The 144,179-nt window shown below is 42.7% G+C and overlaps 1 protein-coding gene across 1 annotated transcript in view; it reads right to left on the bottom strand.

The window, feature by feature from the left end:
• Positions 1–7,892, bottom strand: part of AUTS2 (AUTS2, activator of transcription and developmental regulator) — a 577,537-nt gene extending 569,645 nt beyond the window's left edge. The window contains exons 1-2 of the mRNA XM_026861870.1: positions 7,860–7,892; positions 6,066–6,275 (exon numbers count right to left, since the gene is read on the bottom strand). Of these exons, the coding sequence (XP_026717671.1) occupies positions 6,066–6,275; positions 7,860–7,892 (243 nt within the window). The remainder of the gene's footprint in view (positions 1–6,065; positions 6,276–7,859) is intronic.
• Positions 7,893–144,179: the final 136,287 nt, after the last annotated feature.

The following is a 144,179-nucleotide window of genomic DNA, read 5'->3' as shown; positions in this document are numbered from 1 at the left end:
TTGATCAATGAATGCAGGTGTTTGCTTCGGCATGCTGTGGAGCACAGCTCCTTGCCTCACTCAGAAAACGATAGCTGAATCCTGCCATCGCGCTTGGTTTTGTGAATGGCTCTGGATTTCACATTACGTGCCTGGTTTTGTGTGTGTTTTCAAGAAATCCAAAGGACCTATTCAGGAACTTTATTAAACCGGGGGAGGCGGGGGGGGAAGCATGTGCAGCACAGAACAACAGGCACATGAAGCAACACATCATTTTTCAGTCCCTTCTATAGAGAACAACAATCTTTTCTGTGCCCGTTGAGCTCAATTATATATTATCAGGGCCCAGAAGTTGTTTGGATGCTTTCGAGCAGCTGGATGCCTTCACAGATGACGCACTGGATATGGTGACTGCGGGTTAAGTGCAGCTGGAGATTTCTGTGGCCCCTGATCAGAAGCAAACAGCAGTTGAGAATCACAAAACGCCTGTAATTCAAGCACTGTTTGTCACCAGCAGCAGTTTCTGAGAGGGAAATGAGAGGGGCAACTGAATAGCAGCCCAGCTTTTAGACACACATTTTCTCACACATACCAAAATCGACATACTGCCTATGTGTGCACAACAAAGCATGGTTCCCTTTCAAGGATGAAATTACCGACCGGCCAGCACAAAGCACTCAACGTTCAGCACGATGGTAGACTAGATAACAGTGAGCTGGACATTAGCAGACATGGGTGATGTTAATGCACACAACAGGCCCTCTCTTTGGGCATATCCCTTCATACGCACACCTCTGTGTAATATTTACCCCTTTGAAAAACCAGACTGCACAGCCTGTGCAAAGCCCCACCACTTCATCCCTTTCCCTTTCTCACAGATGTGCTCCTTTTCCATCCTACAAAGGCTTCTTAAAGCTCAGATCTACCTATCTCCCTTAATCACACAAGCATCTTCTTCCACTATATTACTACATTCACTAATGCTGTGATGTAACCGCAAAGCACAGATACCTGTATATGGCCCTTTCTATACTTCCAGCGCTGTAATCTGACTTTTTCATCATTTCGCAGTTATTTTTCAAATTAAATGGCATTAATAAAGTGGATTGACAAATAAATCCAAATAAACAATGCCCTTGCATGACATGATACCAGCACAGAGTAGACAAATTTTCATTAAACCAGTGCCCCTGAAAACTACTGTTGCTTGTGACATTTACTTCAGGTGACTTCAACCTTTTGGCCACACTTGCACATAATCAAAACACACTGTGTAAGTTGTAACACAAACAGCAAACCTAGTAATTTCAAAGGGGTAGTGCTAGCATTTTAAAATGTAAAAAAAACCCCAAAACCCCCCAAAACTCTCTTTACAAACAGAATGGAAAGAAACATTTTCTTTATTTCCATTAATGCATGGTAGTATTAGTGCTGACCTGATGACCAGCTGGTACTGCTCCTAAGGTATGCAACACTGTCCCATGCTCTACGAGTACCTAGAAACGCTTCCTTTAACTTCAGTCCTACAGAGCCCAACCTCCAGCAGCGTAAGAGTAGCCCAAACACACCCAGCATCACTTGCAAACCTCTGTATTGTCCCACACAAGCTATCTTCATGGCCCAGGCTCCTTCTTGATTTTCAGCAGTTTTATAGTTACTGAAGTCCACTGGCTGCCAGTAAAGTAATCCAAAATCACAGTAGCTATGTAAAAGGAGATTCAAGCCTTTATCACTCATTACGGGTGTATGAATGCTGTATGCAGTATTTCCAAGGTGTCTGACCTCACTCTGTACAATACATACACATTTTGCCCTTGCTGCTGCACAGAGATACAAGTTGGGAGTCAAAGAAATTAAACAGTTCTCCGTGGTTGCGTATAATCCTTGTAGCTGTTACTCCACTCCCAAAGCCCACCCACAATTTCATTTTCAATTAACAGCTCTTAGAAAAGCAGTAATGAAAGCAGTTGCTAAAGAGCACTCGGATGTCATTGAGAGACTGCAAACCCAAACTGTAAATAGCACATTGTAAATCGCTTGTCACCACAGTCAGCTCTCACTGGAATCTCACTGCCGGTGACAATCAAACCCATCTGCTCAGCTCCCCGACCAATGTCACCACAAACCATACAGCTAACACCCACCTCCCGCTCCCCTCTCATTACCTGTCATGTACAGGCTTGTCTAAAAGCGTGCAAATGCCATTTGTGACTGTAAGCGTGATTAAATGCAGATCACACGGTAGTTATGTCACCCCCTGCACCAGAGGTTTGCTGCACTGAAGCACACGAGCACCTCTGCAGCAGGAGACAAGCGTGCTAGAACTAAATCTGCAACACAGTTAACGACGTGATGTTTGCAAGTGATGATGACAGGGGACAACAGCAGCCGTCCAGATCAGCCATCCACAGCCTTGGCAGTCTCAAATTTAGGATGCAGGCCTTCAGGGTGAGACTGCCAAGGGGATCGTGGACTTCATTCTGAGAAGGAGAAGTTCAATACATCCCTTCCTCCCCTTTAATTGATTCATGAAATGGGCTACAAGGTTATAGCTAATAATTTATAATGCTTTTAGTTGATGACTGCCGGAGTCAGCAGTGTATCTTTTTTTGCTATTCTTCCCATTTTTCCTTTATCTTATTAAAATTTGCCCCCTAATTCATCTCTCCATCATGCATTTTCTTACCACTATTCATCATCTGCCCCTTATTTATTACCAGTTTGTCTCCTTCCTTGCACTCACACAATATCTGGGATTGGGATTTAATATTCTGCAAGTGTCTTTGGAATCAGGCGGTGAAGGTAGCGCCTAGCAGCAGTTGGCTCTTGTATACATGTAAGCCAGCTAAGATACCACTTGCCCAGCACACAGATTGCTGTTTTAGCAGCATATGCCAAAGACGATCCTTTGCTGCAAGAAGGCATATGAATCTCCCAGTACATGAAGAAAACGGTAGAGAGAATAGAAGTCAGTGTCTTTTGCTCCTTCCAAAACACACATCCACTGAATAAAGAGAAATGGTCCTTCCCTCTCACTATTCAAAATACTCTCAACACTCCTTCTGCAATGAAAACTCATTGTTTCCTGATACGCCCCCCTCTGCTTGAACTCTGAGGAATAAAAACTCATTAAAAACTATTTAAAAATTTTTGCCAGCCTTTTGATAGCTTAAAAATGTTCACTTTAAGATTTCCAATTGATTTTTACAGAAAACACACAAAAACACACCATCACCAATTAACGTAAAGGAAATTAAATTTAAAACGCTGGAGAAATATTCTGACGAGTCTTATGTTTGTTTAACGCCAAGTAAAATTTCCTTGAGGCATTTAATAAGTACATTTATAAAAGCTCACAAAGCAGAGTTCAAAAGTCTTCTCACTAGTAAAATATGAGCTTTAATTAACCTACAGTTTCACATTTTCTGGATTTCAATAAACCTGTAGGCATTTCAGCATAGCTGGATAAATACCTGCATGAATACTGCAAGGATTTTCTCTGAAAACTAATTAGCAATCCTTCCAATAGCTGACTTCAACTAAATCCTGCATGTGAGAGGTATTTCCAGCAGATAACAGATTTCACAGAAAGACATATCAGACCGGACTGTTAACTATTGGTAAAGCAACGAACAAGATCTTTGAGTATAAAACACTTCCCAACAGGGACAGACTGCAGCCAAGATCTTATGCCAGCACAGGAATACGAGTGACAGCACTGAGAATGCATCCTACCATCCAATTCTAATATTCACATGTGACAGTTCAGGATTCCTCCAACAGGGGCAAGATATATTGTTTACATATAAAATATATAGCCCTAATATAGCAAGGACATCACATATACCCAGAAGCATACTGAACTTTAATTGGCTTTGGGCCCTCCTACTTCGTCAAGCACAAAACACAGTGGCCCCAGTTCTTGCCTTGCTGTCATCTGAGAAGGCTGACAACCAACTTTACTTCCTATTGACAGCCCAGAAATTCAGTGGGATGGAGCTGGGTGGGGAAGCAAACCCAAGGTGTGCAGCCAAGAGTCACTCTAGGATGAAAAGCGTTACATGATCAGAGAAAACCATCCTCAGAAGTTATCATTCTCCTCCTTTTTTTGAAGTCTTCACCATTTGTCTTGAAAGATGACAGAAAATGCTTACCAGAAACACTATATATAAAGGTTGTGGGCATGACTCTCAAATAAGCTTTATAGTCTTTTCCATGACATCTTTTTTCCACGTCTAAGTGCCAAAGCCACTTGGATTTGTCAGCACCTAAACTGTTCATGAGACTAAAATGTTCTTATCTAAGGAGCTACACCCCTACCAAATGTATTAAATTTATACTGAGCAAGATATTTGATTTCCTCTCAGCCTTATCCCTCAGGAATTAGGCTGAGTACTCAGATTTATCAGCTAAAAGGAAAAAAACATTTTCCATAACATTTGTCAACTCAATATCTTTCAAGCCAGTGTATATTTATTCCTAAAAACATAACCTCACAAATAACCTCGATCAGCAGTGAGGCTGATTCTTTCATAGTTTAAGTATCTGGAAGAAAGGTTTCACCTGACAGCAGGCAATGCCAGGGGAATCAAATAGTGCAAAAAGTCAGCTTTTACGAAGGCCAGTTCCTATTGTACAAAGCAGATACAGTTACCATTTGATATACTAAAAAGGAATAGAGTGAAGATCATGTAAGTGAACAGAGAAAACAGACAGGAAAACACAGCAACTTTCAGAATCTCCTTGTAATGTAACCATGGTATCATCTATCCTGAAGAGTTTTCCCACCTCCCTTTGAAACACAAAATAAAAAGAAATACCTTTAATGGGTGTGGTAGTGTAGAATAAGCATTTTACAATTTGTTTGCTTGGCTGCAGCACTGTATAATCTCTTATTTTATTTCTATACACCATGTAGGCGTAAAAATAATCATGAAAACATATTTTTTTACCAACTTCTGTAACTATCAAAACGAATACAAGTCAATGTCATTGTCATCCTCAATGTTCCTTCTATTTCCCTGAGCTCACAAAACAAGAAGCAGCAAAGTCTCACTATTTTCTAAAAGTTTCTCTGCAAAGCAATGTTTGGTTTGCACTAAACAAGGATGAAGACTTATTCAATGAATATCAGCCACATCCATTAGACATATAAATTTTGGTTAGTGTGTCATTAACTTCACTCAAATTTAAGCCAAAACTGGCCACCTTCCTGTTGCTTTAGACTTCAGTTCCGCAGACAGTGAGCCAAATGACCACACACGCACATGCTACTCTTAAAATCCCCAGCCCTAATTAGTCTTTTATATATAACAAACACACAGGGGATATTTATTCATTAAAAAAAGCAAAATATGGCTCTTTTTTTCCCCCACAGCCTTCTCTTGAGAGAAATCATATTTGTCACGCTTTCTTCTTTTTTAAAAAAACGTAACACAGCACTGCACAGTCCTGAAGAAGAGACCAAGATTTCCCACCTCAGTCTTTGCAACCTTGGATGCTACATGCTCACTTCTGTCACACATGTGCCACAGCTCCCGCAGTATGAGCACCAGTGTTGGGGAGTCAGGAAGTTCGTGCTTACGGGTAAGGGATTAGTAACCCAAACCAGCATACCTTGGTACCACTGATGTCCTACAAAGGAGCTCCTCACACCATAACTAGTCTTAAGAGGTTTGTCTTGATTAACAGCTGCCCCTCTTGACATTACCTCAGCTTGCCCTTGATGTTCAGAAGGGTCTTATGCTTCTGTTTACAAAGAGGGCATATTTATAGTACAAAGTTGGCCTAACAATGTAGTAGAGAGACCACATTTGTTTGCCCCCTACAGTCTCACAGCCAGTCTGTGGGAAGCTCCTCCAGCCCTTGCACATTTATTAATCAGCTCGGCTCTAACATCAATACACTGCTTGCTTTCCCACTCACTTAAATCTCTTCTAGTACCAGGACACAATACCAAATGGCACCCAAGAGACCAAGAATAAAACACCTACAAAGGGGTTAAAATAAGTGAGAAATCCGCTTCCACATACCACGTGCTAAAAGCCAAAGCCCTCCCTCCCCACAACAGATAACTTCTCTCCCACCTGTCTGAGGCCCTTCGGTATTTTCTTCCTTTTCCCAAGGTGCTGACAAAGATTACGATCATTTTCTCGGTCAGAGCTGTACTGGTGGTGGTGAAGTCTGTTCTTTTTCGGAAGATACGACAGCCCATTGGTAAGTGCTTCCCGTTTTTTCTTGGCTAGAGGATTCTGACGCTTCTCCACGCGTTCCTGAGGTTTCAGAGCTACGTCCTTCTGCAGAGGGAGAGAGCAGGGAAAGGAAGAGAAGAAAAAAACAGCGGTTAAGATATGGCTCTGATTTGGGCGATCTCTTTAATCAGCATTTAAGCAGCTGTGCTGTGACCAGCACAGCATTCTCAGGGCAATGCCACAGTCACCAGAATAGGAAAAAACAGTCTTCACGAATGCCCATCAAATGATAGGCAAACACAAAATAAAATTTCTAAGATGAAGCAAGTGCATGGAAGTGAACACATACTCCTTTAGATTTTATACTGTCAACTTCATCATTCTCAAAAACATCCCATGTATCAAGTGTGCATGCATTTAGAAGACAGCGTACGTTTATAATGTTTAAATTAGCAATCATTTTTGATTTAAACAAGGCTTGGTTTTTCACATTTATTTTTATTGTTTCTTGTATTTGACAAGCCAAGGCAAGAGCTGACTTAAATCCAGTTATAGCAAATGAATCTCAATTGACTTCAGCGGATGTTTCCCTCAAGCCTGACCTAAGCAAAAGAATCCCAAATGCAGGGGGTACGTAAAAAAATCACTTCTATTTGAAAACTGTTACTGACTCTTCTTTAAACCTCAGAATCAATACCCGCCTATAAAAACCACTCAAGTCTTATAACATAACCTGCAACCCATAGAATTCCTACTTTTGCTTCAAATAAATGTTACTTGAAAAAAAAAATTTCCAATAACACAGAATTAAGGGCAGAGGAAGAAGAGGCTGAAGGGTCATTAGGAGAGAGGAATTAGAAGCTATTGGAGAGGTGTAAAATTGTTTTGCCAATGATCAGGCCTAGCATAAAGGACACAGCCAGCATAAAGATGAGCCAATAACCAAATTGTATTTGATACAAAAGGGTCAGTACCTGGGTGAGCGCTGGGGGTACAAACAAGTCAGATTATACATAATCGACATCAATCCCACTGACCCCAACAACACCACACGACCAACAATGGGTGGAATAAATGGTGACATGCAGTCTCCCATAGAAGGGATGAGAGACAACCGAGTCAACAAGCCAAACACATCAGACCAAAGAAGCCACACACTGAATCTCTATACAGCCCACATTTACAAAGCCAGAGCTGACTGGAGCCCAGTCCCAGGGAGGCAGGAGGTCCTACCCCAACAAGGAACTCTGCACAGGGCATCCACCTCACAGACAGACACTGCCCCTGCCTGCAAGTGGTCCCAGCTGTTACCCCTCAGTGGGACACCTGACCCTTGGTTACTCAGTGTGGGACCCCTGGGGCTCATTTACCCAATGGCTCTGTCTGCCAGGCCGGCACCACCCTGGAGGGAAGCCTGAAGGCAAACTCACCCCCCTTTGGGAAGGGCTGTGGGAATCACCCACATGTCAACCTTAATTTGGGGCTTGGGGTTGAAACCCCAGCATTTCAAAAATACAATTAATATTCTGCATCTAATGAATACAATCTGCTAAGTCACATCTACTCCAAGAACTACATACATCCTGTAGTATTTCCATACAAGGGGCATATTACTTAAATAGTATAATACTTTAAGCATACTCTACTAACATGCCTGGCTGCTTTGACCAGAAGCTCTCTATGCCCTACCCTGAAGTACTGTGTGATCTCGTAAGTCTTCATGCTGCTGTTTATTGTCACTCAATATTATAACGACAGTAGGAAAGATATTGGGGTATTGGTCCCTGTGCCACATAAAGATTCAGGTTCAGGAGAATATAATTCAAATTATGCCACATTCTAATGAAAAAAAAACATGCCTAAAGGCAAAAGTCAGTTTGGCTTTAATTAAAGAATGCTCCCTAAATGCCTATCTAAAACACAAGAGCTTCACAAAATTCATAGCTAGAACCAATGAGAAGATTAATTAAATCAAAGACAGTCAAGGTTCAAATTTGATATTTGGTAAAAAGAATAATTTTACAAGCATTAAAGAAGTGAATACAGAACAAAAGCTATAAGACATTTTTTCTACCTCTTCTTCACCTAAGACACCATGGGAAATATCCTAAGCTTTTCTTCACACAATGTTATTCATACCAGAAAAGTTAGAATCCTTATCCAATCTGCTGAAAAAAAATCTTTAGCATCCTCAGCTATAAAGTAGGATCAGTATTTTAAGAATGTCATGTCTCTTTTTGGTTCTTCCAGCTACTGAAAAATAAGTCAGTAGTAGCACTGATCTTCATAATATGTTTTAAGATCTACTTGTGAAAAGCACTGTACACAAGCTGAGCGATCCTACGGAGCAAGCCCAAAGAAATGCAAATAGGGAAGATACACTCTTCTGAGCACACCTTTGGTCTCCTTTACCAGGAAGGTTTTAGATTTTGATACATGACATAAATGCAAGAAGGCAAATTCTCGGTGTCATATATTGCAGTAACAATTTCACCAATGCTCATCATCAATAGCTTCATAAAAAGAGCAACTACAGCAACTAAATCCATGTTGACCTCCTGAGACCTCAGACAACCGTTCCTGCACTTGGCCCTAATTCTGCTACACTCTCTGAAATAAACTGGAAAAACCAATACTGCAATTCACCCAGGGCAACTTCAACACAGGGAAAAAGCACCAGAATTCCAATGTGTTCAATGCAATCTATTGAAACAATGAGATATTTTATCACAGGACAGATTCATGCTTTAAGATAACTATCACCATACTGCTAATGCTAAACATAAATCTTTATTTTTTTCAGATCAGTATAAAAAAATTGAATACTTTATGAAAAGTACATTATACCAGCACAGGATGCCTGTTAAAACAGAGAGTTAGTATTTATAGATAGAAATGGAGGTTTCACTCTAAATACAAAAGGTTGAAGCAGTGAAGAAAGGGACTAACTTTCTGGGAAAAAAAAAAATAATCTCCTAATGACTAAATAGCTTTTGTGGGATTTATTTTTTCCCCCCCAGCTATGAGTGATCTAAACGAAACAGTGGCAAGCTTCCAGAAGCTTATAAAATGTCTAATGGGGCTAGCACTGCCATCAAGAAATTACTAGTTCCCATTAGCTTTAAAGAGGGTGTAAAATGAGTCACATTTTGCAGATCACTACGGGCATATCTGGCATAATCTCCTCCATAAGAAGCCCATGTTCTAGCCAACTGCATAAAGTTTCATGAACTGTCAAATACACCTAAAGAAAGAAAGTTTAGCTCATGTCAGAATTGGGATGAAAGAATCTGCATGCATACCTACGGCAAAGATGAGTGACACCAAATTCACAAAACCTTCTGCAAACTCTATGAAAATGTACCTTCTAAGACAGAAGGAACAATTTGCAGACATCTCCAAAAATAAGGTGCCTCTTCTGCTCACAACCAAAGAGAGGAAAGGGAGCTCCGTATGTACATAGCTTGCCATTCTGCAAATTGTAAAACCAGGCCTTAAATCCAGTTTGGTGGGTGGGCTTACTATGAAATTTAGACATAAAGATTGGTGTTTAGACAACCACATTCCTCCAGAACAGCCGTCTGCTTTTCACCAGCTGACATCACTGCAGAGAAAATTACAGAGTGCTGTGGGTCAAAACCCTGTATTATTGAACTGTATGGGGGAACCTCTCATTGCTTCCAACAGATAAGCTATTTGGCCTTAAAATGTATATGTATACAGAAATATGTATTAAATTCCTCATCTGCAGACTGGACTGCAACAGGACACGTTAAAAGAATAAAAGCTGAGACACAGGTGGAGACGATGCATTGAAACTAGCTTCAATAGATACGACACAGGGTGTCAGTCCTCACGTTTGAGGGTGCAAACTGCCCGGGATTGCTTCGGACACACAGCGGGTGCAGCAGCACACGTGAGGCCGCGGACGACGCGCACGGATTCCGCCCTCTCAGGAGCCATCGGGTTTGGTGGAGGCAGAACTTGGCTGGGAACTTGGCCCCACATAAATCACTTCCCCACTTCCCGCCCTTTCTCCCTCATCCAATTTTTATCTCTCTGTTGTTTAGATAGGACAATAGCTGTACCATGCCGCGTGCTAGTACATTAGCCAGCACAATCTTAATTACAGACTTCAGGCATCATCATGATTAGAGTAATAAGCTGTAATTACTCTAAGGTGACAGGACTGCACAGACCTTATCTACATAGATAAGGAGATGTAGTAATATTTCATGTCGAGACGTATTTTTTCAGCAGCTACCCATGGAGTCGATTCAAAGTAAGGAGCAGACCCTGCAAACAACACATACAGACTTTAATGGAGGTTTTTCTCCTCTCCTGCCAGCATACAAGCCCACACATTATTAAATAAATCCTACAAACATATTAGGCATGGTTTAAAACCATCTTATTCAGAGATATCTTTCATCAGTAAAGTGCCTTAAGTGTATCAGGAAGGTGACTTAAATGTATAAATATGTAATTACATGCAATTCAATACAAAAGTGCATTAATATTTATGAGTGTACTGTATAATCTAAAAAAAATTTCCATTTGTTTTATTTCTATTGGGCACATTAATCAACCTGATACCACTATACGTGCCATAGCAGAGAAGAGCCGCCCATGCTGAACAGGCTCCTGCCGCGACGTCAGCGAGCAGGAGGGCTGCTGAAGCTTGATGGGGTGGCACTGCAATCATCTCAGCTCCAATTAATATTAACAATTTCAATCAAAATCCTGCATTTGGTGAGGGGAGGAGAAGCAGCCTCCATGGGTACATCAGATAATTTCTCGAGGTAGGAGGCTTGAAGGACACAGTGCATTCTCATCAAGTGTTAGGCTTTCAGAGAGCTATGCCTGATTTATTTCAGGAGAGTCCATCTTCTTGCTATGTAAATGACAGCTTATTAATTATAAATCAGATCCTCAGCGGCAGCTGAGCAGTGCTTCACACTGCTTTGCGGGGTACACACTTCACCCCCATGAATCTCACCCCAGAGCCAGTCCATTGCTGCTGCCCCTTCCTCCTGCCCACGCCCTCCAGCCACCCTCCCTCTGACAACAACTTCAAAGCCGCAGGTAAGCAACAGGAATTCTGTTCCACCCCTTACTACAGGATTGTTCTATGGGAACACTTGATGAAAAGCAAGGCTGCAAAGGCACCGTGTGGCAAATGCACTGCAGGCACTTATCTAGATGAAAATTTCAGGCACTGCTCAGGGATTTCAAGCCTTGATCTTTCCAAATCATCCTTGCAGATCATCACTGTGATTCCAGCCTTGTAAGAATTTACTTTCTGGATTCCCACTGCACATGACCCCAGCAAAGCGCAACTTTCAAAAACTGATTATTAAAACCAAAAGTTGGTTACAGCGCAAGGCTAGTAAAACCAAATAACAACTGCATCAGTCTACAACTACAGTCAAATTATTTGCTTGTCGGGTTCTTTCTAAAGCCCACAACAGCTTTATATCAGAGCCCAACTGTTTATCCTTCACTCCAACAATAAAATTAATTATAAAGTAATAAGGCACTATTAAAACCACATAATTATTAAACAGTCATGAAATGACAATGTAGTGCTCCACTTAAAACACAAATATTTAGAAAAGCAAGTTTGAATCTACCACTTTGCCCCTGTCCACTGTTCAGACATTGAAGCATCCTTGTCAAATAGAATTGTAAGAAAGGTACTTCTGGAGCCTTTTGTCTATTTTCAAGGTACAAGCAATTTACATTTGATCAGGATCACTACTGCAGAAGGAAGAAGCCAATTAAGGGAAGAAAAAAAGAAAAATACATTTTCACTAGCTACAAAAGTTGATTTGAAATTCTTCCCAAGTTACGGACACAACATTAAGACAGACTCAACACCTCAGCCCTGGCTGTCAGCTGCAGAAGAGCTTTGTTTGCCAGGGATGTTACGTGAGGAGAAGCAAGATGCAGCCAAAAGGTATCCTACAAAAAAATGCACAAACAGAAACACTGACAAAACCACCAACTCCATATTCGCTGGGAAAATTTGTTGCAAAAGTTTAGAGAGAAATACTGCAGTTTTGTTGGCATCTCACAGTGGGTATCGTTAGCTGGGAATCCAGCACAGCAACACGCAAACAGCTGCACAGACTGAAACAAAACCCCCTCAGAATCAGGGAACAGTGCCAGTCTGAGGGTACCAAATTTGCCATCGCATCTTGACAGCCTTCCTTGACTCATACTGTATCTTCTGTTACATTTGGGAAGAATTTTTATAGCTAATGAATGAAAATGCCCAAAGACTTCAATATATCTCTCGCACGTTTCATAATTCATTATTTTAGTTCTGGCAGTACCAACAAGATGCAAAGGTTTGAAAATGGTGCACTGACTAGTCCCTGCAATCTTTCAAAATCAGAAAATAAAATGAGATGTTTGTAATAGTCATCCATTTCCCTCCAGATAAGGTAGTTAAACACACTATGTATTCTTCTGAATGCACAATTAGTTCCTCCAAGGCATTTATCTAAGGGAAAAAATTGCAAACACTATTAAAACACCACCAGGGAGAAAGACAGGCAGGTGTAAAGTGCAATGTAAAAGAGAAAAGGGTTCTCAAAGTGTAGAAATTATAGTATTTTAGGACACAAGGGACTGGTAAGGAAAGCCATGATGTCAACTGTAGCGGGTACGGTAGCCCATCCACTAATCCCAGCAATTTCTTCAAGTTGTGAGACCTCTGCAGAAAGGTTTAATCTTGTTTGGTTTGGTTTTGTAAAATTACAATGCATTGCCTCCTGCATCTTTCTGGAACCTGAAAACAAAGTGGTTCAGTGTTGTGCAAAAAAGGTTGTGCAACAGACTGAAGATGAAATGCTGTACCAGGCTGCAGGACGCTATGTGGTGATTACAGATGAAGGCAAAACAATAGGAAAGCAAGTTGCTGTCTGCTTGAGATATGTTTTATAAAAGTGCTTCTGCAGCGAAGAGATTGCTTTGATTTTTCATCCCAAAATCATTTGTTAACAATATCATTGATAAACAGAAGGTTTCTTTTCAGGTGCTGCTAATATAAATTACACACAGAAAAACCCTACATTAAAGCAACATTATTGAGGTTACAAAGTCAAGGGCTTGGAAGTTATGAAAGGCCAGGATTAAGGCTGCCACCACCACCTTAATTCAGCCCTCTTGTGCATATGCATCATGATACAATCTTTAATTACATGTTCGCATGCTCATATTTCCCTCTGCAGAATGGAGGGTATTCAGCTAATGAGCAGCCACTCAAGATTTTGTTTTCTCCTCTTTGTCCAACATGTGGACCTAAAACTTACTTACTTACATTCCATTCACACCCTCCTCCAAATATGCAATCATTAATTTCCTCAGGAGCTTTTCTATATAGCTTCTCACTATAGTATCAGATGCTCAGCAAGTATCAGTGACCTATTTTACAGCTGTTTAGCCCAATGAAGGAATTTCACTGTTCCCATTTTATAGGTGGCAACAACAGTCCTGACATCTTCAGGTCAAACACGTCTGCTAATTTTAAGAACCTATTAGGACGCACATAAGATTTGATTTTTCAGAAAACTCAGCTCTACCAAGCACTTTATCTAACGAAGCACAGCCTTCACTGATTTCAGCAGCTACTGGGAATGCTAAGCACTCTCGCAAATCAGGCTTCAGTAAGCATCATGTATTAAAAAGACAACTCTTTCAAAAATATGTAGTGTGATGGCCTCCCTCAATGCCACATACTAAATATGGGATGGAGGCAGAGGAAAACTGGATTCTAATGACATTCAACTCATACCAGCAAGAGGAAACCCTCCTGCAATCCTCTCCCTCACTGTGCACCTTCCAGCTTCAGTACCAGGTGGGAAAGGGGCTCAACAAGAGAAGAGCCTACAGAGTAAGGCAAACCTGTTTGAGTAAATTACTTGAGGATCTTCAAAAAATAAAGCAGGCCATTACCTTACTAACAGTGGCATCACAATTCATAAAAACACAAGAGCCAAATAAACAAACAAACAAACAACAAAAAAGAAACAACAACCAAACATCACCACCACCTTGGGAAACTTAAACACATATTTGCCTGCTACGTAGGCACACCAGGCAAAAGGAAACATGGAATCCTGTACACATAGCACTCCTCAATGGTTATATACTTTAAATTGTGTTCCACCTGGCATTATTTAAAGAATATATGGCTGTCAACTAAAATTTTACACTGTTTACTGCCATACTGGGATAGCAGTCACTCTTTAGCACAAGTAACCTGCGACGTCTACTAACATGCTAGACCTAAGGAAGTAATCTAAAAGAAGTATTTTACTCAGCAAAATAAATGTCCTACCCTGTTCATAAGTTCAACCAACAGACCACGCCTTGCTTCAGCATACTGTGTGTTTGGATGCAGACACTCTATTTCTCAGCAGTTCATGACACCTTATACTTCAAACGAGATCTGCATTGCTCCTTTGTGATTAGTCACACAGACTACATAATACTGTTTCTGTGCCTTATCTGAATAACTTTTTCCCATTTAATTACACATGCATGTGTATCTAAGTCTCACTGCATTCAACGGGATTTTAGCAAAACCCTGTAACTTGTATTTACCTGAGACTGCTGAATATGAGCATACACACAAATTTTTACCCTGACATGGTAAAAACCATGTGTAAAAGAAATCTTATTCAAGCATTTGAGTACAAAAGATTAAAACTTTAATAAAGCTTGCAAGTCCTATACACCAACTTTGACAGAGCCAGAATGTAATTACTTAAGATTTCAAAGGCAAGCAGTTCTACAAAACAGCTGTAGCAACTTAGCTGAAAAGGAAAATGGACAGTCATACATTTTTGATAGTATTCACTAAGCCTACAGATGCTACTAAACAGAATAAATGTTCAGCTGAAATCTAAGATTACAATGCCAGCTGTTGAGCCAAAGAGGCCCTATGAAATCAAAGCTGGCAAAAACTGATGTCATACCTGAAGATGAGTATCAGAGCAACTGATTGCCATTCGTTTCATCTTTTTCAAACATGACACAGTATTCTCAGCCTTATCCTCCCTCTCCTTTCTCAATTTTGTCAGTCAAAATACTGCACCATACCACGCTACAGTTGTGGAGAACAGTCATCCAAATTCCTGGAATCCATGCAACCAGAGTTGGGAAAAAAAACTTACTCTTGGATCTAGTCTTGAGAAACTGCTGAGCAATGCCAGCTTAGATTGCAGAGCCACTGAACTGTTTTTCTTGAAACTACTCGGTTTTGTAGAAGGCAAAGTACACACAGCTGATTTTGCTCAGACTGATTTAGTCAGAAACCTGCATACTCCTGCCAAAAGAGAAAGATCCCGAATCTCCCACTCCACCCAGCTTCTGCCGGCCTAGAAATCCTGTCATGTTTTTTCTAGAGATTTTTCTAGGTCTTACACAAGATGCTAGTGAAGTCCAAGGTTATCTCTTTCTTGCAGATTTGACTGAATCTCTTCATTACACCTGTGACTGCCTTTTTTGAATACATGCTGTCTGAAATACCAGCAAGAACTGGCCTCTCCCAGCAGGGAATCTGCATCCTCTGCTGGCATCATCATCGCAGCCATGTTCTCTCCAACTCCTCCACGTACAATCTTTGAAACTTTTCAAATCATCTTCTTGTCTTACTTGTCTTTCATACACCTACAACCTTTTTTTTTACTTGGTAAAGCGCCCGGGGCAGATCTCACAGCAAACAGGGCTGGCTGCCCTTTTGGCCCACCACCACTCTGTGAGCATGAGCTCTGGCGGAATTCAGGACACGACTCTGAGTGCTTCTAATGCAACAGGCGTGTTACCAGTAACAAAACACTCCATCCCAGACATGCTTGACATAACTTACATCGCCGAGCCTGCTCACACAGCATGCAGCCCTTGCAACCAAGGGAACTCTATTCCCACTGGCCCTGGGTTTATTTCACAGTGCTGGGCCTTAAATAAATTTGCTTGATATACCCCGTGAACTGCACAGCCACATTCTCACAAAGTGTTTATTTTCTTTGTTTGAGGAATTAAAAAAAAAAAAAAAAAAAAAGAAAATGGGTGTGGAGAGAAAAAGAGTCCCTAGGGATGCACGCTTTAAATCATCATGCCAACAAAGAGAACTTCACTGCTCTTGCAATGCTCAGTTATAGTTATAGATTAGGCAGAGAGAGAAAAGCATTAAGCCAGCTCCCAAAACAAAGGTGAATTTGTTTCGTTCCGTGTGCTACAACATACTAGTTGCACATTTCCAGCAGTCATCCCAAATTTGTACACAGCACTGTTATTCTATGTAGACAAGCCACGCACAGCAATGCCTTGATCTGATGCAGAAACGCATCCAACCGCAGGCGTGGGCGAGGACTGTCTACAGTCTACACAGATGCCTGCACCTGAGTTCAAGGGTCAGCTTCGTGTCACAGCAGGGCCAAAATTTTTCATCTTGGTAAATGGGATTTTCGTGGTGGAGAGAATCCAGCTGAACAGTACTGGATACTCAGTACCCCACTGAGTACTATGAAACACAAGTAATTTCAGTTTGTCTAAATAATTGAGCAGCTCTTTAGTTCTCCACTGGAACTTCTGGACTTTTTTTTCCTTCACATAGGGTTTTTTTTTTTCTATTTGCACTTTCTGTTCTGATTTGGAATGGAAATAATATTTAAAATGCCAAACTTTCTCCAAAAATAAAAAATCTGTATGTTTGTATCCATAGTTATACAAGATCTGCATATACTGACCAAAATACACGTGCCATCTTAGGACCAAATTACATTATTTCTTAGCTTTAAGTAAAGAATACATCCCCTTTCAATCTCGTTTATTTTGTATCCAAGAGCATCAGCCCTTTATTTTTGTCCAGCACCTGCCAACTTTACCAGGAGACTTTTGCAATAAAATGACACTTCCCTCCAGTGGAACCTTTAGCATGAAGCTGTTTGGGGGCACCTCCACTCCCCAGAGTGGTGTTCACTGAAGAATTCAAATGGCACTTTCGTTGGCATGCCACGGACTGAGGCCAAGGAGTTAGCGGGCCAATAAATCGTACATTTAAAGGGTATCCCCCCTTACTGGTAGGGTTAGAATAAATGGATGTGGGCTTAGAGAGCTCCTATCCCTGCTATTCCTGCACTGGGTGGGCCTAAACAGCCTCCAGGCTCTCGCACTGGCACCATTCATTAGCACAGCTCTCAGCATTCATAAAACAAGTATTATGGTTTGTAAATCAAATCAGAAGCACCTCTGTAATCCTTGTCTTGCGGAAAGATGGTACAGCACCAGGGACATCCAATGTATTCTGAAGGTCTCACAATGCTCCCGAAAAGATCGTGGCCACAGAAAGGAACTGAGTCGGGAGACCATAGAAGAGGTTAGCTCTGCTGTTGTATGAGCCTCGAGATTAAACCAGAAAAACTGCTCTCCAGGAGCCAAGACAAAGAAACCACCTTGAGACAGTATAGGTAAAAACAACTAGGAAACTGCACTACATAGGGAGAGAACTGGGAGAGATGGAAACAGCCACGTCATTTATTTCCGTATCACAAATGAAGTCTTACAAGCACTCAGGAAAACTGAAGGCATCCCTCTGCACATGAAAGAGAGCTGGACAAACCTAGCTCTTTGGACAGACAGTACAGAAACAAGCAAGGAAAAGGAGAGAATTAGAAGAGCTACTCATGGATCATGCCAGACGGTAAACGCTCCAACCTGCAGACTTTTCAACCAAACCAAAATCCTCCACATAATAATGGGTTATAATTATTGAGCTTTTCAAAATACAAATCTATTTTGAAACAACTCTTTTCCATCTCGTGGGTCAAAAAGTCAAACTACCTAACACACTTGCTTTTCTGTCTTCTACTGTCTCATATTCCTCTTGATTTTCTTTCTACTTCTCTGGCAACCACTTAACTCTACCACTGTTCTTGGCATGTGGCACACAACCTTACACAAAAGACTGATGAAGGCAGATTTTTAAATGAAAGAACAGTGATTAGAAAATAAGGGGAGAGAGAGAAAGAGAGCTCAGATAGGACCAGAGGGCTGCATCACTGAAGGTGAGCTGGGTAATACTCTTCATTAGGAAAAGGATCAGAACCTTTGTACAATTAGTGGAAAAAAAAAAAAAAGAAATGTCAGTTCAACTTCCCATCTGTGAAAGAAACCTCGTTCTAACATTCAGGCTGAAAAAAAACAGTAAAGAACAAAAGTTTAAGAAATAGAGCAATATCTAACCTTTCCATTTGCTGGCTTATTCTTCCCCTAGGAAACAGATACAGTGAAGATAAATTTGATGATCAAAAAACCAGAGGGATTACATTCTTGTACAGTACTGATCACTGGCAAATCCCCCTCTCTGCAGTTCAGAAGCAGAGCTTAGCATAACAGACAAGATTTATCATTGCCTTGTCCTTTGCACCACTTACAAAGTAGATACAACTTGCTCCTATCTCAAGAGTCCTCATTCACATACACAGATGAAATAAATACCAGAACTATTTTGTTGTTATTCTACAAGGGTGTAAGCCACCGTACCAAATGCAGAGAATCAGACCCACTGGATAGCTGCCACACGTGTTTTCCGCCATCCTTTCTCCGCTTCTGCTAACGCACTGTATCCTTACAACAAAGCATTTGTTTCAGCTTGAGGCCAGTGGGTGCTCCAAAGTCTGTGTGCCATTACCCAAACAGCCATCAGGTATATTTAGCAGTTCCTAAGAGGGGAAATGCACTTCTTCCCTTCCATCCTGCCTTTAGAATGCAGAGTCTCCAGTTAAACGGGCACAGAAGACAGCATGGATAAATAAAAAGGGAAAAACAGAGATGACTTCTTTCTTCAGTTTTTTTACAGGGCACACTGTAAAGCTACCTCATACACCAGAGAAAAAGAAAACTGCCTTAACAGTTGTGCCGTTGGCTGAAAATACAATGTTTTCTGCAAATATTCAACTTTTTTAAGCTACTCTGTAGACAGATCTTTCAAAACTGAAGAGTCATCTAATATTCAAGGCTATTCAGTGGCTAGAAAAGCGATTTCTGTAATATTTCTTGTTTATAACCACGTAGAAGCTACAAATTTAACTCGGTACGGATGCACAGTCAGGGGATCCGGTTCCAAAACAGAACATCTCAAGTCAAGAGCTTTGCTAATGCCTCCAGCAAACTTGTGAGGAGTTACAAAAACTGTGAATCATAGCGCTTGAGCAATACTTACATTCAAACCACACTTTATCGTATACCCGGCTGTCTCGACTGAACTTGTAACCACTTCTCCTGTAGACAGCATCCGAACTGCTGTCTCTCTGTAAAAACTTGCCTCAAGCAGAAAGCAGATAAAGCTCTGCAATGCATCTCTCGAGAGCCACGGAATATGTTGAAGAGAATTAGAACCGTATGCAGGAATCAGTCTGCACTTGAAGGGAAACCTTTCCTATTAAAGATTTGTTTTCTAAGCCGCTTGTTGGTGCCAATATCCAAATCTCTCCTGTCTGATCTTATCACAAGTTGTACCCTGCCAGGCACGGGATTAGAGCTGGCTGGACTGAGATGGTAAGTTATTAATGTGGGTACTTGAAGACAAATGTTGAAATTCCTGATCTTCCGCTGACTCTCAATGTGACCTGCAGCACTAAGCTAAACCCCAGTCCACAAAGCGGGTCTTCAGGGGCCTAAACCTATTTCATTCCCATTGACTGGTTTTCCAAAGGAAATAAATGGCTCTGGGAATTTGGGCCTTTAGCCCTTCCGTGCAGCAGTGCTCATCTGTAAAATGGAAGTAAAACCACTTCCTATTCCATCTGTGCTTCGTAATGCTAAATACTGAGAGAGGTAAATGGATCAGGCACCTCAGGAACAAAGGGGGCTGCACACACACTTAGAAAAAGCAAACAAGACACTGCAAAGGTGACGTGGGTTCATGGAGCGGTTGGCACATTTCTCTCCAGTCAGACCCAGACCAAGGCAGCCATCTTCTGGGTAAGAAATACAACTGTGTCCAAGTGCTACACACCAGAAAACATCTCAGGGCTTGCGCTAGTCATGAATTTATTTTGGAAACAGTAGCAAAGTCAGTCTCTCATCTCCCAAACCTCTTCAGCCTTTCAGCTTCACCAGGCCACACCACCACAGCCAGTGTGCTCCCGGGGTACGTCCTGTGGGACTGCTGCCGCCCTCTTCCCTCTTGCCCCTCCTCGCCTTCACACCCAGGGACTTCCTCGAGGACCCCTGCCAAGCAGGTACTTCTTGCATCTCCCTGTTCTCCTCCAACTGACGTGTGGGATAGGAAAGTCCTGTCTTTCATCTCTCCTCCATCATCCTTCCTGGAAGAGGAGAGCATCTACACCTCCCTTTCTCTGCCCTTCGCTCAGGACAGTCTCACTGCTTTGGCTCAGCTGCATGTATATGTATTTGTTCTTCCCTCTCACACAGGTTCCCTGCATGCACTCTTCCCCTTGCTAACACAGAGGCGTCACAGCATTTCCCCTTCCCTGTTCTTCATCCTAATCCCAGGCAACTCTCGATGTATGTCCCCCAGAAGGATCAGTCTCCTGCCATTTCCCTCACCACTCTGCATCCTCCTCCTCTGTCCTGAACTAGTGCCTCTGCTTAACCAGCAGCATTCTCCTGCTGTCCTTCCCTCCACCAACGACTCTCTCCATACAAGCTGCAGCCTTTGAAAGCCATAAAGGCTGTGCATTCTCCTGCAGGCTGAGAACTTCTGACACCTGCATAGGAATGAAGAGTGGGGGAAAGAGAAGAAAAGACTGCAGTTTTCTTTCTAAGCTCCCCACAGCCCTTGAACATCCCCTACCAGTTGTTTCGGAAGAGCAGCACTGCTTTGACAAACCACCAAACAGCAAAATCGCACAAGAGACGGTATCCCGTCAGCCTGGGCTGGGCTCTTCTTTCTTCGTACTCTCCCAGAGTCAGACCCACTGCGTTTGGAGGGACCATTCGCCTGCCCAACGTCATGGAGATGCACAGATGCTCCCAAGGCCCCAGTGCACTCTCAGTCACAAGGAATTCAGGTGCTTCATTTCAGTGCAGTTCAGCGGGTACTGAGTCCCTCTTCAGGCAATGCTCCTACATACCCTGATGGATCCAGTCCGAATTGCCAAATGCACTGTGGCATTTGGGAGTACGAGACACAGCCCCTGTGAGGAATGGTGGGAACAGGCCTTAGAAGAAGGAATTTAAGAAGGTCATCCCTTTTTTTCATTTCTATAACCTGTCCCCCATTCCCTCACCTATTTAACACCTCGTGTAACTAGGGCACTTCTTAGAAAAGGAGTTCAGGACAGAAAATATAAGCCAACACTTTGAAGAGACACCCAAACTCTGTAGTTTTATTATGAGGCAAAAATGACCTCAAAAACCCGGACTAAACAAATGCCTAGAGTGAAAAAGATGGAATAAATTAAAGGATATAATTATGGCTGGGAAAAGAGGAAAGGAGGACGCTCAATAGGATGAAAGACGGATTTGAGAAACAAGAAATGAAAGGAGGTGTCAGCTTGAATCAGCCAGGCTGAAAACTGCTGCTGATTTTGACTGACATACTGAGACTTTCTGATTGCAAACTCTTTCTCTAATAGGCTGCAAATTCACCTCTTCACTTTTACTTTGATCTTAATGCAAATGTTTTATAATGGACAGATTTAATGATGTTCAGGTGCTTATTGGTTCTATCGGACTTGATACTGGAATCAATCTCTCCCTTTAGAAAGCTTGGGTTAATGGCAAAGTTTATTAAACTGCATGCAGTCATTCAGAAAAGATCAATAGAGACATGATTACAGAGCAACCAGAGGATTAAACATGAGATTTATCACAAAATTAAACTGAATTAAATGTTCTCTGATAGCACTTGAAATGCTGTCAATACTCTTAACTGATAATCTATGCTTTCTGTGTTTACTTAACAGGCAGCAGGGATGTCTGACTCAAGAAAATGACTATAATGTAAAAACATAAGCTGCAAAGATTTGCCGACAGCATTAAACCTCACCTAGAAAGCCATTATTTCTTCCTGTGAGAAGAGCAAAAGCATTTTGCTTCTTTGCCCATTTCCTGTTTAAGGGTGAGGAGGATGCCATCCTCTCACATACCACGCTTCTGCAGCCTCCTCCTTAGGAACATTATAGGATGCATAGGACAATAAAAGATAATGTACAGGGTTCCAACAAAATATTTTATGGTTTCCTCCTATGGCAATCTCTACCTCATTCAGGATTATTTTATTCCTCCTTTCTAGCGTTCTTGATAACCTTACTAAAACTTATTCCACACCCTGAGAAATCTGTCAGCCTTCCCACTTCTCCTTTCCCTCTAGGTTAGCCCAGCTGCCTCCCCAAATTCATACACTCAGATCTCACCTTAATCAGACTGGCATAGCACTGTGCAAACTTCTCTGATGCTCTCTTCCAAAAAATTCAGTTCCAAGCATGAAAAAAGCCAGGAGCACCAACAACACAGTACCACTGGCCTAAGAAACTGAAAAGGAAGTCTAGAAGAAAAATATCAGACTAATTTTACAGAGAGAAACAAAACCTAAAGTCAGACACTATTCTTCTGGGATGAGATCCATCCCTGCAACAGAGCTCGAATTTCCCAAACCCTGCTGCATCCTGAGATCTGTTATCAGAATCACACACAGAGATTATTGCCATCTGCACTATAATAATGTGGTTGGCCTGGTTTTGAGGACCAAAACCTCGACTCACAGCAGGAGAGAAGGGGGAGGGAGGGAGGGGAAGAGCAGGAGCTTGTGAGTTCACAAAAGACCAAATGCAAAGTAATAACCAATGACATCCTCAACTTTGATAAATTTTGAACCTATTTGCGTTTCTGGGGCTTTCCAAAATGGTCATAATGTATAAACTCAGCTGAAAAGCTTCTTTAAGAATTAATGTTGGTGTTCAACAAGCAAGCAGACCAGGGGATGCCAGCTCCCAGGATGCTTTCTTCCAGCCTATTTTTTGAAGAAGGGCTGTATCCTGCCATCCCCTCCATCAAGAGCTTAATAAACCTTGATAAAACATCTCAAAGGAAACATGACCATCCAACAAGACATAAACCACCCAAAATAAAAAGCACCAAAAAAATCCCTCATCGACTATCATGAATTGAATTTTTACTGACTTAGAGGGGCTTAGCTACTTTCTAAACAGGCTCAGCTATCCCTGGTGTACTTTGCAAAATTCAATCCAGTAATCCAATCCCAGATGCATTACGTGAAATCTTATTTCTCTGAGCTCTAGAAAAGAACAAGCAAAAGGAAGTCTTTAGGAACACTAATTTGCCAATAAATACTGATGGAGCCAATTTTGCTTTTGCTGCTTTTTGGCGGGGGGGAATAAAACGGGAGGGGGGACAAAAAAAAAAGAGCACTGCTGTCTGAGTACTATATCTACTCATTAAAACTTGTGGATAGAAAAGATACCACGGAACATGTACTCTGAAATTAGCCCAGCATGTGCTGCCCCAATAAACAAATCCTCAGAAACTAGATTAGAGTCATTCCCAATAGGTTTCTGCTGCTGAAATCACTACCAGTTCTGTCCAGAAAAGGAAAATCTCTGTAATATCTAATAAATGGACCAAAACAGCTAAATGAATAGCAGGGCAATAGCACAGCATGTTCTAGCAGCAACCAATGAAGCTATAGTCAATACACACAGTGGTTGTTAAATTTTACATCAATACTATCACACAATTAAGTCACTGAACGCCTGAGCAGAGTAGTAAAGCACTTGGCATTATGTGAGCTCTGAGACCGTGTGTGAGCAAGGGAAGCAAAGATTCACCATGGTACTTCAGCATTAGGAGAAGGCCCATGTTTATCGCTTTCTCTATATGCTTTATGGGATGCTCTGCAGATGACACAGATGGCATTAGTAATACATGAGCACTGACAATCGCTCGGCTCCACAACCCTGATGCTAACCCAAAATGGCAGCTGTTTTGTCAGGAGGGCAAGGACCAGGTTAGCAGCTGCACGTGACATTAAACATCCTGCTCTGACAACATCCTTCTGCCTTGACACTCTCCTGCAGGACCCCAGTTCATCTCCATTCGAGCAGGCTGCGGGCCTGGCTCTCCCTGCTGCTGCCTGCCTGCAGACCCGCGAGCCAGACTGCCCGGGGCAGGGAGACACACTGCCCGGAAAACCGAGGGCTTCTGACTTCTTGATGCTTACCCACGGAAAAAGGGAAGCAAAGCCCACATGAACGCCATTGCGTATCTCAATGTACTACCTAAAAGGCAGGCTGAAGCCAAGCAGGTTATTACCTGAATAACATTCAAGTATTACACAAACATCGCATCAAATTTAAAATGTGATTTACCAGGCAGTTGTTTCCCTGCAACTGCTGATCTCTGAAACAAAGGCCATTACGACAGTGCTGCTTATGTGAACCAGCAGCACACTGGTGCTGATACCAAAGCATAGCAGTGACCCAGAGGCAGCCTGAGTTTGTGTGATGGGCCGAAGCAGCTCGTATTTCTGCCCTGGGCAGAAGCAGCCTGCTACAGACAGCACTAAACTACAGCTGGGCAAGGTGCATGAAAGCAAGTTCATTTCCAATGGGAGGCTCATCCCTGCCAAATGTGCTCCTCCTGTCCTGTCCCACAGTTAAGAGATGCTGGATTTGCTTTTTCCCACCTCCTCTGGTCATTAGGCACAGAGATCCAGGGCAACAGGCAGATGACAACTTAGGACATGGAGCTGGAGGGGTTTCTGTGGCACCAAAAAAATCACTTTCCTCAAAAAGCTGTTGCTGTGTTCTCTGTGGTTTATTAATTTAATGGTCAGGATAATAAATTCATGAGTAATGACAAAGAAATTCCCTAGAAACTGGAGTGTTCAAGTGTCACTGAAGCTACATCTATTTAGCAAATAGATGAATGCCTTTCACTGAAGACTGTTGTGTGATTAAGCATCTGTCACTGTCTCACATAACGGCTGCTCCTACTTCAGTAGCACAGGTAGCTTGAATGGCTCTTTTTTATACGGATGTAAAGATGATCTTGATGTGAAAGGAGATCAGCAACTGAAAATCCAATTAATGGACTGACATATAAGTAGTGGGTCACTCCTACAAGTCTTATACTCCTGTTGACTTGTCCAAGCTTAAGTTTTTATAATCAATTCATTTAAGTTTTACAAACAAAAGAGAATAGATTTTGCTTTCTGACTTACTGAAGTTTAGTTTGCATCATACATTCACCATAGGGTACAAGCTTTATTTAGGGGTATTTTTCTTTGATTTTTGGAGTTTGTTTAACTTTTTACAAAGACTGAGATGCTGAATCTCTGTTGTTAGTAACTTAATTTCTTAAAACTTTGGGGTGATAAGCCAGCCAACTGTTCCTTTTCTGTTACTGTTAGCCTTCTAACTGAGGAGTACTTTTCACATGTGTACCCTGCTCAGCAGTCACAGAAACTGGAGGAAGTTTTCCAGGCAATTTCTGTGGGCTCTGATTCCTAATGCACACTCCAAGAAGTTAAGAACACAGAATACACTGGTTAGTACACAACTCTCTGCTCTCCTATTCTCATAGCTAGAAATTCATAGAAAGTCCCAGAGAAAATGGGGCTGAATGACAGACGTTAGCGAGCTGGATGTCCTAGGGTAGGAGATATCGAAGATAAAACTTGGTCAGTTGGAGGGGGGGGGGTGTGGAAATGGCCATGAATGGTCTTTCAAAACAAGAAATTGGAACAAGAAGGAATCAGAAGACTCTGCTTGTACAGAATCTGGCTGCACAGATGGTTTCAAAGCCTTTCCCCACAATGCAAGATAAAGAAAGAAAAAGAAAGTAAATGGTCAGTGGGACAGAAATTCAACCTGGAGACACACAAATGCAGTTATTCTAATTTACACTAGCTGAGAATTTGCTCTAATTAAAGGAAATATTTCTGCACAGAAGAAAATGAAGGATGAGATGCTCAAACTAAGGCCAAGCAAGTGTCAACAGAATATTAGCTGCTGAGGCTAAAAATTACAGGGACTACTAAATATCAGGTGGCAGGGCACAAATGGATCACCTAAAGGACAGCAAGCAATAACTTCCTTCTAACTAAATGATTGCAGTAAGTCCATACACTGCTTACAGCTTATTAGAAAAAGCTTAGAGCCCTACGAGACAAGATTATCAGAAATTCTTCCACTGTGCACCCTAAATGTCTAGACTAATATGTTTGAAAGTCTAGTCTGCTGAAAACCATCATAAAATCAGAAAAGTTTCCCAGCAAGGTAGAATAGTGGTAGAGTAAAACACGGGGGAGGGGAGGCCCTTCTCAGCACATTCCCAGCTGATCACAAGCACACACAGTACCATTTGGGAGGCAACTTTATGTGCTCTTAGTAGTAGATTAATGAATGTAATTACCTAACATTGTGGCTGTGAATGCCGCAAAACTGTAATTTATAGCATGCTGTAAAGTTCTAATGTGTTTTTATGTCCATAAGCTGCTTAACCATAATCTAATGCATTTGTACACGAACACTCTCCTAAGTGGTTCTCAGATAAACAGCAAGCACGAGTCCCCCTTCCCTGTATGCTTCTGCTTTATGTCTTGATAAACCAACCTTTCATGTTGGGCATCTGAGGAGAAGCAGCTGCTAATGATATGAATAATTTTAAGTCCGGTGGCAAGAGCTTCTTTCTTTACTTGATGAAATAGGTTCCTGGATGAACAAAGGTGCAGGACCAATTAAAAAAAAAATAAAAAAAGCACCAGTCTCTTTCAGGGTGGCAACAGAGCTCAGTAGATGTCCCTGGTGAATGAAGGGATGAAACACAGACCCTTGCCAGGTGGAGAGCCAGGACTCACCCCCACCACTCGCTCCCACATCTTGGGCTCTCAGGCCCCTTGGCCAAGGTGATATGTGATGCGTTATCTCCACTACAGCCAGGACACCAAGCATTATTATAATCATGCCATTTCCAGAAAGTATTCACAGTGAACTACCTCAAACAAAACATTTCACCTTCTCTCAGTTTTCAGCTGCTATGCTCTTCTGTTTGCTGCTGGCAAGACACTGTGGTCACTTGATAACTTCTCTGTTGGAGAGGAGAGATGTGGCTGGGACTCCTGAAGTACATGCTTATTGTTGCCACTAACTCATTTAGGCAGACCATTTAACTTCTTTATGCCCTTGCTTAACCATCTGTAAAATGGGACTAATAATAAACCTCAGAGGGATTTAGTGAGGCTTAATTAAATGGTTTGTAAAGTGCTTTGAGATCCTCAGGAGAAATGTGCTGTGCAAGTGCAAATTATTATTATTGTTACAGTGCTTTCTACTTCCAACACAGTTAAATATTAATGATCCAGTCCTCCTAATGCCCAGTGATACAACTTTCCTGAATAGTAATTTTCTCAGCTAAAAAGACACAGGAACTAGTGGCAGGACGTTCAGAAATGTTTTCTTTCTTGCTCATTCATAAGTAGTCTGAAACAGCAGGTAAGAGCAAATATTTTAGTATGTATTAAACTAAGGATGCAGATCTCAAATACATGTGTTCTACGTGCAGTCAGTTCAGAGCTGAAACACAATGGCAGTTACAATCACCAAATCACACAATGTTCATATTACACAGTACCAGAAACCCATTCAGGAAAAGTCAGTATCATAGCTAATATATAATCAATGCTTTTCCTGGTTAAAAATGTACCACTTTGCAGAGATCATGGCATGAGTAACGTGGTAAACATGCAAGTAAAAGCCTCATCCTGTCAGAAGGAACATCAACGTCCCGTTAGTAACACTGCTGTGGCTTTGGGAGGCCAGTGGGAAGTGCATTTTGGACTTTATATATCTACTGTGATCCAGCAAAAAGAATCTGTAAATTGTCTGCAGGCAAAAAGCAACAGCCACAATTCCTTCTCTTTTGTCAGCCTCTTCCAGGCCAACCTAAAAAGAAGAAAAATGGAAAAACTGACTTCAGGTCATAGGTGTTGAGTGAATATGACCTAGTTTGCAATGGACTGCTGCTTGCTTACCCTTTCAACCCATTGAGCTGCATGTCATAAACTGCAGCCACAGGTGCAGCAAGTTCTTTCCCAACAATGAACTCTTGAACACATTAGAATCTGGTAAAACAGAAACCAAATTCACCACTGATTAGTATTTTCTTAAAATTTCTCAGAACTTAGTTAAAAGATATAATCATATATTAGAAGCCACATCAAATGTTAGGGGAAAAAAAAAAAAGCAGCAATGCTAAACTTGAAGGTATTAAAGTTACCCATGCAACCTTAGTTAGTCTCTGCTTTGAAACTGCAGTATGGTGCAATTTTTAATTACATGGTGAACAATGATTTTTCTATTTGATCAGCAATAATAATAAATAGTATATAACTGAGACATGCAAATTACTGAAAATGAAGTGCAACTATCTTTTTCTCATCCTTATGCACTACAAAGTGAGTCTATCTAAAGAATAAACTAACTGATTAAAAAGCGCTTCTAATTTACTTATGTTACAGATCCCAAACATGATTAAAAAAGCAAAGGAAAATAAGCCAAAAGAAAAAAAAAAACAACACACACACAAACAAAAAATTGGAAAAAACCCCATCATCGTCCCGAAATGAAAAATCCCCTTTGCACTGAAGCACTGGTTATCAAAGCAGTAAGAGTACGCCAGGTAGAAATGTAGCAAATAGAAAAGGGTGAAGTTTGCATGCTCAGAATGATGAAGTATCTATTTCATCTAACTGGTCCATGCAGTAGAAGATGACACATCTAAGACACAGAAAGCACTAATAATAATGATGCAGTTTTTTCATTGTATAGACCATGATTCACCCCACTGAAGTGAGATGGATGCTCCGGTCCTGCTCCTTCTGTAGTCAGTGGAGAGACGGAACCGATTCTGGAGGGATATTTCTAGGCGAGGGAAGGTCCCTGGGGCTGTGCAGTGTGCCCCTCCTCTCTATCAGTCGTAGAGGGAACATACAGCCATCAGGTTCCCAAAACGTGGGCACCTTGCTTTGGTTGGATATGAATCACAAAGCCCAAGGGTTTTCCAATAAGTTAATTCTCATATAGCCTGTAGAGTTGGCAACAACTATCCCTCTAGCTCTGTGCTAAACAAACTACAGAGATGAAGTAAATTACCCAGGTCTTGTATAAATGTAGGGAGAGCACCAGGTCTGAAACCATGCAAGCTTTCTCTTCCTCCTTCATCACGGAGCAAAAATCATTCTCACTTGCCCTTGTTCTCTACATCTCACTCACATCAGGCTGTTTATTACCTATTCATATAGCGATGCTGCGCATGGTTCATCCAGTCTATTTGGAATATCAGACCTCATATACACAAAAATACATTGTTTGGAGCCTAAATATCCTTCAACACAGGATCAGCCCACTGTCAATACTTACCCAATGCTAAGCTTCCAGAAGAACATTCCTGAGGAACTATTTTCCTGGTTTCATGCAAACAATCTCAAGGTGACCTGATAAATCTTTGATGCTTTCAAACCCAGCCAGAAGAGCTGTTACTGCAACACGAGAGCCATTAGATGTCCACTGGCTCTGAAAGAGATTGGCTGAGCCACTACCAAACAAGAACCTGCCCTCATGGATAACCCTCTAACAGCTAGGGCACATTCCATAGAGGCAGCCCTGTACGCCACAGATTAGAAAAAGTAGATTTGTGACGATTTTATGTTAGTAATAACTTTTAACCCATCAACTTCAACATAAAAATTTTTATATATTTCAAAATTTAATTTATTTAGCCTTCTAGTGTTCTTAAATTATGGAGATATTTTATTGTTCTGGTTGACATTTTTATGACAACTGAAACTTGGCTTAATTTTTTAAGTGGAATTTCTCCACCTGAAAAGCTGATTTGTGTTTGTGCCCACACTAGGAATGCAGGTGCAAAAATACAGACAAGAGCTACACACACATGGGTTGCCTAGGTCCAAAGATTAATATCCTTTTGAGAACTTTGTCGCTAAAATAAATAGCTAAGATCCTAACCTTTTCCTACTATTCCACAATTAAATTCTGAATCTGTGACCAAACACTACAGTCACCAAATCTGCATTTTATCCTAAACAAGGATTAAAGAATCACTTTACAACCTAGCGTAGCTGCCAGTTATTATAGTAATATACTCTATCTTTCCTTATGCTGGTTTTAAACTCTAGAGGAGAAAAAAGTGCTTTGGCAGCCTTGAGATCCTTCTCTTTTGCCTTCACCAGCTGATTATTTTCAGAATAGAAATGTTGGCCTCAGTCTGTACCTGCAAACAGCCTGACTGCACGTAATGATGATATACCTGCATGCCTGTACCAGGCCACCTGTTCGCAGCCTCTGAGGAAGCTTTACAGATAGATAAAAAGCTTCCAATATTTTCTCCACATAAACTGCAAGCCATCCATCAAGTTGTTTACATCACACTGAGATATATGCACCTTTATCATTAGAAGAGCTGTCTACAGAAATGGGATGAACACACAGACATCATAAATCTCTCCTTTAAAAAGGCTTCCTAGATTGCATTATATTTGTTAACAGGAAACCCACCCACCAGCATCCCAAGAGCAGCCATTAAGGGACACAGTGCAACAGAAGAAGGGTAGAAAAGTAGGTTTTTAAAACGCAACCAAAACACTCAACAGAGGATGTGATAAGGTCTACAGCGGTGGTATTTTGCTTGGCTTAAAAGTCATCATTCCGCAAGCAGTCTGGAGGCCAGGTAGCTTCTGCCAAGATTTTGAACTACCTACAAACCTCCCTGCCTGGCCCTCAAATTTTTTTCTATAAACACAGCCAGAGCATTTCAATCTCACAGCATTTAACAGTCTTCTGCTGTTTGAGTAAACACAATATGTCAAACGTGAAAATGTGCTCAGGTTCTGAAGACGAGTATCATGCAGAATACCCGAGCAGCACTTGTCCTCACCCACTGGAGACTTCACACATTCAGCCAACTACAGTCACTTGTCACCACTGTCACCACTGCAGAGATACCTGACTGACTGCCCTTTCAGCACAGAACAGCACACTGCCAGGACCAAGTCCTAAGATCCATCCACTGAGAGGGGAAAATATTCATCTCTAATAAGAAGGAATGAATTGCCACAGTTCCCACACCACAGCAATACCTCTTTTAAACCATAAACCTAGCTGCATCAGATGATGTGCCATAGTTAAAATTGATTATCCCTTTGAGTTAGAGACTAATGGCTACATTGATTTGGCAGCTCTTCTTTTAAGCATTCCCCAAAAGAAATGAAGTAGAAAGTAGCAGAGGGGAACCTGGGAGAAGCTAATCAGCAGAGCTTCAAAAAGCCGTCCAAAAAGCAGGGGGAAGGTGCAGAGAAAGTCAGAGAAAGCTCATGTCTGCATCAAGCCTGAACTGATACCCCAAACCCAAAAAGAATCTGTGCTGTGATTATGCTCAAGGTGGGGAAAAAGAGACATCTCACATCAGTGAGCTAGGGGACTTTGACAAGCACCCAAAATGGACTTACTGTGTATTTGCTTTGAAAACTGCTTTCCTGTTTATCTACTAAAATAAATATGGACAACCAGAATTTGCTATTGTAAACTTCTTTCCTTTTCTTGAGTCATAAATTCTCTTGCAGGCTAATAATTTCTTTTTAATCACAGTATTTAGACAAAATAAACCACTTGAGAAAAACAGGACATGCAAAAATAACGGCAGGTTTTAAATAAAGTCTGGACCCTAACATTAGTTACAGAGAGAATTAAACAGAAGCGGATTAGAATTGGCATGGGAAGTGGCAAAATGTGATACTGGAGAGTCACATGAAATTACAAAGACGACTAGAACACAACCTGCTGTCTCCCTATGCTGTCCCTTTGCTGCAACCCATCCCAAGCTGTAACCATGGGATCTGGAATTAGTCTCATTGTCACAGCCAGGATTCTGTAGCAAACAGCTGCAGATCCCAAACCTCAATCTCCATCATAGCAGAACTGAGCTGGTTTTGGCACTAGATGGGAATAGGTGCAGTCGCTGGTCTTAGATGTCTGAAATACAATAAATGACTGTTCAGCTCACTAAAAAAAACAGGCACAAGATCATTTTCTCTCTCCTTTTTTTTTTTTTTGTCTTTTTAAAATGCAACTACATATAAAACTACAGCCTGCATTTGCTATTTCAGGAGAAATGTTAGCTGTGACAAGCTGAAGAGACAAGAAAGAAAGGATTTCAGGGAGAAGTAATAGCTTTTACAAGACCCATTGATATCAGAGGAAGGAGAGAGCAGCTTCTGGGCACACATGCCCTCTGTGAGGATTGGGTGGCTGAAAGCCTGCCTGGTTTTCCCACATGCCACATAACGAGGGCTAAGGATCAGTACAATGTGATGGGAAGATGCTCCTGAATCCTGGAAGAACAGAGAAAGACATTCCTCCCACTTCCATTTTCTTTTCTTGTCAAAAGCAAGCCGACTCCTGAGTAGCAGAAAGAATAAATCTCCCTAACACTCAAAGCATCTTTGGTACTTCCCCATCATTTACTGGAGCACAGATAAGCAGAATGATAAAGACCAAACAACACAAATGTCAATGAAAGGCAGCTCAACAAGGAGAATAAGTCTTTACGTTCTAAACATGTTTCCTTTTCTTCTCTGTTGGGTTCACTGCGTGGTTGCCATTTGTTCCTGTATGCCTCTCTATGTGTGCAACACAGAACACAGGACATGGAGATAAAATAACAATTTCTATCAGTGGCAAATTAGATCATCAATTGCCACTCTCTACAGCCTGTACGGAAGCCAGTTGAAAGAGCTACTGAAGGAATGGATGTTCCAGCTTTGGGGAAACAAGTTTTAATCAGATGGAAAAAAGCACTCGCCTCTGATAACTGCATGTGTGGAAATACAAGCCTGAGCTTAGTTCTGCATTTTCAGGAAAATATGAAAAATTCAGTTTCACTATACACTGTTCAGGCCAGTTTATCAAACTCTGATAACAGCCATGTTTTTTATAAAGTCTCTATGTTTAACAGACCTGTGCTGTCATCTGAAGTTATAAATTGCCTCTCTTTAATCTACAGAGCTATGATATTTTCATGGCATTGACATTTTCCTTTCAAGCATATCAGTTTTTCCTGCATTTCAAATGATAGTTGCTCATTTTATCTGCCCTTTAAGTGTTTAAAAAGATTCAAACTGGATTTAAAAACAAAAAAAAAAAAGAAAACAAAACCCCACAGTCTCTTTTGGATTTATGTGATTTTCTGATCTGTTTTCCATGCTGTAACCAATAAGATAAGCTCCTTGGTTCGCTCCAGTGAGGGATTACTGAAGTTTTATTTATGTTTCTCCTTGTTTTGCCTCCCAACCACCAATACACTTGTACCAATGTCTCAGCTTCAACTCCCATTAAGGAAAGAAAAAGCCCGTAAATGTGATCAGCCTTGGAGATTTTCCAGGATGAGAGCGCTTCTGAGCCTTCTACTCTGCTCTAAAAACATTTGGTCTGACTTTCTCCCAGCTCTGCTCCCCCATATGGGTTCAATTCAGCCTGAAGATCACTCACTGCATTTCACACTCACTTGCTGACATCTGATAGATAGGAGGAAAATAAGGAAAAACAGCACTGAGCAATGAAGACCAAATAAGAGTTAAGACCGATAAAGACTGTAACCTCCATCTTTCAAGACAGCCCCAGGTTTTGTACAGCATCCCTCCTGATCTACACCTACTAAGCTTTTCTTTCCCCTCCTAGGCCAGGGAAACACACACACACTTTTAGACTAATGGGCAGCTTCAAATGAACACATCGTGGGTTCTGTACCTGGAAGGATTCCAACTCTTACATTTAAAGTCAATCCTAATATACTTCTCTATTTTAATTGGTGCAGAATTGTTCTCAAAAACATCCCCACAAGTTCACTGTGAAAAGTTTGAAGATATTTGCAGTGTTAACAGAATGATGATCTCCCTTTCAGGTAAAGGCCAGTCCCCTTGCCACAAATTTAGTTTTGCAAGAGGGTGGAGAGTTAATCACTGAAGCAGCTCCTATCACCAAACAAACCTTGCTTATAACCAGGAAAAGCCTGAACTGCCATCATACAATCTGCACTGATCCCCAACAAGAACATGCTGAGATTTTCCCTACCTGAAGGGCACATTCCATCAATATAAAGTCTGATTAATTAAACTGGTAATGCTGATTTTTATCTGCTGAGGTTTTATGCCTGGTACAAGTTAGATCACCAGTGGCTGAGTTGGGGTTTTTCCCCAGGTTAGACAAGAAAACAGGCAGAGCAGCGCAGAGGGAGAAGAACTTTTCATGAGTTGGAAACTATTAGCTTTACCTGCACGGAAGAAACAGAAAATGCCTAAATCCTGTAACTTCCTGGAATGAAAGGTCATCTCAGATCTCACTGCTCTGCACTCCAGGTGGAAAGCACGTGAATTCAAGCCTAAATATAGAACAAATACGCCCTATGAAGGCAAGATACCCGCTGTACACACACATCTACGGTAAAAGCTGTGTCTTACCACTTACTCTTTGCTGCCACAAAATCCGTGCAGCTCCATAGAGTTGAGACCATGTTATTAATAACAGCTTGCTTTCACCCTGTACAGGCCTATTCTCTCCCTGCTCCCTCCAGTCTTTGATACCCTTTATAGAGCTGCATTCTACGTATGGTAATATCGTGTCACATTCATCATCACAGAATCAGTGAGGTCAGCTCACCAGTGACAGGTTCCTGAAAGAAAGTAAAGAAACAATTTTACCAGATTTTTACCTGTCACCTGTGCAGTTATATAAAGAATGAGATAACACTGCAGAGCTTCATCCTTGGGATTCATCACTACAAGACAACAGAGACTCCTGACACAGCTGCTAGCTGTTATGACCTGGAACCTCTATTAGACAAATATAACATTTTGGGGAACCTAACGCCTTCTAAATTCATTCCAGACACCTTACAAGATACACAGAAAACATCCCCTAATGCTAACAGCCGCTGCTGTGACAAGCCACTTGATTTCTCTAAATTCAGTATGCTTCTAAGTGGCTATTAACATCTGTGAAAAACAAAGATTAAGAAGCTACTACACTGTCAGCAAAAAATCCATCTCCTCTCCCATATATGGGATCACACTATACATTTCAAAGAATTAGTTTACCATATAAAACAGCAAATCAACTACAGAGAAATTGTTTATATAACCCAGGCTGGACTGAGAAGAGAGCCCTCAGTTCCAAATCTTTCAGTCATACGCACACAAGATCAAAACAAGGCTTCCTGTGGCCTAGGGGCAGACAAAAACATGCTGCTCTCTATCCTTGCTCTTACACAAACTGCACATTTATAGTGAAAAACAAACAAACAAACAAGAAACCCCTTTGATTTTTGTACACCTCCTGAATCCAGTCACTGTAGGTGATGCCCACCCCAGCTGTACAGTCACGCCGGTTCTCTGGGCACACAGGTTTCATATGGGCACACAGAATTTCAGCCCTGTGTCAAGAAAGCAGTACACATACAGTGTATGGGACCAGGCAACAACGACCATCCCGTCCAATTCTACATTGTGTCTGCTTCTACTTCTGGTATTTGTTTTCATCCTACAGAGATATTAGGGCAATTTTGTTCCAAAGCACAACTGTGTGTTTAAGACCAGGGCAGAGGAAAAATAAACCCCATTCCTCTTAACACTGAAGATCTCAGTCCGTAGTAAAAACTAATGGCAATACCTGAATGTCTTCCTCAGCCATCATCATCATATTGGGATAGATTAACTCTGGCCTGCAGTTTTGGATCATCCAGAAAAAGCAAGAAGGGAGGAAGGCAAACAAACTATTATTACCAAAACCATGCGGAACAGCTCTGAGTTGTTCAGCTGTACGAGAACCGCCTTTTTGTGAAAAGCCAAGACTACAAGTCCCAACTAACAGATCCAAATACTTTGGATCACTGAGCTAGAATCTACTGAAAATCATTCAGATATTGCTAGTAGTTATTATTATTATAGGAAGGGCTGAGACAGAAATATTTAGTGCTTACAACAGCCAATGAGTAGAGACACCATGAAGAGGGGAGGAGGGAATGACTGAACGTACTCGTACATGAGCTTAGTTTGTATTCAACCGTCTCAGCCCTCTGTGCATGACAGAGGGAAGTCAGCTTTTAGGAGCAATATGAATGACGAAAGGTGTCGGGTTGGTCTCTAGTGCCCACAAGGGCCCAGAAATTCAAAGGTGTGAACATGACCTTGTCATCAACAGCTATTAAGCAGACAAATGCAGCTGAAGGTTTACCATAAGAGAGACAGTAGCCTACACAGTCCCCTGGCAACAGCAGCTGAACTCTTTTTAAATAACCTTTTATTAAAGATTTAGGAAAATCTGTTGGTACATTTTGCAGTGCTTTAAGTAGGGCTTTTGTTTCAAGTGATGCTTCTTGCCTTTCCCTTTAGTTGTGAATAGCCTTTACAAGGGAGCACAACCGTGTTGAAATGTTTTAACTGAGATCAGTGACAGACATTTTTTAGGGGACACGGGAAGAAGCCAGGTGAGACCAGCTGGAACTGCTGCAGTTACACCACTTGCTATGGTCTGAGCCTACGCTCTTAAAGACAAGACAAGATCAAAGCATGATCTAAGCCTAAGAAAAGAAAGCAAAGAGAGAAAATGTGGCTTCCACCCTTACACTACTGGCTGCTGCACAGCACATGCTCTAATCAGCCACATGCAGACCCTGGGGCACAGGAACATGCCCTACCTACATCAGGTTGTTTAAAGCACCAATTTTTCACTGCTTCTCCAGTTACAGCCTCACAGGGCCACTGCAAGAGCCAGAGGTGAGACTCTCGTTAAACAGAAAGCAAAGTGGCAATGTTAGAAAAGAAAACGTAAACCAGCACTGGAGATAGATGGTGAGCAGAGACCCAGCCTCACCATGGGCTCCCTCCTGTCACATTCAAGATACACTTCAGGGCCAAGACAACAGTGACAGGCTATTGCAGCTTCTAGGAGACGCTGAGGAGAGTTGGTCTGCAGAAAACTTCACATTTACTCTTTCTCAAATTTCCATTTAACTCCTCTCAACAGTCTTTAATGACCTCCACATGGGATGACAGGCAAAACAATCTTATTCCTCTTGTCCATGAATTATGTCCATTTTCCAAGACATCACTTTCTGACTGTTCATTTTCTAATCTCTCTTTTCATTGAGATAAAAGTAGTATCACGATTGCTGGAGTATACCAGTAGATTTTAATATGAAATCAGGCTGGCTTTCCTTCTGTAATCTCCATGCAGCAGTTTGAACCGGACCCCTGTTAGCTGGGACAAGTCAACGTACAGACTTCTGTTCAGCCACGGTCAAAAGGGAATCCAGCATTAGTAACTGAAAGGAGTTTCATGTCAATTCAAAAGAAAGCTTAATCCTGGTATAGTTCTCTGCTTTCCTTCATACCTCAACACAACACAGTGATTTGGTAATGCACACGAATTCAGTGCATATCTGTTATAAAGCAGATGAACCACACAGTCCCTCTCTTCCCTCTCCCTTCTGCTTCCATGCAGAAAATTAAAGATCGAGGGTTTCACAGTCTATACTAAAACCACTGGCTCAGATGATGAGTGAAACACTTCTTTTGGAGGATTAACATGGAATAGATGGCAAAGGAATGCAATTACATTTTGGTTTCAATGACATTAAGCATGAAGAGTATCCTTACTTTAGGGAACTTGGCAGTATCAAAACTCAGTTGATGGTAAAGATGATTAAGAAAAAAAGAAGTTAACACGAAATGAGTTTTCACAGAAATATGCAGCTCTGCAAAGAGAGGACTAAAAGCCACTGTGATCACCTCAGGAGGCAGAGATGAGTGCCATCTCAATCCAGACGTGCTGCTACAGGCAGCCAGAGCAAGATAGCAAGGGTGGTTTCCCTGAACCAGAAAACACAGTGGGATACAAGAAGGTTTCTGTCATGCGCTCAGAGAAGAGTTGTGGAACTGAAGAAAAAGGAGTATGAGCTGGGTGTCATGTCTGAACATTAAAGTTCTCTCTGAGGGAATAAGGAAAGTAAAAACAAGGACAGCTAGAAGATTCATACGGAATGGAAGATGAGCAGAAAAGAAAATGACTGGAGAAACAAAAACTATGAAGAAAAAAATCTGATGGACAAAGAGGAAGTATAAGGAGGCTGAAAATGGCCAGGAGAGGTTAAAGAAATGGACTGCACAGCTCTAGGAAGCCTTAAGTTCTTGAACACAAGAGCTTTAGAAGCTTTAAACACCCTGTAGCAAATAGCCAGATAATCCTAAAGAAGCCCTGGGGCAGCACAGGGTCTGGGGAGCCAGGGAGATAGAAAAGAGCCTGTAGAAGATAGCAGGGAGGGAGGGAATGGGGAAACGGCACAAATAAGCCCAGACACTGAATTGATTGACAGGTAAGAACCGAACTAGAAACAGTGGCCCTTGGGAACAAAGTGCAAATAGCCAAAGGGCACGTGGAAGGCTGGCACAGTGTAGAGAAAGACAAGGAAAGAAGGGATGCTAAATGGCCTCCCAAAAGCACCAAGTAGAGGGACTGCTGAGCAAAGACAAGTCCGTGTCACCCACTGTTCTCCCTCCAACGGTGATCACTGCCAGCTGCTCTTCAAAGGAGGAATTAAAGTTTAAGCAGTTTTACTAAGTAATCCATAGCAGTTCATGGAAAGAGAAATGTTTTATTGACTCTCAACTGCTGTTCACCTTCACATATCCACGAACACTGCAGCAAGGAGACATTTGCAAATTTTTAACAGAGTCAGTATTCATGGAATCAAACTGAAGCAAAGCATCACTGTCAGAATGGCAAGTGATGCATCTTTGAGTCTGAGCATGGACTGGAGCCCACTCATCATCAGTGGCTCATGTTTTATTTCTCCCCATCCATTTTAAACAAGAAAAAAGGTCTAAAAGAGGAACCCTTGTCTAAAGCTAAGGACTGCTGTTTGTAAAGGCACGGTATACTCTTTGCAAACACAAGGCACAACTAAGACATGACTAAGATTCAGCTGTGAATTTCTTTCTGACTGAACTCCCCAGTAGAATATACACAAGGTAATTGAGTGTGAGCAAAGATACAGCAACACAAAGCACTCACAGAGTTGTCTCCTTACTTGACAAAATTTTAATTCACAGTTTCTCTCTGTGCTTCACCAGTAACCTGGAAGAGAAAAACCACCCACTTCTAATGCAAGAATTCTGGCTCTGTTGTGCCCTTGTACTACATCTGTCACTATGGGGTCCCAGTCCAGAACTGCTGTTCTTAGGCTATCACACCCTCCTGAAATTTTCACTAGTATTTACTAGTGAAATAAAACAGCATTTAAACTACCTGCAAACGCCAGCAGTCAAGCAAACGTCACAGATCCCAGTAAAAGGTCAAAAAACTAGAATGAGATTTATTAATTAGTTACGCGACTTCTCATTGAGTACATCTGTAGGCTTTAATAGACATTGACATACTCTAGCAAACTCATTAAAAAAAAAAAAAAAAAAATCATCAAGCCCAAGGGGTTAGGGCTTAGAGGGGTTTCTGCTTCCTTTTGTTCATTTGCAAGGACAGTCTCCGCAGGGGCAAAGCCAACTGCGTAAGTGAAACAGCCAAAAATCCAGCATAAACACCAGCATCCAGAAAAAGTTAACTCGTTTTTGTTAGCACCTTTCTACAAGAAATACGAGCAGCTACCTGTTACTAGAGAAATGACACAAATTTCAGGTGGAGGTGAGGTTCCAAGTTGCTTGCCCATTTGACAAGCAGGAAGAACACCCTCTTCCACAGCCACCAGCTCAAGTGCTCCCGGCCAGGCAGCGCTGATGGAAGAGCCTCACAGCCCTCTGTGAAAGGAGCAAACACCCTGGAATACCACTAACAGGTTTTTTTCTTCCTTTTTCCAGAAGTGGGTCCTTAATTGCTTTCCTCCCTCATGAATCCCAAATGCAAGCACACATACTTGCTCAGTGGAAGTCCCTGCTTTTAGATTTTACCAGCCATGAAATTGCTGTGACTAACATGCTCCCTTACTACAGGTTGATGTGTCAGCCCAGGGGAAAAGGATTCACTTTTCACAGTGGTACAAAACTTTATCATCCCTTTTGCCACACACACTTAATAAAAGGGAAGTACCCAGTTAACATACTTCTTACTATGCTTTCAGCCCACTCTAAAGGAAAAAAAAATAAATGGATTTTTAAGTTCTACCGCCTGCCAATTCTCCCTTGGCAAACTATTTTGCAGGTATGACAAAATCTATCACTGCCTTGCTGTCCCATCATGACTGCTCTTAAAGGCTCGCTTTCTAACCCAATATATCAGAAGGTGCCCAGCTTCCAAATTCCATTTGCTATTCCTCACTGACACATTTTACAAGGTTTTCTTTTTATCCCTGCATTTAACTCCATGAAATGTGCAGTACTTCAAAACACCATCACTATTATTAAATTCTAAGTATATGGTAACTAGAGATGTATTAAATTTTAAATATATGGTAACTAGAGATGTATAAAAGATAGCTTTAAAGAATCCCTCCAAGACAAAGCACTGCCTTTTGGTATGCCATCTGATTAAGTATTGCAACAATCAAGCATTTAAACCTTGGCTGTAATTTTAGAAGAGCTACATATAAAACTTTATTTACAGCTGTGTCTTTCCCCTCTTCCTCTTTGCCCACTGACTTATCCTGGTTTATTTAGTCCTTAGAGGGGCTGTGCATGAAAGGCAGCATTGAAAATGCACTATTTAAAAAAAAAAAATGTATACATGTGTATATCATATTTAACACTAAGCCATCAATCTGTAAGTCATTCATACCATGACATGTACCAGTGAAAAACAGATAAAGGCATTGAAATGAACTTTTTATACAAATCACTGGGTAAGATACCAGAGAGTCACATCATTAACTAGTGCACGTTCAGAAAAGCAAAGGGGCCTCATCAAGAGTGATTACTTTGCAGTATAGAACCATGTGTAAACTACTAACAACCTTTTCTTTTTAACACTTTTTAATTTACTGTGTACGATAGAAATTGTATTCAACTTGCTGCATCTGGTGCATCATTACAAGCCACACATCCCGTTTAATACATCATGTCTGATTTCAGAGACCAGACTACTTCAACCGATTTAAATACTAGGGATCTATAGACATGCTTCATGGCCTTCTGAAGTTTAGATGACCCTCATTTCAACCATCAACAGATAACCTCAGCAGCAGACTCAGAAACTTGCATCTTCAACTCAAAAAAATCAACTTTTCAGGCAAGAAACCCCAATCTACCACCTCTCCTGTTGGCCAAAATGAATAGAGATCTCTGGAGATCAGCCTGTGCAATGCCAGCACGCCAGGCTCGCTGGCCAAACAGTCTGGGAAGCGAGGGCTGAGGATTTACTAAGAACACGATCTGCATTTAGATCTTTCTCCTACAAAACGGTTCAGAGAATAACGACACTGGGGGACTCTCACCCTGTGAGGCTTTGTGAATGCTGCGCTGGTTGTGATCAGACTCTCTGCTCATCACGCACAGTACCATGGTGTAAAAGCGGTCTGTTGGTTTGAAAGAGGCACCTCCTGTAAATGTCAGTGGTTTCTTAAAGGTTAAGTAAGCATCTTGAGAAAGGCCTCCATGCTCGTGTGGTTCACCTTAGTGCAAGCTGATAAAGGATTATTGAAAAAAAAAAGCCTGCAAACAGATAAAAAGCTCACAGGTTAATGTTGAACAATTGAAATTTTCAGTTCCCAGCGTACAGTAGTAGATTACCCAATGGCAGATTTACCATTGTTAATTATCAGAGCAAAGTACTAAAGACTGTTTTCTTTCGCCTAATTAATTACCTCATCTACAGCAGAATGTTAATTCATATACACGATCGTTTCTTAAAGCTACGGAAGCTTTTCTTTAAGTGCCCCTCTGAAACATCTGTCCTTAAGATAAAAATTAGTGATAACTGTGAGGTCCCAGTAGCTTGGCGAATCCAGCCTGGAATCAAGCCCTAAAACCTTATGGGAGCTCTGTGCTCTACCACAAGCTTTACTATTTATGTTATCTGAAGGGAAACAGGCTAGAAAAGCAAGCACCAAGAAGAAGTCCTGCCCAGGGAAGACAGCCCCAGCTGGACACCTCTTCTGGGTTCACTGCAGAAACACCAACACCTACTTCCCTCACAAACAGGACTCTTGATCTGGTATCGAAAGAGCATCCAGGGGGAGAAAGCTGGCTGCAGAGGGTGGGGACACACACCTCAACACACCGTTTACCTACTTTCTTCTCCCTTTCTCCAGTAGCTCCCCACTCACTTCAATATTAAAGGGCCATAAAATTAGATCAAACTAAATGGATGCTAACTATTGCACTATGCAAAGAGGAAGAGATTTGTTCTCTTCAACAGGGACAGAAAAGAAGGAAAACAGTCAGAGAGTAAAACAGAGAGTAAACAGAGGGTAAAAAGAACTGATACCAGTTGCTCCCACTTTCTTTATATGTCTAGAGAGTAGCAGAGGGGACTGAGAAGTGAGGGCAGAGGAGGAAACAAGGGATGGAACCTGGATGTGAGGAGCATCCTGAGAAATAAAATGCAGAATGAGGAATAAAATGCAGAAAGATGATGAGAAAACAAAATAAGCTGCAGAGAAAAAAATCTACTGAGGGAATAGAGAAAAACAAAAGAGCAAGAACAGAACAGAATCAAAAAAAAAAAAAAAAAAAAAAAAAAAAAAAAAAAAAAAGCGCCCCAAACCATAAATAGAAGGAAAAAGAAAGTAAAACTAGAACAATATTAAAGGCAAAGGAGACGTTTAACTTTAAAGATTACCCTACAGAAAGCTTGCAAATGCTACAATAAGAACGTAAGGCAGGTTTACCACCAAAATGTCAACCTCTACTCAAAGACGAGTCACAGCGTGCCCAAGTTCAACCAAACCAATCAGCCCTTCCAGGAGCACAGCACCTGTAGTGGAAAATATTACTTACTTTGGTCCCAGGCTGATTTGATCAGAATACAAAACTACTACACATTGAATATCATCAGAAAAAAAACCCTTTTCATTGAGAGGCCTTTGATTTTAGTAGCAGATGGTACTGGAGATGCTCCTAGCGTGGAAAATGGCAAAGCTTCATAGCAGTGCCTGCTTTGTCTGGCTCTAAAGGGGATGAAGTTACATTACAACAGGGTTAAAACAGAGCATTGGCATAACCATTTAACCCATCTGTTCTGGCTTTCGTCACTTAGCTCTGCAGAAAACACCACCAGATTCTGTCACAGAGATGTTGGGAGGGAAAATTGCAACTCCTCAAATGAGAAAACTGCTGATGTACGCTGCACCGCGCCCTCCTGGCGACAGCCGCACAGAGAAGCACCTCTGGCACGTACCCGCCAACCACACACACTGCAAAAAGGTGCCAGCTCCCACCAATGCTGGAAGCTAAGCGTCAGAAAGAGACAGCTTCACCCCTACACCCCTGTCAGTCCCGCATGAACCCAACAGAGGAAGGCATGCAGGAGCAATCCTACAAGAGCCCACTCCTCATTTTTTCTAACATCTCCGCACCCCCTTCACTGTCAGAAGCAAAATCACACACAGAGACACAAATTACGCAGAGAGCAGTTCACATGGAGATGATGGGATTTTTTAAAACAGAAGTGTTAACAGAATAGCTTTGAGTATACAAGCTATACAGTGTGGGAGATGCGGGGAAAGGCAGTTTACATAACCTGAACTACAAGCAAACAATTTCAAAATCAGTGCCAGGTATCCGTGAAGATGTAAAAACCTGAATGTTTTGTGAATTAAAGCATGCTTGTCACCAAAGGCTTGCCAAGTGACTTGGAATGACTTCCCTTCGTGCTTTCTCTCCCTATTGCACCCATCTCAAAGGAAACTGTTCTCATTCATGCTGGTAATGGAACTCATGTGTGGTCAGAGTGGACCAGCATGGCTTATTCAGCAGCCCCTACCTCTGTCCAACTTCTCAGATGTAAGGTATTTTCAGTCACCTAAAGCAACACAGTATATGAAAAATTCTTAATTTTCAACATAAGATATGAAAAATTCTTCATTTCCATTGCAATTATTTCTGAATTATTTCGTGGCAATTTTCACTTGTCCTTAAAACAGCGTCAGAGTAGACGCTGCGGTAGGTTCAGTGTGAATCTAAACAAAAGACAGTACTACTACTGGATAAATTTGGTCTCTGCAATTTCTGCTGGCTGCTATTTGTGAGACAACAATAACAAGACATGATTTTTGAATAAAAATGCACTGGTATCATTTGAATGAGTAGAATCAAACTATTCAGTCAGATTTTTCAGAGGGGGGTCACATTCTTTGCATTAGTATAATATTTCGCAAATCCTCTAAAGTGCAGCAGCACACAAGGATGTGGTTTGTTTCTCTTTCAAACAGTCATCTGCAAGCAATTTCATTCAGTTAAATATCAGAATTAAATTTTAGCCATAGTAGTGCTTCTGTGCAAAGGAAATGATGTTTTAAATAGGCATGCAGATGTGATCCTGCAGATTGGGGCTTAAAAAAAAGTAAATAACTAAAGGGGAGAGAGGCTGTCTACACAGGCACTTATTCCTGAATTGCTATTCCCAACTAGTTCCCTGAGGAGACTATTTTACTCCAAAATGAAAGTTCTTTATACTGAGCTAACTAAAACCACTTCAGAAAAAGAACCAAACTATTATGGAATAAGCTTTTCTTACTCCCAGAAAAAGAACAAAATTAACAATAAATACTCTGCTTCAAATTCAAAGGTGGGGTGGTTGGTCTTTTTTTTTCCTACTAATTTTTCTGTTTAGATAAGCCCAAATAAAGTTGTGATAATAAAGTATTCTCAGCTACCATGTCTTTGAGACAGAAATAATAGATACCACCATTTCACAGGCACAGCAGCAAGGCTTCCTAAATTTGGGTTAGTGCAGATCTAATGCAGCTATGCAGGATTTCCAATAAAAAACTGTTCATTATCAAGACCTACTGCTCGTAGGTGCCCCTCTGGATGGAGCAAGTTCAAGTCAAGCTCACTGGAATGCACAGGACTGGCTTCAACTACCAGGGACAGGATGAAAACAAACCGTGCCAGTTTCTAGCAAAATTTTGCATGAAGACATATATCCACCTCAGACTGTCTGTCTCAGAGAAAAATATTTTACTTCTTAATTTTAATCTCTTCCAGGTGAGCACAAGATGCATCCCTGTTCCCCATGAAGGATCAGTGGGCAACGAGGCTTGAAGTAACCACTTCCCATGTGGAAATTACGAGAGAATTTAAGTACAGAAATGTCCAGAGAAAGACAAATACTTAAATGCCTCCTATAACCATCCCTCAACCCAACAAACACAAAACCTGACTGTCATCCAGGACTTAGGAGAATGAGGTTCAAGTCAGGCAGAAAGCTTAACTGACCCCGTATTTTCCAGCTCTCATTCAAATAGCCGGTGTCCAGAGTTACAACATGTTTTGGAGTGGAAGGCTTCTATACTCTTTTTGTGCTGCTGCGATATCTATTTTGGGATGCGGAATGACTTCAAAAAATTTATTTCAATGTTTTGTTGCGAATATTCTTTCTTTTGTCCTAAGGCAGAATGGTAACATTTTGATATGTCAGAGAAAACGTTTCCAGAAGCACAAAATCATTTCCTCTTCATTTCAGTTCTGTATCTGGCTCAAGGAAGAGGAGCTCTGCCTGTCACAGGGGAACACCTCTGAAGGAAAACGTCTTCCAGGACAATATCTGTGTGCCTCATACCAGGGCTACGCTAACAGCCATGATCTAGCTTGATTTCACCTGGAAAATTAAAAGCTCTGTGTAGCTCTTAAATATTTTATTATTGAAAAGGGATCATATCCAACTGAGAGCTTTGTTTACAACTTGGCAGAATAAATGGAAAATATCACATGTTGATATTTGCATTTATCACCTCTGTGCATTGGGAAATGGGTAACCACATGCACAGAGACTAAACACTGGCAGGAGCCGTCAGCTAACCACCACCCTCACAGTCAAGGCGGTATCTTTTCAAAACAATGCAATTCCCATAATTTAAATGCAATGATACCTTTAAATCAGAAACAAACTCTCTAGTGTTCTGGGAATGAAACAGTGCTAAACTATGCAGTAATGCCAAGTAAAGTAATACCTCTCTCTCTATAATAAGCCCACAGGAGACCATAGCCCCTTACATAACTATTTGCTACTGTGGGATTATTGCTAAATTATTGCTCAAAAAGAGTCTAATAAAATTTGAGTAAAACCAGAACCATTCCCACTCTTGTTATCAAAAGACTTGTCTGCATCTGCGTAATAAACTCTGTTGCAGGGAACGAAAATGGGAGTACCAAAATCCACTCTGATGAATGTCTTCTTAACAAAAGTAAAATATTTATCACTTAGCAATTCTTACTTATTGACACTGAGTAAAATATTTTAGGGTCAGATGCCCAATGGCTATAGAATTAAAATATGTCTTTTAAACAGAACATTGTAAAATTAAGAGTACTTTACTTGATTTAAGGATGAATCTAAAACAAGCCTTGTGACAATGAACAGCATTTCTGCGGTCCACTAATTCAAAACACTGCTTGACAGATCAAATCAGTCTATACTAAGGGCTAACTATGTATGCCATGTTTATATGCGCTTTTTAATTATTATTTGTATTAAAGCAACATGTGAATTAGCACTATTCTGTATTACTAAAACAGGACTGGGAGTGCCCTAACTGCAGGTGACTTAAAAATCCTTGGACAAAACTGCTGTTTAACTCTGTGGTAGAATGACAACTTTATAACCTAGATCTTTCAGTTTGCAACCGGAAAGGTGGAGGAAAAAAAAAACCAAAACCAAAAAACACTATGCAAAAAAATACACAAGCCTATTTCACAGAAGACAAACGAAGGCATATAGAGAACAAGTGGCATGTGCAACATCATATGGTTATTGGGAAAAGAGCCAGGAACGGAATTTAAGTGTTGATCCACTCTTAACTCACAGGTTTTCTGGTCCATAACCATTTCTCATCTTCCTTTAAGTTCCTGCCACCCCTCAAACGCATTACTCACAGCAGTCCCGAATTCCACTGTATTGATTAAAGTGATGGGCAGAGAGTCAGTATTACTCTGGGCTCCTCCACCAACTCAGGGTCTGACCTCTGACGTGGGTGTTAATCTCAGCACTCTGAAGTCCTCTGTTAAAGGTGCTCTGAACGATAACGGTTCAATTTTCATAGTCTGTTGAGCACCCACACTTCCCATCAACATCAAAAGAAGCTATGGGTGCTCCGCTTCTCTACAAGTCAGGCCACGAGTTCAAAGTATAATGATCACTGCAGAATGGTACCACGCTAAGTGGAGTAGGAGCTGCTAAATGAGAGCTGTTACAGTTGACGAGGTCAATGTAATTTTAGTGCTGTGCTGTTACACTAAGAACATTTGCACTCAGATGCTTGCAGTATTTCCTGGGAGTTAAAAATGAATTTTACAGTCTTCCTTTTCTTTGTCGTTTTGGATCACAATTGGTGAACGCGCCTTCTCTCTGGGGGAGGAGGGGCAGCGGCAAGGCAAGGGGTAGACAGAAATTCCATGGTCTCATTACTAGTGTTTCATTAAAAATAAATAACCTACTTAAGGGGGAAAAAACAGTATTACCAAAGGTAAACATACCATGAGTTTCAACTAATGTTGACACAGCACAAAACACATGTCAAATATTTCTCAATGAACTTTTTAATGCTATTTACAGGAACTTTTGTTTGTTTGTGGGGGTTTTTTTAGTATTTTGACGCTTTGTCATTTTTTATTCCAAGACAGGCTTTGCTTTTAGCTGACAACCATTTTTTTTTTATTCAAACCACATTATTCATGTACTAAATTTTCAAAAAATATTTCTGAAAGCATGTTATCCTCAGCATTTAACCACCAGCTTGTCATACAGCTGAGCCCTCTAACCTCAGCACTTCAGTAGTAGACTTCACAGCAACCACTTGCTTAAAAAAGAGTGAAAAGGGCAGATTTTTGGATGACAGAAAAATGGCATTTTTACATTGACAGAAAGATTTATGATATTTAAATTGTTCAGCCAAAGTACTACAGTGTAATTACAGAAGTTCAGATGGCTATCCCTGTATTTAAACGCACAGATACACTCCACCGCAGCCACTTGTAGATAGCTGTGATGGGCTAATTTGTAATTTAAAAAGTAAGATTACAAGGAAGAACCTTGTGGAGTTAAGTTGGCTGGCATGATGTTTAAAGCACAACTTTGATTTCAATGCTCTGCCAGCTATACCGATGGTATTAGCTGATCCTCAATATGGGGCCAGTTCTACACCTCCAGCTAAGCTACTCAGCTCATGTGATGCTCCATGAAATTTCTCCTAACTTTTCTTCATGACATTAGGGTTTATTGTCCTGCTAATAAACACCAACTAAAAGGACCTGATTTTTCAAGGACAAGAAACCCAAGGAATACCCTCATCACCTATTTTTTAAATCATATGAATGGTTACAGGGACAGCCATTGTCAAAATCTGCTTTTAGGTTTCCTGAAAGCTGGTGGGAATTTTGAAATTAAGTTAAAATGCCAAACTCATGTCGCTCTTAACAGGGTTGGGAATCTTGCCAGAAAATGTCCCACACTAGATTGAACAGTTTCTTAATCCCAGCTCAGTGTTTAAATGAAAAAAACCTCCACCACCAGAAGCGATCCTTCCTGTGTTTGAACACTTGGCGGAAACCGATCTCAAAGCTACACAAAACTTAAGAGTATTAACCACCTTCTCTGGAAACTCAGCAAGTAATGTTTGCTTCTAGCTGAAGTTTTGTACCAGGATTCAGCTATTTCCACAGAACTGTCCTGTCCTTGCTCAAAGCCAAGGAACAGAAACCACCACCATCCAGCACAGCTGATTTCTATCAGTCAGATCTGAAATTACGCAGGACAAGTTTTTCACTGAGTCTCAACGCAGCAAATAGTGACACCTTAAATATCTAAATTAAATGCTCCAGCCATAGCAGAGATGTCTATATGAGAACAAGTTCAGCAGAGTTCCCAGGGGGAAGGAAAAAAAAACCCACCAAGAGAATAGAGTTGTCTGTAACAGCTGACAGAAGTTCAGATACAGCTAGTCAAGTGCAGCCAGTTATGATTCAGTTGTATAATAGCATTTGCACTGACAGACAAGACAATCTTTCTTACAACTGTCTGTAGCTTTTTGGCTTGAAGAATCTTGATGCTCTTATAAATTGCAATTTCCCATCACATTCAAAATGTCTATATATTTTTACAGGACACAAGGCATTTGTATGGCATCTGTTACAAAATATATATTCCTACAGCCTAGAAAATGCATTTCAAGTCTTCATACATTAAGTCTGATTTATTCAAGCTCATGGAAAAACTATTTCAAGCAATCTGTCTTGAACACTGGATGAATGAAGAACTGGGGTGCCAGAGACTGGCTTCTGATTCTCTGCCCTTTGGCAACAGGATTAGAGAAAAGTTACCTTGACCTGAAATTAATGTAAATTGAAAGTGCCGCAACTTCAACCACTACAAGAATGTAATTCTAACCCCATTTACCTGACATCATTACTCTGTAAAGGACTGATCATCAGTCAGTTATCTCAGAGTTCACTGGAGTTGTCAGAGAACATCCCTGTTTACAGAGACATTACTCTTTCAAGCACAGAGATTGAGTTTTTCCTTAAATCACTCAGAGATACTATTTGCACATCATCTCCAGCTGACAAAGGCAGACCCCAGCGCTGCAGTTCCCAGAGCTGGAAGAGTGCATTAACACACCCAGGAACATGTTGGTTATTCAAGCAGTTCCCACGGCTGTTCTTGACCACCCTGCGTTGCTGCCAGGCACCATGCATCGAGGAACGGGTGCCCCAGATTCGGACACTGTGACAGAACTATCAAAACCCAAAGGTGCACTCACCTTCAAGAACTTTTGCAGTTGGATATTCCTCATATCTCATGGTTGCCAGTGACAACCCAGTGTTGTCAGAGCTGGCACTTCCCCACCGGGGCTCAAAGCCCAGTCGAGAGTATCAGTGGATGGAGCCAGATCAGCACAAGTCAGCAGTGGTGGGTAACAGCCACGCCGAGAAATCCAAGCATGACAAGGGCACCACAAAGACAAGACACAAAAACACAGCACTGCAATGGATGTCTTCCCTAAACGCCCTCTCCCCAGAGGTGACTACAGAGCGGTCTGGAGATGGCATAAAGCAGACGTGCTGTGCCCATGCAGCGTGCTTCTACCTCCCCTTTGTATCCCTTGCCCTGATACTTCACAGATCCCTTACAAACACCAGAAGCCACAGATGAGAACTTTTACCTCTCTCTTGAGAGATTTCATGCTTACTTGTAGATTTTATTATTGTCATTACTATTATTAATACAGACCCTTATATAGCTTCCTGCTTTGGTTTTGGTTCATTTATTCTCTTTACACTCTACTTGTGACCCCTCCTTCCAGAGCACTGAGGAAAAAATCTAAGTCTGCAAAAAACCAAACTCAAATCGTGGGACAAAGCAAGCAGGGGATGCCCTGCCATAGGACCAGGGACTGCTCCTGCACATGCCTTCATTCAAACAAGCTTACACTGCTGGCTGTTCGATCCAGCACACAGAAAATCATTTAGGCACACATGCAGTGTCCCTGCTACACTCAATACAACAGCGGGAAAAGGCAAACAACAGCCTCCACACTTTAAACGAGAGAAAAAGCTTCACCGTGACACCAGTTTGGAAAAGATTCACAAGACTGTCTCAGTAGCAGCTCTTTACAGGAGGGGGACAAGAGCTGGCTGAGGCTGCCTTTTGTTCTCAGCTCAAGTGGGCAGGCACTCAAGGGTAAGTACAGAATAATGCAAAAAGAGAAACTGCCTGTTAAGGTAGCAAAATGAAGCAAATTACAACCTTAGTTCAACCACTGCCTTTATGACAGCACATGCAGGCAGGAGTTGTACTGCAGATCCACAGCTTCTTCATAGCAGGAACCAAAACCAAAGAGGGCCAAGGGAACTCCTTCCAGCACAGAGAACGCTTCTGAAGTCAGTGCTGGAGCGGGCGCAGCCAGGCACGCAGCACACGGCACTTCGTGTGTTACTGTCCCAATGAACTGATTTAATCTAGAAACCATAGTTCAGGCTTTTCTCCTTAGAAACCACAGCCCACACTCATTTGGGTTTTAAATAGAAAACACCAGTCCATGGAAGTATGAAATACAGTCATTTTAATTCATCCTTATAAATTTGTGGCAGAGCTTGTAAAGTGTGTCTGGAGAACATTAGCAAGTCAGCCAAACCACGGGGAGAGTCACCCACTCCCCGGGGTACCTTGCTGAGACGATGTGTTTTACAGAAGGAAATGGAATGTGCTTCACGTTATCAATAACGTTTAACTGAGAATGCATATTGGACAAAAATCTTCCGTAACATCTCTCTACGTTTTGGACTTAAGATACACTGCAACCTGCCTCCAATGACTTCAGTATAACAATATTCTTTTTACAATATAGTGGAATAAAAGCTGGAAATCCTATCAGGTCACCAGAATGTGCAAACTGCAAGTCTCATTACAAGAGCAAGCCCTCAGTCTGATTTCAGTAAAGCAGTTTTAAATTTAATGATGCAGAGCCAAGCTGATCAGTGAAAACAAAACAAGCCTCTGCTATGAGATTTGTTCTATACCACTGACGTGTGCAGGATTTCAGCCATCGACTTCAGCAGGGAAACTGAGATGGCCTCTGTCAGAGAGAGCTACACCAGAAATCTCTGCCCCTTTCAAATTCAATTGCTATTTATTAATAAATCATTTTTCCATGGTGGAATTTTGCTTTCAAAAGGTATCAACAACAAGAACATACGCATTCTTAAAATTCACGGTCTTCAATATGACATGAACATGTGCTTAACAGTGTTAACTGGTTTGGGCTTGACTTTGATTTCTGAGCAACAAGAATAAATTTATTCTTAAAATAGACATTTAAAAAATAATTAAAAAAAAAAAAAAAAAAGAAAGAAAGACCACCACCACAGCATTTCACAGATTTCAGTGGTCACTCGATCAAACATTCTGGGCATTCATCTGTCAGGCAATGTCACCTTCCACAAAACCTTTGTTTGGGATTGGACAAAAGCCAGTCATACTAATACAACAAGGTTTATTTCTCCAAATCAGATCTCAAATGTATTACAAAGTGCAACCTTGCACGAAAATCACCGTCAGAAACCAAAGAGGTTCTTCTAAGAGAAACCACAAGACATAAACAAAAGTATTAATAATTAGCCTCCAAGGAACAGTATCTACGTCAACAAGTGCAATTATTTACCCTTGAAAATATTAATAAAGATAAGGTTGCACAGGTCTGTGATGTTATCCCTGGATTGCACACACTTCCCAGTGCCCTGACTGTGAGAGCAAAGTTAGTGTTCACCTGCCACAATAGGTCCAGTACAGATCCTTCCTGGAGCTTCTAAACTGAGAAGGGACATACCAACTGCTCCAGTTAAACTAAAACTGTGCACTGGACCATCTTCTCCAGCTGTGTGTGGACACTGGGAACACTTGCTTGAACTCCAAGCCCAAAGCAAACTCTAGTTGAGATTGTCCTGTTTTGTCAGAGGATAATTTTCATTAAATGCAAACACCTCCAGGAAGATGTAGCTGCTTCCTGCTCAGCACTATGTCATGATGTGGGTGCTGCTGAAAGCCAGGAGAGAAATTTGGAAAACATAGAGAACGCAAGTTCTATGTTGCATCTTAATTACAATATTTGGCAAACGTGATGCCATTTTGCATCTGGATACATGAATTATTACACAGCTGCAGAGAGAGACAGAAGAAATGAACACCATGTTACAGTATGGAAACATTTTATGATGTAAAGAGCAGAGCCAAACCTTCCTTCAAAAATAAAGAAATTGCAAATTTTTAATAGAATTCTAGGAGATATTTTGACTAATTCAGATATGTTTCAAGCCCCACACCACGTTTATGTGTTCGTTTAGTGGTAAGTACAGCAATGAAAGATGAGATTGATTTTTCATACTGAAATTGGGGACATTCCACACAATTCCTTCATGAGAGGGTGGAGCAAAAGGATGTAGCACAGAGTGGCTGTGACTGTACGATAGCCTTTTGGTGGACAAGTGCTTATGAAAAGCCTCAAATCCATGACAAGAGGCTTCTCTAGGATCTAATGTTTTCTACAACTCAGCAGTTACTAGCAGAGATGTTGCTAAAACAATCACACATTATCTCAACCTGACGGGGCCATAAGCACTTGGTTTTAATCACAACCTATAGAGGAACCTGAAGCGAGTAATTCATTCTGACTGACACATCCGTAATATCAGACGTATAATCAGCCCTGAGCCCATTCCTAAAGCCTGACTAAACCTCAGGCCAGGCAAGTGTATCAGGCTGGCACAGTGCGTGGCTGGTCCACAAACACAAAACCAGGCTATTAAAACTGCCCACTAAGGAAATAACTTCGTCAGTTCAACTCTTCAAGGTCTGTGCTGTAGGTCCCAGAATCAAACACTGTTGACAAGCCACAAGAGAAACTGTTAGTCAAGCACAATCAAATGCAGCACCCGTTGCTTGGGAGGATACACACAGCGATGCTGGAATAGGGAGCTGACACGTTGTAAGGACTGGAATCTCCTTGCGGATGCTTTCCCTGCCACCCCAACCACGTGTAAAAAGAGCAAAGAGGACACCTAGCAAAGAACAGAGGCTTGTGCACTATTCTGATGCTCTAAAAAAAGCAAGAGGGAGAGGGAGCAAGAGAACAAACATTTAATTCCCTTGTAAAACAGATGACTGCATTGTAATTTACTAGCAGCTGCTGGCAACAAACACCACACTCTCATATTCCTATTAACCAAGCTGCAGCTGATTTATTAAAGGCTCAGATACATCAAAACAAATGACTGTAACATCATTTATATTACTATTTACAGCTCTTTAATAGGGTTACACGAAGGGGCAATGCAGCACAAACTGGAATGTGGTTACAAGCCTGTCAAGCAGCAGCAGAGTATCTCTCCATTGCAGCAGGCTCTAGCACTGAGCTCCTCTGTATCATTTCCAGCAACTACCCACCCACCTGCGAGGCAAGGTGTGCTGGAAATCACTGACTGGTGGCACGGCGAGCAGGTCTTCCCAAATTGCACAAATACTCAGTGGCCTGCTGCTAGACAATATAATGCTGATTTTTTTTTAATATTTTTTTTTTAAAAAAAAGCTAAAACACAACAAAAAAAACAAACCAACCCTCTGCCCAGCAGCGGGACTGGATCAAATATTGTTGCACCAGTAACAAATCAATGTTATCGCTCCTCCGCAGAGCACGCTGCTCCTACAGCTGCTGCTGAAGCCAAAGGCATGGTGCTTGCAACCAGGCTGTGTCCAAAGCAGCCAGGGATCATCAGCATCATCCCCGGGACTGAAGTCAGCCAGTTGGTCGGCGGTCTCTCTCCTGGGCTGCCTGATGTGCCCCTTAAGCCAGGGATTCCTGAACTCTGTTTGCTCAGGTGTCCCCAGGACACACAGGGAATGATGTGCCTGTTACAAAAAGGCACCCGCAGGACCAGCACCAGTACCAGGCTCTGTGCAGTGCTGTGCTGGGCACAGCGATGCCATCCAGCCCAGCCCTCTCAGAAGAACGTATGTGCAGGCATACACAGTTCTCTGCTGGGCAGAGATGATAAATATGATTTTTTTTCCCCTGCTTATTAGGAAAATGTAGCCTACTGGGCCTTTTATTTCCTTTTCTCATGCTATTTTGAGTTAGCATACCTAAGGTTAGTGGCTTGGCTGCCACAGTCTGGGAATCTCAGCCCCAAATTACTGATGTTAATCCCAAAACCACCAGGACTGGAAAGCAAGGGCATTAGAAATCAGCCCGAGTGGAAGGCAGGAACCATTCACACCACTTTTTATCCTGACTTACATGATCTACAGAATCCTTTCCATGCAGATGGGTTTCACTCTCAAAATCACACAGACTTTCTCATACACCCAAGTGGGATCTCTATTAGGTGCTTTGATGAGACCACAACTCCAGCTGGAACAAGAAGCAGTGCTGGTGATCCCCACTGCCTCATGCCAAGTGCTTTGAGGGTGGGCTCCCCCAAAACCCCAGCCTCTGCCAACACCACACCCAGCATCACTTAATCTCACCCATCCCCTTGAAGAAGTAACACAGCATCGTCACAAGCCGTGGATCACTCCATCTACCAAGATAATATTCTAAGCAGTGACAGACTATCTCATCTAAAGACTCTTTTCTAGCTGACATGACATACTTAAAAGGATTTTTAAATTAAAAGGGAGCTCTGTATTAAGAACATAAACCCTTTATCAGAGCTGTCGATGAAGGCAAATGGAGGATTCCTTTGCTGTATAAATTTCACAAGGAATTCCCAGCCCACCCCATGAATTTTGAACCAATGTGTTCAAGCCTCTGGTTTTCTCTAACCCATAAAAGCTCCAGATAGTCAAATATTATGCTTCTGCTTTTTAAATATTTCCATTTAAATGTAGATTTTGACCTTCTTGCCAATGAAATATTAATAAGAGAATAAAATATATATTACTCTTCTTCTGAGGGAGAGGTCTCTCTAACTCTCTGTCATGTTCCCCATCGGTTTTTTGACGAAGATTTCTTCAAACCATGGTGAATTTATTCCTCATTCCAACATTTTTTAGGCTGTGGCAGCTGAAAGCAGAAACGTGATCCTTTATTTTTAACATCCCAGGGGAAAAAGGGGGGAGAAATTCTGTTTCTCTAGAGCATTGAAAAGTAAACATGGACACCAAAGAAATTGTATCATTTCCAGCAAGATGCAAAAGGCTAATTTAATTTGAAGTAACTGTGTTCCTAAACAAGGAGACAGTATAAAGATTAACTGAGACTTCCATTTCTTTATATAACTGCAGCCCATTAAGTGGGATAGAGAATAAAACTCACAAATTGCCCTGCTTATCCATCTTTATCTTCATCATTGTTCAAAGACACATATCCCCTCCTCACAACATTATTTATCTTCCTCACTCCTCCTTTTTCGTTAATGGAAGGAAAAACAACAAAATACATCATGGTGCTGCAGCACAAATGCAGTACTGCTTAAAGGGGTTCAGCTCTGCTCCTGCTGATTTAAATGAAGCCAGGCTGGACCCCAGGGATGCTTTACACTCCTAATTACAGCTGCATCAGGAGAAATGCTTCATTGATGCATCGTAACACCCTTTTTTAAAGACCATGATAGGATGCACTCTAAAAACACAGGTGGTAAATACTGTTGGTACCCAACACAATATCCTCTAGTCCCTATTGTTGTTCTGGGTATTTTCACTTCCAGTCCTGTCTTAGATAACACTGCAAAGCCACCGCAAGAGTGGTGCGGAGGACAGAAATCATCTAGTAAACTATGGAAAGATACATGACAGCTGAAAAATCTAAACCAGGATGGACTGAGACCTTGGGAACCTGCAGCCGCCAGATAAGAAATATGTCATGTGATGAAGGAGACCCTGGAAGGGTTCTCAATCACTGCTGAGTGCTGCCCTGTACTGAACGCTTTCTGGAGAGAGCCATAAAACAGAGATTAGCAATTCCTCAGATTTTACTTAGCAGCTTTTGCTGTTAATTCTCATGCTAGTGCCTCTCTAATCCAACTCATGGAAAGTATCAATCCTGACTTTTAAGTATATTGCTCTTATCGTTTGGCTAAATTACAGCCCTATGCCATCAGCCCAGGTACTTTCACCACCTCCAGAGCAGAGCAGGGTGTAATTTACAGAGGGTGGGATTCTGAAAGGCAGCTATGAGAGTGAATGCCCAACTCCAGCTAAATTTCAATAAGCACTGGGTACCTAATTCCCTTAGGCTCTTTTCAAATTCTAGCGCCTTTTTTTTTTTCTTTTTCCTAAGATGCTAGCAAGGAAAGGTCAACCTAATTTGTCATAGCAGCAAGTGAAGGCAAAAGATCGGCACACGCTGACAGGCTGTCTGAGAGGTTTCATTATAGAGCTGTTTACAGCATTTATTTCTCCTGTTGTTGCTGCCGTTTTCAGGGTCAAGGAACTGAGATCCCATTTCAGTAGCAGAGATCACTGGCCAGGGAACAAAATACTTGAATTTTACTTCTCCCTCACAGGCTAGTTGACTCATATGCTACTAACTGCTGAGATTTTTCTGAATGACTACATGGTTGTTGAAGTTTATACTAACACATGTAGCAACGCTAAGCCTAAATAATAGTACTCACATCACCAGTTAGCATTGATACAACTGGAAATTTTAAATGGAATGTAACAACAGTCTTAATTTACAACAGCGTATCAGCCAATCAAGTCAAGCCAATTCATTTGAAGTTTGTTTCTTTTGGAACATAAAATTCTTTCTGTGAAGGGGAAGCGAATTAATGTATGATAATTTATGAAGCAGTCTTTCTTCACAGCTCTTTATATTCTACAGTTCATAGAGAAATGGTCTAAAGGTCCACACAGTCACTAATACAAACACTTAAATACTATATTCGACACATTACCAGCTAAGTAAGGAAACAGCAATGAATGTATTCATCTGCCTTGAAGATTCTCACCAGCAGCTACCTTCACGTGAAGGCCAGACACAAGGTCTGGCAAGCTCATGAAAGAGAGAGGACACTTAGGGCTGTCCTCAAGTCAGGAGATGTAGGCGCCCTCTGACCTGAGCACCCACAAACGGGCACAACAAGCCCCAAGAAAGAACTGCCCTGGCAAATGTTCTTTGGCCATTTTAATCTTGACCACAGGACCAAAAAAAATAGAGAATCGTCTCTGGCGAGATTACTGCTAAATTTCTCACAATTCAGAGAGGACAACTGAGCGTCAAAGCAAGCAAACTGAGTGCAATTGCATGGCCAAGAGCCAAGCCTCAGAGATAAAAGACAGTAATGGAAGACCTTCGGCCACAGCCAAAAGTTCAGCTGACAATAGGATTTCTCTTCCAGTAGCAGGAAAAGAGGAACCTTTAGGTCAAGTAAACCACATCTACTGACTGCCTCAAAAGACTACTAAAAAGGTCAAGAGATTTTCTGTCTTCCAGCTATGTGATGAAAGACTGCGCCACATACCCATTTATTTCATATTGCTTTTGTCAGGTAATGACAATGCTCATCTGTGATGAATAGATCTGCAGGCAGTGGGATCTCACATTCGCATCTCACATGTCCACATCATCTTGCCTATGCACTGAAGTCAAATGTATCAATATCTTTACTTCACTGTTTAGCTGATGAAGAGCAAGAAAGAGATAGATAAGTTTCTCAACTCTGAAGGAAATTAAGGGTGAAAAATACTCCAGAGGAGCACTGTGGAAGTTACATGACCATTTATGAAGCATCTATATATTGTTTGCCTTGGGCAACACCAATGGGATTGGTCTAAAGACTTTTTGCTGACCCTCTGCATGGCCAAAATCTCTTGCTGCCTCACTTCTGCAGCCAGTATTTATATGTGTTATCAAAAGTAAAAAAGAGGGAACAAATTCAACACAAATAACTTCAATGTGTGGGGTTTTTTAATCTCCTGTTTTTAAAGACTTTCAGGGTAAGTAGAGAATCATAACTTCCACGAAAGCATACACAAAAAAAAGAACAAAAAAAAAAAAAACCAAAAAAAAACACCAAAAAAAAAACACAGAGAAGGCAGAAACAAACACTTTTTCATGAGTAATTACTTAAGCCCATCCACAAGCACACAATGCTTAATACATGAACATCCTGCCTTAGAGGCACTCTGCACCAGTACAAACATACAAGAGATTCAGTAACAAAGAATGAGCCTTTTCCTCCCACTCTGTCTCAGCAGTTGTGATCCCAGAGAATCCATTTTCAGGTAAGAGTCCGGGGAGGCTCTACTGGCTTTCCATTCTGGATTTCTTCCTCCATTCAAATGACCAGCAAGAGAAGAAAACTCCCAACTCAATTTATCTAAGTGTCTTCAGCAATATCCTGTGCAGAATTTCAAAGAGTTGCTGGCAGTTGTTAAGCTGGTGCTGTTTAACTTGGACATCTGTCCACTCAGGCTGAGATGACCAACTCACTTTACATCACCGGCTAGCAATCAAATAATAATTACTTTGGGTTACTACAGACTGGAGTTGGATTTGAGTGAATGATTTCAGAGCACTGGAATCCATTACCAATAACCCAAACCATCTGGGTTCTCGTCTCTGTTACAAAGAAAGCAGCAACAATTCCAAACATTAATTCAGACGCTAAGTACTAGCTGGATCCCCAGTCCATGGGAGCGGTGGCATGTATTTTGATATAATTACCTCAAGATGGAAGCTACATGGACATCCTATGGAGAGCGGTTCAGAGTTTACATTCTGTGCCGCACTGAACTCTCCGGAGCTATATGGAAAAGGTTTGCATTAAATAAAAAGCTCCATTTAACATTATTTCCTTTGCAAAGGCAAGCTGGATAACGCTGGTGGAAAGTGAGGATTTTGCAAATGTAGCATGCAGCCTCCCAGCAAAAGGGAAGCCAGCTGATGAGCAGTAACTGTGATTTCTGTAACAAGTAAGTTAGACTGTGCAACAAATTTGTACATCCAAACAAACAAATCCCTGAATCCCCTCCATTTGCCTTTATGAAACAAATGAGTCAGTGCTGACTAATCGTATTATAATACTGGGAAGCTTGTAATAGGCTTACAAACTGTGTGTTTACAGGCTCATTATTGTTCAGGGCTTGCTGAGATAATAAGGAAGCTATGGGAGAAACACTTTGGTGTCAAAACCTTAACAGATATGTTTTGGAACCGAAATAAGTTTACAATGCAGACCGAGACGGAGTATGAGGGAATGGGGCTGAAGTGACTGAAAAGGAACGGTATTTCCCCATTTGGGACCAGAGATCTCCTCTTCAAAGCTACATCTAATCAAGCAGGCCCGAAGACAAGAAAAAACCACAGATTCTCCCAATTTCTACTGGAGAAACAAGGGCTAAGCACTCTCCAGAGAAAACCACCCCTCTGAGAAACCACCTCCTCTTAAGGGCCAATTTCACTGAAAAAAAGGAAACTGAAAAGAAAATAAGGCATTTCTTCATTACACTCTGAAAAGGACTGAGGTACATGACAACTTGCTTTTCCATTTGCTATTTACAAGGGTAGCTTCTTTCAAGAACCTGGCAGAATCACACAAATAAATTCTTAAAATTGTAGGACATGTGAACCAACCTATGGAGTGGAGCAGGCAGTCGCACCTCACTTTTATAAAAGAATTTGTAAAAACAAGATAATGATTCTCATTTTCTCTGGATTTTTACTGTAAAAATCAGCAGGACTCTACGAGTTTTATGTCTTCTAAAAGCTACAAGCCTGTTTTATTAGGGTTGTGTGTCCATTTCATTCTTAAAATTACTTCACCAGCAAAAAAGATGCCTCTCTTTTCTGACAGCTCATAATAAATTAGAGATGCTTTTCCCCTAAACACATTCACATGCAAACCCTGAGAGCCATCATTCTTGCTGTGACAAAAGAGAGCTGATATGCAAGAGTGTTACAAATACTTTAGGAGGTATTCTCTCCTGACTTCAGTAGCCTCTGTATGAATTCAGTAGTCCAAAGCATTCACAGAGAGTGTGGTTTCTCCAAATACGTAGGAAAATGTGCCATGCTCTTAGCTTCAAGAAACCAGGTTCCTCCACATGCAGCAAGTCATGAACCTTGCTTACCTTGAGATTATTAAATTAAAGGGCTCACAAAAACCTTCAAAGTTGCAGTAAGAGAACTATTTGGCAGCCACCCTCCTTCAGCTGCAGGGAAAGAGGCAGTTGGTACATATCACAAGTTAACACAAACAGGCTATAGGGAAATCCAGGAATCCTAAATCAGTTTTTGTGTTAAAATTTTCTAAGGGACAGTGCAGAGTGGGCAGCAAATGCAGTAAAAAATTATCTTAAAAGCCCGGTTTCATGTCCTTGATGATCAATTATTGCCTTTGTATTTAAATGCATTTAATACATCAACCCCTTAGTGGGGCAGGATCTTCACGGTTGTGGCCAGTTCAGCCCCGCTGGTCTGTTAATGGGATGGGTCAGCACGATGTCAACGTCGTGAAGGACAAAGAAAGAGGCAGGATAAATCCCTTCCGACCCTGCTGTCACTTGGGTCACACTAAAGGCTAGTATTATGTTTATCCAGCACCATTAACCTCAACTTGTCCTGCACACAACAAAATCCAGCTGAAGCAAGGCAGCTCGGCCAGAACCACTGTCAGAAACAGACTCAAGGCACCTCCTAGCAGGTGAGGGGATTTGTCTCTCCCCAGTAATACGTTGAATGGCAACAACCAAGCTCAGCACACACACTCAGGAAGTCCTGGTTTGTGGTGTCAGCAGTGTGGCACTACACAAGCATGATGTGAGTAACATGTCTGGAGTAGCCTTAAAGCGGTGAGAACAGGGACACCTGCGTTCTCCTTTCAGATCCGCCAGGGCAGAGGCCCTCGGCCCGGACGCCGGGGAAGCTCCACCTTTGGAGGATTTTGGGTCCTGGCGAGACAAGGCTACGAGCAGCCGCTGAGCTAGCCCTGCTCACGCGACCAGATGACCTGCAGAGGTCTGCTCCAACTGAAAACAGCAGGATTCCATGAACTTACTGTCCCTTGTTTCCAAGAGTAAGGCAGCTCCTGCGTCAGGTTTCCATGCACACCAGCTGCCTCTCCCCCATACAAAGACTTCCCAACAAGCCAGTTTAAAGGGTGACTGGTGAACAGTCTTTGCCTTCCCAGCAGCTTTCCAGGGGGTTGCACCTTTGTTCCCTGGAGGCTGCCAAGCCTCACAGTGCCACCGCTGCAGCACCATTATACATTTTGTTCTATTTGCAGTTGCTACTTCAACCCTCTGCGGCAGCCCCAACCCTGGCAGGAGCATCCTTGGCTGTCCAAACAAATCTGCAGGACTGCACGAAGCTGGTAAGCTTCCCATTTCTGCAGCACAACCGAGGCAAGACTTTGCCTAAGCAGCAGGCACAGTGTCTTGAAACCCTCTGATTACACAGCTGGGGAAGCCCTCTCCCTCTGAAATTATCAAATAATAAAAAAAGAGAGCAAGAGAGAGAGAGCGTAAGAGAAAGAAGAGGGGCGGGGTGGAGCAGAGAGGGAATATCTATGGCCTTCTGCACCCAATTCTGTCACTCTGACATTTCTTTCAAATACAATTATTTAAAGCCTCCTGATGGCAAAGCTGAGGAAATGGACTAATAGTAGCTTGTATGGTACCTCTCCATCAGGCAGTTCAATAAATCCTGGCAGTGCTGTGATTTGTGTTAGGAGAATGAGCTTTTCAAGAGCAGGACTATCACTTTACACCGTCAATAATCTCACTGTCAAAAACCCCCCAAGTAACCTGACCGACACTTCAGAAACTTAATTTATAGATGCACTATTTGCCTTCAAGGTATTTTATGCAGCTAAATAATGGAAGTGGATATTATCCCAAACTACTCTGCAGCTTTCACAAGTAGATTCCAAGAGCATGCAGGAGGACAAATTTTCTATTAGCTTAGGGCTAAATCCTTTCCTCGGTGACACCTGTTTGATACCATCTACCACTGGTGGACTTGTTTCCAAATTATACTCCGGGAAATAAAAGCAGAATCAAGGTTCTGCACTTCCAGAGGAGGATTAGCATTGAAAGAGCAAAGCAGCACACTGAGAAATGCCACCGGGTCACAAATGCTCATCCAGGACGCCTACAAGCTGCAGTGGGATTGCAGCAGACTGAAGTATCTGCCCAAAATTTCAGGACTGGGATGACTACACAGAAGTTGCAAGAATCAGCACTGATAAATAAATGGATCGTCTAGAAAGATCTGGGCTCTACTACTGATTTTCAGGTTTAGGGACATATCCATAGAAACGCTCTGCCAAATTGGAGAAGGAGGCTTTTTTTTTCTTCCTCCCCTGATGGAACAGGGGATGGGCTTTTTTCTCTCTACCATAAACCACAATGCTATTTAATGGAAGAGACTGGATTTCTTTTATTCCTGGCTCTTATTGCTGATCAGGCAAGAATTAATTCCTTTAATGGGAAAGTATTTGTGCAACTATAACAAAGAATACCAGGGAGAGATTCTGGGCAGGCACCAAACATGACAGTGCCATTGTATCCCACGCATCTAAGAACTCCAAGCTGTTTCAACAACGAACAATAAAAATTAGTTTGCTCTGGAGCAGGGCAAGTCCTTTACATAATAAACCAGCAAAAGTGTGGAAGTCACAAGCATTTGCACACGTTTTTTTGTTGAAATGACTCAGAGAGAAAACTCAAGGTAATAACAACCCCAACCTTAGGAAAAACTCACACTCAAATTCTGTAGCTTGGATTTAAGCGTATTTCTTTAGTGACACATGCACATTCCAGACTGCAGAACAGCCCCAGCACTTTTCTTGGTCAATACCTAATTAAACTGATCCCTTTTTTCAGTTCACAACTGAGCCACTGTAACAGGTTTTGCCTTTAAAGCTCAGCTTGTGCCCTTGCTCTGACAAAGGAGGAGAACTGAATTGCCCTTCATTTGCGTTATTCATCAGTTTGGTTTAAACAACAGCATTTCCTTGACTATTAAGTCACACACCAACAAATCAAGATAATTACCGAAGGTCAATACATCAGCAATGTCCCTTTTTGCATATTCCTGTGACTCAGAAGCTGGCTATCTGCACAGCCAGCCTCGACACCATTCTGACAAGGATGGCAAAGTCAGCTAAAAGCTAGCAGATGTCTGCAGCTCACTGTCTTTGTATGAATGAAGAAACCCTTCCACTGCCTATATACACACAGAGAGTAGAATTGTGTTCCCACTTAACAAACAAACTGGAATGAGACTCCAAATACCAAATGAAGTGAGAAGGGTTTTAGAAAACTCCAAATCTCTTTGACTTGTCAGACCAAAGTGAGCTTGGCATCTGATACTCTCCCCCATAATTCCCTACAACCAATTCAGTTTACCAGAGCCTGCCAAAGCCATAGAATAAATTAATCTCAGCTTACTAACCGTGCAAGCACATGTAACTTCTCCTGGATAGAACTGGAGCAGCTTAACTACGTAACATAGATCCTATGCCCGCTGCTAGCAGCTAATAAAACACAACTCAATTGGTAGGATTCCCTCCCCCCACCCTTTCTTTTAGTAACATAAAACTCAGGATCATTTCTACACAGTTCCAAAAGCAGCCTAGCAACAACAGCAAAAAGCACAGCTGCCTTGTCCTTACTACAGTGTATCATGGCGATCAAGATTTAAATTCCTTATCCCCACCAAGTTCAAACCCATCAAACAGTAAAATTCACCTACCCAGTAACTCCAATTTAGCAGCTTTGCACTGCTGGCTCCCCTAACGAAAGCCATTTGATGACTCTGAACTTGGCAGTGTAGATGCTGATTTCTGACACTAGGAATAAGTAAGTACACAGCTCGCTTGACTGGCCAGAGAACAGTCGGGGTTTTTTCCTCCCTCTTTGATCATGCTAGTGGTAAAAATTAAGATTAGTCTTGGCCCAGATCCATCCTGCCTAAGACAGAATGATCACCTGGTATGTACCTCAAAATCTCCTCCTTTTAACACACAAACTGCCGTAGATCAGAGCCACGCGGCATGGAAAGCTCTTCTCTAGCCTCAGCCACACAAAGGTCTCCATGGGAATATTGACAAGATTGACTTCTTTTGCATGTTTAAACCAAGTGTCAAAAAAATATTTATGCAAGTTTTTTTCTGCCCTTTCTGTCCTCACTCTTTAATCCTGGTAGAGTTGGAAAAGCAACTCATGACAAGTCTACGAGCAACGTGGTCCAGGGGAAATATTTACACTCTGCTCAGATTCACGTATCCCCAGGGCTGGGAAAGGGCTCCTGGAACAGGCACCTTCAGTCTCCTCAGTGCTTCCTCACTGCCGCAGCTCCAGCCTCAGTGGGAGTGTGGCAGGGAAACACTTGGCTCCCCCCTACTTCATTCCAGCTTGGTCTCTTTGATCTCTGCCATCCATCCCACAGCAAAGTAAGTCCCAGTGACTGCCCATTGCCGTATGTTTTATTAAATGTTAAATATGAAGTTCAGGGGTTTTCCACCCCTTATACTGGGAGTAGGTGCCTAAAGGCAGGGGTTGATCATTGGTCATTAATTCAAGGACCAGATTCTGCCCACAGTCACCACTGAACCGGAGAGCCTAAAGTACAAACCAATGTCCATGTTTGCAGGTATGTGGAGTCCCTCTGGCACATAAACTACTGAACTGATGGAAAACCTGTGAATATGTCAGAAGGTTTGATGCATCAATCCTAAAAATTCTCTGGAATAATGAATTAGAGGGGGCATATTGTTGGGTTAACATGCAAAAACAGCTGGGCAAGGCAGCTCCAAAATGAAGTTTCCCTTTTGTCCTTAGGACAGTTCAGATGAAGTGGTCAGGAGGGATCCCAAGAGCTGAGAGGACAAACCTCAGCAGGATGCATTCCTCACCTGAGTCAGGAGGCACCACTCAAGCCGCAGCCCCTTCCAGACACACAGAAATCTCTTCTTATTGCTTTTTGTCTCTTATTGTCTTATTCTCTTATCACTTCACTTTCTATTATTGTTCCTCATCTCTTTTCCCACTGCAGTGCACATTGCTTTGTCTTGCAACAAACAGCAGCAGTGTTCAGTACTCTCATATCCAGAAAACCATCACACACACACACACACAAATATACACACATAACCGGGTACACATGCCATTTGCATACTGCAGCAATATGTTTTGTGGAATTTGATAGATGCTAATAAATCCTGCCATAATATTTACCCTTTCTGCTGTTTCTCCTGCCCATCTTTCCTTTCAACTTTCACTTCTTTAAGGCACGTGTACATTGTCCCCCAAAATGGGACACTGTTCTCATGGGGGTCCTTCAACCAGTAGAAGCAATCTATGAGATAATCCCACAGAATTACTTTTTGGTAGCCAGAGACCTTAAATCAGCACCCCGACTTTCTGGATTTTTGACAATAAGGAAACAAGAGCATCTGATTACACAGAGATGTCTGAGGGAGCATGTTACTAGAGCAACAGTGTGGTAAGTGGCTTTCTGTGCTCGTGCTCTCTAACCACTGTCACCTCGGTAACCCCAGGAGACAGCAGCTAGGTGAGGGGGGTAAAGCCGAGCATCCACGATTCATCAGGTGAGTGACGAGACAGTCACATGTCTACACAACGGCGAACACTTCACTGCTGAAATCCCAGACTCCCCAGAGGAATGAAAACAGAGGTTTTGACACAAATCTGTACCTGAGCAGTAAATGGTAAACTGCCTTCCCCAGACAACGCGCGATGAAGCAAATGAAAGTGAACAAAGCCGATGAATGACACATGAGAGAAAGAAACCCTGTGTTCTGCCCCTGTGATAAAGGAGTAGAGCAAACTTGAAAAGTGTAGCTTCTCATAGTGAATGGACTTGAGTAAAATAAGATTTATTGCACCACCACCCCAAAAAAGGAGTCTATGAAAACAAAGTACCTCAATCTTCTGAAGTAATCTTGCAAAAATCTTAGCAAATGAGTAAAAGAATACCATTAGAACACATCTAAATTATTTTTTATATTTAAAATACATCTTTAATTCTAAATAATCTTTAATCCAATATATCTACTTGAATCCCAGAATATAAAATTGAAAGTTGATCCTGTCCTCATTAATTAGCTCTTAGAGGAAAATGTGTGTCTGAATAGATACAAGTTAAATTCAGCTCATCATCATATGAAATTATTTACATTTTATTCATTTGACTGAAAGGCATGTTTTGGCCCATGTTCATGTGCTCTGCTACATAGGTCTGTAATTTAGTTCAGATTCAATGAAGCCTTAAATCTGGAGAGACAACATCAAGGTTTTCACGACTAACATTTTACTGAAATGAAATTCAGACTAGATCTTGAAGCGGTTATGTTTAATATTTGATCTTAAAAGAATAAGGTTGATGTCATCCTAGAACTGACATTAGGTTTAATGCTGCTTGGTAACCAGAAAATATAAAGAAACAGGGTGCACCTAATGTTATACAAGACAAGTTAAGCAGTGCAGTCTCAAGTTGAGGTTTTTTTCTTTAAGGAAGTAGCTAAGCACATGCATTGCTGCTGCTACACCACAAATTAAGTATCTTCAAAATTATTATTTTATGAATAATACCCTTCATGGCCAACTTACTGTATGAGTTAAGACTCTGCAAATGAATTCAGTCACCAAGCATCACCAAGATGTGTCTTCATTTACAAAGCGCCACAGGCCAAACCAAGGGCCTTTGGATCACAACGAAAAATGAGATGTGGTTTCTTTTCTTCTTGGAGCTTTTACCTGTGAATACATCAGCTGTGGTTACTGAACACTTTTAAACCATGTTTTTGCAACACACAGAGTGGAGCGGGGCGGGAGTGCCTGTAACAGGCTCACACATTACTCCGCCGTCACCCCGCCGTGCTGTGCCGCGGTGCTGTGTTTAGTTTGGAGGGGTCCTTTGGCTGGAGAAACCAAAGCTTCCTGACTGGCAGTAACGGACTAGTCATTTAATACACTGTTCAGAGCAATGACTGTTGTTGTTTGATTCTGGTATTTTCAGGAAGAGGTAATTCTGCAGATTTGCATCTCATATCCCAGAATGCCCTAGGGCTTTTCTAGCAGTTGGAATCTTACAGGATAAATATCTTCCCCTGATTGTAATTGCATTATTAAATATGATTGCTTTCTTCTGCCTTGAAAATTTTTTAAAAGCAGCAACAAAGAACCCTGCAAGAAAGCATCCTGTTGACAGCATGGAGGAGAATTGCACAATAGAGTCAGAGAGAAGTATTTCACCTTTAACCTCCAGATGCAAAAAAGACTCTTCTCAGCCAGGGAGTCCCACACCACCGTACAAAATGTTGATCTTCTAAATAACTGCAATCATAAGAATCCTTCAGCTATCAAAATTGAGGCCACCACAAATAAATGTCTCCATTACAAGACATATTGCAATAGCTCCAAGAAATCCTATCAAAGATCAGGGTTCTGTTACTGTAACTCCTATAGACACAAATAGCCATAATCACACAAACGTCACACAGGGTAACTGCAATAAGTGAAAGGGGACGTTATGGAGAAGACTGACAGGATCCTGGCCGACATTGAATGCACTGTTCAGTTTTAAAGTCACACTAAACAGCTTCTTACACCTAACACAGCAATTCACGGGGATCCTGCACACTTCAGCAATTTGGCTGGTTAAATTCCTTTTCCTCTAGAAAGTTCCTCTTCTCTATGACATCTCACTGTACCTTTTACTGCCAAGGTGCCCAGTTTGTTGAAAACCACAGGAACAGAACCATGAATGCTGAGTATCTACTGTCAGCAACAACTGCTACTACTCCAGCCTTGCTGCATTAAAAAAAATAAATAAATTTAATTAAGTGTGCATGGACATTGCCTCACTGTAACTCCTCAAATTGAAAAAATATTAATGCATATAAAGTGCGCTAGCAGTTACACAACCATAACAAAGTATACAAAACCAAAGTATGAATGCGTTACTGCCTTACTTGCATAATTTTGGGAACCAAAACAGACTTTCTGATGAGAAAATATGTGATGGAGCGCACATTTTCAGCACTTTCAAAGAAGGAAAACAGCTCCTCCTGTAGTTCACAGGACTTCTTCAGGTACAGAGAAGAGCTCGGTTCAAGGATACCTTTAGTCTTGACTTAGAGAGCCCTACTCCGATATAGTCTATTTTGCACCACGTTGTTGATACTGTCCACTCCATATTTATATTGCTATTCCATGAATATTTACACTTACATATACATACACAAAGCATACACATTCAGACCCAAAATCTTTTGCTGAGGCGTGCGTCTGTCTTTCTATATAGCGTCAAGATAATTCCCCACAGAAACCCAGCTGGGTAGGTGGAGAAGAACGTGCCATAGCAAACTGCGCACTCTAAGTAGCAGTTAAACTGCTTGAGACCACTTTTCTGCTTTCAAGAGCCTCAGCTCAAGTGTTTTCACTAGGCTTTCCATGTCTAACAGCTTCATGGCATGGGAATCAGTAATGCTTCTTCAGTGTACTCTTAAAAAAAAAAAAAAAGTTAAACATCTATAAAGCAAGGCCTACTATACAACAGATGGTCTAACCTCTTGAACGTCAAAATCCTTCTGTGTCAGGCAGCCCAATTAAAGTGACATTTTTAGCAGCATGCCTCTCCACTGTGCCCTTCCTCCCACTTTAGCCTGAATGTCCCAAGGGGTAATTGCTCACCACACAATTACAAACACCAGTTTACTGTAGTTCTTTCTCCCCAGTCTCTAATTGGGAGAAACTATGATGATGGCTAATCTAACTCCTGGGTCTCAATGAAGAAAACTGTTTAAAAGGAGAAGACCTTGGAGAAAACACGAAAATCTTCAGTTAACTAGCATAGCTCCAGATCTCCTGATCAGGATCATTCTGTTTTAGCCTCTTCAGCTGCAGCAAAAGTCTTTGTCATTTACCTTGTCTTTCCAAATCTAAAAAGCAGACATGGGTTAAAAAAAAAAAAAAAAAGAGGAGGGGGTGGGGATAGAAGATAAAAAGCACTAGAAACCTTTGTATATGAAAGAGTATTAACTGTATACTCTTCAGCATAGAAGAGATGACTTGGACTCCTTCAACCTATAAAACAAGACAGTCCTTAGGAAACGCATCAGCAGTCCCATTCCAGCAGCAGCCACAGCCAGGCTGTGATGTGAACGGCAGGGAACCAGCAAACTCCCCCCTGGGGTGGGCCAGCCAGCGGTCAGCGCTGGTGTGGGAGCTGGGAGATGATCTGGACCGGGTGCGGGGGACATGGGCCAGCAGGAGGGGCTGAGGCTGACAACAGCAGGCCAGCCCGTCGGCTCCTGTGCAGCCCCAGCCTGCCTCAGCCCTCCCCGAGGAACCGGGGGCACCTCCTCCTCACGGGCTGCTCCTGAGGCTCTCCACACCGCACGGTGTGTCCGTGGTCACTCCAGACATACGAAGGTTTTGGGGATGTGGTCTGTGGAGCCAGAAGGTTTGGTCATGTCTCTTTCACAGCTTGCTGAATGTCTCCAATTCTTCCAGCCTACAGGAACTGGTGATGTGGAGATACTTCTATTCCTGGTTTACAGAGGGGAAATGGTAGTACAGGGTTTAAAAAATCTGCCCAGGAACCTTGCAGCAAGTACTACAGACTTGAACTCAAGACCTTGACGCCCTCCTAAGTGAGAACACCCGTGTAACTCAGTTCTGGGTCTCTGTTTCTGTCAGTGGAGGTTGACAGCTTTGATACTACCATGACACAAGATGGTCAGGCTGATTCTGAACAGACTTGAGATATGAACCAACACAACTTCTTCCCATCCACCATACGACAGCCCCAGAAACTACAGCGTTCGCATGGGAACTATGACTGAGACAGGACTGCTGGAAAAGGCAATCAGATACCAACAAAAACATAATCCTGTTCATCCCCATGTGTGTGTGTTTCTCAGATGATTTACTGTATTATGATAAAGTGAATCTCACGTTCAGAGACTGCAGGCTGGAAGACAGGGCATTAAACACACGACAGCTCTTTTGATGCTGCTTCGGAACAAAGAGACTGTTTTCTCCCTGCTGTTTAGAGGAAACATTGGCAGCACAAGCAGATTCTCAAGACATCGCCTCATTCTACAGGGCTGCAGGATGTAGCAATGCAACATTTAAAGCAGAGAATAAAAATGGATGATTATTTCAAACCGGTTGCAACCTATACTCAAGAAAAAAACCTGACTGATGAGAGAGCTTCCTCCTAAGTTTGCAATGTTGCTGGGGGGCTATACTTGCTACTGAGACAGAACCAGTGATATTATACCTTGTGGGTGAAGAGGCAGTAATGCTTGGAGACTAGGACAGAAGACAGCGCTCCTCATGAAACGAGTTTCATTCCCAGCTTGACATCAATTTACTCTACTAGAAAGAAAAGTGACTGATCAATTTAGAGTGGATTCTTCATCAAAAGCACGATTTATGACTACAGGCTTTACTAGTACCTGTCTTTAGGTTTCCATGTATGTAAAATTACTGCTAAATACACAGTGGCAGAGTTAGCTGGAGTTTCTTAAGCACTTTGGAAACCCCAGACTCCAGTTAAGTGCAAAGTTGTTACTACTGTGGAAGCTGAAGCATTCATTTAATGTGTGGGATATGCTAAGGAGTGACAGGTGATTGCTGCCTATCAAAAAGATTAAAGGGAAAGGATAACGTTTTCTTAATCAGAGGGATTAAATAAGCCATACCACCATGCCAGGTATTAGCTACATTTTGGCCACTTACGGAGCAGGGAAGCTTATTGCCTGTCTGTAAACCCTGAGCCTGTCTTAATCAGCATTATATTCCCCAGTTTCACTTCAACATCTCTTAAAAAGCTGGTAAGAGTAGGTTTAAAACAAGGCTTTGAAAACATGCAGAAGTCAATCCACTTCCACACTCATCTTGCTCTTTTGACCATGTTGATAAGTGTGATGGTATTTAATATCCCAGCCCCAAGCTTGTGAGAAAAGCGTACAACTGGAACTTAGTTCTGCAGCTTCAGTCTCCTCTGAAAGCATTCACACTGCATGAAGCTTTTAATAATTTCTAAAACCTTCAACTTAAACAGGAGGATCAAAAGACAGACAGAAAGGGAATCTAGTCTCTACTACCCTGCCTTCCTTTCCTCTAGACAGATGAGCTCCACCCAACGTATCTTTTATGAGGGAAGCAGGAAAAAGAAGTAGGCTGTATTTTAATCAGTGGGAATGCATGAAAGTTTTCTGGAGGTGCATTTCCAACAGCTTTCTTGACTTCTGCGCGGAAGTAGCCTCCCTGAAATCTTCAAAACTGAGCCATAAACGTCATGAGAAGAAATTTGCCTTGGGAGATCCACCACCTCCTGCTACACTCTGAGCCAGAGTCACTGCAAGACCAATCCCCCGTGGGATTCAATATTTCTTCTTCCCTGCTGGAAGCCCAAGTCCAGACGTACAGAAAGGAGTGGGAGGTAGGGAGAGGATGGGGGACAGAGCCCAAACTTTTTCAACCTTGAAGAAAGATGCATGTTTCCATGTTATAGAAAGGGGTTGTGGGAGAAGGCGGGAAGGAGTCTAATTGCATCCAGATTGTTTTGTCCTTCCCCACTCGCCTTGTCTCACTGGCAGGTTTGACTGTCAGTACCCGCAGCATTTCCGAGCACAGCACCAGCTAATTGTGGTCCTTATATACATACCCCCAGATCTAACTTGACACAATGCTGTATAATTGGCAGCTCAAGAGAACGGGAAGAGACGGGCATTGAATGTGAATTACCTCTCACACCTACAGCAGGAAGATCCTCTGAGACAGAGACTGAAGTCACTGGCAGGGAGCTTGCCCTGTGCCCGTGGACAGAGTGGCAGGTCTGCAGACAAAATGACGACTTAATTTTACAATGCTGCCAGTCTTAAAGGTCCTGAAAACAAATATTCTCTGACAGGGAAAAGAAGGACAAAATGAAAGCAGGGCAGTAGGCCTGGGCAGGGGAAAGGGGGGGCACTGGAAATAGATGCTTAATAGCAGAGTTTAGACTAGAAGTGGAGAAGAATCACAACATTCTCATTCTACCTCTTCAAAGGAGTTCACAGTATGTCAGTCCATTTCTGTTGGTTGTGAAATGGAAGAATATAAGTAGGATATTTTTCTCTTAAATCAATATTTATTCAATAAGGTCAGTGCCATCAAAACAGGTTTCAGTCTCAAGTGCAGGAAAAAAATCTCTATAGCTGTATACAAATAATGACAACATATCTGTACTTTCTCCACACTCCCCTTCCCTCCCCAGTTTTTACTGTGGAAAGAGGATACAGCCGTGCAGACAGAGGCTGTCAGCTATCCATCACTGATGCTCACACGACTGTTTATATGCATGAACACTAATATCTTCCTGCACAGTTCAGGTAAGGAGTTAGGAAGGGCTCACTGCTCATTACTTAGCTAATCACTACAACACACTGTCTTGCACAAAGGAGTACAGTTTCTTGTTTACTCGGAAATATTTAAAGTGCAAGATTAATCAGCACAGTCCAGAGCATGACAGCTTTATGTTTTGTCCCTTCATACCAACATCTTCATACCAACATCTGGCTCCATCTCCCTGGGTTCCATCTACTACTCCTTTTGTCTTCACGCCTTTAAAGAAACCAGACCTTTTTTAAACAACCGGATGCAGGATGTGAACCATAAAGATGTGAAAACCTTGCAAACAGCTTAAGACGAGGTGTATCTTAAGAGAGGAGTCTCAAAACACCCATTCTCCCTAGGGAGATGGCAGTGGTGACACACAGCTCTGAACACCAGAGCATCCATGAAGCCGCTTAAGAGGTACCTGTCTGTTAAGTTTTTTGGTGCTGCTTTAAGATACTTGCCTCTAAGGCAGAGACAAAGCTGTCTTCCAGGCTGGAACATGGAGGACTAACTGAAACTATTTAATTTTGCAGACAAAATGAGGAAGGGTTTGGGAAGGATGTCCTCAGGGTAAGACAGACAGTGAAGCAGAAGAGGAAGAGGACAGGAGTTTTAGCACGGAAAGCAAAGCAAAATGCAAACAGAGCAGGAGATGCAGTAAACAGAAAAATAAAAGGTCAGAATTGGTGCTGGTCAAACAAGGAGTGATTTTTCCCTTTGAATGTGACAATATGGCTCTGAATAAATAACAACATATTTACTACAGAAAGGCCATGATCTCTGTGCAAACCTCCCGCTGTCATCAGGAAGAGACCTGCTACAGACTGAGATTTCAGCAGCACCGAATTTTATATCCTGGCCTACAAGCATGAATTTTCTAAAATGTGGTTGCTTCCTTCAATCTCTGGTTTTGACACTTCAACTAACAAGTATCGGTTTGGACAGTCTCCTACATTCCCTCTATCCTCGTGGAAGGTTTCCTGTTCTACAATGATGCTGCCAGTAATGGTAATTCCCTGAAAAGCAATGGCAAATGCTTGCATTCAAAGAAACAGATGAGATTTTTATGTTCTAAAAGTATAAAGAGTTTCAGAGAAGGCCAGCAAGAGGTGGCCAGCCACTAGCAGAGATTATTTCAGAGGGCCTATCATCTCTTTTCAAATGTGATTCTGAAATTTTCACATTCAAGTGTGTCAGAAAGTCCATGGAATTCTGACTACTAAGGGCCCGACTCCATGAAGAAAATGTAACCTGGGCACATTTGTAATTTTTAGCAGTGGTCTTCAATTACACATTTGTCGGATCTATATTGAAATCCCTGGAGATGGTTTGAAGCAACAACTTTGAATCAAAGCTGTCCACAAAAGACAGGCTTTAACACGGGTTGCACTGCACCATCACACAGAAGTTGTTTCCTATTCTTTGTTACTCCAGTGCCTTTTGGAGAAAGATTTTTATCAAAGCAGACACCTGAACTGGCTCAGTGATAAAATCTGCACCTTAAACCCTGCAAGGGGGAAAACCACTGCTAATGACAGCATAGTACATCATACTTCCGCTCCACCAGTATTCATATTTATTATATTAATATTATATACACTACACCAAGCTATTATTTGCTCACAACCAGTGCTACCTGACTTCTAAGAACTCATGCAAATTCTATAAAATGCAAGAACAATTAACCCTGTTGGGTAGGAAAATAAGTTTAATGTCAAGTTGCTCTGCTGCTAGATGTGGCTCCCATACATCTCTGAGGCTGATTCGTGCCTCTGATACACTGAAGCTCACCAGAAAGGCCTGGTATTGAGTGACTGCTCTGATGATGCACTGGTTGCTGAACACGTCCTGAGCTGGACAGACTATAAATTACACCATGAGCATACACTGACCTGGATGGACCAAATTGTTTGGTTTAGGAATAATTGATTAAGAGCAAGATGCAATGTGATGATGCCTTTGATATTTATGAGACAAACATTTAAAGAAAAGGAAAGAAGAATCTCTTCCTTTGCATTTAACTAAAACTTGTCATAAACTGCTTGTTATTTTTTTCTCAGTCCTAACAATTAGAAAAGCCCTTTTCCTCTTTATATACATAGAATGAAATATATTGAGTCCCCAGTGAGATTTTACAGTCATTTGCTGCTTCCTTGGAATCCAAGAGGATACATTAACCCAAATGCTGGGGTGCAGCAGTTTCCAGTGTACCCAGAAATGATCTAGCCACACCGATGAGGCTTCCATCAGTCTTAAAAGAAGCAAAACTCCTGATAGCTCAATCTCTGATTTCTGACATTCGGGAAGATATTCCCCTCAAAATAAAGCTAAAAAATAAGGGAAAAGAAGCATCACCATGTACCTCCCTGCAGCTGTTTGTACACCCTTTTCACATGCAATTTCGGCAGCAACTGGCTAGCCAAGAAGACTTTGCTTTGGCAGGGAACAGACCCATGAGAGGCCACACCAAGGAGACGGTGCCTAAACCCTCTCAGCTACACAAACAGGAGTTGATGTGTTGCTAAACCATTTCCTTAAGGAGAGATGCTCCGAAAAAAAAAAAAAAAAAAAAAAAAAAAAAAGGAAGAAATCAAAAGGCACCTCTGTCGCAGAAAGGCAATGTCTGCTTCACTGCCACCCCATGCTCAGGTACTGGGTGGTGAGGAGGAGGAGGAGCCAGAGAGCACCATGGCTTTTCAAACACTCCTCTACACGAAATACAGTTCCACATGTGCTCATAACCTAACTAGTACATCAAGCCCAAACGATTTCCCTGATGTCACTCAGAAGTCTGTGGCGAAGGAGGAAGCTGAGCACATCTGGCTAACATCAGCTCAAGAGGTCAGGATGGGGAAGGTAATGAGATGCCTCCACGCCAGAAGCTAAGTTTTATGAAGCAAACATCACACAGAAGTTGGAAAAATCACTGCAGTGAATCACACTTACTCAGTATTCAGAGACACGCTCATGTTACAACCACAAGCACTTATTTAATTAGAAAAATGATCTCACTGAGATGCATCCAAAATTGCTTCCAATACGACATAAGTAATAATATACGTAGGTAAGAAAATATGTTGGTTATGAAGGTGTGTGCGTGGTGTGTGCGTGAGGAAAAGAAAGAGGGTAAATTGTCAGACTCACTCTCCACCAAGCTCAGCAATAACACTGAATACATTTATTAAATGCAATCAAATTTTACAAGGCACTGAAGTGATAACTCTGTAGTAGCGGAAAGTGCAAGCAGCAATAAATATCTTGTAAACACAGAGGTCACAGGCCCAGGTGCTTACAAGCATGGGAAGGGTGGGTTACTGTAAGCTGTATGCTTCACTGCCTCAGCGGTTATTTTTTCATCTTTCTTTTCTTGGAGGAGGGGTGAAAGAGGACAGAATGGATTATTTTTTAATTTATTGCAATAAATCAGGAGTCAAAGCAATTCAAAGGAATTTGTAGCTTATCACTATGCAAAGGAAAATCAAACCTCTATCAGTTCATATCTAAATACAATTACAGGAACAAAATAGCTTTATGTTTAAAGCATCTAACTGAGCCTGACAGATGGATCCTGTTTATATGCATTTGTATTTATTGAACACAGTAAAAGATTGCAGCTGTTCTGTCAACACCTAGGTGCTTCCAGGGTGCTTGGAGCTGTATATAAATATAACAGAATTTTATGGATAAATATATTCCATGGAATAAATGTGTTGGAGATATTGTGATATAACAAGTATTTACATTAACAGCTATAATACCTTGAACTGGTTTCTATTGATCTTTAAGCACTTCACAAAAGTATGGATAAAGCATCTGCACTCCCACCCTACAGACACAGAATTAAAGCTCAGAGATTAAGTGCTGCCGAAGGATTTTACAACAACTCAGTATGAGCGATGGGATTAGAAGCCAGGCCTATTGCTGCGGGCTTTGTCTTCAGCGCTTTAAATCACACTTCCCCCATCCATATCTACCTCTCCGCGTCTTTGTGCGCAACACCCAGGAGCCCGTTTCATTGTAAACTTGCATATATTCACTGCCTAATTTTAATCTCACACAGCGTTGGGTCAATCAAAGCCAAAGCCAACGAGCTGCATACTATTAGGGCTGGCTGCAGCCTTCCCCCAGTCAGAGGGCTGTTCGCAATCTGTCCATCAGCTGAACCCCCTGAACCTGTGCCGCAGCAGCACGGCGCCGCTGACAGCTTATTCCTGTGCTTAGAAATTCAAGGCAGAGCCTCTCGCTCGACAGCAATCTAACCCTCACCAAATCTCCTCTGACTGGCCAGAGGATCAGAAAGAACATTGTAATTAACGGAAATATAATCCCACACTCCTCATCAGTGAGGTTTTGCATATACATAAGGAACGATCAGTGGCGAAGAATGATGACTGCTCCTTATGTAAATCACACGCTCTACAAGGAAAAGCTTTCAAGCATGGCATGTGGGAGATGAACACACACAGACCTTTGGGTTTTCTTGGGGTTTTTTTTCCTGCGTTCAGCTCTCGAGCACTGCACCCTGCGGGAAATCCGACCAAGCACAAGTAAGAGCACCACTGCATATGGTTAATCTTCAGATTTTATTTTTTTTCTTTTTTAGATTTCACAAATAGTTGCAGACTACACTCCATCACAGTCATTTGTGTTTGCAGTCCTGGATTCCAGCAGGACTGAAAGGGAAGAGAATGACGTTGGTTGGGAAAGAAGAAAGTTTTAAACTGGAGGTTGCATATTGCTGGGAGGTGAAAAAATCTGAGGATAAAACAGGACTTTTGTGGGAGTCCTCTGTAGGCAGCTATTTTGGGTTGCTGAGGCTCCAAAGAAGAATTTCAGGGTAGGAGATGGAGCGTTTTTCCTGCTTTGTCCCCTCACCTTCACTGTTCCTGCACCACAGGCTGCCAAAGCACTGGTCACCTGCTTTAATGCTTTTCAGAAGACACATAAGGGGAAACAAGTTTTATGGAGCTCTCTGGAAAGAGGGAATGGAAAGACTTTACTGGGAGAGAAGAGCTGTTAACCTGGCAATGACAAAGGTGTTGGACCACACTAGAAAACAGATCAGGAACAAAATATGATTTATCTAAAAGCAAGCATCCAGACAGAAACGGGGAGATGGAAGAGAAGAAAAGAGGCATTTCCCAGGGGGTGACAGGTGGAAATCAAACTTCCTTTCTGACTAAATAGCTAAACTCTCAGTCATTTCTAAGCAGTGGGAATCACAGTGCTCATTTTAAAACCATCCATCAATTGACAGCCAAAATCTTTTTTTATTAAAAAAGGGATATCCTCACTTCCACTCTGCCTGTGGAAAAGGCAGCACGGGGAGACAAAAATGGAAGAAAAAGGAGAGCTGCCCTGCTAATACCATATGGCAAACACAGGAACTGAGCACAGGCTCCCCAATTCCCAGACAAGAGCCATTTTCCCACTGGACCACCGTCATTTTTCATCTGCAAATATGCATGTGCGTGTGCTTACGCACAGACACACAGGCAACAGCAGCATAATCATCTCTATACTGCCCTGCCACTAAGCCCTGAACTCTGAAATGAGAGCCATCATCTCAGCAACTGAAAGGGCATATTAATAGTGTTGCCAGTTAAACTCTCCAGAGAGGAGCCGTCTCCTGCATGTTTATACAGAGCCAAGCACAACGGGGCTGACAGTTGCCTTTGGTTCCACAGAAAGGATCATTATCCTGGTTCTTCCTTGGCTGTGGTCAGCCAACTGCGGCTTTGATAATGACCCTATAGAAACTCAAAGCTGCTACACCAGCATCTTAAACACAAAATCATACTCTATTGCCATTTTTCCCAGAAACATTTTTATAGCAGACAGCAGTTTCTACTTAGGCAGCAGACGGACCAGAAAATACTGCTTGAAATGCTTTTGAAGTGGAGACGAGACCATAACACCAGATTCCTATCCCTCCCTCTAGCGAGTGCAGATGTGGATGCGATTCTGGTCCAGAGCTCCAGGATTTGTCCCTCTCTAAAAGATCCCGAGCACTTCTAGTAAGGGCTGAGCCTCTGGGGTTCTCCTAACGTGAGAGGAGGGGTTTTAAGCACATTTTTGTCCTGAACCCAGGACTTAGCGAAAGACCAATGTGCCTCTTAAATCCTGCTCTGAGAGCTTAAGCAAAAAACATCAGCAGAGCACAGACTCCATGCTAGCAGCCTGCAGAGGGGAGATCTGCTTTGCAACCAAAGCGTGACATCAGAACGAACTTACCTAGATGAGCAGGCAGTGTAACAGTGCCTATGTGCACTAGCACATTAATGATGCAGGCACTGAGTTTTGGGAGAGAGAGGAGGCATAACAAGTTATAGAGCACCTTTGGAAAATAAAATGAAACAAAACAACAAAGATCCTTGAAATTATTTGTTTCTGCTCTAAGTTCCGCAAATAACAAACAAGGTGTCTGTACAGAGGTTCCTGCCAACAGCTGCCATTAACATACATAAACCTTATGTTCAAAGGAAGCCTCCAGCAGTCAGTTTTTCCATCTTAACTTGGTTCTTTTGACTCTTCCATCCTGTTTTCATCTTTTCTCATTAAAAGGATTTTTTAAAAAAATAAATGTTTAAAAAAGCCAAACATACCTAATTATTTTAACGAGCTACCAAAAAAAAAATAGTTGCTTTTTACCCTGAATATAAGCAAATGTCAATATTGCATGGGGAGCAGAGGTAGCACAGCATCTTAATACTATACCGTCAGCTCCTATATTTGATTAATGAAGACTCACAGGACTAATTTTACACTGCTTCATTAAAAGCCTGAGGCAATTATCATAAAGGTTAGACTACTACATTATTAAAATGTGGGGTTTTTTAAACAAAATAATTTGCTTCTTTCCCTTTAGAAAAAAAACACATTCAATAGACAAAATGAGCTACTGTCCTTTTCAACTTCATATATAGAGAAACATGAATTGCTAGATCTCTCAAGGACACAGCAAAGCAGCTGCCCAGTTTCTACAAAAGGGCAAAGGCAATGCTCTCTTGTAAAGCTAACACACAGACAAAGGAAACAGCCTTTCTGCTCAGAGGACACAGAATGGTGATAAACTTAAAATTCAGCCAGCAACTAGAGGGAGGGGAAGAAATTGCTCATTCCAAACAGTGCATCCATTTCTCACACAACTAAACCTGTCTTGCAAACTTCTCCAAATGATGATCAAAGGTAAAAGCGCATATATGCAACATTGCAAGAGCTGAAGTGTACATAATAAAAAGCCCAGGCATCTCCTATTCTTTGAGGCTTTATTGAGAGAACAGAGGAAGAACTGCTTTTGAACTTGCAGGTGAGCAGTTCTTTAAAAGCACATCAGACTGGCAGCCTTGCTGAGTTGTTGATTCAGCATCATCACGGACAACAGAGCAAGGTTCGACACCACCTAGCCATTTCCCTGCTCTGTTATCCCTCTCCTTCCACATACTAAGGTAAGCAGCTCCCAGAAAACACACTTCCAAGCCTCCACCTCCTCCTCTGCTACAGCCCCAGGAATGGAATAAAAACATAAAAAAGCAGCAGCAGCACCCCTAAGGAACAGACTTGATGAAAAAGAAAAGCTAACTGCCAGACAACGTTTCAGTCTACTTCAGAGCTGGTTTACACGTGGGAGTACTTGCCAAGACTTGCACAAGCCTTGCAGTGTATGCTGGCACTCAAGGGGTTAAAGCAATATAAGCCAGGCCTGCTGGAGAAGCACTACAGCAGAAAGAAGAGTTACAAATGATTTTTCTTGGCAAAAGCAGCTCATTGGAATAGTAGGAGGATTGTGCTTACTCCTCATATATAAATGCCAAAATGAGGCTTGCTGACACTTTCCTGGCATGCCACAGCCCTTCCAGTGGCCCAGGACTTCAACCAAACTTTTGGAGGGACAGAAGGACACACAAGATGTTTCTTCCCCAACTGATCAAACCCTCCTCTCATGTGGCATTATCCAGCATCTACGGGAAGTGCCCGTCCGCCAGCACCACCGCTGATGGGGCTCAGCCTCCCCCTTTCCACACCAACGTCTGATTTCTGTGGCCAGTGTTTGGGGCTGGGGGTTGTGTGAAACCACAAGCATGCATGAATTCTGGGTGCATGTTGGTGAGGAGACAGAAGATTAATGAAGACCCATAGGACTCATTTTAGGCAAGATGAAGTCTGCTACAACATCTGAATTTTGCAACTTGCTTAACCAACAGCCCAGTTTTCCCCTATCCCGCTCTCCAACACCTAATAGTTACGTAGTCAAAGAACTGGCAGGGAGTTTAAGGTGACCCTTTCTCCGGTCCTCCCTCTCAGGTTCCAGAGACCAGCAATTTATGGACCTTGAGAGCTGGAAGCTGCATCCAGATCATCATGTTTAATAGACATTAATCTTCCTAAAGGTCTAATCCCTTTGTACTGCCTCTTTAGACTTACACTTTTGGCTTCCATAAAATCCTTTCACGCTAAAAAAAAAAAAAAAAAAAAAAAAAGAAAAAAGAAAATGAAGGCTTATCAATCCCTACTCCTATCAGACTTATCCAAACTGTTATGATTTAATTATTCAGTATTTCATCATATGGAGAGTGGCTCCACAGCCATTCAAGAGGCTCATGGCAGGGCTTTAAGAAGATGAAGGTCAAATGGCTATTTTTGGAGAGATTAGCTTGTTAAAGGCACAGGGCACCTCATGTGATGCAACCTTGGCTTTTGCCTAGGGGTTGCTCTAGTGCTGCACAGAGCGATGGCCAAAATGTCTTTGCAGCTGAGGAAAGAAGCTGATCACCTCTAGTGACACAGTAACTTCCTTTTCTTCATGCCAGGATCACTGAGGTTTAGTGGTAGGTGACTGGTTTTATCACCTTCTGTCACCTTTCTCAATGTGTAGCTGCTCTCCGACACATTCATATTTAACAGCAACCAATACACAGGTTTTTGCCCTTCCTCTAATCTCTCCCATCTCCCCTTGTAGAGATAGGGGGATTTTTGTTCCTAACAACCAGTCGCTTTCTCTGTTGCTCTCCAACAGTAATGAAAATACATGCCCAGAACCCAAAACAAGCCAGAACCTCCCCTTCTCCAAATGTCCCTGTAGATGCCTTTGTCAGAATAATCATCTGAGCAACTGAGAACATCTTCTTGCTGGTGGATTTCTAGCGGGCTCCCCACCTCCATGGGGAAAAAATTTAGATGTTTGGAAACTGAAAGAGAGGAATCAGTTCTCTGACACAACATCATCCACTGAAGCCCTTCACAGAGACAACAGCTCTCTCCCGGGTAGCTTGCTACTTCTAGAGCCCCCACGATGCCAAAGATGAAATCCCAAAACCTGACTGCTCTTCACAGCCCTTTAAGTAAATAAAATGGGCTAAAGCATGTTAGGTGAGACTAATAAATTCTAGCAGTAAAACCAGGAAACCTTTACTGGTTTAACTTTTTTCACCAGACTTTGACTGATTTCTGTACTAGGATTATTATGAGCAACTCCTATTAGTTGTTATTTTTCTCTCCACATTCTCATCAGAAATCCACACTGCCTTCAGTGATGTCACTCAGGCTGGACGGGTTTACCATGAAAAAATCATCTCACCTACTCATCCCACAAAAAGTCTCATTGGTTTGATCCACTATACCATGACCACACAAGGAGTTTCAATGGAAATGTCTGCAAGGCAGTTCACTTTTCCTGTAAAATAATACACGTATAGTACAGGGCTTCCAGGATTGTCAGATTGCTTTACAAAAGAAAGAGACGTTTTCCCTGTTTACAGTCTGGGGAGGCGGAGAGTCGCATTCTCAAAATATCACAAGGCAAGATACAGTGCAGCAAGTGAGAACTCAGTTTGGACCTGCTATCTTCAAGATCAGAATCACATTAGCAGAAGCTAGGAGGGAAAAAAGTAAGAAAGATTGACTGTGCTGCTGCTGCAGAGAAGAGAAATCCAATCCTATGGCCTTGGTTGTAAGAGAGTAAGATGGTGTGATGGCAAAACACAGAGAAAACTACCAAAGAAATTATCAGCACTGATGGAAATGTCATCCCCACCACTGAAGAATACCCCCAATTGCCCTGATCTAACTCGGTCCTTTTTTTAACTCCTTTCTTGGGGCTGGAGGCTCTGTAATCAGTCTTGTAAAATTGCAGTTTTCAAATCTAGGCAGGGGGTTTGTTTTTCTTGAGCAACGTGCCAATGCTATTTCATGCTGTACAGCTTCCAGTATTTTCTTAAGTGCCTTGAGAGGCTTGGCATGAAGGGCACTATGGAAATGTAGTTTTCACTGATAGCTTCCAACTTCGGTCTTGTAACCTACCTTCAAAACGAGGAAGCAGAAGTGCTCCTTTCTACACTCGCCACAGCACACACAGACAGCGAAACACATTTCAGCTGAATGTGTAGTGCTATGTGATCAACATACCCCCCCTGTCAGGATGGTGACCAACATCTCCTTTAATCTATCACTACAAAAAGCACAGATTTAAAACAAAACCCTCACCCTTCTCTATGCCCATATTACAAGACATGCAGATACTTCTCTTTCAGCCTGACAGATAACTTATAAGGACTGACTTACAATGTCCCTGCCCGTCACAGAAATATGGTACAACCATGTGGGGAAGAATTATTCCAGATACCCACAGAGATCAGCCACAATCACAACTCCCAATTAATTAGGACATGCATTTACCAGAGCTCACTGAAACGGGCTAAGCCAATCGGAGGTGCTGTGAGATGACTAATTCATGACGAGCTATGGCCAGGCAAACTCCTTCTCTACTTGCACTATCCCCAGCTGCTGTCCTGACCTGCAGGTCAGATCCACAGCATCATCAGAAGCAAGGAGTGGGAATAAAGGGAAACCAGTATAATGCTTTTCCCCATTAACACTTGACTTTGGGCACAGAACATCATGTTGTTCTCTGTCCGGCATTTTTAAAGATTTTTGAAAGAATATCCTAATTAATCTGCGGGGGAATTCAGGCAAGATTGCTTTAAGTATTTTTAGCTTAAAAATGCAGTGTTGTCAAGTATTTTCCCCTTTCCTATTTCACAATGTTCTCATGTGTCTGAGGCTATTATAGAGGGGCATAAAGCATCTATAATCCCCAAGATTATACGACAGCATTAAAGTACATAATATTTTGGGGCTTCAGAGGATTATTATTTAATGATGGTAATTTTCCTGCCTTTCATCCAGAAGGATCCCCCAAAATAACAGTTTTCTGAAAATAGAAGTGCAGCTGCCTATGAGACAGGACAAGGCAAAACCTCAGCAGTGACTCATCAGGGCAGAGGAGGAAAAGACAACTCTTAATCAAAGGAAGATACTACTGAAGTTCTGCTAAGCAGAATGCATCAGGTATTCACACTAATAAAAAGTGTCTGAGGATTTCTGCTTATCAAAGTTTTGCTACTGATCCAAGAGACGTAGTTAATAATAATAATAATAATAATAATAATAATAATAAAAAAACCCAAGCCTTTTGGACATATTTGACTTGTCATTTCTAGTGTACCCTGACTGTTGCACCTCAGTGCTAGCCCTATTCACTTCCAGAACAACTTCCATCCAATTGTGTCAATATGCCTTATAAACATTAATGAATTAAGCCACAGGACAGTTCTGAATGGGAAGATAACAATTATTATTCTCCTTTCACGTCATGATTCAAAGTCTATTGAGTTGTAAGAGAATCTGGATCAAGTCTTCATTGCTAAAAAAACCCCAACCACTAGGAACAAAAAAGCAGGGGGGGGAAACCCAAAATAATCAAAGCCATGCAAAGTAATCTGCGAAGGACTTCACTCTTGGTGCTGCAGCTAAGAAACCAGATTAGTCTCTCTTGTCTAGGAGAAAATTAGAAGCAGCAACAGAAACTTCTGCTAGTACAGAGCCACGACATGCTTCCCAGACGGGACATGAGCTAGGCAGCAGTGCGCAGAGCCGTGGCGGCGGTGGCTGAGGGATGTGGAGCTCACAGTTGCACACAGAATCACTTACGGGAGCAACCCAAAGCAGGTATATTGCCCTCTGTTTGATGAAGGGACAAAAAACCTGTCAAGGAATGGCACTTAATTTCCACACATAAATACACCCACAGGCAGTCAAGAAAGGGAAGGCCTTCTCCCCGCTTCTCCCCTTTTGCTTATTTTCCTGTTAGTCACAACACAAATCAAACTGCCAAGCTGACAAGGCCTCCACACAAGTCAGCAATTCTGCGGGTGTAGGGACACGCTCCCTGGCAACACCAGCCAAACAAGGCCGTCAGGAGCCCGTCCCCTCCTGGGCACGCAGACCCACCAAGTGCCATTCCTCCCTCGTCAGCAGCGGCTCCCACCAGGCTCCTCCAGCGGGGGATGGCACCCAAACACCCCGAGGGAACCCGCCTGCTGCCTTGGGTTCTCAAAAACCATCACTCCCACCCAACCAACCGCCCGGCTTTATACTGTGCAACCAAAACCTGAACGGTCCAGAAATAATCAGGCGCTTTAAAAAGTGGGGGGTTGACATTAAATATGTTATTTGCTACAAAATTGAAAGCATAAAGCTATATAGGAATTAACATTTTACTCATCCAGATTGGGGTACTGCTTTGGATGTGGTACAGCACTGCTGATATTTGCTTTAGGATTTATTTAAGAGTTAGACAGAAATAATTTGGCCTTCAAAGAAGAGCTTGACTCTTCCCTTTAAGAAAACTACTGAAGTTGTATCTCAGTATTGTATTACTTCCTTGAATCCAGAAGAAGAGGAGGATTCAACTTCATAAGAAATAAAGAGACTAGACTTCCAAGTATTCAGGCTTTACTCATGCAGGCATTAGTTTTATCACATAAACAGACATAGATCTCACACTCTGTATTAGCTCCTAAGGCATAAGAGATAATTTTGAAACTACCACTGAAGAAAGAGTCACCTTAACATCAGTTTTAATCTCTATAGATTAAGGAGCTCAGAAGCTGTGCTATAAATCATGTGGTACTTAATGCATTTCATTTTAAGGGAAAATAATTACTAAAGTAACATATTCAGATCAGTTTGTAGAATATGCTTAGAAAAGGAGGAGGGAAAAAAATCTTGTCTATACTGTCTATAGGTTTTTGGAGTTTGCCTATGGGCACTTGCACTTTTCAGCTGCTCCATTAATGCCAGAATCCCCACGTTTCCCAAAATCCTACCCATATACATCTTCCCTACACCTGACAGATTCTACTGCACCTATTTATTTAAATGTGATGAGAGCGAGTCTCTTACCAGAGAGAGAGGGGCTCCCCTGTCAAGCAGACGAGTATCTGAAGAAGTCCATGTGCATTTAGGCATTACGAACACCCAGTTTGGGATGGAGGCTCTAATTCTTTAATTTACTGAAAAGAGACTTAAAAGCTACCTTGATCAGGGTGTACCACTAGTCATCTAAAATGGAAAGATGCCTGATTGCAAACCAAAACCCAATGGGATCTCAGATAGTTTCAAGAAAGGAGTGGATAATAAGCCAATGAACGCTAAGGTGTATTCAGCTGCCAGAGCCACGCATTAGGAAACACAACCTTATACTTCATAGTAAAAAACAATCTGCTTCTTGCTAAGTGCAAAACATTAATACACTAACTAGTGTAATACAATAAATAAGAGGGTGAGGAATCACATGCTGCAAGGTTTACACAAAAGTCATCTTCTGAACCAAAGATATTAAAGTACATGTATAGTATTAAAGTACATGTAAAGTATATGTTCTGTATTGCGGTTATAATGAAGAAATCATTCAGCCATTTCTTTGTTGAGCAGGAAAAAACTGATTATATTGTCATCTTCTTTTGACATGCTGGTGTTCAGAAATATTTAGTCCCCCGAAATTCAATGCAGAAAAACATTTTAAACACATCTTAAAAGAAGTTTTATTTGATAAGTAAGATTTACTGCACACAGATATCTAAACACTCATACAGATAATTCAAAATTACCTTAAAATCAGATTAAAAATACCAGTGAAATCATCTAAACTTGCCTGTGCTAACAAATATTTTTCTCAACAGTAGATCTGCTCATTTAGTTTTGAATTTGACTTTTGAAGTAATGGGAATTCTACCATTGGCCACTGAAAAACAACCTTCACATGGTGATATCCCAAGTTTTTCACCCGCATTAGTTAAACACCACTGAATACCACCACATCATGTTTAACCATTCCCTCATCTTGAAAAGGGAGGAAAAGCGACTAGGGCAACACCTTCTGTAAAGCACTTCCCCACTATATTAGTGCTTCAGCTTAGTGTTACATTGATTGTCACGTAATTTATTTAACTTCAGAACTGGTGTGCAAATGAGCTTTTGGATCCCAGCCATGGAGAAGTCTCCAACATAGAAACTATGAAGTCCTTCCTTTATTAAATACCCTCAAATCAATGTCACAAGCAATGATACCCAGGGATGTGTGGGATTGGGGTCAGGGAAGGATTTCTTACGTTTTGCTCTTTTTTGCTTTACATTTTTAGCTTTGTGCACTGCACCTTTCGGGGTTTTACTTTTTTTACTCACAAAACAATGCCATTAAATGGCAACAAATTAAATCCTAGGACCTTATCAAAATATGTACTTGTTCAGCTTGTTTTCTCTCCATCTCTGAAACAGTGGCTTCTGTACACAAAATGACCTCAATGCAAACAGACTGAAAGAGCTTTAGGCTTTTCCTAAATTGATCAGACCTCTGCAAGCACAATCCAAATCATTCATCCAGAGCTAACTCTGGAAGTTCACTCAGATCCACCTCACCGGGGTACTCTGCGTATTTGGAAACAAAGCAGCATTTAGGTGAGGCATTACAACTCTCGTGGAAAGAGCACTAGGTTGGGACAATCCTACTCTCAGCCAGGGCAGTGAACTCTGAAATCTCATTTCAGTCTGTACCTCAGTTTCCCCAAGGGCACAACATGAGCTAATAATCATGTCCTTCTCCAAAGCACTATGAGACCTACCAGTGCGGGTGCCACAGGAAAGAGAAGAATTACTAAAAGAACAGTTAGCCTGAACTACACTTAAATATAATTTTTTTATTTGAAAACACAATTTTTTTTTCACAGATCTGACATTGAAGAGAATGAATGCTCTTTCCCCTTCATAGCTACACCAGAAGTTGTAGCAGTTCAAATAAGATTTTATGCATACAGTAAAACTGTATTGATGTGACAGAATTGATTGAGAAAATTATTTCACTAAATTGATGCAGTTCCCTCATGTAGGAAATATTATTTTGATTTGAGGATATCTCACATTAATTTAGCATAAGTCAGCAATAAATCTATTTAAGATGTAGGTAAATCACTGTAGTTTCCTTGTCTAGGAAAAAGTGTACAGGAGTACAATTGAAAATAGCATTAAGAAAGAAACGGAAGAATCTAACGAGCTATGAACTCTAGGAATTATTTTCAATTAGTAACTCTGTTAAAACACAACACTTCTGTCCAGTATATCCACACATGAACAATCCCAGTCTGCTGGAGAGTAAGCGCAGGACAAAAGCATACAAGAGATCAGGTATACCAAGTTAGTGTTGATGGGATAAAAGTATTTTTTATCTGGTTTACACAGGCAAAGTAGTTCCTCTCTCTGGGCCGTCTGGTCGAGTGCAATAATTCTACCTTGTTTTCAGCCAAGGAGCTTTCTCTCCAAGGAGGAAAGCTGCATACTAGACTTAGGTGGAGTTGGGCCACCTCCACGAGAGGAGGTTTCTAGGGAAGCTGGTAAAATAACAGCAAAAACCTCCTTTCCTGTGGCATTCTTAATCATTATGAGAACTCTCAAAAAATTTAAATTTCATTCCGTAAGACATCCAAAAAAAGGCTTAAAAGCCACATGAACAAATATGAGTAGGTGAGTGCACAGATAAGCTAGTCCAGCCACAGACCCACACAAGTCTGTGATACCTGATAAAATCTGAGCGCTGGCTATGCAGCAAAGTTCATGGAAGCAGGCTGGTACTGGAAGCACTTGTTGCTGGAACTGTGTCGTATTAAACCAGACTGTGGGTAGGTTGGCCAGTTCTCCAGTACTAGAATCTAAAGAAATTACCAATTAGATCAGTCAAAGCCCAGAGGAAGATTCAATAAGCAGCGAGGTCTGGAGGAAGTCTTGCTTTCTGTGTACTTCTCCCTGGGAAGGTATTACAAGCCTTAACAAAACAGTTAAATCTGTTTCCTTTGGCTACAGACTTTCTTCTTCTGTTGCCCCTGGCATGTGCGTACAGACCATGGGCATCCTGATAGCATGTAAAATTATATAATGAGCCCCAGAGACACGAATTTAATTTGGCTACAGAAATCTGAATGTTTCTAAGAAAGCAGATTTCCGTCTTACACTGGTCTCCAAGAGATTCACCCATCAAAATGTATAAGCTGTTGAACTGAGTGGGAACGTGGCCTGTGCTAACACCAAGAGCACTCTTGTAATAGCTCCAGTCCCTTTCTACTATCTTTCGGCTGGTTTAGCTCAGTGTTATCGGTGTATGAAATTTAAAGAGCTCTGAAAAAGATGTTAACGAGCCCTAAAGAGGAGAGTGCTCTTGCGTTAGTCATTCCCAGGAACACCTGTGAACTATTGAGTTTAATTAGTCTACAGCTGGCACTGAGTGTGTGTGGAAAGACAGGGGATTTATTATCGGATTGCCAGTCCTGAGGTTGTCTCTTCCAGCGCATTTTTCCCTATTTGTTTGTTTTGTGATAAAGGACACACAGAGAGTAAAGTGCAGTTGTTTAACTAACAGGAACATCCCTTCTTGGAAAGGGTGCCAGGCACAGGAGCACCTGGACGATGGCATCGTGGGGGGAGCACACGTGGCAGCACCCGAGGGTGCCTCGGCAGTGGGTAGAGGCAGGAAGGGTGAGCTGACGGGGAGATGTGTACCCCAGGCCTGCTACTCACTCTGTGCCACACTTTGCTACCAGATCCATACCCTACAACTACAGAACTTCTAAGAGCCAAAATTTTCATTTCAGTAATGTGTTAACACCTTTCTGTACTCCTCAGGACTCCACTCAACTCTACAAGTATCCTAAAACAGAGGTAAGAGGTGGGAACAGCCTCTGCCACCACTTTATTCTGCCATCTACAACACCCAGCCACTTTCAACACACCTAGCTTTTTTAGCACCTCTTATTTCACCAGTAGACACATTTATTTTCATTAGAGACAGTGAATTACAGTTGTCCATCCATTTGGTGCCTAAACTAATGGCTGCACTCCCATGTGATATCAGTTTTCTCCTCTGCCCCACCACTTCCCTCCCAGTTCAGTAGGCAGACCTTCTGAGAGAGAAATGAAAATGTGCCTCCCATATTAAGCAGAAGTGGAGCCACAACTCAGATCAACCTGAGGCCTCAACTATACCCACCACAGCCAGGGTACAGTCCCCAGGGCAGCCGGGCACCCTGTTCACAGCAGCAGGCTCATGGTCTAGGTGTGAAACTCCTTGCGTTTTCACAGAAAACAGCCACAATTTGGAGGCTTTTATCTTCGAATGACTATTCCCCTACCTTGTGCTAAATTCAAATTACCTTAACAGAAACAATGGCCTACTTAAACCACAATGTGCAAAATAATTATCATCCTGAAATCATCTTTACTGACAGTAGCTCGTCTCCAGAGCCGGAGCATGAGATGCTTCCCGAGTTGATCGGACTTCATTCTGCCATCACCTTGACATTGCCAAGTCAGTCGTGCTGACATTTCTTCTAGTTGACATTGGAAAGCCTTCAGTAAATCTGTACTGACAGTTTAAATTCTTTTTTTTTCCCCCTCATACTTTCCTCCTGTCATGTCATCTCCATAAAATTGCCCTGCCCTTGTTTCACTTCATTTTGACATCCTATTGTTATCTCCGTGGATCCTCTTTAGTGCAGCACGCTCCTGTCACAAAGGCACAACATCTCCAAAGACCTGACACAAGAGCACCTGGAGAAGTGCGCCGGGAGTCTCATTAAAATGAAGTAAATGGCTGTGCTACTGCCTCTACCCCTTCCCAGCAAGTTACTTCTCAAACTACAGCCTCGCACTACTGTGCTAATAAAGCACTTGAGGACGTGTGTAATTTGCACACCCTGACACCCACAAAAGCCAGACTTGTTCAAGTGTGAACTTCTGGGGAGGCCACACAGGCCTGGCTGGGGCAAAAGCAGGGGCTACACAAAAATCTGTCCAGTAGCTCTCCAATGCCTACATTTAGTAACAACTCCAAAACTTCCTGCAATTTAAGTCTGGGTGACTGGGCAGCTGCAGTCCCACGGGCCCAGCTACGGGGAGCCTCTGGCAAAGGGGAGGCATGGCCAGGGACCGATTGCATGCTCTATAATTAATAGGCTTTAAAATCCATTTATGAGGATACCTTAGGCCTTATGATCACTTCATGAGAGGGGAAAAAAACCCAACATATTTATGCTTGGAGGGTGAAGAAAGCAGGGGAATAGCCCCAGTGAAACTGAAAGGGAGCTAAAACCCATACATGTTTTTATGGTGTCCAACATTTTATGCTAATATAATTTACATGGAATTTAAAATTAAGCTATATACATGGACTATTTCTGCAATTCAGTTCTATATTTTGTGATGTAAATAGATATATGCTGTCCATGCAATTAAAAAGCACATTGTTGTAGTTGTATATGATTCCATGCAGCTTTTTGTTTATGGGTAGACAATGAAATACAATGCTTTCTGACACCAGATATTTTGTCTTTGCTTATTGATCCATATTTCTCTGAGCTGTAAAAATCACTTGCAACCCATGGAAGCCACAAGGGCCAGACCAAGAGCCTGTGCCAGTCCCATGAGTTCAAATGCTGATGCGGATTTCATATACATCAAAATCCAGACCAACAAAATGAAGTCTATGTACTCCTAACTTGAGGAAAAAAAAATCCCTCCAGCTGTTCCCTGAATCCTAAATCTGCGGTATATGGTTCCCTCAGAAAAATGCCAGGCTAGAAGAAAAAACAAACAAACAAACCAACCAAGGAGCAATGGATCTGGACATTTTATGTCAGAGGTATCTATTAATCAACTTCTGCTACATGCATCTACAAACTCCTCCAACAGTACATCTGCAGGAAACGCATCATTGCTTTATTTTCTTTAAAAAACTCACATAACCTATTCCTTCCTCTTGCCTGCCGTGACTGCGCTCCCCTGCTCCCACAAATGTTATGGACTCTGGCTCAACAGGTCTGAAACAGATTCAGCTTGTTTAAAAAATGTAGTTAAGAAATCAGTGAAACCTGCCCACGTGGACACATTTACACCACGACAAGTGAGCATCCATCAGTCAGGGTTAGTGCCATGTATTCATGGAAATAAACTACAAACTGTTATAGCATAAACACCTATAGGCAGTTGAAAATCATCAGATTCTGCATAGATAAGCTCTAATTGAGTATGTCTGTTTAGGTGAAACAATTAACCCGCATATGTGCTGTGCTGCGAGCAGCCCTCGAAGACTTTACACAGTGCAGCTCTGGGCACCTCTTCATTTGACCTCGTGTATCCGCTGTGTTTGGCTGCAAGGCCTGAGAGAGATGCTGACTGAGAACGGATGACTGCACATTCAATAACCGAGGAAATCTTTGATGCAACTATATTAGGGATGCCATTACTACACATTTTTTGATCAACGATACATCAGCCGAGCATTTTGCTACCGTTGCTAACTCTCTGCTGTGGTTCAGACACAAATGCTTTAGGACATGTACTACCACACTCCTACTGCGCGTACAAGAGATATGCTACTGTATCCTCTATGGAATATGACTGTCAGCAATTAAAATGAATATTGAAAAGATGGAACATGGTTTGTGATGCATTTTCCTGGCTTTTGTGAAACATTTGTTCACCAGATTTGCTAACTCTCAAAGTGCAAGCATACACAAGAGGTCTGCTAATCCAGGGAATTAGCAAAGTATTGCTCCAACAGATTGCAAGACAACAGTGCTCTGTTTCATACAAATGGGCTTTAGCCCAGCAATTGGTACACTCTGTGAACAACTCACCCATTCTTCCTAAGATCTAGAAAAATATCAGGTGATCACAAACAAAACAAGAAGATTTATGCTTGCAACCTTTTGAAACAAAGGCTTCTGGGTTAGGACTTTTTTCCTCTCTCCCTTCTGAACTCTGATAGCCTGCAAAGACGTAAACTTACAGCACAAGAAAATAAGATTTAAACACATCTTAAATAAAACAGCCCAGTTGCTATCACGTTGTGATTATCAGCACTGCTGCCAACAACCCACACTGGAGCCAGAGTCTCTTCGAACACCATAAATTCCCAGCTGCCTTAAAGAAGACATGCCTTCATCTATCTCTGAAGCCCCGCAAGGTCAGGGGAAGACTCTGCTGCACATCCAAACCAGAAAATGTTCCGTGCAAATAAACAAATAAAGTAGCAATATACTCAGATTTTCTGAATAATTCAAGTCCCATTCTTGACGGTGACAGGAATACAGCCAAGATTGCTGTTTGGGGAATGCTGAGACAAGCCAGTAGTGGTGACAGAGGGTTTATGATCTATATGAATCTGTACAAGGTGGGGTCCAGCTGATGAATGGTTCCTTTCCAGGCAGAGCTATTTGGGGCTTGGATATGTACAACAGAATTTCCATTCCATACAAAGCCTCATTGCTACATTTTTCATATCCCTTAACAGATGTATTAATACAATACACACTTCTATAATTTGTCTTTTGTTAAAAAAATACAAGGTAAAATGGACAGATGCATGACTTGTACATATGCTTGCTTACTTGGTGCACACACATATAAAATGAGGCATTTACTTCCAAATGTGGGCACACATACAATATACACATTTTTAAAGTGAGGTGTCAATTTTTATCACAGAAAAAAAAATTCTATATCAATTACTAGCAAGAGGCCTTTTTCTGGAGTAGAGAACAGAGTACTGATTAGGAACATTTATAACCCCTCCACTTGCAATTCGCAGTATTGACAATACAGTCATGCTGAAAGCTTGACCCAGCAACTGAGTCAACAAAGCAGCCCCATGAGCCCATTCACGTTACGGCATTTCAGACACATATCTTACTGTGTACAGACACTTTACCAAACAGGGCACCAGAAACTATGAAAAAAAACCCAAGAGAATGCAGTCCTCCAATCATGAAAATCTGACATAACAGTACATAATTCCATCCTTACTCAACATCCAAAGCTGGAAGGCAACCTTGGAAACACTTCAGCATATGGAAAAACAAGGAGGACTCGCACCCCACCAATATACAATATGGAGCTCCTCTGAAAAAATTGTATCTGCTTTTTCCAGAAATTCTCCCTATACAAATCCACAGATACCATGCCTAATCCTGCTGTTGACAACAATATTAAATTGCTGTTAGTGCCTGGCTTGTCCTGCAGATTCAGCACGACAGCACCAGTCCCTTGGGCAGAGACCAGACCAGGCTGCTCTCCGGACCAGCCGTACAGCTGCACAGCGGCTTTGGCCGTGCAGACACACACATCCATGCATTATTTGGTTTGGTCTTCAGGGCTCATTATCATTAATTATGATTCACAAACCAGAAAGAAGTCATGTAAACAAAATTCACAGAGCTTCCAAACCAGCCCACAGTGTCAGCGTCCAGGCATAAGCTAGATGTTAAGGCTGCCCATCAAAACATGTGGAAGTTGTAACACAAAGGCAAGTCCATGTGCCCGCGTGTTACGGCACTGATGTCTCCAAAGCTCTGCTTACAGCTGACTTCTCCCAGCCCTTGCTTACCACGTTGCTCGTGCCCCTGAATGTCCAGTGGTCCTTCCTAATCGAAGTTACCCCCTTGCCTCCCGAATTCTCATCTTCTCTCCTAACTAGGGGAGGAAACAGCTAGTTGCAAATCCCTCTTTCTAACCTCAGCTGAGTACTGCCATTAACTAGTAAGAAAGCAGGGGTGGAAAGTAGCTCTTTAAGTATACTATTCACATAAGGCTAGTTTTTGCTGAAAGAGCATCAAAAATAAAACCCTCAAAAATCCAGTCTCTCATTTCTCATAGCTCATACCTCCACTCAGCTTCAATAAGCCAGCAACAATATCACGTGCCCAGACTCCGTATCACTGGGATCACTGGGGCTTGAGTTAAGAGGGAATTTAGCCAGCACCTATTTAATTCCAAATTCATTTAATATCTCTATACCGTCTTGACAAATAAGCCTTACAACATTACGAGTTAATCAAGCCAGGCACTAGTGAAATATTTTTTAAAAACTCTTAAATCTAATAGAAGATTACTGCACCCAACCGTAGAAACAATTTTAAGCCTAAATTTGGCAAGACACATTAGTTTTATATTGAGCTAATTACTTCCAAGTGTCCAGGAAATACAATTCAGTAATTACAGCTGTATTAGCTGGATGCAAACTAAGCAAGAGGCAGAGCTTATTTACCACCGAGCGGGTGAGTCACCCTGGACATCCTACACAACCCAGCCGTGCTTCACAAACAGACTTTGCTGGAGACTGAGCCAAACGCAAGAACCAAAGGTGCTCAGCACAACCCTAGCTGACAACGGCACGGATTTGAAGGCTTGTGAGTTCTGATGTGTGGGCATATTTGCAAGGCCTCAACACTCAGGGTGAAGACCAGGTTTTGAGGGAACTCAAGTCTCTCTCTCTAGCATTAACACACGGGTTTGATTTTCCAAAACACTCAGTCCCCAGTGCCTGCTGGTGTGATGCTTCTGGCCGTGCTGTCCTAGAGGTCAGGCACTGGCTGAAGGTGCAGAGGGCTCCAAACTCTTCTGCCTACCTGAGGGGAAAACACCTCTCACTGACCACAGTGGGGATCTCATAGCTCAAACACCTCAACTTTAGAAAGCACCATGCTTGAATTTAACACCAGTATTATCAAGCCCCACTCAGAGAGACTGCGGGGAGGTGAAATGACGTGACAAAGCTGGCTCAGTGCGCTAGCCAGAACAGCCCACAGAGAAGGGGCTGAGCCAGCTTTCACCACAAGCACAGCTCCAGTCCCTAAGAGCTTCCAGACCATCCCCATGCTATGCCCTCTCACAGGATGTGTTCAAGGCACAATTTTTACATATGTATACCCCACAGAAATAATAACTCCATCATCACTGTCAAGAGAAAACCTGTAAACCAAGCAGCAGGCAACAAAAAACCTCTGCTCCCCAAAACACTGCTCTGACAGCACTTCACTCAGCTTAAAGTAGAAATGCATTTGATAATGCAGCAAGGGAAAAACACGTCGTGGGACCACATTTCCAGTTTAGCATTCTCCACCCCCACGTTTTCCACAATAATTAATAACCAAAGCTGTTAATGTTTAAATGATCCACATTCTCCAGTGCAGCCAACAACGTCTCGAGAGGCTTTCCACTGGGGCTAACACTTAACTGTGTGGAAGCCTGAGGACATCCTTCTTAATGGATGAAAGGACCTTTCTGTACAGTCTCCAAATATTTAGGAACTCTCTTTTATATCTGAATCAGCTTTATAGAGCATTTAGGCTTCCCAAGGTTTATGTAAACATCCATGTTTTACTCAAGGGCTAAAGGAGTTAAAATGGGTTTCCAGATTCTCAACTGCTAATAGATATTATCTATTGCTCTTCACCACTTCAACAGTTCCCTTCCAGGCTGGAGATCTCAACCTACTTCCAGTCTTCCCAGCAAATGGTTATGCAGGGAAAGCAGGCAGGGATGAGCCAGCCCCAAGAAAGCTGAGCAACAGGCATGGGGAAGCTTCCTCTCATTTCAGACCCTGCTAGAAACTAAATCATTCCCAAACGTGGCTCCAGGACTCTGGCTTTTGTTTATTTGCTTAAGTCCTTGGGAACCTTTGCAGTTACCAACACACTTGTCAGCACTTCAGGCAAGAGAGACTATTTTAGCATGGAATTATAATCATGATAATCACCAGTTTTTCCTGCCCTGCCTTCTCCAACCCCTCCCTGCCCACTCCCCCGTCCTAGGATTAACACAGACAAAGGAAGCTTTTAAGACCAAAGCAATTTCCTAGGTTTGGGGTTTGGGTTTTTTTCTAAGCCTAATTTTCAAAAAGCAAGGGGTACAGAGGTTCACCCTGACTGTGTGTGTTTGCCTATCTGTCCCCCTTCTAATAACTTTTGAAATCCACTAATTTCAAGCAAATTTGACAGCAGGGCAGAGGTCTCAACAATACCAAGTTCCCACAAGTTCAGTGAGGAGATTGCAGCCTCGTAGTGAAGAGGCGCCTGGTTTCTCTCACCTCCCACTGCGGGGAAGGCTGGTGTGTTAGCTCACACCTCATTAGACAGCACAAACCCACAGAGGAAATCAATTATGAGATAAAAGTCCATCAGAAACCGGCCTTCAATCATCCTGCTGCTCATGCAACTACTTCATGCTTAATTCTTCTGACAGCCTGATAACAAGGGCTGCCCTGGCCCCTCCTTGGGCAGTGAGTAAATACATCAAGAGCCACAGCAGACATCCCTGTCTCCTGCACCACTGCATGCTCGACTGTAGCCTTGCACTGAGAGAGAGCAAGAGCAAAGCATCATTAAAATGGTCACCAGGTACCAACAAGAACCCACGGACCTGGAGGATTTGGTTTGTAACTGGATGGATTTAGAGTCACACGCTCAGTTATAAACATGAGCCAAAATACAGATGTTTCCCCCACCAGGTGAAGTTCAACTCATTCAAACCAATACTTTGGAAATTTCCTGGGTGTTTTGGTCTCTCACTCCTTTTCTTTATTGCTCCAGATCCCAGGGACATACTGAAGATCGATATGTCCATTTGCGCTACTAGATGTTGCAGTAGCACACGGACAGGGCAGCGTGCCCGCTGCATGCCAGGCACACGCCTGAGGGCCGGGTCTCCCCAGCCTCACCACCTGCGAGGCGAGCTCCCACTCAGACATGACAGATTTCTCTAAACAACTCAACAACTAGCAGTATCAGCTAGACTTGCCGGAAGGATTTAAAATAAAACAAAACCCAACAAAAAGCAAAATAACCGTAAGTGCCTTACAAACAGCTGGGCTCTTTCTTTTTCCACTTAGGGACTTGTTTCTTTAAAACAGAGGCTTCATTCTTCAACATAAGGCTTCAAATACATGGAAAATCTGAACCAGACCCATCACACCAGACTACAACTTCCAGCAGGATGGTTTAATGGGATCTTTGAAGACATTCTTCAAATGTTTCAATCCTACCATTCCTTTCCCTTCATGGTTCTTCTTTATGGACAGACGCATGGGAAATGGGGTAAAATTGGATCCACAAGGAGCAAATATGTCTAAATATGTCGTGTTCTCTGTGTTATCTGCAAGACTGCAGACTGAACTCTGTCTGTATTTTCTAACAGGCATTGCACTTGAGGTTCAAACAGACAAACCCAGACTAGCATGCCCCACCACCAAGAAGTGCAGCTGCAGATGAGCAGAGGGTGAGTTCTTACCAAGGCTGGCTGGCTGGACTGGCAGTGTGGGCTGTGCAGCTCCACAGCTTGCAGATGAGTTGAGTCCATCTATACAAGCTGTGGAGACAACAGTGACTGCCATTGTATCTTTCAGTGGAGCAGCTAAGAGTGCATCTCCCTAGAAAGATAACTGGGAGGGAAAATTGGGCAAATGCCTTCTCTAATAAAGGAGGCAGGCAAGTTCTCTGGCCAGCCATCAATATTTGCCTCCACTCCCACCAATGTTTCCAGGATCGGTGTATCATTCTTTATCTTTCAGGCTGCATGCCTGAAAATCATCCCCTTCCCAACTTTCAACTCAAATTTTGGGGGACAAAAAAAGACCCTTCTAGAAGCATGATAGGAAACAACCAAGTTTCAGGCAGATGAATGTCAAGTTTGTGAAACTCGGGATACCAGTAGCTTGAATCACAGCCACCCTATCAAAGTGCATAACTGCAATCATCAGAGAAGACTTCATGAATAAGCACTACTACAGCGGAAAAGTCTTCTTTATATGCATTACCTATAAATAATTCTGATTTGTGTGCAACTATTGTAGTACTAACTGTGAACTGAATTCTTCTGCTCTTCATCAGAATGAAGATGCAAACTGCACGTCCTCAGCACAACACGATGAGGTTTGGATCAAGAAATGACTGCAGCTCTAAGAGGACTTAGTAAATCAAAGTCAGATTCTTAATCTTACCATGTCAGTTTTCTGTGGTTCAGCATGTATTCACACCAAAGAACATGTTCAAGTGTTGGGGGCACTAGCTGGGGGGACTGGGAAGGGAGAGTAATGCCATTCAGGTTGGGAGGACCAGGAGATGAATGCCGCAACACAAGTGGAGAATCCAAAGCTGAAATACATTACAGTCTCAAAAAATCAGCTCATGTAACTGGTAGTACAAATTGGCTTTAAGAGACATCTCAGCTGGCACATGTATTCCCCGCTGAACAGTGATACCTATTCAAATGATCAAAACCTGTCAGTTCTTAAATTCAGGATAAATCCCAGACCTCAGAAACAGGCAAATGAAAAAAAAAAAAAAAAGTTCAAAAGCAGAAAGGCAGCAAATGTTACTCTCAGGGCCAATCTCTCTGATATGCCTCAAGCTTGCTAACAGCATTCTAATGCCACAGGCACGTTACTTTCCTTTGCCCTCATATTTTATTTCAGCAAAGCCCTGTCCTAATAACTGATTACAAAATACCCAACAAGCTGTAGTGTTATCTTGCTAGCTGGTGAAATATTTAGGTCCATTTAAGTGCCACGCAGAAATGAGTCTGAATATATGGGCTACAGCAAGCAGAAATAGGAATTTTGCATCCAGAGAGAGGAACATCCTACTGAGACCCATTCCTCACTCCCGGAAAGTGCAAATGCCCTCTCACCAAATCAATGCAAAACAGCGTGTCGTTGTCATAGGATAAAATGCCTTCTTCACATTTAATGTGGAAATTACCGTTCCTCCACAACTACATTCACAGCAAAGGAGGAAGCTAAGTGCCATCTCCTATCCTCTGGCCAGGCTCACTTGAAGAACCGCTCACCTGTATGAAAACGAATGCTCTGCAGAGGATGACATGCTGGTGAAGCGGAGCCTGGGTAAGGCAGAGCGCAGCAATCCTGCCTGCTCCCCCGGCTGGGGCCCGTTTGCCTACTGTGCTTCAAAGGACTGAAGTGCGCAGAGGACCCTGCACCCACTGGAGAGGGCTGGGGGCTGACAGGCGGCTCTCCCAGACCTCTGTGCTCAGCACACGCTGCAGGATCCGGGTGTGCTCAGCACAGCCTTTGCACCAGGAGCGGCCAAAAATGAAGGGCCCTTCTAGGCAATTGCTAAGGGCACAGATATCTCCTGAGGTCGACGCTGGCATCTGGCAGCCCATGCACGGACAGAACTTGACAGCACTAAGGAAACCCCAACCACTCTGCTGCGGTGGGTGGGATGAATGATTCGGATGTCCCCTCAGAAATTACTGCCACGCCACTGGGGCGGAAAACGCAAGGACTGGATTTGCAGCAGCAAGAAAAAGAAACACCTTAGAAAAGGAGTGTTTGCTATTTTGTATATCTCAGTGGGAACAAACTGTCTATAATAGACAAGATTCTTTACAAGCACTGTAACGTGCACCCAGCTCGTACAGTTTGATTTTTCAGGAATTTGCAAACTGATTTTAAAAAACTGCCCAGTGATTTTTTCGGGATCACTCTTCAATTCAAAAAACAAAATCCACATTTTCAGAGCACTAACGTACAAAAACTTGCTTCGGCATTTCCTAGGGGCATTCAAAGAAGCAGAAACGAACATGAAAAAGAGGCACCAAATAGTCCAGCAGCAACATCATCGGTACGTTTAGCTCAGTCCAGAAATTCGTGTTCCTCCCCTGCTCCACACTGCATGCTCGTACCTCTGAAGGATATATGGGGAGGGGGGAACAGCCCACCAAGATTATTTTCAAACCACAGAAGCAAATTAAACAACTTCCCCACCCAAAGGAGAACAAAAATGTATTGCAAATTTGGCCCTAAATCATTGCTTGCTTCCAGATTGCAAAATGTTCCCCAGGTCTGGCAATGAGCATCTAAAATAGTCTTCAAACAACAGTACTTGAAAGATTTCCAGTCCAACTGCTCAGGGTCTGGATAAGCATCCAAATGTCTAAATCATGCTCCGAATCAAATGCACACTCCAAAGCCGAGTGCAACACACTTACAAGAGAATCTTTCTTTACAAATTGCTATGAAATGCTGCGTAGAAAATTTCAATGTGTGAAGCCCCATGTTTGCAGCAGGTGCACAACTGACATTATCACTGATTCACAGGCTACTGTTGCTTCAGCAAAGTCCTCTCCAGTCCTTCATGTGAGATAGATAGTTAAGTCTGGCTTTATTTGCATCATATTTGCCAAGACCTGTGAACTGGGAATTAACAGCTCCCACTGCTACCACACTGCAGCCAGTTTTACTGCATTCGCTTCAGCAAAGTTTCAGATGCAATTTTAATGAGCACCTCTACTGTTCTATTTATTTTAATATCTTTATTGCCCCATCAAATTTACAATAATTAAGCATATTATAATTACAGTGAATTAAGAAGAGGCTCCTTAAATGTATCCCCCATTATTTTATAATAAATTAAAATTAATTAAATTGATTGTAAAATCTAATATCTGGTGTATACTAATGTCTGTTCTCATCATTACACAAAGGTCTACTTAGGTCACAGCCAACTACAAAGACTTCTGTACTGTTAGAAGGTCTATAATAATCCATTTTCTTTACCGATCTTCTGATACACAGATCCCTCCCGCAGAGTACCATTTAATGCCTTGAGTTTCCAGGCTTCTTCCAGAGCCTGCAGCGGGCCTGGCTGTAAAGCACTGTAAAGGGAGTTCACACGTGGCACCAGGTACAAGTAAATCCACACTTTCCCTGTCTGACAGCAGCTCTCTCAGCTGTGGACAAGCACTGTCTGCTCTAACTGGGCAAAAAACAGGGAGAGATGGGATCGACCCCATGTGCGTCCCTTGGCACACAGTGCTTTGCTTTCATTTCCAGTCTAGCAGAGAGGAGTCATCTCCTAGAAATACAGGGCTTTCCCACCTAAACCATACCAGGGTCGTCCTGCACCCTCTTATACTCCTCACTTTCCATCACCTACAGATTTTGTGCTTTCACAACTGCACAGCTATCTCCACTTACACCCTGGCAGGTCTGCTACCTTACAGCACGGGCGTTTCCTTATCAATTAAATCTCTTCAGTTCCTAAAAGCCTCAGAAAATGATCCCAAAAGACCTTTCTTTGCAAAAGCAAAGAGGAGCCAGTGGAATCACAAAGGTAATACAATTTTCAGTGTAAGTACATTACCTTGTGGAATTTCTTGCCACAGGGTCCTACCAAGGCAGTTTGACAACCACTATTTTTAGTGAATGACAAAGAATGGCACTTCTAGCTGTAAAAACCAGGCTGGACACCAGAAGATAATAAAGTCATCAGCACTCCAAATCATCTGATGACTTTCTGTGGTCAGGAGGAATCTTCTGCTTAGGTTTGCAGTGGTAGACACGCTGGTGTCTGTACTGCAAAGCTCAGTCCTCACCAGGGTCAGAGAAAGGAGATGGAACAAGTGTCACCCACTGGGCTAGTCTTGCAATTTCTTCTCCTATTTTGGGAGAGAAGGAACTAGAAAATGAACTGTCAAGAAAAATGATGCTGTGATCTCTGAGAAAGCAGAGTTACAAGGTAAGGACTCATGTCTCTGACTCTGCCCCAGCAGAAAATGCTTGGAAAGGGGAGCCTGAGCTGTCTGACTGCAGAGCTAATGCATTGAGGTCTTCAAGAAAATGAAGAGGTAATCTATAAAACATCACCCAAAGCCCCTGAATTTGTGAAAAGCTTCAAGATGGAGCTAACAAGAACTCTGTTCCCATCGAATTTTCCTGGGAGGAACTTTGCTATTAATTATATAAACCAAAGCTGACTTGCTAAACTTTGTGACCAAGTGAACACAGAGGTAGGCAGTTGTACTAATCTTGCCTTTGCTGCCCTGGACATGTAGTCTGGTTTCTGCGATTCAGCTTCCTTTGTTAGATTTTGTTTGGTGGGTGGTGGAGATGGTTTGGCAGGTGAATTCCACCAGCCAGGCAGAGGAGAACCTTTTGGACCATATTTTTGCAGCACCCGACACAGCAGCTCCCCAGACCTCGATGTAACCCTGCCAATTCAGGTCTAACTTCTGCGATGCAAAGTACAACGTGATTAGGGGATCCTCTAAATCATCTCGTTTTCCTAAGCGTTTGAGGGCACTGGAGGAAAAGGCTTGATGCATCTGATATTATTTCCTAATTTGAATCACCAGTTAATGGCAGCCACTTTAATTATGACACTATGCAGATCACAGGCCCTTTTAGCACTTGTCAGGCTGCTTTGCTCCGAGGCTCTGAGCTGCTTCTCTCTCACTGACATCGCTCTCCTGAAATGTTCTTTTCTCTGTCAGCTTTGGGGCGCGATTTGAGCTGCTACCCATCGCCATCAACGAGTGTGAACTTTCCCTGCGCCACGGGCCTCGCCACAAGTGCATCGGCGTGGGAGGTGGCGCTTGTCGGCACTGTCAGCTCCGCTGCAGCCAGCCATCAGCTCAGCTACACTCCTCTCCGAGACGCCTTGCTCCACGGCAAGTCATTTCTCTGGCTGAATCCCTGCTCCCCGCAGGAGGAAAAAAAAAAAAAAAAAGTTACATCACAGCAATCTCACAAGGAAGGCGGGCGATCTGCTTACTCAGAGCAAGCTTTTTATTTTTAGACTCATTGGAGGAGGCAGTGGCTATATAAATAAAAAGGCTGCTCGGAGTCTGAGTAAGCACAGTGCCTGCTCGGCTTGTGTCATCACGATGACTGAACAATTCTCTACCCAAAGGACGGAGTGGGAGTCCGCAGCAAATGCTCTTTACGTGCAGCAAAGGGTGGGAATTCCACTGGAAATCCTCTGACTTCAGCGCCGGACACAAGCACGAGCAAAGCACCTGGCTACAGAGACTCACCTCCTGCACAGTGCCAGCGCCCAGGGTCTCGGTGCTTTCAAGGAAAGAAATCAAACCACCACAGTCCTCCACAACAGGATCCCAGAAGAGCCTTCATGACTCAGGCATTTTCTCTTGCAAAACACATGTTCACAGAGACTTTAGCAGTCTGGAGAAATAAAGTCATTCTTCTAGCCAGTACCTTCACCATCCCTCATGCAGTCCCCTCCAACAGTAAGGTCGGAGACCACCTCCTTTGGAGAAGCCTGAAAAGTGCTGCTGGTGGACTCTAAGCTGCTGGGAGGAGGGCAAGGTTTGTACCTTGAGGGGTCTAAAATTGACAGCTAACATTTGTCTGATACCCTAAGCAAATCTCCAGGGTTGTTTCTGCTTGCTTGCTGATACATCTTGCTTCCTTTCTGCAGCAGGAGGTATAGCTGTTCTTCAGCACTTCTATCAGTTGTGGAGTAATAACTGGCTTTGGGAAGAGTGGGCTGGATTCTAACTAAACACGCACTATTTCATCTACCCTCCAAAAGAACAAATCCATAAAGTATCTGGAAATGTCATCCCTGACTGCCGTTACATGCAATATGCCCTGCTGTTAATCCTGAGCACATGAACACCAACATTTCCCATTTATGGGCTCAGACTTCTTTTTTCTCTCCCTAAGCTATTCCTCACCCTCCCTGCAACAACTCCATCCTTCCAAGCAGCTGTCCCAGCTGAACAGGCCTTGAAGAAGCAGAACTCTGCTTCCCATCTGAACAGACATGGTTCACTGCTTAAAGCATTATAGTTCTTCTGAGCCTAATAATATCTGAAAGCAATAAATAAATGCATTGTTTTCAAAATGAGTAGGCTGAAGAGAATTCGTGATGCTGTAGGTCTCCCCACCAGGCAGGGACACTGCAGTGTTCCTCATGTCCTGCCCATGCACCCTGCAGCTGAGCTGGTGCTCTCAGCCATCCTGCTCCCTGCACACAGACTCTAAGCGCTGCAGACTTCTGTCACAGCTCTTGCAAAGTTACTCAGTAACTCCTTCCAATGTGACAGCTTTTTTTCTGGTGGATTTTTATGACGCTGGCCAATCCTACTAGTCGTGTATAGCCAACTTGGAAACAGGAGAAGGCTGAAGTGGGTCTTGCTGCAGGTCTGGTAGCCTCTATGGTACAGGCAATTCATACAGACAGAGATACTTCTCCTTAAGAGTCAGTGCAGTTCTTCATTCTGCATTACTGGGTGGTAGGAGCCCTCGTACATGTACTTAATGTGCACCCTAACACATGCTTCAAATCTAACCGCAGTCCTCTTACGCAGAGTCTCTCTGACAGGAAGGCTCCAGTTGGGACCTCTTTCAAAAGAGTCATTAAGTACACACATAAATCTTTTTGAAAGTCAAGCCTACGTTTTGAACTCAAGTCACTGATGGTTCAAATCCAAATTTACAGCAGTTCCAAGCTTCCATAAAAGGAAAAAAAAAAAAAAACCTTCAATAAAATTAGGGATCACTTGTGTTTACATTTCTGTTGGTGCATTTCAGCAAGTAAGATTAAATTCACATATTCAGAAGTCAGAGACAAGTTATTCATAATGCTATCAGCTCAGGACTGCCTTCCATGCGGTACTTTTTTGCTCAGTTCTGCACTTCAGTTTATAAAATGCTTATAGCGTGCACCCCTTATGCAGAGTCACACTAACAACATCTACAGAGGACAGACTGATAAGCAAAGCCAGAGGGAGACAAGTGACCATCAGACATGTCACCTTGAGACGCCCATCCAGCAACTCTGAGCTTGGCTGTGCACGTTTCGTGGCAAAGCGAGGGAAGGCAGCTGCTCCTACACCACCAGGTCAGACAACTGGAGCTACTCTGAAACAAAGCCATGCTCCAAAAGCATCTAGTTTATCCACACAACTCTTTCTGCTCTACTCTTTCCTGACACCATAAAAGAAGGTGCAGTTCAAACAACCTCCTTCCACCTGGGAATACACTTCATGACTTCTTGTTACATATTCTGTTTACCCCAAAACATTTATCCAGCATCAGGACAAAACCTCTGATCTCTATCTTCTTTAATGGTGAAGAGGAAAGGCACGAAAACTTGCCAGTACTAGTCCCCCAATATAAAGCCCCCAGACAAGCTCTCTGCCTCTTAGCTGCACACACCCCTATCAGAATGCAGGGGTGCCGACAGTATTTGCATACTAACAAGCCTGCTCTCATTAGTGACATTTTAGACTCCAGGCGAGCTCCTTGACTTTAACTTGGGGAACTCCAACATACACTCAATGGCCACAAGTTTTACAGTATCTGAACTAGGTGTCCCCCTGAGCAAGGGAGAAGGAGAGGGAAGGATTAATGACTGCTCTCATGAATTATTCAGTACACTTTGCCATTCCAGAAGGAAAGACGCCGGGCAGTTGAGACCAAGAAAGAATATAAATATTCCCTTATTGATTCACAGACTATTTGTTCATTCCTCCAACAGTAAAGTACATGAGAAAGAGCAAAGCATTCTATACCTGACATAAATCATTTCTATTTCTTAAAGAGCCTCTGTTCCTTTCCCTGAAAATACTAAGGCAAATACACTAATAGAAGTTAAATCTATTATCATAAACTTTGTTAGAAAGAGGTCCTGACCTCTTGAGATGGGATAGAGACCCTATTAAATATAGCTGAAAATATATCCCAGTTTGGCAGAAATTCATTTTTCACTTCTTACCAAACAGCATCTGAACTAAATTTATGCCTTGGTTAGTTCAAACATTAGACAGAGAATGAGGCAGGGCTGTATGACGAAGATAAAATCCTGGCTTCGCTGAAGCTAATGGCAACACGCCCGTTGGCTTCCAGGGAGCTCGATAGCTCCTTGAATTGCAGCAAACACTGACTGGGGATACTGTGTTGTGCTAGGAGCAACCTGGCACTCATCACTTATGCACCACAAAGCGTTCATGACCCATGAGGAAGGCTTTGATAGAAGACAAGAAATATTTTCTTGGTCGCGGCATTACATTGCCGTTCAGGAAAGACACGCTCTCTGCCCGTCACAAACTCCCTGTGTAAACTTGGGAGGCTCATTTCATGGCTTCTTCCCTGGGTTTGTGCTTGTAAAATGCTGATGAAAGAAAAGTTGTCCCATACACAGCAGTGTGGTGATGGTGAGTGATTAGAGTATGACCACCAGCAGAATGAACTGAAATCAGGATGGGAACTAGACATTACTGGGGGAATTCATCTCCCCTAAGTTTATGCATGTAAGCCAGCTTCCACTGCCAATGGAGAGAGGAGTCTTCGGAAAGGGTTCAGCTCCCCCTCGTCACCAGATGGAAGAAATCACCCTCCGTGAGTCCTCATCTACATAGGGATGTCACCCAAAGTTAGGTAAGATAAATTCCACCTTAAAATAACCAGGACCAAAAAAAAAGACTTTCTGGACCCCAACCTACAGAATACAAGCAGAGGTATTCAAAGCCACTAAAACTGCCCATCTGGGTGTTGGCTCGGGTTGCAGCACGGAGTTACTTGGAGCAAGTCATAAACTCGGTGTGGAAACAACAGGATGAGGCCACATAATAAAACTAAGCTCATGTCCTGTGTGCATGCAGCTCTTGCTGAAGAGGAAACCTCAATTTCCCCCTCTTTGCTCTGGAGGGCCTGGCTTTGCAACCTTAATATTCTTGAAAATGGAAAAGGTAGCTTTATTTTTATTTCCCCGAAAGAATTATTTTTAAAATCGCACTTTTAGCATGTGAAAGTTTTTAATGACATGACCTCCATTATTAATAGGAACAGAATACATAACGTCCTAAAGCAAACCTTCTAAATAGCAATGTTTATCTATTCAAAGAACCAATTAGGCAGGCTCCGGGTTGTAAAACCACTGAACTACTATTTCCAGTTAAATGCAAGGACATTCATTACAACTGTCATTATCTCAAGGAGGATTGTAGCTAATATCGTTGAACTTATAAACCTGCTCTGCATACTACAAAAGTCACCTCTCAGCCCTGCGTATCCTGGGCAGCAGCAAGTGCTTGGCACTCCTCCAGCCTCTCCCCAGAACAAGGAAAACCCAGGTGTCTCTGTGCCGTCAGAAGAAAATTCACTAAACTTCTCTGTTTATGATTTTATCTCCCACTTAATTACAGCTGAAATAATATAATAAGATTTGTGCTCCCTGTTCGAGTCTGATATATTTAATAGATTTTTCAATATTGGTTTATCCAGCTATGTCAAAATGACAGCCCCACTTAATGTTAATCAGAGGTTGCGTGTGAGCATCAACGTTAAGCTCTGCACAGCTCAATGGAATTATCAGAGTTGTGAGACACCGTCGATATGTTTTGATCTCTGTGTCAAATGAATTTGGTTACTCGTTAATTTTTTCCCTTTATGTTTCACTGCTATTTAATTGTTTTGTCATCTGTGTGTATGCCGCTCTAATTGCAATATTGGATGTTTAGGCATATCAGAGGACACAGTGTGACATTCATTGTCACTGAAGATCAGGTATTTTCTCATTACTTACATACCATGAGTACACAACGTGTACACACCTGGAAAGTCCACCTCCAGCTCCCAAGGAGCCATTAAAAATCATTCTGATGATTCTCCAACATCACTCAGCTACCAAAAAATATGATTAAACAACCCCACTGGGCTTTAGACAGTGAGGATTATCTGAATTTAAACCATAATTTAGTCAGGCTGTGAACTCCACCATCCACAAAAGTCAGGGGTAAAGGTAAGGAAACCTTGGTTCTCACACAAGCTCACCAAGCCCATCCTTCAGTGTTCAAAATGCATAACCAAATACGAGGGGCTGAAAGGAATCTTCCCCTTTCCCAGCACCACACAACTGCCTCAAGAGTGTGTTGGGTAGAGCTGTGTGAAGCAAAGCTATTGTATCCCCCGAAACAACGGTCTTCTAGTATATTGGTGCTACAAATAAGGGATGACCAGCATGAAAAATCCTCTGACCCACTCCTGGATGTCATTGTTCAGTGCTAATTTAGAGTCTATTCTAACTGCACCAATCCAATTCCAGTTCTCTGTGGACTTTAATTAGAGCACAATCATTTCCCAAATGAACCTGTACCACATGCAGTGTAAATCCTGAGAGCAGTGTGATGGGGTGACAATAATTTTTCCATCTCGAAGTTAAAGTTCTCCAGCAGGCTGACTTTGTTTTAAATGAGATGATTTCTTCTATTGACATGATGCTTATTAAGGTCACCATGAGAAAGCTAAATCAGGCCTGCATTTAGATTCCTATTTTATCAAAATTCAAGACGTTGAAACAGATTTAGAGCTGTTAGCACAATGGATCCAATCGCCCAGCATTCAGCAATTGGTGTCTGCATGCAGATGTAATCAGCATTTTGAACCCAACACTCCAAACTGGGCCCATCACACAATATATTATAATTTAAGTTAAATGAACTGGCAATAGAAAGCTGAAGACAAAGCAGCTGAAAGACAGTCCTGTTTGATACATGTCACTGTCAGTATCTCTGAGAAGTGTCAGACAAGCCAACACATGGTCTATCCATCATAAGACTCTCTTTGGATTGACTGACAGACTGTATGAAGCTCTTGCAGTTAACTTGGGCTTAAAATATCATCACTGGCTTCTTAAAACTTAACCTACTATGGTCTGCTTTGTTTAGGCTGGCTAATAGCTTTACAGAACCAAATATGCACCTGCCTCTGATGACCAAATGAAATCATAATTTTGATGCAATATCTGAATTGCAGGTTAGGATCAGTTATCAGAAACACATCAACTTTTAAAATTAATGATTTTATTTACTGCTGCAGATCTGGGATGTAGGATACTTGCTGGGGTAAAAGAGACATGAAATTAGTCAGATGGATTTGGGGATTGCACATTTTCTTCCCTAATTTCAATAATCAGCACGTCCATTGCTCTGACATCTGGTTTTCAAATGTTCCCTGAACACACAAATTAATTTTCCCACACGCTGCAACCCAAACAGCCCTTTCTCTAACAACCCACTCCAGAAAAAATCTGTGAGTCCAGCAAAAGCTGAAGCTGAAGGATCATGTTCAGCAAGCTAACTAGGAGCTGCTGGCTTTTTCCCGCAGATGCCCAGGCTTTCACACAACTTGGTCTCAGAGTGAATTTAGAGTGTCAGGGAATATCATGAGACCATTTCTGGGAATAACACCAACATCATGAACAAACAGGATCAGATCTCAGATGAGGAAAACTAAATTACATTTTAACCGTGTGGTGTCTGTCATGATTTTCCAAAATCATGGTGGGAGGAGGGGAGCTCAATCTGAATCGCCTTTAAAAAGCCTCAATTCTTGGAAAATTTTGAGCACCAATTTTGTGAGATTTGAGTTCAACCACCAGTGCTCAAACTGGACAGTTCTAAACAAAAGAGATGCTGCTAAAAACACCAGCCCCAAGGCTTTACTCTGACAGCTTTATTCTTATGCACTGCTCAATCAAAGCCAAATCCCAAACTGTTATCAGCAACTCTCACAAGGTTTTGCTGTTTTACTAAATCGCCCTTTAGACTCTCCCTCTACCTCATCAAGCACTATCTCAGAGCCACCTTTCGGGATCAGCTCTGCACCACACACTGCAGCAATACCACCACCAGAGCGCCTGGACACAAGACAAAAAAAAAAAAACAAACAACCTCCCCCAGCTACTGTTGCACAGAACTTTGAAGAAATATGAAACTGTGATTCTGTCATGGTTATCAACCGTTTGCTGAATGACTACAGTGTGGTTTGCACCCTGCAAGAGGCAGAGCTCTGTACATTTGCATGTCTGAGCACAGTTGTGGCTGATTTTGCAAGCACTGCCGCAAAACACATGAAGGAGAGGGCTGCTTCAAAGCCAGCACATCTTAACCCTTCCCCACCTCCACTGACAACAAGTACATTTGCCTCAAATGCATATTTTTCTCTCCCAGGTGAACCCTTTTTTTCACCCCCTTAACAAAACAGGAGGCAGCTCCTCTGATGGGAACGCAATTTTGCTGGCTGCAAAAGTGGAATCCACTCGGTGGCATGTTGCGGGCAGGGAACAGTCTCCTTGGGAATAAAACCTCTACCTACCTGCCAGTCTGAGAAGCAAAGCGCACACCAAATATTTCTAAAACTTTCCCCAGATGCAGGTGTAACCCTGTTTACGGGACGTTTGTGCCAAATCATAACGCCTCTCCTGTCCCCTCCTCGCCACAGGAATTCCTGTGGCGGACAACTGCCGCTCTGACCCGCCCCGTGACAGCCACCCAGAGCACCGCTGCCCCCCCAGCACACAAACCAACCCTCTCCCACTCCCCAGCACCACAGGAGCTCGCTGCTGGCCTCCCACGAGAGCAGAGCTTGGCGGTGCAGGCAGAGCTGTGTGGCCATGGTGGGTTTTGTGGCCAAGGACATCTGCACCCTTAAGCACCGGCTGATAGGGGAGAGGACACGGGGTCTGCTCTAAAGTCCAACAAAGTCAACAGGATCCTTTCATTTTGCATTAAGAGGCTTGGGGTCAGACGTTATACAAACAGATCAATAATCATATCAATAATTACAGGTGCCAACCAAGCGCTGTCAGAGATAGCAAAAGCCTATTCCAAAGAGCGCAGCAACCCTTCCTCTCACGGGGACTCCACATAGCAGACTTGCACCCACAGTAGCCCAGCTGATATTATTTAACTGTGCTTCAGAAGGCCAGAAAAATGCAATCAAGTTGACCAAGGTGACTCAGTAGGTGACTAGAAGTGTCAGCCAAATTCAGCAGGGCCCCTTCCTTCATGTGCCCAAGAAGCTCCAGATGCACCGGTTCCCATCCCAGGAGCAAGCCCAGGATTAAACATGTCCGTGTACTTCTCAATCGAAAGGCAGGGAGATCCACGCTCTTGTCACTTCGCCTTGTTTTACTCAGTGCCCTTGCTAGTATTTCTCAGAAGATTTAAAACAAAAAACATTTACTGAACTTCCTTTCTCCACTGGTTCTTTTGTATTTAATGAACAGGGTTTACCTATTTGTATTTCAAATGGAATTTGAAATGAAAACACTGTATTTAATTCCTTGTTATTACACTAGCAATGTCAAGGGACATCAGTGGAGCTCTTGGAGTTGGTTTGCTAACTGGAAAGAGAGCACAGGCTTGTGTTGCTTGCGAAGCTCACACAGGCTGCCCGGGGTTCCTGCTCAAGAAAGGATGTGGAGATGTGGATGCTGGGAGGAGGGGAGGAAATGGGACACAGAGTTGCAATTTTTCCCGAGCAGCATTTTAATCTTTTTCAGTTGTTCAAAATGGTACCTTAAGCTCACCACCATTTCCTTGGTTTCCTAACCAGGAAGGATCCCACACATTCATATGCCCAATGTGCCGTCTGTATATCTGTGCTGTTTCCTCCATATCCATGTGAGCTAAACTGTCCCACTTGCCCCTGTGGGCACAGCCTGGCCCTCCTAATGAGCACCGTGACTCTGCTTTTTAAAAAAAATATTTTCCCTTTGTGCAGGAAAGAGTTGAACCTGATGTTTAAGCAAACAAGATAGCCCATATCCAGTCATCACTTAGGACAAAATACTGCCAAGGCTCCAACAGCAGGACCAGCCTGGCTAAGATTCAATTCTTGCAGCTTAACTGATTATTTTTATTTGTTCTCTTAACATATTCTTCACCATATCCAAACTGCAATAGGTAATGGTCAGCTGCCCATGCCAGTGCCACTGGCAAACATTCCTAAGAGCTCTCATTATTGCTGGTGGTGGAAAGGGGCTGTCAAATCGAATAGTGGCCAAAATCTGGGTATGTAAACCTGAGCTTTCTCATGCTCCTGAATGCAGAATTCATCTTTCTTTATATGCAGGGTTATGGTAGCGCATGTATCAGCTAGTGACAGTGTGGACTCCTTCCTACTCGATCATTAACAGGTTTTAACAATCACTCGCGCTGCCCCTGCCGACCAAAGAGGCCAGTTAGTTTCCCTCCTTAAATACACCCACCCCTGCATCACTAAGGGCCACAGCGTGGGCAGGCGGACAGGATAATCACTCTCCTCCTCTCCAAATGAGTTTGGAAGAGGAAAGGAAAGTGTCCTTAGAGATAAAAAACAGTCTCAAGAGTTACCTCGGCAATAAAAAGGTTACCCGGGTATTTTAACTTCCACATGCTTACAGTGTTTAGAAGTTTACAGTGTGATCTTGTAAGATGGTGACACTGTCACATTCACCTAGCAGAAGAGCTCCATATATTATATATACACTAACTTCATTTACATACATAAATAAAACGTACCAGAAATTGAAAAGCAAAATATCTATGTTGCCTCTTCCCTGCAGAGTTTAGTTTTTAATCTAACATTCCTTTTACTTTCTTAATACTGGAATGCAGAACCACATCTAAGAGCTATAGGGTTAGAGGAAGCACTAAAAAGCAAGCAGTAATAAGTCCACATCCATAAAAAAGGGGATGTCTGCATCCTGAGTTAGTAACAAAACATTGCTGTTGACCATGGTTCCCTGTTCCCATCTTCCCCCAAGCACATTATATGCAGCACACAACAGGCAATGGTTACTCAGACTCTAGTGATATCCTTCCCCCTCCGCTTAGTGAAAGATATAATACCCACAGAGGATAACAGTCTGTTTTGAAGCCGTTCGGGTTAACGGGTAATGCAAACACCACTTGCCACCCTTTGCTCTCACAGACTCAGTAAACTTTGCAAACCACCCCAGGCATTCAATTGGCTTTGATGGTCACCACCCGTTTGCTGTAATTATAGAGGATATTAACTCCTTCCAAAAACTTGCAGATCATGATCTGTGAACTGAGAAGCACAGTCAAAAGAAAATTTGTGACATGGTTTGAAAAATACCCCAGATCAACCAAGTTCCTTCACCAGAAACCTTTTTCTCTCACTCCAGCTTGACTAAAGGCTCTTCACACCTTGAAAGACTGTGACGGAAGTGAGAAAAATAGCCTCTCTACACAAAGAAATCTGTTAGACGACAACTGTGATCTATAAGCAGGGAGGGCTTTTGTCTTCAAGGCAGCTTCATGCCTTCTGTCCCAAATTCCCTTTGTGAGCATCAGGGACTTGCTGCAAACCCAACCTGCACCCACAGACAGGTCATGAGCAATCAGTGGGGGAAATGCTGGAACATGCCATAACACCAGCGTGTCTGCAGGGCCCATGGGTCAGCTCTATGTCCAAGCCCTGCTTCTCCCATCCTTAGGGCACTGAACTACACCGGCTGTTCTGAGACATGCCCTGGCAGAGGGAGGGAGCATCTGGAGAGACCAATGGATGTCAGGACCACGGACCGTGCCTTGGTTCCCCTTTGTGTGCCATTAAATGGAGACAGGCATATTGAGGGCTAATCCTGGATGGACAGGCAAGGGGTCATGAGGATGCTCTCACGTCCTGTGCGGCGGTCAGTGTCAGAGGGGCCGCATGGGGGGCTGCAGCTGGGATCCTGCCCCTGCAACCCTGGTCCAGGACCTTTCCTTCTCCAGCCCTGCAAACATATTTCAAAAGTTACCTTGGCATCTACAATGCCAAAACGTTTCCTAAAAGGGCTGTGTCGTCCTTCTGTGTTGATTTGATCCCTGCAGTTGGGCCATGGAGTCAAGCACGCCCATGACTTACAGCCTGAGCCAGAAGTGCCTGCAGACCCCTCGCAGACATACCATCACAATGTGTGTGTGGCCATGTCCTGAGCAGGACCTGCAGCAAAGCCTGTAATATTGTCATTTTAGAAAAGAAAGAGAAAATGCAGAAAGGAGAGCAACATGCACCTTTAACCTCCACACCCCACCCACAACTCAAAGCCTGCTAACACCTCACTTCAGCCCAGCCATCATTAACAGCTGAGGAACACCATGCACATTAGACAAAATAAATGTAACTTCAGAGATCACACTGAAAGACAGGCTTGGCTAGGAGACTGAGTTTAACCCACTCTTCCCATGACATACATCTGAAGGGCCACATCTGGTTCCCAGGGGAGGACAAGTAAGTCTGTGGTGTCAAGCGAAAGAAGGCAGTGATGGAAAGAAGGCTCAAGTGATTATGCAAATCAAACTGAAATTGAAATTTCAGCCTAACCTGCTGGGAAGAAACCCACAAACTAGGGCAATTAGAAGAAGCAATTATTACTGGATATAAATAAGAGAGATAATTTCATTTCTCATTGAAGCTATAAGGGCTTTGGGACCTCAGCCGACAGAGCCAGAAAAGTTTCCAGTAACACAGGGGGCGGCTATTGCTCCTCCTCTACAGTAATGGCATGTGTCTTATTCCCACAAGCAAAGATAAACCAGCCCATCTGTTTTCACCGTGGGGCAGAGTTTTACCTTTCTGACACTGAAGACCCCAGCCGAGATGTTCAGCATATGCTGCTGCTGCCATGCCAAATCACCGGGAGAAAAAAAAAGCGCCCCCTTTTTGGCACCATCTAATATTCAGGGAAATGAACTGGATGGGGAGTTTAAAATGACTGAAGGTTTCATGCAGTCCCTTGTGAGAAATTACGACCTATTTCCTGCCTTTGATTGTATATCCTTCCTGAACTGACTTTTGGATCATTCAATATTAAAAATGCATTGCCCTATAAACAGGCAGGGTAAAGAAACATCCCTTGCACTTTAAATCACTCTGCTCAAGATTACATTCAGGCCTCATTACTCTAAAGAGACCTGGGATCCTCTTCCAAATGACTGAATTGGGGCAGACATTTTTCTGACAAGATCCTAAAAGTATTCAAGTCCATCCAGGCAGCAACGTCTGGCTTTGTTTGAAAGAAGAGATTTCTTGTTCTGAGCAATGCTACAAAAGCGATGTCATGTCATGTTTACTACTTCCCCTCTATTGACTTCTGCAGCTGGTGAATTTTTTATGATAGAAATTACAAATATTTAGCCTGCTGATGGCAGGATGAGCCAAGTATTCCCAAGGCTCGTGCACACCAGCCTCCTTTGTTTCCTGGTTTCAGCTGCCCATGTTAGATCTGCTTACATCCTTGCATCTGCTGGCACAAAGATAGGAAGACTGCATGTAAACCACCCATCCTAGGGAACACGTCGTTACACCACAGCTAGCCTGCAGAAGCGGGGTGTCTTCCCCTCTTTTCCATGCTCCACAGCACGCTCTGCAGTAAAATCGCGGTCCCGAGCCAGCCTCCGCACACATGGCCCAGGCAGGGAGCAGTTATGCCAAACACAAGGCCACAAAGCGACAACCAGGCTGCACCGTGAGCACGCAGAGACCCAGAACTGGGGCTCATTGTGGTGACTTGCGGGCTGGCTGGGGCCTGCTGCCGAGCTGAACACAAGTCTGGTGGTAGAGCAGTGCAAATCCTCACCTGGAAGATGCTACAGAGCGCGCAAGAGTGCCAGCTGTATAGCGTGAATAGCTGCTCCCAGTTACGTGTCTTGTAGACTTCTCCAGTGTCTAAGAGCCCCCATGCAAGGGTTTGGTTTCAGTTTAAGTAAACATCATGAAATAAAAATTCTTATAACTTTTCAGGGATGTTTTCTTTTTGCCCAAAATAAAATCTGCACAATGCACTGGAACATATGAGTTGAGCAACTGTATTATTTTTTAATTCCTCCACGACAGCTGTTGTTTATTACTAATTGAAGCTTTTTTTTGTCTAGAAAATATCTGTGATTTGTGTCACAGGGAAAGTGTCTCCCATGCTGGTGCAAAGGCCATGTCGGTATTACGCTCTGGAATCGTGATGACAATGTGAATTAACATATCTGAAGCAGGTTAAATCAGTCAGCTCCAGCAGCAGAAGGTAGCAGAGGCCTTGGTAAGGCAGCTGAAAGCCCAGCAAGGGCACACATTGACATGTACCTGAGCAGCCACCCAGGCTGAAGCTTGTGCCCATGCATCTTCATTATCACTGGCACCCAATTTAGACAGATCAATGTTAGATGGATATTCCGGCATTCAGCTGCAACCCCCGGGGCTGGCGCACATGATGGAGGAGAAGAGTCTGAGGGAGACCTGTTTGTTCAAGAGGATGCTGAGGGAGACCTTCTTGCTGTCTTCAATCACCTAACGGCAGGTCGCAGAGCAGATGGAGCCAGGCTCGAGAGGAGCAGACGGCAAGGACAAGCAGGCTGCAGCATGAGACACTGCAGTATCACAAAGCAATTTTCACCACGACAGTGATCCGACACTGGGAGGCCGAGGAATTGGCACCCTTGGATGTATTCAAAACTCAGCAGGGTATGACCCCGAGCAACCTGATCTAACCTCAGCTTTGGCCTTCTCTGCAGAGGGGGTTGGACCAAGGGACCTCCAGCAGCCCTTTCCACCTTCCATTACTCAATGATTCAAATCATGCTTCAGCTCAACTTCAGACATAGCAAAAATATGAAATTTTATTATTTGGTAATGAAAGACTTTGATGTAGGAAAGCAGGGGTTTCAGACTATACTAAATAGCAGCTGCCCTTAATGACTTGAAAAATAATCATCTGTATCTAAATACACATATTTTATAAATGTAAATAAATGCATTAGCTACATATCAAATCACACCATATTATGCTAGCTCAATAATATGATAACTCAATGTACTAGGAAATGCAGAAAAAAACCTCTCAGAACTACCCTTCAAAATTCTCCACTTCAATTCTGACATTTTGTAATCTACACATTTCTATTTCCAAAATGTTTCTCCATGGAAATTATGCTGAAATTGAAACATTTTTCTAACCATTTCAATTTTAAAAAAAAAAATGTTCTGGTTTAGTTTTAATTAAGAAGGTTTTGGCAAAACATTTTTCCAGCTCTGCATGTCATACCTTCCCTGATCCTGTGAACAACGGAAAAAGAAAAATGCTCTGGACTTTGATAGCACCCAGTTTGTCACTGTAAGAGGTATACACGGGATGTGTTTGTTCCATATCTATGGGACAACTCCAGGTTGAGCAATCACTACCCCAGTAGATGGACGCTGTCAGGGACCCAGTTGCATGTGGTAGCTGTGATGCTCCTGCCTCTTCCACCCTGGCAGACACCAGAGCATGGCCAGAGCCACCGCCGGCTCCTGTGAAGCTGCCCAGGGGGCTGAGCACAACCTAAGGAGACCAGACTCACTCATAAAAGATTTATCTACTCCGTTTCCCTGCCAACAGTTAGTCTACATTATTGTACAAGCTGTACTGAATTATAACACAACAGCGGAAAACACACCATACCAGACCTGAAGTTGGTATAAATCTCTAAGTTTCCCTAGAAGCCAAACCACCATGCTGGTTTACACTAATGAGGCATTCAGCCTGTATTTTTAATCCTAAAGTATCACTATTTTCCAAATTATCTAAGCAACAGAAGTTCCCAGTTGTAGATGCAGCATCCTACAAGTTGCAAATTGGAAAATGGTGACATGTCAAGGAGGATCTCCTCTTCCAGCACTTTTCTCATACATAATCCTTTCACCTGCCTCCAGTTTGTTTGGCTTTCTTAAGGACTGAGGACTGAGAAAAATCACAGTGTTTAAATCACTGCACGCAAATAAATCTGTAGGTTGTCTTCCCTTTCCCAACTCATATATAAATGTAATTTTTTAAAGAGAAAATCTCATCAGCCCAAGGATTCAGTGAATTAGAAACCAATTACAATTTGAAATAGTAAGAAGTGACACGATGTTTGTTTCTTCCAAAGCCAGCACCTGGCAGCTAGCACTACAGCATCTCTGCTAGCTGCGTCTGTGTGACATCTTATTCTCTCATGAGGTTGAGATTCAAGACTGGATATAACTCAGGTGAAGACAGAGGAGAAATGTTGCCCAGGCTAGGCCAGCACTCCCAGCCAAACCCTCCAGCTCTCTGGGATGAAACTGCAGAGTCCCACCTCCTTCTGGAAGTGAAGACAGTCCCCAAAGCCATACAGAGCTGTGAGGAACTTTCACAATACAATTAATCATTTCAAGGGAGAGAGGGGCATGGTATGCAACAGGCTTGCATCTAAGTGACCCAATGGCCAAAAAAATTATTTTATACATATAGACAAACATATCTATGTATAAGCATCTATATATACATGTATATAAGCACCTTTCACAGGTGAAATTTCCTTACAAAGGCTCACAAAGGGCCCCTCCATCCTTTTACCTCCCCCTGCCCCCTCGCTGGGCCCTCCCCCTGGCTGCATCCTCCCCTTTCTGTTTGCCATCTGGTACCCATCAAAGGCAGTTAGACCCATGACACATGTGCGCTTACCAAATCCTTTAAACCTAACTAGAGCCCTGTTTTGTTTCTTCCTCATCAGAAGCCACAAGGAACCCTGATTCAGTACATCTGGACCTTCTAATAGGGTAACAGCCTGGCTGTGCCAACCCTGCTTTCTGTCTGACTCCATCTTAATCATTCACAAATCACAAAAGAATTGGGAGGGGAGCAGAGCCAGCACAGCAGCACCACAAGGATGGCGGCTGAGAACAAAACAGTGGCCACAGATATCGTTTGGATGAGTGCTGGCATACAGCAAGCCGATATATCCCTTTCTTATTTTTATACCTGTTCCAGTGTTCTCATTTGTTGGTCTCTTGTTAGGTGACTGGTGTTGCCAGCAAAGCTCCCAGGTTTGCAGTTTGCCCTGGAAACGCAGCCTGATATTCCCTGCGTGAAGGTGCCACAACGACAGCAAACTCCATCTGGCTGCAGAAGCCTGTGCTCGGATGAGACGCCACGTTCCCAGGGAAATGTAAGGAAATGGAAATGGTTCCTCCCAGCTTTAATCAGCATATTCATTTAGTGCATTGCTAGTAAAGCCTGCGATTTTATTGCAAAGGTTTCTAGTCATTACTTTTTTCTTTACTCTGGCTACTCCTTTTTAAGCAATCCTTCCAGGAATCGCATGGCTCGGGATTCTCAGCTTCCAATCAAAAGCATTCCTAAATATCAGAGAAGGACTTGGAAATATGACCCAGTGACAGATTTAAAACCCTCTCCCTCCTTCCCATTTTAATGATTTTTTAAATGGTATCACAGCTTTACGTGGGGGTCTAACTCCTGAGTTTTACAGTATTTCTAGCCCTGTAACGTAAAAGTCAATGAGCTGATACCATGTATTACATCCAGTCATCCCTCAGCCAACAGAGAGAAAACCCCCTTCTGCATAGTGTACGCTCAGCGTGGTCAAAACCACGTAGAAATACAGAATAAGGAGAAGCACTTTATCATTTGCACTGACAAGATCCACAAGTTTTTCATTTCTCCATTTGCTACGTTACATCTTCCACCGCCAGCCTCCAAGCATGCGACTCTCTGCGACCCAGTATATATGACAGAAACTAATCCTGTGGATGGCTTGTCAGGCTTTACAATATAACCCAGCTTTTAAATAAACACAACTCTCCGCCACATCCATCTGATCCCAACGCAAAAGGTAGAAGTAAATGTTAGAAGATGGCCCCTGAGCTGCTGCTTCCCGCGGGCAGGTGCTCAGCTTCCCACCCCACGGCCATCCTCCTCATGCCTAAAATGGCCACGTTCTCCTCCACAGACACACACACACACAGAAGGATGGGTGGGGTTGGTATTTGACCAAAATAGGCCATTAAACACAAGACATTAATCTGTCTGAGAAAAAAGGGGGGGGGCTTGACTTCATGCCAGGAGCTTGAAGACTTATATTTATTTATGCTTTTCATGGGAAAGCCATTCAGAGGCAGTAATCCATGACATCTGGCAAAAGAGTAGGGAAGGACCCTTGCTGCAAGTTGACTGACATTTTATCCAGAAAGGGGAAAAAAAGCGCTCTAATTGTTGGTTCTACAAGCAACTGCAGTAGACAGGAGACCTTTGCAGACTTCTAACGCACATTTAAGGCCAGGACATTGGACTGTCCCCACCGTTGCCCATCCACAGCACTGAAAACCTCCCGGGCCATGCAGAGAGCAAATGACTCCATGAGTTGAATGCAGAGACATGAAAAGCAAAACCTGAGGTGGTGGCTGAAGAAACTGCACAATAGGGATAATTAGTCTGTCTAAACTTTTAACTGGAGGGCTGGGAGAGCGCCTGCAATTCCCCAGCTAGGGGAAAGCCTTCGAACCGGCTCGACTTCGCCTCGGCAGCTCAAGCTTTTCACTGACCTATCTCTCCGAGCCTCCACATGGGACTCTGGTTTCTGATGCAAATAAACATGAGGTACTTCTTTTTCAAACAATAGAACAACTCAAAGTGATGTGCAACTCCACGAGGCCAAATAGACATTGACTCAAAGTCTGAAATTAATATGGAAAGTGATTCATAACAGGAGGAGACAAAACAAGCCTATTCATGCTACTCCATGTCAAGCCATCTTATAGCTATTTTGGATCCAAATCCTCTCTTCTTTTCCAAACCACAAAGAAAAGCAAACAGATGTCAGCCATTGGAGATTTGCAAAGAAATGAACTGAACAGCTCATAATACCAGTGGTTTTCTTCAGCACTTTCCACCTAGGGATACGAAGGCATTTCTGCAATCGCTGCCGGGTGGGTCAGGGCTGCCGCGGCAGGGGGGAGCGAGCTGACCGGTCTGGGACTGGGCAGAGTCCCACGCCCAAGCTCCAAGGGCTCCATCACATTATTTCCTGCTGAGACATTATGGGAAGGAAACAGATACCCTGTCAACAGGCAATCTAGAAAAATACAAGCATTTCAGAATTGAGGAATAATTTCAAAAGCACATACAGGGCTCAACCCTTGAAACTCCATTTTCAAAAACTGCTTTGAAGCACGACAGCTTCAGCACTGCTGAAAGTCAATGAGTGAGACAGAATCCTAATTGCTTTACAAAATGTTACCCATATGCAATTAATATTATTGTGAAGTACTTTTGATTTTAGTTTTTTTAAACATGCTGAGTGTAGATATTGTAGCACTGAAGCCCGTCGCTCCCTTAGGTGCTTTAAATGTGGTACTGACTTCTAAAAAGCAAATCTAAATATTGATAGTGTTCAGAAACTCTCAGGCTATACACAAAAGGATTCTTTTATAGAGTCCTCCTCTTCTCCTCTCATCTATTTCATGGCAAATTTTGTGCCGCTAAGGGTCAGTCTCGGAGACAAATCCTTCAGTGCAGCCTGTGTCATGTGAATATAGAGACTCAGTGAATTTGTTTTCTTGTAATACTGTGGCTGCTTCTAGAACAAATGTGAGCAGCACCCTAGAAGCGAAATGATTTCATTCAGCTTCTGCATTTTTCTTCCCTGTGCTGTTCCTTATTTTTGTGCGTTTGTCGACGTGGCACTGGAAAAACCACTCGCCAGACAGCGAAGCTGCTGCTCACAACTGGGGGCAGCCATGCATGGCTGGAACGGGCCAAGTGAAGTTGCCACGTAAAGGTCTGGACAGTCAGAACACCGAAATGGGCTATCCCTGTAGGTCCCAGAGGTTACAGATTTGCTTAATAGAAATGAGAGGTAGGGCTCTGTGTCAGGAGCTGCTACTCCCCTGGGAACCACCAATTCCAGCCATGAATTAGGGCTGAGCCCCACTGCATCACCACTAGCCCACCTCCCTCCTCCACTCACACCTCTGCTGCCAGCCACACAGCCAAAGGGGCTACAGAACAACAGAAGTCAGCAAAGTCTGCATTTTATTTATAGCTTTTTTCCTACACCATAATAATTAACCTATTGTTTGCCCCTAAATGCATTCAGAGAAGTCAGGAGACTGAGGGAGACAGTCTTGTAGCAATCACTTCTTCATTAACAGCTACAGAGCTAAGTGCCGTTTTAAACCATGTTTGCTATTCAAGTCTTCTCTTCTTCAGAGGATATACATCTCTGAATTACTCAAATGACTAGGATTACCTCATTTAAAAAAACACAAAACCAAGATTGCCATTTTCTACATATTCCTCCCCTGTGTAACTTACTTTAATTTCTAATTTACAACTACAAAATATAATCTTACATTAGAATTTGCATAAAAATGAACAGACCTGCAGCAAGATATTAAATTTTAAATTTGCATGCTAGGTTGGCCAAGGAATATTAGTCTATCGAAGAAGTTTGTGCCTGTAAACTTGAGAGCTAGTAGATGTAATGAGAGGAGAATTTGTACACTTCAGTGAAACCAAGCTGATTAAAAGGCTTTGATGCAGTTGTTACAGAGCAAGGATATGAACTGCACGTACTGATAGCAGGGTTGCTACACAAACAGACCAGTGTACCATCTAATCCAACATTGTGTGGCCGGAGCTGGCCAACGCAAGCAGTCTGAAAAATAATTTTTAAAAAATAATTAATTAAATGCTAATAAAGCTCTACAGCAAGCTGTTAGCTGGAAAGGCTCAGCCTGAAACCACTGGCAAAAATTTCGTCCTATTTTCAGCTTCTGCCCCTCAAATGGGAAGATGGACAGGCAGGGCTATCTTACCACCGGGTACTGCTGTCTTTTCCTTATTAGATTAAATATCTCTTTTGTAAGTCTGGCTTTGCTGAACAGCACCTTTCCCTGTTGGAGACGTGTTCATGATGAATGATTTCATCATAGAGCAACTGTAGGAGGAAGATGAGCAAGCAGGACTGGGCTCCTCAGCCACCCAGTCCATGTCAGAGCCACCAGCACTGTCATCTCTAAGAAGACTCTTCACCCAATGTCACATCAAATCCTCCCCTTTGGACACCACAAGGCAGTAAAGGGGGCCCATTAAAATTCCCATTCTGTCCTTTCTGAGGTCAAAACCTACTGCAGAGCATCACTGGAGAGCTGCAGTTTCCTCCTGGCCACCCACAGGGCTGCAGGGAAAGCTAAGCAAGGGCAGAGGCTGAGCAGATTACACACATCGCATCTCAGCCCTTAAAATTATCACTTAGAATCTCACACGCATGACTAAGCCCCATCTAACAGCCATGCGAACGGGACTGAACTACTGCCTTAAAAAACGTTAAAAACATAAAGGGTTTCTGCCCTGATTCCAAAGAGAAATGCCTCCTTCCCCAAAATTTAAAAGAGCTTCATAAAACTTACAAAAACTGAACACAGCCCTGGGCAGGGGCCGTGCAGTGCCCAAGGTGCCACAGGGATGCCCCTGCAAGCCCAAGCTGCAGCCTGTCACCCCCCTCGGTTGCCCCTCTCTGTCTAAAGGCTGCTCACTGAGCGTTCCTCCTCGCCGTGATCAAAAGGGACAAGCAATCATTTCCACGTCAGGCAGCGCTTTGTTCTCACCAGCCTATTTCTTGCTGCCAGACTCCCTTTGCCCATACCTTCGCAGACTTCACTCGTGCCTCTGTCACTGCATCCTCTGTTCGTTACTCGGCTGTCAGACACCCGTCATTCTGCTACCAACCACCTACTTTCTGTTAGCTTTTTAAAACTTTGTTAGCTCAATTGCACACTCCAGACTTCCATTAAGTTGTCTTTGCCACGAAGAAAGAAAGGGTTTAACCATTCTCTCATTCACTACCTGGTTATACCTCGGAGGACTTAAAATTTTTAAGCTCATTTTTTTGTAGTCCTCAGTCCAGTAAACCATTTAGCCCAGACATCACTGGAGTGATACTAAAGGCACTTTTTCAAACCAGCAAAAAGATGAAAAACAAACACCCTGAAACTGGGATGAACTGTCTCACTTTCCACAGTTGAACTGGTCAGCACTTGACCTCATCTGCTCTCTGAGGAGCTCCTGAGATGCACCTGGAACCGCAGCATAAAAGACTTTATCCTTCTGCACCAGTCCTGAGTTAGCAGGCAGCAGCAGGTCCAATCATCACCATCATCATTTCAGGACAACCACCCTGACCTTTCATGGAGCCCCATCATCTCTGCTGGACACGAAGGCTCCCAAAGTCTGAACCACGTCCCTGAGACAGGTGAGCAAACACCACAGGCACTTGGTGGAGTGACGCTGCAAAGGCCACACAAGCATCCATCGCTTTGCAGACGACGGGTGCTGAGTGTTGGACTCAGAAACAGCCTTCAGAGAGTCTGACGAGCCAAGAGCTTGACCACCCAGGGACTAGGATGGCTGCCAACCACCTCCTCACATGGCCACTTCCACGCAGAAGGCACCCCAAACAGTGCAGCCTGATCAGAAAGGACGTAACTTAAAGTGAGAGGTAAGAGTCCAAACCAAAAGCCAGTTCTGGAGAAATCTGCTGTCTGAATGTCACTGCCTTGCTTGTACAGAAACAGCTTCTCTATTTAGACAAATCCCAAACAAATCAGAAATAGCCCCTTGCCTCCTCCAGTTTTGAGCATCAGTCTTGACACTGCCACTCCAACACAGAACTGGTATGATGTCCATGTATGTGTTTTTCCCCCAAGACCTTAAGTTGTTGTACTTAAAGAAGAGTATGTTATCAAGACCAGTTACCAGAAGAGCTATTTGATGACCCAGCACTCAGTACAGATCGCTCAGGGTACCCTCCCTTTGAAGGGCATCTTCAGTCTCATCAGCAACAACACATATTATTAACAAAAAAATCAGTAAGAGACTAATTTTCTTATCAAGGAAATGATTCCTCTAAAATAAGATCCAAAGTGCGTCTTCAAGACAACCTCTCTAGATAGATCTTATATATAAATTAAAGACAAGCCCTCTTTATTCACAGAGATATTTTCATGGTTTCTTTTCTCTCTTCATTTGAAAGAAAACTCTATCACACTTACACATAAAGCCCACACATCCCTCTGAACTAATGAGAGCCTACACAAGGTACCATTTGTACTAACGGTGACTTTCAAGGGGCTGGACCCTTGAAATCTATGGACAATTTCTAGGTCTCTGAAGGGTAAGAAAGAAAATCAAGCCTATGGTCAGCAAGCTTAAATTCACTATATATACCTTGAGAAAAACAACAAGGGGCTCCAAAAATAAAGGCAGCAGCTACGTGTTAGTGAAGCTAAAGGTGAAAAATACCATACAATTAAGGCACTTAGGACTAAGGCGCTCTGGGTTCAGCTTCCAGCACTGATTTATTACTAGTCCTTATCCTGTGACCTTCACCATGCTCTCCAGAGTCTCCAAAGAGACTTGTGCATGTAAGGACTTGGACACCTAAGCTAGGCTTACACTCCTAAATACCTTCAAGTATCTGAGTAAAACCCTTTGGTGCTTCAGATACACCTAAACAGAGCAGAGACTTCTTCCTTTCCACCCTATTTGGACAGTAATTGTTTTAAGATACTGACCATCTTCCCATGCATGCAATCCTTCTGAGCTTGGTTTAGTGTAGCATATACAGATTTTTAAATCCCCTCTGCTGACACATATCCGAATGGGAGCACCGTGCCAGCACAAAAGTACTCAAGTGAATCTGATCGCTGTCATCACAACGTTCAACTTGAGTGACACGTTAAACATCTAAAACTGAACAGCAAAGAGTTTTGGACTAAAACTGAAATCCTGGCATAGGGTAAAACACAGGCAAGGGCTTATTTTTCCTCTTGACTTTTATCTTCAGCGTGATCTTCCAAAGCGTGGGCAGGAGGAGGGCAACGAAGCTGCTCAGCCATGACATGACTCGTCCAAACAACACAGCCATGCAGCGGGGGAAAAAATCACACTTGTGGGCACAGCCACTGATGAAGGATACGCTGAACAAAAGCTATTACTTTCAAATTTCCCATCTTTTTATTCCCATGCTGATTAATATAAATCAGAATCATTAGCGATCATTTTGCAGGCAATCAAAGAACACCTGGTCACAAGACCTGTAATTTTCAGAAGACTGGTTCAATTCACCTAGATGGTGGCACCAATGCACACCCGTGCAAGCAAATATAACATGCATGGGCATGCCAGAAGATGCCAAATGCCAAAACTCATCACCAATCTTCAGTTCTTGTGTCACCGCTCAAGTTTTTTATGGGCCTGAGGTCAGCAGCAGGCTGGAGGCTGCCTGCACGCCGAGGCTGGCTCAGCCTTCCCACACTGGCGAGTACAGCAAGCACCAGCTTGGAGGCTCACAGGGGAGGATGTTTTATTGTAACCTGCAGTTTGCAGGTTTGGTTCCGTGGTTTTATAGAGCCCCAGAGTCCCAGCTCTGCCCCAAGGACGTTCAGCCTTGTGCAGGATGGAGGACTGCAATTACCACACATGGCACTTGCTCATGACAAGCAGAAACCACTTCCCTCTCCCAAGTTTAGTATGAGGCTCCTGCACCACCACAAGTACTCATCTGCCTTAGAAATAATGAGATGTTGTGTACTGTTTCACCAGCGTAGTGCCATGGATGCCCCAGATCAACTTAAAATACCATCAGCTAAACTATTAGCATGTAAAAGTTGGTGCCAGACAGCTCCCCACTGGAATGAGCCATCCCATACCACTCCACATTGGAGGAAACAGTCTGCTCATGGCCATCAGTAACGCCTAAAATCACACCACTGCACGGGCCTGTAAAGCACCTCCCGTGGGCTGACCGGACTAGGCGTTGGTCATTTGTGTGCATGGACGGAGTGCCTGAGGAGAATGCACAGGAGAAGGATGGCCGTGGCAGTGCACATCTTGCCCATTTTTAACTTCATTGGAGTCTCCAGCACAGAGGCTGCTCAGAAGAGGCCCAAGGGAAGAGCTCACCATGGCCAATGATGGTCACAGCCCAGCCCAGAGGGAAACCTCTGCATCCCACTCTGGGTTTGCAGGTGAAGCAGCAGCAGAGCGCCCTGTACGTGACGAGACTGAGCAGCAGCAGGTTATCCTGCCCATCCTGCTCCCTGCCCGCTCCGGGCAGACGGCATTTACACTGCCAGCAACATGAGTTAACCCACGGTCTTTAATGAGAACAGACCCGATGCTCTTAAGAAGCCTCTTGGCACAAGCTCTCATCTATATTTTAAATTCATGCTTAAGAAGGCCAAATCTGCTCCAGTGCTGGCATTTCTTTAGCTCTTTATTTTGACTGTCCTTTTTGGCCAAAGTGCAGCCAAGACTTCGATCCCACCACCCAGCACAGATGTGCAGGGCACAGAGCAGTCAATTATTTTCAAATAGAGCCATACATGGTTTTCTTGAAAACATTATGAAGAAAAGCTGTCAGTCCTGAATGCATATTATCTCTAATTAATCCCATAAAAAAAAAAAAAAAATTAAAAGGATGGTTGCTTGGTAGCGTTGCGAGAAACGTTTTGTAATTAATATGACCTTCATCTCCATATGGTAATTAGCAAACATTTATATTACCATTAAAAAGACCATGTTCATTACATAACCTCACTTTTCTCTATTAGCTAACATAACCAGTAAAACCAATTTAATCAAAGCCTTGCACTTTCACAAATACTCCAAATAATTACATTCAAAACTATGGGTTTTTTTTAACTGACACTCCTGATAGCTGATTGTAAAAACCACCAGAAGATGTTTACTGAGGCTCTGGCAGGAGTGTCTGGGCAATGCACACTCCTCCTCCTCCCAAGGAAAGGGCTCACACGCCGGCATGCCGCGGCAGGACGGGAGGGCCCCATGTCTGCTCGGAGGAGCTCAAGCAGCATGTTCCTGCTCACATCCCCGAGCCCTGTGTGACTTACCACCAGGAATCACGTCCTGGAAAGTCTCCTGCTTTTCCAAGGGCTCACAGACCCCCGTCCAGGCGATGCACACGTGTGGGCAGGGACACAGAGCAGCCTCTCCCATTCGTTCGTCCCCTCATCTATGAGCATCTCCTTTGTAAAGGTTGAAGGGAAATGTCTATAGCAAAAACTATGATTTCACTATTAATACCAATATAAATCACCCTTTTTCCAAAATATAAATCTATTTTCTTCTCCTTGAAGACAGATTGTTCTACTTCAGGAACAACCGGTGGTCAGCAATTCTACTGATGCAATTCTACTCTTGTTAAATTAATCCAAAGTTTCCTACACTGTTTTTTGCAATCACTCCTACTCCCTGGAGTGACTCACCGTTTAACTGGTTTGCTAACAGAGGACCTGATGTAGCAGTCAACAATAACAAAAACCCATTATCACAAAGTACTTGTTTTTCACACAGACAGGAGAACTTGTGGTATGTCACTGAACACCACCATAACTGAAAATGAAAGGGATAAATATGATCAAAACCAAAAAACACACTTGCCCACACACTTCCTTACTTCTCTAACACATCTCCAAGGGTAAAAAAAAAAAAACAAAACCAACAACCAAACTTTCCCATATTTTGAATTCTGCTAATAGCAGTTATACTTTACAAACATACATTTCCTGCTCCTGATGAAAGTTGACAGCTTGTGGGGAAAGGCATGGGGGAGAATGACACCAAACGACTCGTTCTAATCAGTGCTTTCATCACAGACTATGACACTATGTAAGTCTAATCCAAGGTAGCTTTCTCTTTTACGTGCAAGCTGTACATCAACAACAACAAAAAAGGCATTTACTAATTGGAAAGATGATATAAAAATGCTAATAAGGCTGTTAAGTTGACAGGGCTGCTAACATCTAAATTTTATAGACTTGTATGTATGTATGTGTCTCAACTCTTGCACTATAAATGATTTAACCAGGACTAACAAAAAATATGTAGAAATTAGAAAAATATTTGGCCACCCTGACCAGGAATTGCAGAAGAAATTAAAAGGTCCCCAGCTTTCCCTGGAGCTCACTGAAGCCAGACACACAACTCTTGCCATCTTTCTGCAAATTCCATCAACTTTATTCCCTTGCCAGCTCCAGGTTATTTCCCATTTTTCACTTAGTTCAGGCTCTTGCTAAATGGCTTGAGTGCATGAGGTTAAAGAAATACATGTACAGGTTGATTAACTTGAGCAGTGGGATGTCTGATTTAGATTGCTCTTACCAGTCCGCAGACAGTGTCTTGTAAACCCAGAATATTCATCCTCAAGGTGTGCAGCCGTGGACCAGGAAGGTTACGTTCAGAATTTAACCCAAAAGGAACACACATCTCATGCATAAACACTACACAAGACTTCAAAGCAACTGCCTTTTTTTTTTTCTCTTAGGCAGCCAAAAAACATGTAGGATCGAGCCTGACGATAGCAGTGTACTGTAAACTTATCGTAAAAGCAGGATGGAGAAACCAGCTACCAGCTGTGAAGAGTATTTACAACTGTAAATATTATATTTCAACTGTAGAGCAAGTAAATACCGCGTTATGGAAATGCCTGCTTTATCGATCGGCTCATCGGAAAGGAGAAAGAGAATATAATTTTGCAGTTTTCAGCAGCGCAGCATTTTGCAGACACCGAGAATGTATTTTTGAGATACTGATTTCTGCGAACGGCAACAGAGAGATCAACTTGCTGATGAATGAATGCAATAACTTCTATTTCAACACCTGCATAGAATAACTTGCTACCACTTATTATGGAAAGAATGCAACTTAAAGAGTCAAAGAATCATGAAAATTTAATTTCTATTGGTTTTATTTACTTCCACTTGATGATATCTCTTATGACACCAATCCAGGGCAATATCCAGATGTGGAATTTTTAAGCATCCTAGCAATGGCACGTCCCTGCCCTGTTGTGCTGAAGAGAAAAATCTACTGACACCAACCTGTAGTATCAAGGAGGCGAAATGGCAAAACAAACCATATTGCAGTAATGCTGTTCATTTAAAGCTACAACTGGAAAATTAATTTTCCCATCTTTTTCTGAAGTTTAAAAAAAGCATTAACCTATATAGAGAGATTAAAACAAAAGCAACTGTCTTTTTCAGTATGACCTACCCAACTTTTAGTAAGGCTAAGAGAGATCAGAGTAATTAGGAGCTCATCCAATAGACAAAATTTTATGACTCTAAATATTAACGTTGGCATTCCCACCAACACGCCTCACAGCTATTGCAGTATAAATCCTCAGCACTACTGAAACACCGAGCAAGGGGCACCTGATTAAGATTTACTTATTTAAAAAAAAAAAAAAAACAACTTATTTAGGAAAAGGTAGTAAACAAATGTCAATATTATACTGCAGCCTACCAACATGAACGACACTGCAGAAATGTATCAGAACCTTGGAAGCACCAGGAGATACAAGAAGCTGCCAAAAATCCAGCTGTACAAACAACATTGTTCATGGCTATGGGTGTATCTGGACAACAAACCACACTTATTCTCCCCACCCTTTTTCCAAAAGCAGACCCAAAGTCTATGCAGATCTAAGTTCATTCCTGATGGCTTTAAATTAAACTTGAGTGATATATAGAGCATTTAACCTCCAAATTTCCAAGTTTCCCTCTACTCTGGACAGCAAAGACAAACATCTATACTCCCTATGGTGAGTGTGCAGTCCATTTGCCACATAATTCAAAGTCAAGCCAAGTGGAGGGGAGCATAGACTGTACTGAAAAATGCAGCACAATCTTTCATTGGTTTATAAGAACAGAAGTTTGATGAAAACATCATCCATTTTATAAAGTTCTCCAAATATCTGAAAACTTTACAACCACTGGGAAAGGTACAGGGTACCTCTCTCAAGCAAGGCAGGTCTGAGAGCTCTGGGCTCTTTTCATACTAGGATGCCTCACTGGTTTGGGACATACCGAGATCAACTTGGCAAAAAACCTCGGTGCTAAGAGCCTCTTCTCAGTCTGTTTACTGTGCAGTGACACTTCCCCATCTGAAACCAAAAGCAGAGCAAGGTGGCAGCAAATTTCCCCCCAAAGTGAGATCTGATTGTTATCCACCACGTTCTGAGGAGCAACTTCTTTCACATCAGGTCACTTAAACCGGTGTAAAACCAGATCAGAGTTACAGTCCAGCTCCTCACTCGGGAATATTTTGTGAATGAATCATCCTTCGTTTGTGTTGGCTGAACGGATTTGTCAAACAAGGGCAGCAGTTCCAGCAGGCAAGAAATCAAAGACAGACCAGGAGAGGACTTAGTGAGAGGCTAGAGCAAGAGCTAGCAATGTGCAGCAGCATACATTAACCAGTAGAACAGCTTGAGGCATGCCTGGAAAACGCCAAGTAAGTGGAATTTAATTTCTGGTTTAATAATTCCTTTCTTTATACATGAATTTTGCTTAAGAGAACATCAAATCCCATTTTCATTGGGGATGGTTGCATTTAATCTGCAAGCTGAATGCTAATTGTGTAATACAGCTCAACAACAGAAAGGGTTTAATTCTGCAGCCCAAGGCAAGAGCATCCCCTACATGGGTCAGTCCCAGCACAGGATCTAAGGATGACTTCCCAGTTTGTGTTTTTCCAACTCAGTGCACAACACACCCAAACGAGAAGACTCCCCAAACAATTGCTGCATTTTTTCTGTTTTTCAACTCCATCTCCATAGAGTCTATACTGCCCTTCATCTGTAACTCTGGGATAATGACAGGTTCCAGCTAACCTCTGCTGGCTTTGGGGGTGTCATACAGATATTCTTCCACTGCTCTGAGGTCCATTATGCAACTAAGAGCTGGATGCCGCTGCAGATCGGCAATTCTGTAAAGTACAACAGCAGCCAATAAACAGCATCAGGCAACTGCAAGCATGGCACAGCCTCATCACCCGTGCTGATCTTGGGAGAGTTGGCTCACCAACCACCTATAATTCCCTTCAGAAAGGAAACATTATTCACATATTCTTTGTTGTTGCTTTCAAACAAAAAAATTGTAACAAAAATTTAGACAAACGTATTTGTCTAAAAAAACCAGGAGTGGTAGGGACTCTCTTCTAGTTTATAATATAAACAAGTCAGCTTACCTACATCACCTTCCCAGATACCTGGAAAGACATGAAGCTGAATTCATAACTCGCCTTTCTAACGCCCTTCAAGGCTCCTTGATCACAGGCAATACAAACATTGCCAAAAAAACAAAACTGTAAACACATGAAAGCTTGCTGCTTTCAAGAAAGATACTGCCCTGGCTGCTCAGCGCTAAATCTAAATCACTGATGGATTTTCCATGCTGGTAGCATTCAGAAAAACACTCAGAAACCTGGTGTTCATCTGAATTTTTAACATCTTGAAGCAGAGAGATACCAGTCATTTTGTACTGAAGATTTTCCTAACACTGAAAAGGGAAGCTGAGATTAAAGGTACGGCATCCTCTACTGAAAATTAATTTTCTACAGTTGTTAAAAAACTTGTTTCTCTAGGAAAATGACTCACTTGACCAGATAAACACTTCTATCTCCTCTAGGAAAGTGTGTTTCCTTGAACCTTGTGACCTTACACATTATACAATTTAGTATCATCACAGAACAGTATTTGGCTTTTCATGCCATTTCAGAAGGTAAAATCCCCACAACCAAATTGCGAAGACATTTGAAATATTTTTTTAAACTGCCTTAAAAAGAATTAGCACACTTTTTTTTTTCCCCAAACCTGCTACCATATTGTTAATTACCAGGCATGTTTCATGATTATTTTCAAAGTGGAGAACAAAAGTATTGCGAGAAAAAGGAATTTACTGACACATTAAATGTCTTGATGAAAACCAAAGGTGTTTTTCAGTTTTAAAACTAACTTGGATTTTAATTTGTAATTCACAGTTTCAGCATGAACTCAAATTATTGTCTTGTGCACCAACACACTGGCATAGCAGGCAGAGCTACAAATACTCCAGCAACAGCCAAAACCAAATCTACTTTTTGATGTGAACAACTGAGCTCCCAAATCGCTGTGATGTCAGACCAGATCGGGGAGGGCCATGCGCAGTGGGTCTTTCTGGGCACCCACTTCAGCACTCGATCAGATAAATCAATGTTCCCCCAAAACCTGGACCGCTCTAACAGGAGACCCGAGCCCTCGCTTTCACTACACATTTTATTCTTGGGGGTCTAAGTGCACTACGCAAATCAAAGCACCAGCACTGATTTCAAAAGCAGCAGGATCAAGCCTCGGTGTAAGTGTGCAGCTGGCTGGAGCCTTGCAGCAGGTAACTGTGTGCCTCAATATTTGGCTGATAGATCCATATCCAGCAGGGATAGAAAAGTCCTTTAGAAAACACAATATTCAATTCTCTTTTCATCTCAGGGACACAAGCCAGGCTTAGTACCTTTAAAACCTAGTGGTGCAATAATTTTTTCTGCCTTTTTTCTTTTTTTTTTTTTTAAATGAGGAAATGATGCTTTCATTTCCCTATGAAAGGGCTGATCTGAGCATACAGGCACTGATGACACTAGCACTGCAAAGATTTTTTGAAGGAAGCCAAAACCAAAGTGCAAGAGATTAAAGAGACAACTCCCTCACAAGCCAAATGATTAAAGCCTCTGCTCCTTGGAACAAGCATTTCCTTGAAATAATAAAAAACAAAAGGGAGACTAACACTGCTCCAGGTCTCCACCAGTTTACAGTGCTGCACGCCAGGCTTTTTTTGGAGTGTTCTCAGCACGTTGGACACCCCATGAAAATCACTTGTGGATACAGCAGGATTGAAGCGGGGCCACAGCTGTAACGTATTCTTTGGTGTTTCCTTCACATGCAGAACACATTAATAGGAGCTTTCTTTGTGATCTAGATTATGCCCCAGAGAAGTAGAGATTTGAACAGCCTGCAAGAGCCAAGACCTAACCCTTGTCATTCAGAGGAAAAGTGCTTGGGAATTCAGGATACTTCTTCCAGTGTGCAAGGAGTGACGTAGCTTCAGAAGCACGCTAAAGATATCTATAATCTCACTTCCTGCCCCAAGCTTAGAAATAAAATCTTCTGTTTGATACTCTGACCAAATTTCCAAGCGCTTATTTGCCAAAGGACAATTTGTGGCAGTCTGTAAAGGTAAGATTAATGTCATCCAAGCCTTCATCCTGCAAGCAGATCTGCAGTTTCGACCCTAAACATGCAAGAAATGCAAAAACGACATGCATAGTCACGTAAGAAGTTTTCATTATGTTACCATTTGAATTTTTCTTCTTTGCAAAACTACAATTTTCAGGGAATAGGTGTTTATTGTGAATGCACCTCATAATCTTAACACCTATCTTGCAAAACTCAGGGACACTTTAAGGGCAGAAAATAAAGAAAAAAAGGCTAACCTCTATTTTGTAATCAAAACAGATGACAGTCCTCTCTTCTGCCTAAGTATGTTGCCTAGTGAGAACAATTCTGTTCTTCCCTTGGTAACGTTACTCTGTCTTTTTTAATACACTCTTCATCCATTAACTTTGACTCCTTATGTGTCTAATTCACAGCTACACACCAAACAAATTATCCAGAATTAAAAACATCTCACTCATTTCCTCTTTCCCCACCTCCACACTACATCTTACAAAATCATTTTGCCATGACATGTCACAAGGAATTACTAATTCCTTTGCAGGGGGCTGGTGGGAACGCGGATTCCCTTTGCATGACATAACAGTCCCATGGCCAAGGTTTGCCTTTGAAGACATTGATTCAATTAAGTCCCCCAACTAACGGGCTGCCCCTGTTTTCTGCCTACGTGATCAACAGGGACAGGCTGCTAACTTGTGCATTGTGCTGCTTTTTCCTCCTCCCTGATCAGCACAGCCTTCCATGTCTAGCATAAGAAATGACTGTAGAAAAGTCCATTTAATCACCTCCAAGCTTCATTTACATTTCATATTCATATCTCATCTAGCTAGCTCCTCCTTATTCTACAGCTACTTCTCAATCCATCACCTACTTTTTTCTCTGCAATCATCACTTCTCTTTTTCATTTACACTGCTTTCTTCCCTCGGGAATTCTGCTTGAGGAGGGCACATGCTGAATGAATGGTATTGATGCACCTTCTGGATGCAGATACATTTCTGAACCTCTTTGCTCGATCCTTCGTGGACCTCATGCTGCCAGACTACAGCCTTTTCTGCCCAGCCACCTTTCATGCTCATTAACATTCAGGTACCTGCTGAACACAGTATTTCTACTTAACTTGCCTGTATGAGCGTGCCAAAATTACTTCATTAGCTTCCTGCAGCTCTAGTTCGAACTCTTCCCTGGCACCTCCAACTCTACCACTTCATGATCATCAATTTATGTGACTGTTTCCTTTAACTGGATTCCATCCAACCACCGCCACGGCTGCTTCCGTGCACCATATTCCTCTCCAATAACCTGAGCACTGCTACAAAGAAGCACAACTGTCATGCTGCTTGGTATCAATCACACCCAGCCTGCCCCAGTGTTTCGCTCTGTTCATGGATCTCCAGACTATACTGCAGCTTCTTCCTCAATGATACTGGTAACAATGAGTAGTTTAATCCTCAAGGTACGTACCCCATAGCAGCACCAACACCAGCCAGGCTACTACTACGGTTTCTGCTGCACCCACCACTCCTTAACATCTGCAGAGAAGGTTCTATTTTAGGGTTTGTGAACTTAGACATCACAGCAAGAGAAGTGTAATGGGAATGGAGATGTTCTTTGAAGTTTTACAAGCTGAAGGACAAATCAGAGAGAGGTCAGGACTGAAACCGTCCAAGTTGAGTCACATCTGACACACTGACACAATCTTTATGCTTCAAGATTGACTCAACACAGAGGAACCAACCTCAACACCTCTGGAAAAATCATACGAATTTCAGCGGATCAGAAGGAGAGACTGGAGACCCCAAACACAAGCCCACACTTTCATCTTGGCTCCACATCAGCCATACAGTCCATGTGTGGTTGTGATTCAGATGGGAACACCAGGGTAGGAAGCGTAACAGGACCATAAGTGATAGCAAGATTCATTTTTGGTTCTACCACTTGCTCACTGTGTAGCCTTAAAAAAGTCATCTAGCCTCTCAAGACAAAGTGCATAGGTGCCAGTAGGGCCAACACGTTCAGAAAGACGCCTGCTGATCTTTCTACAAGTGCTGAGGTCCTCAGCTCCCGCTGAAAGGTTTTTGACACCAACTGAGTATAAATCTAAAGAAGGGCAAGGAAAAACAAAACAAAACAGATTATGCCATTTCATCTGAAATGATGTTACGGTTCCCTGAACTTTGTAAGATCTCTGAATCTGAACAAGGTAGCCTGAACTCCATAGAGAGCCTGGTCTTGTTCAAAACATCTCCACTCTAATGTGGAGCCAAACAGAGCAACCTTCAGAGCAACCAATCTCAAGGGAAGGAAGGCTTTGTGAGGAATTGCAATGCAGGACATGCACAACATGCCTTGAAGAGCAGGGAAACGTAACTGACTTCCCCGAGCTTAAACATAAGTGACCCTGAAAAGAGAAAGAGAACGAACGACTTAACATTGCCTACAAGGCTAAAAAGAGGCACTTCTAGGAGGCAATTTTCTGAATGGGTAGCTACATTATTTAAAGAAAACTGATGGTGATATTTTCGGGTCTTTATTTTTAATTTTGGACACAACTTCAGTGGCAACAAACATTCTCCTTGTAAGAGCATAACCTTTCCGTGACTTATTTTCAGACAATGCAAAGCATTAGAGGAGATTTATGTTTACTGCTGAGTTAAAGGTCAGGAATGGAGGCTTCCTCCCTTTCCCATCTCTCCCCTCCCCTCTTCCACCAAGAGACTAAGGCTGCATAATCTGCTGCGTTTGTTTTCATACAAGAGCTGCTTTTAAGCACTGCCCTGATGATCGCACAAGGGTAAGCAGATGAAATCCAATCAAGTGGCTCTACAGGACAAGACACATGACGAGACAGCCTGCCAGACTCCTGCTCTAATGTACACGCTGAAAAGAAGCTTATGCAGAGCCTGGGTAAAGAATGCTTTGTTAGGGAACACAGGCAGCTCACACTGCAGTGTCTGTTCTCCATTAGCCATCCATTTAAAAACACTTCTGATTATTTTGGAAGTACTTGCATTGCCCTTTCTCGAACTCAATATTTGCAGTTAATTGCATAGCTAGTGCACTTGCCTCCAATTTAAAAGCACATTAAGCCCAATTTTTATTTAAAACAGCCATGTTTCCACCCAAGTGCTGAAAATATCGGCAGATCCAGCAGATAGCATTTTAAAGCAAGACACCTCTTTGCTTCTGAGAGTGTGTACACATGTGCTTCACTGTAGCTAAGTTAAAGAAATCTAATAGAGGGTAAGGAAATAAAGACCAGTCCCTTCAGAGTTAAAGATGGAACCAGCCATCATGTGCTTTTTGGCAAAAATCTAATCTAAGAACACACCGCACAGCAACAATGGCCAAGGGACTATTCTCTGCTGGATGGAGTAGTCCCCGTGCGCATGTAAGCACTCTTTCACACCTTTTAGGGAAGGCTGTCTTCATCACGATCATTTATCCTGATGGAGGCCGGACAGCAGACGCAGTGAAAAGCATAGCATGGAAGAACAAATCCTTTTTTTATTTTTACATGTCCATTTATATAAAACACATCTATTGAACCTATCAACAGGATTTATGTGTTTTATTCTTTGCTTTTATGAGAGTGTTTAACATGGACAAGGCACAACCATGGTTCTGACAGACACCATACCCAACCCCTTTGTCTGACACACATCTTTGACATGTTTAGTTGTGGGGCATTCACTGCCCAGTGGGTTTTCTAGAGCCAATGCAACCTCAAACCCCTTGGCAGAGCCTGCTGTACATGCTCCCCTCTCTCCTCTCCAGCCTCACCTTCCATCAAGTTCCTCGGCATTCAGCACACACAATCATCCACTCCAGCAATTCTTCCATGCTGCAGGCTTCGAAAATCAGAGCCAAACAAGTTTTATACAGGCATCATCTCACTAGTCATAAATCTCTGCTTAGAAACTTGACTGAAGTGCTGACGTTACTGCCCTGCTAGAGTGATATGTTTTGTATTTACTGGTGCCCTGGCCTTTTTCCTTTTAAATAAAAAGTGCCCAAAATTATCAGATTTCTGTGTTTTATGAACTATTTGTTCAGCCAGTTCAAGCTCACCCAATCTGTCCAGAAGAACCAGAGGAACTGCACCAAATCTCATGCTGTTCAAATACAGGCAGAAAGGACTGACATTTAATCGGCTTCACTGGTGGCCCTGCTGCCACCACACCCTGCAACGCAGGGGGACCCAACAGCATGGACAGGCAGTAACGTCTGTAAGAGGAGAGCGAACGGTCGGTGCACACACATCCTGCTTGGGAGCGGAGGTAAAGAGCAGATTGATTTGCAGTCAGTCCCACCACAAAAGCTGCGTTATTCCCAATTGCCCTGTATCCTGCACGTACCATGCATCCTGCCCAACTCTCTTCTGAGAAGTGTTTGTAGACACTTTACTATTTTAATTTGGAAATATTGGCACACCTAAATAAATACAATGTAAATATGAAGACAATTCTGCTCCCCTGTAAAATTAGTAGTTAATAGGTTGACTTGGCTTTCTTTAAACACTCTTCAAAAAGTTAACATGAGTAGAAGTGCTTAATTACGATACTGAGTATTTTCATTCCTTTCAGAAGAAGAATAGCCTAGAGAAAGTCCCAAGTACAGCATTTCAAAAGGATGCACTCCCATGAACTAATTAAGACTTAAACCATGACAAGTTGCAAGTATCTCAGCATGCTCTCCAACTGCAAGCAACAGACAGGCAAAGTACCTAAGAATAATTTGGAAATTACTTTTGGGAATTAGGGGAGTTGTGTAATCTGATTTAGTTGTTGCTCTTGTCAATAGAAAGATATGAAATGTCTCGAATTTCCATGAGAGTTGGAGAGTAAATGGGAGGAAAAAAGGGAAAAAATAATCAATAAACTAATCTATAATTTCATTGATGGTGAGGGCCAGAGCTTGTGCAGGGCAGGTGACGGTTTGTTGTCAGAAGAATGATTTGCTCTTGAGACCCAATGCTATCTTGATCTAAGTATATAAAGCTCTCAGTCAATGCAGAGAGGTTGTGTGTGCCTTACCAGGGCTCAGTTTGATCTCTAATGTCCTGAAAGGATAGATCTGCAATAAAAATACGTGAAAACATTTAGAGACATTAAGTTTACAAGATGACTCTGATCCTGTGGATTAGTGTCAAGTCTGCAAGTGTGCTGAAGCCTGCCAGGGAGAATAAAGCACTGCACTGTCCTTACACTAAGAGCAATTTAATTTGTATGTCCAGATGTTCATTTCAAGATTTTTATCCATTTTGAAGAGTTATATCTCCATTGCCTTGGAATAAAAACATAATTATGTGTAAGCCATTTACAAGATTCCTGTGGCAAATATTCCTAATCCTGCTGGGTTATTTTAGGGCAGTGAAGCCATAGTTAATACAAGGGAGGAGGACTGTTTGACAGAACTATTGAAATAAATAAAAGGACTTGCTCAAAATGCATGTCAAAGCATGTGAAAACGTGAAGGTTACTGAAGCCCAGGAGATCCTTCCATCTCTTGCCAGGCCCCGAACTGTTGGGAAATGTTTCTAGCAGCAAACTGTCCCACTTTGCATTTCTAAGAGGCTGAATCCCAAGAATAATAATGCACAGAAGATTGCAGCCCTTGGCTTTCCAGCCAGACAGTAATTCAATGAACAATGCGGCCAGCCCATCAAAACATCCTTGCCAAGTTACACAAGTACCACTTGTAGGAAAAGCTTTCTACTAGAAAAAGAGACAGCAAGAGAGAATATGCTGCCGGAGAGGGAGCTGACGGGAAGGGCTCCCTCCTAATCGTGTGCTTAATTACCCAGCCCCGCTCCCATGGCAGCGCGCGATGGTGCTCACAGGGGCGCGAGGCTGTGCCGGAGTGCAGCAGTTACTGCAGCGCAGGGCTGGAGGGGACCCTCTGCCAGCAGGGTCACGCCATGCCCCAGCACCAACCCGCTCCTGCAGGGATGTGTCCCTCTCCCACCAAGCCCTAAATGGCAGTGTGGCTGTGTCCGGGTGGGGGGTTACTTTAGGAGATCTCTTTGTACATCAGGAGAGGCCCCAGTGCAGCAGAGACTGAACCAAGGAGCGCAATCCTGCGTCACACAGAGTGAAAAACACCCCAAACAAGCTGCAAATTATAGTCCTTCGCTGAAGGTAAAAGGGCTTTGAATACACAGGGCACTGGTCCAAAGGCTGATGGGAAGCCTCCCAAGGATACATGGCACATTTTAAAAGGAAACAAAGATAGGTGTTTCTCCTTTCAGTGTCACCCACCCCACCAAGTCAAGTCACTAAACGGTTTGGGTTTGTTTCTTTTAACCTGAAGGCCTTCACCCAGCTTGCCTAGATTCCTAATTTTTGGCTATCCAAACACGTCAGAGCAAAATGCCTTTGTAATTCTGTAACATCACCTCCCACCGCTTCCCCGGCAGCAGCCCTGGACTGAAACGGAGCACTGCAACGAAACGCAGCTTTCCAGTTTCAGACTTAAAGACATTTGCAGAGTTGCATTGCACAAACTACAAAGATAACAAAGGGTTTCCCTCCTGTAGCGCTTATCTTCGGTTAGACCTGTTTGACAAGCGTGTTAGCCAGTACAAAAACCAGAGGGAAAGAGGGATATTTGGGAAAACAAAGTGAATGCATTAGGGCACAGTGATGGGCTGTCTAGAGAGGCTCCCAGAACTGCCGGCACCGTCGGGATGTAACACAGGAACACACAGGGCGATCGCAGCAGGGCTGTCTCACTGGCAGGGCAGCTGCTGCTCCATCAAGCAAAAAGGGCCATGAGCTCAGTTCCTAAATCACACCAGCAAGGGCTCCCACCTGGGATCCAGAGCACCGGGATGGGGCCATCTGCTCTGCCGGCTCCTCCAAGGCAGAGCTGCTCCCACCACAGCCTTGTCTCCTCCAAGAGGAGCTCCAGGACATCCACCCCACGTGACGGGCTGACCAAGGCACATGGCCAAAGGCTGGGACAAGGCCATCAGCCTGTTCCCATGGAGCTTCCCCCTCTGATCCCAGCTCTGTGCTGAATTGGGGATCAGAGCAGGGAGCGCAAATGGCAGCTGGGAAGGAGGAATCAGCTGGCAGCCACAGTGCTGGGAGGAGATGCCAGGAGCAGTCACACACCACCCTGAGTCTGTAACACAAACCCTCTGCCCACAGCGGTCCTGTACAGCCTGTAGAAAGGGCAAACGGGGGTGGTGATAGGTTAATGAGTCCTGAACAAAGTGACCCACCTCTGGCTGCCGCCACCCTGGCCATGCTCCAGTTGCTCTATGAACTGGAAGACAAGCAAAATGGTTTGTAACCACTGATATTGCAAACGCCTGCTTTTCTATTCCTGCAGCAAAGGACTGTAAAGCACGGTTTGCTCTCCCCTGGGAAGGATGCCAGCACTCCTGGAAGCAATTACTCCAGGGGTGCACGTATAGTCCCCTCCTTTGCCATGGATGCGTTCAAGGGAGTGCTCCCTAAAACGTGCAGTCAAACATGCCATCAAAAAGTCTAAAGTCCAACAATCCTCAAAGGGAATACAGTTCTTAGGACTGAAGCATTTGAAGAAGGGGTGCCACCACCCTTCAAGCCATCCCTCCTCCCTGGAATAAGGGGACAACGCTGCCCACCCCGTGAGCATACCTGGGAGACAAAACCAACCCAACTGCCAGAAGAAACAGTGAATTGGCCCAAGGAGGGAGTGTTATGGGCTGAACCCCCCGACAAAGTAGAGCCACCAAGGTACCATCCCATGGCAGACTCGACTCCAATGACCAAAAGTTACTCCTTGTTCAGTGATGAGTCCTGCAAACTCCAAAGCAGCAAGGACTACAAAACACAGTGTGGAATGCCCGCGTCAGCCCCACGGCTGGACTGAGGGGTGCAGGAGGAGAGCAACAACAGCCTGAGAAGCGACCCACAGGGTCTGACTGTACTGATTCCCAGATGGCAGCCAACAATGTGTGGAGGTGGAGAAAAACAATGGGAGGGAGAAAAGGACTGAAATGTTGGGGTAAACCTATGTGAGCAGCTGGAATGGGGCCTGAGGCAGCAGCCCCATGGTATGATGCATGGCTGGGAAAGCCTGTGCAGGTTTGCCTCTCACTGTGGGACCCGGGGAACGCCAGCACAGGCGAGCCGTGCCCGTGAGGCAGCGGTGCTTGCGGTACAGCTCCAGCCACACCACCTTCCCCCACCTTTTTAAGTAATAATATTACAAAAGCTACAACGTGCGTCTACTCCAGAGCTGCTATGAGATGAGTATTAAGGCTTCTCAAACCCTTTGCGGCCAGACAGCTCCTATGCAGTATGAATTTCTCTTATGTTATCTTTCCAATGAACTCAATGACCTGACCGAGACGAGACAAGCTCCCCAGAGACAGAGATAATTTAGTGCCTGTGTCACTCCTTCAGCTCAGGCTGCCAGCACCTCAGTTTATACTCATTTGGGTGTTGAAAATAACCCCAGAAATCCACAGGTAAATGCACAAAGGCTTGTGGCTGGGTTTCAGCTGAGTTGCTGAAGGTTGTACATCATTTGCTTCAAGACCATGCCATTAAGTTCCACTACAAACCTTCAAGTGTGTATATTAATCACCTTTGTCTCTAGGGCTGTTTGTCTAATGACACTTCATGCAAATAGGGCCTCAGGTTGCCTTTACCTCTTGAGAAGGGTGTTTATTTTGAAAGATAGCTTGAAAATGTCCCAGAAACACCAATTCCTAAAATGTGCAGCTGCTGGGAGCAAGGCAAAGCAAAAAGAAATGACATTGTATCTAGAATTTAGGAGCGAATGAACAGACCGAAATGCAATGAATACATTACTTGCTGTTCCACTTGAATTTCTGCTCACTTTGGCTAAGATGAAAAGAAAATGGAACCCAACTGCAGATCCTTGACCTGGGTTCTGCTGCACAGGACTGAATTACCCAACAGGAGCCACTCAAGAACAGAATGGTCCTTGGCCCCTCTGCTCTTCCCCTCTTGAAATTCAGTGCTGTGAGGAGCACTGAGCACAGGACAGTGGTAGAAGCAAGGCAAATAACATGAATTTTTTGATCTTGTATTCAAAACCAAACAGCCTTGGTGCAGCCGAAAAAAATGTAACGTTGCCTTGCTACCCAGAAGTCGGTACTGTGAAGACTTGTAAGCTGGAACCTCACTGAGTGGTAAATCACCACTCAGATGTCAAACTGAGGTTTTTTCAGGGCAGCTATCCCTTTTACATGATAAGGCCAATTCCCAAACAAAGGTTTTCAAAATAAGCTTCTAGAAAACTGTCAGAAATGTCAGCCCAAAGAAGCAATGTTTTGATTTCAGGGTCACACCTGCT

This window comes from Athene cunicularia (genome assembly GCF_003259725.1).
Source record: "Athene cunicularia isolate RWA chromosome 19 unlocalized genomic scaffold, athCun1 chr19_part1, whole genome shotgun sequence".
Taxonomy (NCBI): domain Eukaryota; kingdom Metazoa; phylum Chordata; class Aves; order Strigiformes; family Strigidae; genus Athene; species Athene cunicularia.
The sequence above is the reverse complement of the archived record's forward strand: the minus strand, read 5'-3'. Positions and strand labels throughout refer to the sequence as shown.